Source organism: Phyllobates terribilis, unplaced genomic scaffold, assembly GCF_046119375.1.
Source record: "Phyllobates terribilis strain yellow unplaced genomic scaffold, ASM4611937v1 Scaffold_5__5_contigs__length_657084704, whole genome shotgun sequence".
Taxonomy (NCBI): domain Eukaryota; kingdom Metazoa; phylum Chordata; class Amphibia; order Anura; family Dendrobatidae; genus Phyllobates; species Phyllobates terribilis.
In genome coordinates this window covers 129,691,245-129,835,423 of record NW_027362765.1, presented here as the reverse complement: position 1 = coordinate 129,835,423, position 144,179 = coordinate 129,691,245, and the positions used below count along the sequence as shown (strand labels likewise).

The 144,179-nt window shown below is 45.8% G+C and overlaps 1 protein-coding gene across 2 annotated transcripts; it reads right to left on the bottom strand.

The window, feature by feature from the left end:
* Window positions 1-74,436: 74,436 nt before the first annotated feature.
* TAF4 (TATA-box binding protein associated factor 4) lies at window positions 74,437-131,122 on the bottom strand. 2 transcript variants are annotated; one of them, XM_073683017.1, is made up of 16 exons: window positions 130,740-131,122; window positions 129,087-130,013; window positions 105,797-105,969; window positions 103,121-103,240; window positions 99,859-99,978; window positions 94,220-94,342; window positions 92,648-92,737; window positions 92,296-92,529; window positions 89,269-89,416; window positions 89,008-89,122; window positions 88,736-88,905; window positions 85,519-85,649; window positions 83,512-83,637; window positions 80,174-80,230; window positions 79,963-80,082; window positions 74,437-76,288 (listed from the first exon to the last, which is right to left on the bottom strand). In XM_073683017.1, exons 1-16 carry the CDS (start codon window positions 131,014-131,016, stop codon window positions 76,121-76,123), a joined length of 3,099 nt encoding a protein of 1,032 aa, XP_073539118.1. In that variant the 5' UTR covers window positions 131,017-131,122; the 3' UTR covers window positions 74,437-76,120. The 2 variants fall into 2 exon arrangements, with proteins under 2 accessions (XP_073539118.1, XP_073539119.1); XM_073683018.1 differs by lacking the exon at window positions 99,859-99,978.
* Between the last annotated feature and the right edge of the window lie 13,057 nt (window positions 131,123-144,179).

The following is a 144,179-nucleotide window of genomic DNA, read 5'->3' as shown; positions in this document are numbered from 1 at the left end:
CTGGAAGAGACGGCAGGTGTAGACAGGTACAGCTGGTATACAGACTGGCATGGCAGGTGCAGGCAGGTACGGCTGATATACAGACTGGTACGGCAGGTACGGCTGGTATACAGACTGGCATGGCAGGTGCAGGCAGGTACAACTGGTACACAGGAACACAAGGTAAGTACAGGAGGCACGTAAACTGACTAGCAGGTACATGGGACCTGAGAACTAGCAAGCGTGCAGACTACAGACATAACATGTTGCTCAGGCACCTCCCAACAATTGGAGGTGCCTTAAATCGTAAGCGTCTCCCAGTCATTGGCTGGGGACACTTTAGGACATCGCCTGAACATGACTTTTGTTCAGCAATGAAGTCTTGCGTTGTGAGTGTGCAAACAGGCCATGGAGGTTGAGTGCATTACTTAGGCCAAGTGCACATGTTGTTTATTTGGTGAGTTTTTTACCTTAGTATTTGTAAGCCAAACCTAGGAGTGTGTGAAAAATGTAGAATTGGTGCATGTATTTCAATTATACTTTTCTGATTGTTCTACTCCTTGTTTTGGTTTACAAATACTTAAGTAAAAAACTCACCAAACACGTGTGCATGTGGCCTTATTATTTTATTTGAAACAATTGTATCTGTTGACTTCAGGTCTTTCTGTAGCTCTGCACAGGTGGTCCTTCGCTCTTGGACAACTCTTCTGATAATTGTTTTCACTCCTCTGTCTGAAATCTTGTAGAGACCACCTGGTCATGGCCAGTTTAAGGTGAAATGATGATCTTTCAACTTCCGAATTATGGCCCCAACAGTGCTCACGGAAACCTTCAACAGTTTAGAAATTCTTCTGTAACCAATGCCATCAGTATGTTTTGCAACAATAAGGTTGCAAAGGTCTTGAGACAGCTCACTGGCTTTACCCATCATGAGATGTTTCTTGTGTGACACTTTGGTAATGAGACATCTTTTTATAGGCCATAAGTTGAACCAGATGGAATTATTTTTCACTAAGTGGCAGGATCTAATTACTGATAGGTTTCAGTTGGTGTCATGACTTTCCATGGCTTTTTGCAGCTCTCTTTCTTCATGTGTTCAATACTTTTTACCTGTGTCATGTCTTATTATTATACATAACTTAATTTATGGACATCTATGGTTTGATTTCTTTACCTGTGTGGATTGGATGGGTTGCTACCAACATCTGGTGAGAATTTCATGTCAATAGCACCTTTAGAGATATACGGTATTAGAAAATCAGTGACATGTGTACTTATTACACCCGCTGTGTGTGTATGTATATATATATAGGCACTTTTTGAATTTGGCATATGGGCGGTTCTTCCTAAGCCTCTGCAGAACCTGGTAAATATCTCTTCGATGTGAGCATAGGTCGGGAGAGAACACCAGGATATTGTCCAGGTATACTACCATGCAAGTGTAGAGAAGGTTCTGGAAGATGTCATTCACCAGCTCTTTAAAGACTGGTGCATTGCAGAGTCCAAACGGCACTACACAATACTCGTAGTGGCCATCCCGAGTATTAATTGCCATTTTCCATTCATCTCCCTGGCGAATTTGGATCAAGCTATATGCCCCTCGAAGGTTGAGTTTTGTGAAGACTCTAGAGCCTGTAAGGTGATTGAACAACTCGGAGATGAAAGGCAGAAGGTACTTATTCTTTATTTTTTTTATTTAGTCCCCTATTGTTAGGCGTCGGCTGGATCTGAAATTGGGTCAGAATCATCAGTGGATTCTGTGGTCTCCCATTCCAGTCCAGCCAGGGCAGATGCTGCTCAGCATCACCGTCGGTCCCAACGCCTAGCTAGTGCACGAGATGTACAAGCTGTCTCTCTTTGTTCCTAGTAGCGTTAAGCATAGGTTGCGGATGAGAACAGGGCTGCTACAGCCTAAGTCCAGGGTGCACTGCACTGAGCATGCCCGTGACATGGCGGACCGTGATTGGTGGTTTGGTGTCAGCTGATCCCGTGACCCGGTACCGCCTGATTGGCCGCGGGTGACGTCATCAGTAGTGCGACCAATAATGCGACTGTGGGCAGGGCTTAGTCTTTAAATAGCCCGACCACAAGCATGGCGGTGTGCTCTGATCATTCCGTTTAGGTTGTGTTCTTGTGTGGATGCTTGTCTGTTTGGGCTCCACGTGCTCCCTAGCTGCTCTCTCCGTGACCTGCCGATGCCAGAGTTCGCTCGGCTGATTAGCACAGGTCGCTTAGGCAGGCTCCACGTGCTCCCTAGCTGCTCTCTCCGTGACCTGCCTATGGCAGAGTTCGCTCGGCTGATTAGCACAGGTCGCTTTGGCAGGCTTAGATGTGCTTAGGCAGGTAGTTCCCGTTCGGCAGTCTGGCTCTGGCAAGGGGGTTGCTATACACCCCGAGCAGACTACGGGTTCCGTATCCCCGGCACCGCCTGTTAGCCACTTGGAGAGTTACTCCGCAGGCTGGTCACACACCGGCTGGGAGCAAGTACACTCCGGCGTGAGTCACACACACTTCCTAGTGCCTGCTGCGTAGTCTCTGTGCAGTCAACAGAGCTACGGCTACGCTATTTGTCTCACATCTCCCGTGCAGTTAACGGAGATAGTGTGAATCCTTTACCGTCCCGGTGTGTAGTAACACTGGAGGGATTTATACTTTAGTTGGTTGTTTTACATTCTTTCCCGGTGGGTGTTTGGCCGCAGGCTTCTAGGCAGCATCGTGGACCCCCGGGTTCGGTTGCTTTCCATTTTAATAAAGTTGTTGCAACCGTCCCCCTAACACCTATAGTGAACACAGGGCTAAAGAGAACAGTCTTTCTTCTTGACGAAGAAGAATCCTGCACCAGCCGGAGGTAGATTTCTGGATAAATCCCCTAGCAAGGTTCACTTCTATATATTCAGACATGGGACGGGTCTGAGAAGAGGCCGTTGAGGACGCACAGCCGGGCTCATCGAAAACCTTCCATAAGGCCTCTAGAAAAAAAATCAAGGTTAGACACCAGAGGATCCCCTCTCTCCCATAGGGGATTGAGCCAGGCCAGAGCTTCACCGGTGAGATGTGACATGATGAAGGCCACTTTGGCCCGGTCTGAAGCAAACTGATGGGCCAAGAGCTCGAAGTGTAGTGTGCACTGATTTATGAACCCCTGACATAGAGCAGGATCCCCGCCATAGAGTGGAGGAGCAGACAGTCGGGGTCCGAAGCCAGGTACAACACTGCCAGAGGGTTGAGATGCAGCCAAAATCATTGCAGCTTGGGTAGATGAGGGTGCGGCCAGAGTTGACAGCGTATCCAGGCAGGTGTGCACATACCGCAGAAAGGAGAGGATTGTGTCCTGTTGGGTTTTCTGGTGGGAGACCTCGTGGTATAGGTAAGAGATGGCAAGAGCCTGGGAGCCAGCGGATTCTATGGCCTGTGCAAACTGTAATGGGATGGGTGGTGGAACCATTGTCCCATGGTGTGCGAGGAGAGCCCGAAGGAGTGTAACTAAGAAGCTCACCAAATCTGACCTCGTATGTACAGCGGCTTGTTGACTCTGAGGAGGGAGGAGGAAGGTGGACCAAGTGCTACTCCGGTTACTGACCTCGGGTGGATGGCAGCTGACCCCCAAGGGACAAGCGCATGCTGGCACAGCTGGTAGACAGGCAGGCTTGCACGGCTGATAGACAAGCAAGTAAATGGAGATACATGCACTGGGACCTGAGAACTAACAAGAGTGTTAACAAACAAACTTATAACATTGCACAGGCACCTCCATGTTGGAGGAGGTGCCTTAAATAGTCAGTGTCCTCCGGCCATCGGCAAGGGAGGACACAAGAGGCAGAGACGCCGACGCTACACTTTGGCTGTCATTGTACCGATAATGCGGGCTCTCTGTGTCACTACTGTGGGAGAGGCAGGAGCAGAATGTCACTATTCGGGTGGGAGGCGAGGGCTCTGGATGTGGCTCGCTATCCTCTCTCAGAACTGAATGTGGTTCTTAAGGTAAGGAAGGTGGGGGACCACTGTATTGTAGCCTTTGAGTATGACTTCTTTTGACAATGTGGCTCTCACACCATTAGAGGTTGTGCACTCCTTATCTTGATATTTTACATGGCACCTCCTGGTGTTCTGTGTTCTCTCTTAGAACACCCACCTTGTGTCAGATCTATAGTAGTCACACATGCTCAGTACTCAGACAGTGGAGTAGCTTTTGCTATTGTGCATCCAGCCATGAAGAATAAACACTACAAGAGAAGACATCTCACCGGCAAAGGACACTAAGTGGATGTTCTTCTAAAGGAACTGGGGGTGCCATAAGAAGTATATAATTGCAATACATAGACCAATGAGCATTTTTTTCTATTAATGTAATCCCTTATCGCTCCATGAAACACTAGTACGTCAAAGAGCGGGTGCAGTTGTATGGAGCTGTCTTAGGAGCTGATTCTGCTGGACAGGGCAGGTGCTGGCTGTACTATATAGCCGACACTTACCTCTAACAGCAGCTATTAAAGCTAGCTTTGATGGATTTTGCTTAACCAGTTAAACGCAGCTGTCAACCTCTGACAGTGACACTTGAGTGGTGTGATCTTGGTATGACATCCATTTGTGCGCCCATCCATTACATGGTAGAGTTACTATGCCAGCTAGTGGCCTTCTGAAGGCCTTCTTATTGGGCTTCATAAGAAAACGTGAGATTGTGATTTTTTCTGTATAATATACAGCAACATATAATATACAGAAACACTGAAGTATTGTGTTTATGTGTTATATAGTAAAAGTGACCAAATGACTAAAAAAAAATGCAGTGAACATTTTAAAATAAGTTTTTTAAAAATATATTTTAAAAAAACTATCTAATCACCTCTTTTTCCCCATCCAAATATAAAGAAAGTAAAAGTTTGATGTATCAAAATATAACATTATTTAACCCAAAAGATAAACACCATAAAAAAATTGAATTGCCAGGATTGTTGAATATCGGTCTCTGCACCTCCTACCAAATAATGCAATAAAAAAAAAGCAATCAAAACTTTGCATGTACTCAAAAATGCTATCAATAAAAATGTTAGCTTTCCATGCAAAAAAGTAAGCCCTCCATTGACCGAAAAATAAAAAAGTTGTAAGTCTAGGAAAATGCTGATTTTTTTTAGCCACTAATATAATATATACTGTACAAGTTTGGTGTCACAATATCCGCACTGACCTGGAAAATTATGTTACCAGGTTATTTTTACCACATACTGAATGCTGTTAAAATGAAATCCCAAGAAATTTAAGAGGTTTTTTTTAGCATTTCATCTCACTTTAATTTTTTTCTTGTATTTCAGCATATTATACTGATATAAATACTTTTATGCTCAAAAATGACAAAAGTATTCTAGGACGTATACAAATAAAAACTGGAATGACAATAAGCGCAATAGGGTCTTCACCGGATTCCAAGGGAAAAAAGTAAAACAGGATTTGCTCACCTGGAGGTGTCGCGACAGTCACAACCCCTTTGTTGATTTGTTTAAAAAGGGCTGCTGCAGATCCACCAAAGGATAGGGTACAAACTTGGAGGTAAACCAGGATGTATATAATAAGAGACCAGATGCAGTGTGGATGCAGTTTTATTTGTCAACGCGTTTCGAGGTAATAATACCTCTTCATAAGGACTAAACACAATGAATTTGTAAACCCGCCTGAAGAAGGCACCTCTGTGCTTTTAAAGCTAGCAAATATAATTTTTCTGGTTAGAAAATTAAGGTATCACTCCTAGAATACTTTTGACATTTTTGGGCATAAAAGTATTTCCATCGATTTTTCTGGCTAGCACAGTACTACAATATAATTTTTTATTGCACAGCACATTATATTAAAATGTCATTCTGCAAAAAACAAAACCATTCTAAAGCTATATAGACAGAAAAATAAATAATTCTTTGAAAAAGAGGAGGAAAATACAAAATGAAAAAATAAAAATTATCTGCATTCTTAAAGGAAATTGAAACAATATTCAAACAGCACCAAATATATAATCAGGTTGAGAAAATATCATGAACAATTTCAATGTTCTCCCAATATAGGTATAGGTCAGTCAAGTTAGTGGAGTACTCCTACACATTATGAGATACAAAAAAGCAGAGTAATGCTAAAGCCACCAAAAAGTGAAATAAAAAAGCAAAATGTAGTTAAAAACATCAAATAAGTACATCTGCCATATAGAGCTTTTTAGGTTGTCTATAAGGAGGAAACATGGAAGACAAAGCAAAGAGCAGCACAATCAACTATAGGGTAAGAGATAGCACCATAAGGCCAAAGATGGAAGTATAGAATAGGAAGATCATCAATTAGTCCAATAATGTCCATAGGATACGAATAGAGAAACTCTCACCTGAGGATCAAAAACCAAGAGTCCACTAAAAATCAAAAATATACTGGTGCTTACCCATGTGTAACCCAGATTGGGAATGTCTTCCTTGCAGCCCCTGATGCGCGTTTTGCATAGATCACATTCTCAAAAAGCAAAACGCGCTTCAGGGACTGCAATGAGGACATTCACAATCTGGTTTACACATGGGTAAGCACTAATCACCACTATATTTTTTATTTTTGACTACCCCTTTAATCCAGATTGTCATATCACACAAAAACATTAATAAATAACATTTCCCTCATGTCTGCTTTATATCAGCTCCATTTGTAAAATGTTGTTTTATGTTGTTAACATTTTAGAAGGTTTAAAAATGTAGCAGTAATTTTTATTTTTTTGTAAAGAAAGTTTACAAAACATATATTTTTAGGGATCGATTCAGTTTTGAAATGACTTTGGGGGTCCTATATATTGGAAACACAGAAAAGTGATATCATTTTAAAAACAGCGCCCCTCAACATATTCAAAATTGCTTCCCGGTAGTTTACTAACCCTTCTGCTTTTCAGGAATTAATGCAAAGTGACAAGACAGGAATGAAAAAAAATTATTTTTAACAACTAAATTTTTCTCACTTCTGAATAGGCCACTATAGCTGAAAGACTTTAACCCCTTTACCCTCCCCCCCTCCAGGGTTGTTTGCATGTTAATGACCAGGCCAATTTTTACAATTCTGACCACTGTCAATTTATGAGGTAATTACTCTGAAACACTTCAACAGATCCCAGTGATTCTGAGAATGTTTTTTTGTGACATATTGTACTTCATGATTGTGGTACAATTTCTTTGATATCACTTGCGTTTATTTGTGAAAAAATCGGAAATTTGGCGAAAATTTTGAAAATTTCTCAAGTTTCAAAATTTGAATTTTCATGCCCTTAAATCAGAGAGATATGTCTCACAAAATAGTTAATAACATTTCCCATTTACATCAGTACAATTTTGGAACCAAAATTTTTTTTCATTAGTACGCTATAAGGGTTAAAAGTTGACCAGCGATTTCTCATTTTTCCAACAAAATTTACAAAACCATTTTTTTAGGGCCCACATCACATTTGAAGTGACTTTGAGAGGCCTTTATGACAGAAAATACCCAAAAGTGACACCATTCTAAAAACTGCACCCCTCAAGGTGCTCAAAACCACATTCAAGAAGTTTATTAACCCTTCACGTGCTTCACAGGAATTTTTTTGAATGGGGGGAAAAAAAATTAACATTTAACTTTTTCACAAAAATGTTACTTTAGACCCCAATTTTTTTTATTTTTGCAAGGGTAACAGGAATAAATGGACCCCAAAGTTTGTTGTGCAATTTCCCCTGAGCAGGCAGATACCCCATACTTGGGAAAAACCACTGTTTGGGCGCACGGCAGGGCTCAGAAGGGAAGGAGCGCCATTTAACTTTTTGAATGTAAAATTTGTTTGAATAATTAGCGGAAGCCATGTTGCGTTTGGAGAGCCCCTAATGTGCCTAAACAGTGGAAACCCCCCCCATAAGTGATACCATTTTGGAAACTAGACCCCTCAGGGAACTTATCTAGATGTGTGGTGAGCACCATGAATCCCCCAGGTGCTTCACAGAAGTTTATAACATGGAGCCGTGAAAATAAAATTTTCACATTTTTCCCACAAAAATGTTTTTCAGTCCACAGTTTTGCATTTTCATGAGGGTAACAGGAGAAATTGCACCATGCAACTTGTTGTGCAATCTCTCCTGAGTAAGCTGTTACCCCATATGTGGGGGAAAACCACTGCTTGGGTGCATGGCAGGGTTCGGAAGGGAAGGAGCGCCATTTGACTTTTTGAATGTACAATTTGCTTGAATAATTAGCGGATGTGCCCCTGATGTGCCTAAATAGTGGAAAACCCCCACAAGTGACACCATTTTGGAAACTAGACCCCTCAAGGATTTTATCAAGGGGTATAGTGAACATTTTGAAGCCAGAGGTACGACAGAATTTGATAACATTAGGTCATCATATTGAATAAGTTGTCATTAGTCTTGAGCGCAAGTGCTCGCTACTTGAGTTTGCATCGGGTACTCAGGTATGCACCATGTATCGCGGGTGCTCGAGTGACATGCTTGAGTCCCTGCCCCGCATGTTTCACGGTTGTTAGACACCCAAAAAAAACATGCGGGGATTGCTCGTGCATGGCAGGCGATCCCAGCAACGTTTTTTTTGGTCGTGAAGCATATGAGGCAGAGACTCGAGCATGTCACTCGAACACCCACGATACTCAGTGCATACACGAGCACCCGATGCAAACTCAAGTAGCGAGCACTTGGCTTAACACTGGTCGTCATGTTGTCATCATTTTTTTTTTCTTTACGTTTGAAAAAATTCCAAACCTAATACAACCCCAACCCTAACCCCAACCCTAACCCTAGCCCAACCCTAACCCTAGACCAACCCTAACCCTAGACGACTTTATTCTTCGGGTCGGTGTGATTACAGCAATACCAGATTCATATTCTTCAGGTCAGTACGTTTACAGCGGTACCACATTTATATAGTTTTTTTTATGTTTTGGCGCTTTTACACAATAAAAACTATTTTCTAGAAAAAATAATTTTTTGTATCGCTTTATTCTTAGAGCTATAACTTTTTTATTTTTCAGATGATGGAACTGTATGGAGGCTTGTTTTTTTTGCGGGACAAGATGACGTTTTCAGTGGTACCTTTTTTATTTACATTCGTCTGTTTGATCGCGTGTTATTGCATTTTTTGTTTGGCGGTATGATGATAAAGCATTATTATTTTTTTTATTATTTTTATTTTTTTTTACTGTTCACTAAAGGGGTTAACTAGTGAGACAGTTTTATAGATCAGGTCGTTCTGGACGCGGCGATACCAAATATGTGTACTTTTATTTGTTTATTTTTTTTCATAATAAATAGATATTATGGGTTCAATATATTTTCATTTTTTGGGGATTATTTTTTTCATTTTTTTTTTTTATATATTTTTACAATTTTTTTTTTTTTTTTCACTTTTCTACTTTTTTTTTACTCTTACACATTGTCCCACTATGGGACTTTCACTTTTTGCAGCCTAATCGGCTGCATGGCATAGAGAGCAGAAGCTCCCTATGCCATGCAGCCTGTCAGCGCTGCACACAGGGGAGACTTTACTTTGGTCATGCACTGCGCATGACCAAAGTAACGTCCTGCCTCCTGGTGACCCGGATGTTGTCATGACGACATTGGGTCGTCATGACAACATCCAGAAGCCGCCGCAGACATCACTGGATGCCGGCAGGAGAGGTGAGTATTGCGATCACTTCCCCCCTTGCCACCACAATGCTGCGATCTACTTAAATCACAGCATTGCGGGGGCTAATGTGCAGGGAGCGGTGCGGGACCGCTCCCTGCACATACCACCGGGTATCAGCTGTGACAATCAGCTGACACCTGGCGGCGATCGCCCCGCACCGCTTGTGTGCGTGCGCGATAACTGCACACGTAATAGTACGTAGCTGGTCCATAAAGCCCAGAGCGCAGGTACGTACTATTACTGACGAGGTCGGAAAGGGGTTAAGGTCATCATTTGGCCGTTACCTGCCATGGCAAACATCAGGACCACACGATCAGGATCTCAGGGTGCCGGTGGGGTTAAAGAGGGAGCCCCCACACTCTGTTAACCATTTAGATGCTGTAGTCACTATTGACAGCAGTATTTAAGGGGTTAAACGGCCAACACTGATCATGGCTGCTGCAGCAAGTTGTCATCTATAGTGTACTGTTGATAGCAGCCGGATTGTGACCCGTGCGAGGATGCTAGTCTCTTACATCACAGATCAGTTTTAAGTCGCATTGGCGATCATTAAGGGGTTAAATCCATACGGTTCCAGAGATATGGGCCTTTTTATTTACTGATAATTCTCACGGTCTTTTCCAAGGGGGCGTGGCTCACATTACTCTCTGTGGGAGTGTCTTTAGGTTGCTCTGCATAATTACCCTGTTAGCCACGCCCCATTTGTAAAGAGCATAAAAACTAAAAAGGTCCAAACCTCTGGAACCGTATGGCGGATTAAAAAAATAAATAAAACTGGAATACTCAGGAAAGAAGCAGATATAAAATAAGAGTAAATTCTGGCCACTTTTGACCTGGTGACCGGTTTTCTTAAACAACAATACATTTCTAATGATAGCTTCTTTTTAAGTGGAAGAAGAAATTGCAAAATTGTTCTGTATTCTGTAATCTAACAAATATATATTTTTAGGGACGACTCCTTTGAAAAGGCACTGACAGATCCATGTTGAAATGGATCCCACTTAGTCCTGAGGGATGTCATTGACCAATAATGGGAGTATTGGGACTCTGCTTCTTTTATAGCACTGTAGACTTTGCTATTCTTAAAATTAACAAAAAACTTAATGGAAAGGAAAGTCAAACTAATATGAATAGAGCCGGAAAATTCAAGGTGGCACATGATGGTCTCCAGCTTTCTCACCTATCTAGTGTCTCTTACTAGGCATCTTGGTAGGACACAGTCTTACAATGTGATCTGTTGTGACAGCCATTTTTGAACAGTGTGAACAGAGTTTAAAGTGTTAAATGCGTTTTTCCCTAGATAGTAAGTTATCACTTACACATACAATAGGGAATAACGTACTTATTGCTGGGGGTCCTTCCAAAGAGACCCTCAGCGACTCCAAGAACGAAGGTCTCCAGAGCAAGGGCTCAGTTTTTTAGTGGCTCTCTATAGGTGTCTTGGTGGGACACAATCTCGCAATGCGATCTGTTGTCACGGCCATTTGCGAACAAATAGACAGTGTGAACAGATTTTAAAGTGTTAACTTACTATCTAGGGAAAACACATTAATTACATATTCATAGGATTGGAGAATAATTTACTGATTGCTGGGGGTCCTACTGATGGGACCCCAGCAACCCTGTGAGCAGAGGTCTGCAGAGCCCGGTTTGAATGGAGCAAAGGTGGAGCGTGTGCATGGTAATATGCCGAGGGGATGACTTATTATTTTGGGAAAACTCCTTTTATACTCTCTAGGTCATTTTTTATTGCCGTTTACTTCTCAGTAGACATTATATTACCAGCTTTGTTTTTCCCAGTGACAATACTGTTATATTTGTCGGCTACAATAGCGGGAAGTAAGCAGGCGGCGGGCACGTGTTACCTGACTTTTGTGCCTCAGGTGAGCCTCCCCAAAAAGAAAAGGGTTAATAAGTTGGCGGGATGTCTGATTATCTGCACGGGATTAAAAACTCCTTGTCTCTCCGGAAAGTGCTCCTAAGTGCAATATAATGAGTGTCTAATCCTTAGTAATTACCAGAGTACAAACAAGTTTTGTTTAATTATGTGTAATTCATGTAGCTAAAAGGGGTTAGTACTACTACTTACTCCTGTCTGGGTCCCTTTGACCAATTACATGCTTTGCTGTTTAGTTCATCAAATGAGCTACTATTAAGTGTAATTATGGCTTCCTTCCAGAGGTAATTACACAGCCCCTTCTCGACCACCGCGCAGCCATTACCACACGTGTCAGGGATGGCGAAGCCGCACAGCATTGCATTGGCTGGAGAAGATTGATTTGTTTGTTTGCTTTCCTTTTTGGTGTTTTGTATTTTAAAAATGCAAACATCTTGGAATGATAGCCATAAGCTACTACTGTATGTGGTATACTATATATACTATGTGCACAGGCATCAGATGGGATGCACAAGTGACTGGTACATCATATATTATAACCTTTTTTTATTCCCATGGAGTTGAAGTTTACAATGATGACTTGGTTGACCAAGTATGTTTGAGAAAATACACAAAAAAATATGCATAGGTAATGATCTAGTAGACCTATACTTATGTGAGACCACCTTTTCTCCGGGGATATGTTTTTTTAGTGTAGAAACACAGCGTACCTTGCTTTACTTCACTTTTGGAAATCCATATTCAGCTTAAAAGTAGTAATACGTAAGGATACGTAAGGATAATATGTACTACGTCTGAGCACTACAAATGCTCATCTAAACTAGTCTGCAGCACTCAGGCAGACAATACAGTCATGTAAATATAGCCTATGAAGCTGCCAGAAGTAAGCATGTTGTTAAAGGGGTCGTTTGGCCTTAGGCTACATGTCTGCAATCAATCTATCAATGTATGTCACTGCAGACTTGTGAATCCTCACACTGTGTACACTGCACACTGTGAGGATTCTCCAGTTCCGGGAGTGGCGGGCGCGTGACCTGAAGTATGTGATTTGCATACATGAGATCATGTGCTGACTAGACATATGCGGCCTCACTCAATGCAAGTGTATTGAGAGATGCTGGAAACAGTGTAGTTGGAATGTGGCCAGGATTATGCATATTGCCTACTTTCAGTCACAAGACCGCCCACTCCTGACCTTGGAGAATCCTCACAGCATGCAGTGTGCGCAATGTGACGATTCACAATTCTGCAGTCACATAGAGCGATTGCAGACAGCTTAAGGCCACGGCCCCACTATCAGTATTTGGTCAGTATTTTTTCTCAGTGCACTTGCTTCTATTATACCTTTTCTCTGATTGTTCCTCACCTGGTTTTGGCTCCCACACCTGAGAACAAATACTGACCGAAAACTGACCAAATACTGATAGAGGGGCCGTGGCCTTAGATCAGACAACCCTTTCAAGGATGGGCCCTATTTGTGGGCTACTGCTGTGTGCTTGCCCCCTCAGCCTAAAATTTACCAGCCGGCCCCTAGCAGGAGAAAATAATAGTTATAATAGTAATAATAGCTATAATACTTGCGACTGGGGCATAGGTTCACCTTCCAGCAAGACAATGACCCTAAACATACTGCCAGAGCTACAAGGACGGCAAGGAGTGTAAAACATAACAACCCCTTCATGTAATAAAATTGGGCTGCATTACCAAATCAAAAAACACCACAAATTATACCTTCGCATAAAAGATACAAGAAACCAAATGATGGGTTAAGTGGGTTGGCCATAGCATTGACAAAAAACTCATTCAGCGTCCATGCCAATTTTTCATGCTTTATACCGTTCCTTTAGACCAAACGAAATTCCAAAGGCCAACTCCTGCTGTACAGCGGGCCTTGCAAATAAAACTGATAGGGCATGGTCGAGAACCGCCACGCTGTGACAACTAACAAAAAACATTCTTTAAAAAACTTTTTTTTTTCTTTTTTTAAATATATAACAGAAAATTAAAGGAGGGTGGGCTCTTCTTCTTCAGGTAACTGGCCGAAAGGCTGTTGGCACCCCTTTACCCCTTATAAACCCTTTTATACCACACCCAGGGCCGGCGTCAAGTGCCGGGGCCCTGAGCAGGCAAAGGGGCCCACTGGCAGTCGCGCACCCCGCTGGGCTATGGGCGGAGGAGAGCGGTGTCAGCGCCCGCCGTTCTCCGCCGCTTGCTCAGGGCCCCGGCAGCCGGATAGTTACCTCTCCCCGTGCCTCCGCAGATCCGCTGTCTTCCTGCTCTGCGCTCCCTGTGACGTCTCAGGTCAGAGGGCGTGGTGACGTCTTTCCACCGCGCCGTCCCCCTGAGCCGTCACAGGGAGCGCAGAGCGGGAAGACACCGACAACGCTGGAGTCCGGACCCGAGCAGCTGCAGCAGGTGAGGAGGAGGGAGGTGAGTATTTGATTTTTTTTTAATGTATGGAGGCATGGGGCATTATATGGGGGGGGGGTGTGACAGCCTGCATGGGGCATTATATGGGGGGGGGGGGTGACAGCCTGCATGGGGCATTATGGAGAGAGGGGGTGACAGCCTGCATGGGGCATTATGGAGAGAGGGGGTGACAGCCTGCATGGGGCATTATGGAGAGAGTGGGTGACAGCCTGCATGGGGCATTATGGAAAGAGGGGATGACAGCCTGCATGGGGCATTATGGAGAGAGGGGGTGACAGCCTGCATGGGGCATTATTGAGAGAGGGGGTGACAGCCTGCATGGGGCATTATGGAGAGAGGGGGTGACAGCCTGCAAGGGGCATTATGGAGAGAGGGGGTGACAGCCTGCATGGGGCATTATGGAGAGAGGGGGTGACAGCCTGCATGGGGCATTATAAGGGGGGGGGGACAGCCTGCATAGTGCATTATGTGGGGGGAACAGCCTGCATGGAGCATTATAAGGGGGGGAAGCCTGTATGGGGCATTATGTGGGAGGTAACAGCCTGCATGGAGCATTATAAGGGGGGGGCAGCCTGTATGGAGCATTATGTGGCGGGTAACAGCCTGCATGCAGCATTATATGGGGACCAGTATCCTGTATGGAGCGTTATATGGGGGCCAGTATCCTGTATGGAGCTTTATAAGGGGGCCAGTATCCTGTATGGAGCGTTATATGGGGGCCAGTATTCCGTATGGAGTCTTATATGGGGGCCAGTATTCCGTATGGAGCCTTATATGGGGGCCAGTATTCCGTATGGGGCCTTATATGGGGGCCAGTATTCCGTATGTGGCCTTATATGGGGGCCAGTATTCCGTATGGGGCCTTATATGGGGGCCAGTCTTCCGTATGGGGCCTTATATGGGGCCCAGTATTCCGTATGGGGCCTTATATGGGGCCCAGTATTCCGTATGGGGCCTTATATGGGGCCCAGTATTCCGTATGGGGCCTTATATGGGGGCCAGTATTAAGTATGGGGCCTTATATGGGGCCCAGTATTCCGTATGGGGCCTTATATGGGGCCCAGTATTCCGTATGGGGCCTTATATGGGGGCGTGTATTAAGTATGGGGCCTTATATGGGGCCCAGTATTCCGTATGGGGCCTTATATGGGGGCCAGTATTAAGTATGGGGCCTTATATGGGGGCCAGTATTCCGTATGGGGCCTTATATGGGGGCCAGTATTCCGTATGAAGCCTTATATGAGGGCCAGTATCCTGTATGGAGCGTTATATGGGGGCCAGTATCCTGTATGGAGCGTTATATGGGGGCCAGTATTCCGTATGGGGCCTTATATGGGGGCCAGTATTCAGTGTGGAGCGATTCGCCCGTTTCTGAGCTTTTGTAGAATTTACAATAGATATCGCTCATGTAATGTAAGAAGTGAAATCTTTGCATTGTACTATATATATATATATATATATATATATATATATATATATATATATATATATATATATATGTATATATATATTGCTCTGCAGTATCTGTGCATCATGAATCGTGGTATGTATTAAAGTGACCCACTGAGACTCTTTCGCCCAGGGCCCACAAAAACCTGGAGCCGGCCCTGACCACACCCCTACTGGAATAGGGCAGCCCCATTATTTTCCCGCATTTTTTAACCCCTAAGGGCCCAACCAAACTCCCTCACATCCTAGGACCTTGCCTTTTACAGTTCAGCGCCTTTCTGGGAATGGTTTAGATCAAAGCATATTCATGTGTGTGAACGGCCCAGTCACAGTCCAGACATAAATCCCATTTATTCTGGAACAAGACTTGAAAGTTGCTGTTCACAGACACCTCCATCCAACCTCATTGAGCTAGTGTGCAAAGAAGAATGGGCAATAATCTCATGCTCTAGAGACAGACCCCAAAGACTTGCAGAATTGCAGCAAAACATAATCATACAAAGTATTGACCTAAGGCGACTGAATACAAATGCACGTCATAATTTTCAGATTTATATTTTTCAAATATTTTGAAAACCATGTATCACTTCCTGTACACTTCACAAATACTTGTTGCTTTGTGTTTGGTATATTATATTAAATCCTAATAAAATACACTTACATTTGTGGGTGTAATGTGAAAAAATGTGAAAAAGTTCATGAGGTATGAATACTTTTTCAAGGCACTGTAAGTATCTAGAGACTCAAATGATTGTTGATGCTAACACAAGCCTTATTAAAATAGGAAACCTTTATTTAGAGGTCAGCACCTTTCCATATTATCAAGAATGACTTGCCCCTCACTACTTCGCTCCTGCTACTACAATAGGGTTTGTATTGGGCTGCAAAACATCTGCAGCAAGAAAAACAGATTGTTGACACGAAAATCCCTGCACGAAATACGAGCACAGAATGTGCATGAGGTTTTAGAAATCTCACTCACTTTGCTGGTACTGTAACATTCTGCGTTTTTCTGTAGCAAAAATGCACAAAAAAATGTGCCAAAAAGGCAGCAAGTGAACAAGCCCTAAGGGCATGTTGACTAGCCGCATTTTTGTAGCATGTTTCTTTCTGTGTGCTTTTCGTGCGCAAAAAAAGCTGCACTTTAAAGTCCCAGCATAATGAATGAAATTTCTGAAATCTCATGACCATGCTGCTTATTTTGTTCTTTCGTATTTTAACCGTTAAAGCGATCCAACATTTTTGCACCGTTTTTAACCCATTCAAATGAATGCGTAAAAAAACGCAACAAAGTGCACGTTAAAAGCCATAAAATATAGGGGAAAACACATAAATGCAATAGTGAAAGAAGGTTGTTGTTATGTATTTTGGTGGGGACACTTGCAGAAAATATGCGGCTAAAAAGCAGCAGAAAAACTGCAGCAGTTATGCTACACGGTCTTATTCACACGTTAGTGTGGCGCCCCTGGGAGTTCAGTCGCCACAGGGGTACTGCATCTCTTTAATGAGATGTGGTATCTCTCCTTCGAGGTAAGGATGGTGCAACTGTCAGGACCTCACCTCTGAATCCAACACCACACCTCTCCCACCTGAAGGGGGCTTATATGCACCTGGGTGCTGCCCCAGCCGGGATAAGTAGAGATGGGGGAACCAAAGTTAGGGGGAACCTAGTAGTGGGTGAGGGTGGAGGACACACTTAGAGGTTGCACAACAAAAATTCATATTTAATAAACAGCCATCTTGAGCTAATGGTCTTTTGATTGTGATCTTCATCACTGAACGTGGCTTTCTGTGTGAACCTGCAGTTGATGGGGACACGGTCCTCGTACTCTGGCCTTGAGTCGAGGAGCGGGCTAGAGTTAACGGCTGTCTCTGCCAGGTCAAGGTCCGTACCCAAGAAGGCCTGGAGGGGAGCGGAGGAGTAAAGCTCTACAGGCAAAAGGATCCCAGGGGGATGCAGACGGAGCGGTGTACGCCACCTGTCCTCGCTATTCTGGCCTAGTCAGAGGGATTCCTGCTGCAAAAGGGGTACCGGCCCCCGATATCTGACTCTGTCACTTCACGTCTTAGTCGGAGAAGCCCGGAGGCTCAGTGGATCCCACCGGGTAACGGAAGGAGCGGAGTCGCCACCCGGTACCCTTGTTCTGTGCATAGTCCAGAGGGAGAACCGGCCTTAGTCCACGCACCACATACGGACAGGAGAGGACCTAGTGGGGAGAGTCTAGGAACACTCTGGTGCGGGGTCCTGACCAAAGCACCTGAACTACACGGAGGTTGTCGGACCCCCGGTCCTGTTGGCCACAGCGCGCCATGAGGAGCAGGGAGAAGCCTTGCAGCTGTGCATTCTACCGTGAGTAAAGCTTGAAAAACTACTCCTATGGCTTCCGGTTTTCTTATTGCAACGCGGCACCGCACCACATCTCCCACTACGACTCCCATCCTCCTGTTCTCCCTGCCCTGAGGCCCTGCTCCGCCTGTGGGGAGTAGTATCATCTCTGGCTGCCACTACATCGAGCCTCAGAGGACTGAACGCAGCGCTGGGGGGGAATCACCAGACACCACAGGTGGCGTAGTCAAATACAACGATTAACACCAACTCTGAAAGCCCATTACACCCTTTTTAAATGTGACGGCCCTGGGCACGGAACGGGTCCAGGCCACGGCTACAACCCACCAAACATCTGACCCGGCTCCGAGTACCCCCATCTCTCAGGGCAGGGCTGCGAGCGTCACATTAGTATTTTGCATCAGTGCTTGTAAGCCAAAAGGAGTAGAACTTAGAGAGGAAAACTGTAATTGAAAGACTCACACCTGTTCTGTGTTTTGGAGACACTCCTGGTTTTGACATACAAATGCTGATTAAATACTGAAGTGTGAATAAAGCCTTAGGCTATGTTCCCAAGATGAGATTTTGGTGAGTTTTTTTACTCTGCGTTTTTGAAAAAATGCAAGTAACCTGTTTTACTTAATGTGACATGCAGAAGTAGTGCTGTTGTTTTAAAAACATTCAGCAACTATTATAAGTAACACAAGCACATGAGACAGGAAGTTTTGTGCTCCAGAAGCATCCAGCAACTAGAGGGGTTAGCACAGTCACAGGAGAAGGGGAGTGTTTTAGCAGAGCCCCAGGGGGATTGTGGGGAAGTTGTTTACTGTCTGGCTGGAGCCAAAGAGAAAGGTGGTGTGTGTGTTCTGTATCTCACAGAAGCGCGCCTGAAAGTGAAAAGGATTCAAGTCAGGAGTGAAGCTAAGCACAGGTCAGGTAGAGTTCCTGAACTAGCAGTGCAGAGTGTTGTCAGGCAGAAAGATAAGGACTGGAAGAAATGGTGTCACAGGGATCATCTCCCTCAGCAAACCCCCCCCTCATCCATCTCACTGTGCTGTAAAGAATGCCATGTTCATTAATGTGCCTTTGCATTAGAACTGTGCTGTCCTGTACTACTGGGAAGACTGTGAACTGCTAAGGAAACTGTACTGTTTGTCACTGGAGCCTGTGGCTAGAAAGACTTAACTTGCACTGGCTGTGTGGCTTTTTATTAAATGCTACTGTTCTACCATTTATGAGAACTCTTGTCAAGTGTGTCTGGTCAGCAAGTGAAACAACCTACGTGTCTGTGCCTGAGGGTTAATACCTCTGTGTGCCTGAGAGAAGCTGCAGCACATGGTCTATGGTTGCCCTGAGTAACAGTTCCCCCAGGATTCCAAAGAATTCATGTAACCTGTCTCGCCCCTATCTGAACCTAGTGAACAATAATCAATAGTGGAAAAGATCCAGCTACAAAGATCCCATTAAAACATGACATTTTATTCAATGTATGTTAAAAAATACACTGCTCAAAAAAAATAAAGGGAACACTCAAATACCACATCCTAGATCTGAATGAATGAAATATTCTCTTTGAATACTTTGTTCTGTACAAAGTTGAATGTGCTGACAACAAAATCACACAAAAATCATCAATGGAAATCAAATTTATTAACCAATGGAGGCCTGGATTTGGAGTCACCTCCAAAATTAAAGTGGAAAAACACACTACAGGCTGATCCAACTTTGATGTAATGTCCTTAAAACAAGACAAAATTAGGCTCAGTATTGTGTGTGGCCTCCACGTGCCTGTATGACCTCCCTACAACACCTGGGCATGCTCCTGATGAGGTTGCGGATGGTCTCCTGTGGGATCTCCTCCCAGACCTGGACTAAAGAATCCGCCAACTCCTGGACAGTCTGTGGTGCAACGTGACGTTGGTGGATGGAGCGAGACATGATGTCCCAGATGTGCTCAATCGGATTCAGGTCTGGGGAACGGGCGGGCCAGTCCATAGCTTCAATGCCTTCATCTTGCAGGAACTGCTGACACACTCTAGCCACATGAGGTCTGGCACTGTCCTGCATTAGGAGGAACCTAGGGCCAACTGCACAAGCATATGGTCTCACAAGGGGTCTGAGGATCTCATCTCGGTACCTAATGGCAGTCAGGCTACCTCTGGCGAGCACATGGAGGGCTGTGAGGCCCTCAAAAGAAATGCCACCCCACACCATTACTGACCCACTGCCAAACCGGTCATGCTGAAGGATGTTGCAGGCAGCAGATTGCTCTCCACTGCGTCTCCAGACTCTGTCAAGTCTGTCACATGTGCTCAGTGTGAACCTGCTTTCATCTGTGAAGAGCACAGGGTGCCAGTGGCGACTTTGCCAATCCTGGTGTTCTGTGGCAAATGCCAAGCGTCCTGCACGGTGTTGGGCTGTGAGCACAACCCCCATCTTTGGACGTCGGGCCCTCATACCACCCTCATGGAGTCGGTTTCTAACCGTTTGTGCAGACACATGCACATTTGTGGCCTACTGGGGGTCATTTTGCAGGGCTCCAGCAGTGCTCCTCCTGTTCCTCCTTGCACAAAGGCGGAGGTAGCAGTCCTGCTGCTGGGTTGTTGCCCTCCTACGGCCCCCTCCACGTCTTCTGGTGTACTGGCTTGTCTCCCGGTAGCGCCTCCAGCCTCTGGATGCTATGCTGACAGACAAGGCAAAACTTCTTGCCACAGCTCGCATTAATGTGCCATCCTGGATGAGCTGCATTACCTGAGCAAATTCTGTGGGTTGTAGAGTCCGTCTCATGCTACTGTAAGGGGGAAGACCGGGGTGTAAGTACTTTCAGAGCAAGGGATCCAGAACTGTCGGGGCCGTACCTCTTGTTGAAGGGGGAAGACAGACTGCAAGCAGAGGAGTCATGTGACAGGGAAGCAGGGGGTGTGTCGAGAGAGAGAGAGCTGGGAAGTCAGGTGACACAGGGACTCCTGGTGTGACGAGAGAGAGGGAGAGAAGAGGACGTTTGCGCGGGAAAGCGGAGATGAGTCCTGCGGAGCAGAGCAGTGCGAGAGGGTCCAGGGTCCTGACTACAGGACTTGGAGCAAGGGATCCGAGTGCAGTGAACCGGAGGAGTCAAGTTGACTGTAGGGAGAAGAGACGCAGGGTCCGTGGAGCTGAGCACGTGAGGTGCCGTGTTATGGATTAGAGGCTCAGCAGGTAAAACCGGAAACCACCCGCTGCCGCCAGAACACGGAGCATTGTTCGGCAGGGAAGCCTGAAGACAGCGTCACCAGCACCAGCTGGCAACTGCCTTGTAGGGGATACAAGCCAGCTAAGTGAAAAAACTGTCGTTTGTTACCGGTTTGACTCTGCTACATCTAGTTAAACTGTAAACTGTCAGTTACAGACTAATACCTGCTATTTCCCCATATTTTCCCCTGTTACTCCCTGTGTGGAGATTCATCTTGTTATTATAAACTTTCCCTGTTTATTAACCCTGTATTGGCTGCTCTGTGTCACTGCATCTAAAGTACCTGTGTTACATTTGGCGTAGTCGGCAGGATGCAGTCGTTAGACACAGACACTGCAGAGCAGTCCATCTTGGGAGCCCCTAAATCTAGCTTGCCGCTGGAGGCCATGCTCAGCAATCTCCCAAAGTTCACCGGGGACAATATGATGCTGTGGGACTGGATTGAGAGAGTTAGCAGTATGTTACGTATGCACCCGATGACCCCAGCTATGCAAGCCGAAATAGCCTTACTGGCCCTGGACAGCAAGGCCAGACAGTCTATGATGTACCGCCCTCCCCATGACCGGGATACTGGAAAAAAAAGTGGTGCGGATACTGGGGGAAATGCATGAGGATCCCACCAATGTAGGAGAGCTGAGGATATGACTGTTTCACCAAGTGCAGCAGGCGGGGGAGACTGTGATGCAGTATGTTAATGCCTTACAGAGGGTGCATGCCTATATCACTAGAAAAGACGACATGGGGAATTTGGGAATGGGCCCCCCTGACGTGATGTTAAGGGACCAGTTTATGGCAGGCCTCAGGTATGTGCAGCTGAAGCAGGCCTTGCGGGAGCGCCTGTGCGCCAACCCACGTATGACTTTTCTAGAAGTGGGGGCGGAGGCAGGTGTGAGAGAGCAGGAGATGGGGGTGACGGCCCTGGCAGGGATGGTCCGGAGTAATGAGGTACCCACCCCGCCTGCAGCTGAACCAGAATGGGCTCGACAGATGCGGAAGGAGATACAGGAGATGCGGGATGAATGGTCCAGTCTCAAGAAGACTCCTGCCCCGACACCAGAGATACCCAGATCGATTGCCCCAGTTATGGAAAGAATTGAATTCAGGACTCCCCCCTGCAGGAGAGTTCCATAGATGAGGGAGGCAGCCCTACACAGACAGAGACACGACCTGCTGGAAGTGTGGAGGCGCAGGACATTACGCCAGGGGCTGTGCTAGCCGAGGGCGGCCCCTGTCGCGAAGGCCGTTAAACTAGCGGGCTCCGTGTTCGGGGGACACAACAAGGAGCCTGAGGAAGGGGAAAGAAAAAAAGGAAGTCCCAAGGACCTAGTTTCCAGCAGCCCGACTGGGCCGAAATAAGCGGTCGGGCTGTTCACTGCCTGGTTGACACGGGATCCCAGGTGACTACGATGACAGAAGCCTACTTTCAACAGCGATTTCCAGAGATAGCGCGGCCTGAATGGGGACCAGTAATTAGACTCACGGCAGCTAATCAATTACCCATCCCAGTCACAGGGGTGGTGTGGATGAAGATACGAGTGTGTGGAAAAGATGTGGGAAAAAAAGGAGTCATCTTGGTCGCAGGGGGAACCGGAAGTGGACCACCGGTGACCCTCGGAATGAATGTGCTGAAAGAGATCAGGCAAATTCTGCTTAGTGAGCCATAGGAGATTCCTCTAGACCAGTGGGACCCGTGAACTCCCCAAGGGAGGGTCTTTCAACAACTAATCCGAGCTGCCCAGGCTCAGGAGATGTCGAGTGAAGGGAAGATCCTGGGGAAAATAATAGTGCCAGCAGCTACGGCGCTCACCTTACCGCCCGGACAAACTGTACTCACATTACCCGCACGGGCCTGCACACCTCTTGAGGGGGTCGAAGTTCAGATAGAACCAACATCGATAGACAAAGTACCCCCCAGACTCTTGGTGGCTCGGACACTGGCCACCGTCCAGGGTGGCAATGTTATAGTGCGGTGTGTTAATCTGGGCAAAGATGATCTCACACTCCCTCAAAGGGCCGAAATAGCGCAGATTCTGGGAATGCCAGAGAAGTTGGTGCGACCTGATGTGGTACAGCTGTCCGCTGTACGAGGAGACCCCTGGACTCTAGTGGTCACCGTGCCGCCGGAACCCCACCGGGCTAGTGCGAAGGGGGGACGAAGAATCCTAGAACGAATGCAGGCTGAATTGACGGGACTTACACCTCGACAGGTGCAGCAGGTTGAGGATGTGCTGGAGCTGTACCAGGAAGTCTTTGCTCGCCATGAGGATGATTTTGGTTGCACCGAAGCCATTACCCACGAGATTCCTACTGGCAGATACCTCCCCAGATGTATAAAGAGGTTAAGGAGATGCTAGCCCATATGTTACAGAATGGTGTGATACGGGAGAGTCAGAGTCCGTGGGCAGCCCCGATTGTCCTGGTCCAGAAGAAAGATGGGACCCTGTGGTTCCGTGTGGACTATAGAAGACTGAATGCCTGTACAGTACGGGACTCTTACTCACTACACCGAATCGAAGAGTCCCTGTCGGCCTTAGGGAAAGAAAGATACTTCTCCTCCTTGGATCTGGCCAGTGGGTACTGGCAGGTGTCCGTGGCCGAACATGACCGTGCGAAGACGGTGTTCATATTACCCATGGGACTGTTTGAGTCCAATCTGATGCCCTTCGGCCTGACTAACGCCCCCGGGACGTTCCAACATCTGATGGAGAGGTGCCTGGGCGATTTGAACTTCGAGGCGACACTGATTTACCTTGACGACATAATTGTCTATGCCGCCACCTTCGAGGAGCACCTCCAGCGACTGGAGCAAGTACTGAGTCACCTACAGAGTCATGGCCTAAAGGTAAAGCCCCAGAAGTGCCACCTGTTCCGCAAACAGATCGAATATCTCGGTCATACTGTGTCCAGTGAAAGAGTCAGGCCCACCCAGGAAAAGGTGGCCGAGGTACAGGAGTGGCCTACCCCGAAGACAGTGAAGGACGTTCGGGCCTTCCTGAGACTTGCCGGGTACTACCGAAGATTCGTGAAGAACTTCACCCGCATAGCCAACCCATTGCTGGAGCTACTTAAGGGAGTGCAGCCGGGCTCCAAGAATCAGGCGATTCGGTGGGGAAGCAGCCAGGAAGAGGCCTTCCGTGCCCTAAAAATGGCCCTGACCGAGGCCCTAATACTTGCCTATGCAGATTTCTCCCAACCCTTCACACTCCACACTGATGGGAGCCTACATGGTCTGGGAGCCGTGTTATCCCAAGTACAGGAGGGGAAAGAGCGCGTGCTTTCGTACGCCAGTCGCTCCCTTCATGACTCCGAGAGGAACCCAGATAATTATAGCTCTTTCAAATTAGAGTTGCGGGCTCTGGTTTGGGCAATGACCGAGAAGTTTGCGGAGTATTTGTCCGGTTCCGAAGTACTGGTGAGAACAGATAACAACCCGCTGGCCCACCTGGAGAATGCGAAATTGGGGGCCCTGGAGCAGCGGTGGGTGGCCCGAATGGGCAGGTACCGGTATAAGATCGCCTACCGGCCTAAGGCAGAGGCCCTCTCCAGAGTGACATATGAACGGCCTGATCATGACCGCGATGAAGATTTGGAGGCGGATGAGACCCCTAGCTTCCGAAGTTTCGTGGGACCGCTGGCTGGGGTGCAGGGACTGATTGGAGAGACATCGGAAGAACAAGTGCTAGGACGGCCAAGAGATGGCTGGATCCGACTTCAACAGACTGACAGAGAAGTTGCTCAATTATGTCAATGGGTGGCTTTGTGGCAAGTCCCCAGTCGAGAAGAGAGGAGTACCCTGTCCTCGGAGCACTGAAAATGCTGGGACAATGGGAGAGACTGTGTTTGCGAGACGGGCTGCTGTACCGACGGATGCAGCTACTGCGAGAGTTCGGGACCACCTGGCAAGTGGTGATCCCAGAGAAGTTGGTCAGAGTAGTGGCTAAGGAGGCTCATGAACGAGGGGCTCACTTCGGACCAGAGAAGACGTTTCAGTGGTTGCAGAGGCTGGTGTATCATCCCCGACTGCGAGCAACAATAGAAGACGCTTGTCGAAGATGTCGGAGCTGTGAGCTGGTTAAGCCCCCCGAGCAGCGGGTCCCCATACAAACCATTGTGACTTCTGCCCCCTTGGAGGTGCTGATGATCGACTATTTGACTGTTGGACCGACACATCTCGGGTATGAACATTGCCTGGTAATGACAGACCACTTCACCAAGTTTGCGGTAGTGACCCCGACCAGAGACCAGACCGCCGAGTCAGCTGCGCAGGCCATCTGCCGAGACTTCATTCGGGTGTACGGCTGCCCAAAGAGGATTCATTCCGATCAAGGCGCCTGCTTCCAAGGCCGGGTGATGGAAGAGCTGCACCAGTTGTACAAGATTGAGAAGTCACGGACTACTCCTTACCACCCTCAAGGAAATGGGGCCTGTGAACGCTTTAATCGGACACTGATCCAAATGCTCCGCACGTTGGAGGAAGATCGGAAGGTACGATGGCCTGAATTTGTAGCCGAGCTGGTGTGGGTCTACAACAACCGAGTGAATAGTACGACAGGGTTCACTCCTGAGTCCTTATACCTTGCTGTTCGGACGAAAGGGGCGAGAGATCACCGAGTTAGAGCTGGACCCCGAGGAGGACTACCCACGGACGGGGGTGTCTTCCTGGGTCCGAGAACATCGGCATTGACTGCAGACACTCCGACGGTTGCTACAACAAAAGTTTCAGGAACTCAAACATCATGAGTAGTGTTGAGCGATACCTTCCGATATTAGGAAATATCGTATCGGATTGGATCGGACCGATACCCAAAAAGTATCGGATATCGCCGATTCCGATACCGGAAACCAATGCAAGTCAATGGGACACAAATATCGGAATGAAAATAAACCCTTTATTTCCTTGTAGGTTAATCCTACATGAAGTAAAACAACTAAGAATAATGTAGAATGTATTACGCGAAAAGCCAGCAATTCATCAGCGGCATACACCGGTACCCGACAATTTACAACAGAAAGAATAGAGCTTCACACATAGATTAGATAGATAGAAACATGTCAGTCACATATATATGAAGTACAGTGACAGTGTTGGTTACTGTACTTGTCATTTAGTGTAAAGGATTTACTAAAAAAAATAATAGTGTTTTCATGCACCGTCTCTTTAAAAAAGCCGGCCGGCAATTCAGCAGCGGTACCCGACAATTTACAACAGAAAGAATAGAGTATCACGCATAGATTAGATAGATAGAAACATGTCAGTCACATATATATGAAGTACAGTGACAGTGTTGATTACTGTACTTGTCATTTAGTGTAAAGGATTTATTAAAAAAAATAATAGTGTTTTCATGCACCGTCTCTTTAAAAAAGCCAGCCGGCAATTCAGCAGCGGTACCCGACAATTTAGAATAGAAGAAATAGAGAATCACACATAGATTAGATAGATAAAAACATGTCAGTCACATATATATGAAGTACAGTGACAGTGTTGATTACTGTACTTGTCATTTAGTGTTAAAATAAAGGATTTATTTTAAAAAAAATTGGCGTGGGGTTCCCCGTAATTTTAGTCTCTAGCGGAGGTTAAGCAGACGGCTGGGGCAGATGTTTGAAGCCTGGGAAGGGGGTAATACCCACGGAGCTTCCCAGGCTACTAATATCAGCCCCCAGCTGAATACCTAGCCTTTACTAGCTATTAAAATGGGGGACCCCCCCAAAAAAATGACGTGGGGTCCCCCCTAATTTAATAGCTAGCAAAGGCTAGGCAGACAGCTGGGGGCTGATTTTAATAGCCCAGGAAGGGTGCCATGAATATTGGCCCCCTCCCAGGCTAGAAACACCAGCCGTCAGTCGCCCCAGAAATGGCGCATCCATAGGATGCGCCAATTCTGGCACTTAGCCTCGCTCTTCCACGCTGCCCTGGTGCGGTGGCAGGGGGTAATAGTGGTGGGGTTCATGTCAGCGCCAGCTGCCATGAAGCCCAGGTTAGTAATGATGGGCATCTATAAGACACCCCCATTACTAACCTACAAAGTGTTAAAAATAAAAAACACACACTACACCCAGAAAAAAAATAATTTATTTAAAATAAAACACATTTTATTTAATTCTTAGTTTACTAGAAAAAAAATAGTTACCTGTCCACGTTCCTGCGCTGATCTCCCATGCACAGCTGTCACATCTGGAGATGGTGACAGCTGTGCATGGCTGCTGTAAGCTCACGCTGCCGGGAACACGTCCGCTCCCGGCAGCGTGAGCCACTGACTGAGGTCACCGGAGGGCATTCAGGCAGCGCAGCTCCGGTGACCTCCCTTACGGCACTACTGTACCGTGGGAATTTCTCACGGTACAGCGGGGCCGTAAAGCAGCTAACCGGAGCAGCGCTGCCTGAACTCCGGCGAACCCGCTCATGCAATGACGGGGCTGCTTTACGGCCCCGCCATTCTAGCGGCGGCAGCGGTTCAGAGCGGTCATATTCTATGTGGCTGCTCTAAACTGGAGATCTTCGTGGGACACTCGTGGACTACTACGGAGGGGTAAGGATAAGGTTGTGGTTTATTATTTTATATTTTATTACAGGAGATCGATGGCTTCGGGGAATTAGGTGTCTAGGTGAGTATAGGTGTAGTTTTTTATTTTTTACTTTAGTTTAGGTGGCGATCGGCGCGGACAGGTAATGTATGAACTAATTTATTTTAGGTAATCACTGGCCACCAATGACATGTATTTAAAATTTATTGGGGACCAAAAACCAAAAAAACATATGGGGGCCTAAAAAAATAAAACATGTATAGGGGCAAAAATATAAACCTATGGGGGCCAAAATAACATATGGGGCAGTTTAAATAGCAGGATCAGGCTGATGGGAACTACTGCTCCCATCAAGCTGATCCTGCTGGCACGAGTGGACGGGGGACAGACATAGGCCGATGGGAGTAGTAGTGTCACATCGGCCTATGTCTGCCTGCACGCGCACACCCGCACACATCGCACAGACACCGCGCACACCCGCAGACACCGCACACACCCGCACACATCGCACAGACACCCACACACACCAATCATGACCGGTCTGGGAGGTGAGGCTGACCTGTGCGGCTGTGGGAAAGTTCATGTGAGTTCATGCAATGCAGTCAAGCATGAACTCACATGAACCCTCTGAGGGCACCGCGACTACTTGAAATGAACAGCTGATCAGCATCAGCTGATACCTCAGCTGTTCATTTGAAATAACCGGCGGGAAAGCGCAGCACAGAACGGGAAAGCCGGAGGTGAAGTCTTTTCACTGCCGGCTTCCCCGCCCGGGTCCTTCGCTCCCCGTTCCTTGGTGCTGCGCTCCCCGCCCGGTCCTAACTTACGATCGGGATGGGAGGTGGTGAGGTGAGCGGAGGAACGGGGTGGGAGGCTGCGGGGAAGCAGTATGGGGCTGTGTGATTGTTTAAAAGCCGGCGGCTTTTTACCGCCCGCCGGCTTTTAAACAATCAGGAGAATTCTGCCACGCTGGGATGGCATTCTGATGACAGGCTGGATCGCAGCTGAGCGCTGCCATCCAGCTTGTCATCCTTCAGAGACACTGCAGAGCGCAGGCATTATGGGAACTTCCGATTCCGGTATTCGATATTCTAAAAGTATCGGAATTAAGTATCGGAATTCCGATACCGCGAATATCGGCCGATACCCGATATTTCAGTATCGGAATGCTCAACACTATTCATGAGATATTGCCTCTTCGAGGGACAGCTCTGAGGCCCGGGGAGCGGGTATTGGTTCGGGACAGGCGGCCCCGGGGCAAATTGAGTAGGCGGTGGGAATGGACCCCGCACCGAGTGAAGCGCAGGATTGGCACTGAAGGACCTGTGTATGAAGTTCAACCCGAGGGGGCTGAAGGAGCCCCTACCAGAGTGGTTCATCGTAGTATGCTGCGACCCTGTCTGTCTAAAGATGACGAGGGTGGAGAAGAATCACCTGCGTCTAGAGAGGGACCTGTCACAGTTGCCCCAAGCCACGATGTGGACGAAGAAGAGTTGTTGATTCTACCTCCGAGCCCCAGCACTCGATTACCTGCAGTCCCCAGTGCAGACAGAGAGGGAACAACATCGGTTGAAGCCACCGGGCAGGCGGAGATTGGAAATCCGAGTGACCCTGCACCCCCCATCGGTCAAACTGAGTTACGCCGGTCAGAACGGACAACAGCAGGAGTGCCTCCTCACCGTTACGAACAAGATCAATTCATATGGTACCGTATCGTCCAGGAAGTCCAAGAATGTGAACGTTTGATGAAAGAACTCTCGCCCGTGGAATGGCGAGTTAAAGGAGAGCGGGAGTGTAAGGGGGAAGACCGGGGTGTAACTACTTTCAGAGCAAGGGATCCGGAACTGCCGGGGCCGTACCTCTTGTTGCAGGGGGAAGACAGACTGCAAGCAGAGGAGTCATGTGACAGGGAAGCAGGGTGTGTGTCGAGACAGAGAGCTGGGAGGTCAGATGACAGAGGGACTGCTGGTGTGACGAGAGAGAGGGAGAGACGATGACGTTTGCGCGGGAAAGAGGAGCTGAGTCCTGTGGAGCAGAGCAGTGTGAGAGGGTCCAGGCTCCTGACTACAGGGCTTGGAGCAAGGGATCCGAGTGCAGTGGACCGGAGGAGTCAAGCTGACTGTAGGGAGAAGAGACGCAGGGTGGGTGGAGCTGAGCACGTGAGGTGCCGTGTTATGGACTAGGGGCTCAGCGGGTAAAACCGGAGACCGCCCGCTGCCGCCAGAAGACGGAGCATTGTTTGGGGGGGGGGGGAGCCTGAAGACAGCGTCACCAGCACCAGCTGGCAACTGCCTTGTAGGGGATACAAGCCAGCTAAGTGAAAAAACTGTCGTTTGTTACCGGTTTGACTCTGCTACATCTAGTTAAACTGTAAACTGTCAGTTACAGACTAATACCTGCTATTTCCCCATATTTTCCCCTGTTACTCCCTGCATGGAGATTCATCTTGTTATCATCATAAACTTTCCCTGTTTATTAACCCCGTATTGGCTGCTCTGTGCTTCTGTGTCACTGCATCTAAAGTACCTGTGTTACACTACCACGAGTGTGAAAGCACAATCAACATTCAAAAGTGACCAAAACATCAGCCAGAAAGCATTGGTACTGAGTTGTGGTCTGTGGTGCCCACCTGCAGAACCACTCCTTTATTGAGGGTGTCTTGATAATTGCCAATAATTTCTATCTATTGTCTATTCCATTTGCACAACAGCATGTGAAATTGATTGTCAATCAGTGTTGCTTCCTAAATGCTCAGTTTGATTTCACAGAAGTTTGATTTACTTGGAGTTATATTCTGTTCTTTAAGTGTTCCCTTTATTTTTTTGAGCAGTGTATATAAATTGCAGCATTTTAGTCACAACCACTGGAGGGGGATACTAATGCAGACACGTTTCAGACCATAGGGTCTTTAGAGATTGGAATGACTACCGCATCGGCCTAAGTATTCGCCCCCCCCAGGGGTTGTGACTAATATGCTGTGATTTATATATTTTTGAACATACATCAAATAAAATTTCAAGTTTTAACTGGATCTATGAAGTTGGATCTTTTCCACTATCGATTTATTTTCCTGCTGCATTGCTGGCGTTCCGTGCTTTGGAACCTACAATGGGTGAGCTGACTTAACCTTTTTTTCTTATTTTACTTAATGGGTGAAGAAATGGTACAGAAAATCTGCATCATCGAAAACTCACCGAAAGCGTGGGAATGTAGCCTCATGTAGATTCATCTCCTATCTCCCTTTCCACCTGCTCTGCCAGTGAGTCAGTGAAATCTGCTGTGAAAACTCACTGCTAGAGATGAGCAAATCAATTTGAGTTGACTTGAATTCGGCCCGATTTTACAAAAATCTGCATTTGCCAAAATGCATATTTTTTGCCATTCGCTTCCTTGCAGACTTTACAAAATGGTGCCTGGTAGCTGCCCTTTTTATGAACCTTAATGGGCTCTCAAAAACTTAAAATAAATCTTTATACTCACCTTACCGCTCACCTCTCCAGCCGCTCTTCTACTCACTGCTACCTGTCCAGTCCTCGCCGCATTTTTTGATCCCTCACCTCTTGTGCTAGAATCTCTGTGTGTCCTTAGCTGTACTGGGACTTTCGGCTTTCATGGGATCCAGGAGGGGTCTGAGCATGCACGAAGGCACACATTTTGATTTCATGACACGGTGACCTTCTGCTCAGTTACACAGAACCCACCAGGACTCATGAAAGCCGAATGCCTGGCACAGCTTGAGATACTCGAAGATTCCAGCATGAGCGGAGGGGAAATCATAAGATGCAGCGAGGAATGGAGTGGCCAAAGAGCTAAGCGGTGCGGTGAGCATAAGGACTGCCCATATTTTACTCTTAGGTCTGAAGAGACCACACGTCATAATAAGAGACATTGAATTCATGAAGAATACCTTCTCCACAAATCGAATTTCCTTGGAAAAACCAAACAGGCGAATTTGAATTTTGCCTGATCCACTCATCTCTTCTCACTGCATAAATCAACATAAACATGAGTTTGTTCTCATTGAGTTTCCGTTAATTAATGAACATGCTGCGGATTTATTAGCGAGGCAGAAACGCTGCGGAAAAATCCGCAGCCTGTGCATTGACATTGCGGAATGCCACTGGGGACCATGGGGTGCGGATTACCATGCGTTTTTTATGTGTTTCCGCTGCGGAATTTCCGCAGCGGAAACGCATGAAAAACGCATCGTGGGCACGCAGCTTTAGGGTATAAAAAGAGATAAGGTCACATCTAGAATATGGGATCCAATTTGGGCTCCACATTTAAAAAAAAATATTTGGAATTTAGATTCAGTTCAAAGGTGAAAACTAGATAATTACATTATTACAAGATCTAATTTATATGTATAAATACATATGTGGTCAATGCATAGTACTGGCACATGACTTATCACTTTCCAGGACCTTACAAAGGGTAATGGAGCATTTGTTACACATGGAGGAAAGTCAATTCTGGCAGCTAAATAGGAAAGGGTTCTTTACAGTTAGAGCAGTCACACTGTGGAATGACGACCACAAGACGTAGTAATGGCAAATACTATAGCAGCGTTAAAAAAAGGTTTGGATACTTTTTTAACAAAACATGACATTGTGACTTATAAATAATCTAGCAATAGAAAATGTATAACTTTGAAGATAGTTTGAACTTTATGGTCCCAGGGCTTTTTTCAACCTACATAACTATGTAACTGTGTAGAATGTACATTAGGAAAATGCTTGAAATGCAATTCCCTATAATATTATTTTACAAGTAATTTCCTCTTAATTTTTTTCTTTGTAAAGTGCTAGTTATAATCCCAATCTCTGCATGTAAAAAGTGCAAAACTCTCCTGAAACACTTGCACGTTTAATCTGTAATCTGTATTTCTTATGGTGCCTAAGGGAAGCCATAATGATAAAGCGCCTGCTTGGTAACAAGTATAGTTATTTGCCTCTATAATGAAAGCGAATTACCAATGAGGAAAGGGTTAATACTTGGGTCCTGCATCAGTAATAGCCCCTGTAGTAACCATGACAACTGTTATGAGGTCATAAACAAGTGTCATAAAGGAGATTCCATAAAAGAAGGGCACGCTGCCATGATCAGTGCCATTACTGATGCGCCTGAGGACCTTGAGCATGACCACTCCATGTAATGTGCCGACCTTGGTGTAATTTGGAGGTTCTAGCAGGGAAAGGGGTTGTCTGCTTTAGACACCCCCAGGGCATGGGAAGGTAACAGAGGGGGGTCTCAGAATTGGATTCCCTTCTGTTACCCTCCACAAAGAGCTGCTCACCTTTGGGAGTTCATGGACAGATCTTTGACTTTAATGGGTGATAAATTGGGAGGCAGAGGAGGAAGGAAAGTATTTATCCTATTAGGGGTTATCCATAACAAACAATCCTTTTAACCAAGTGTCCAACTTCTTGAGACTTGGACTTGGATCTGTAAGGGAGAAATAGTACATCCACCTGGGAAATCAGATCAACCAAATTAGTTCTAGCAATCAATGTGGTGACAGATATCGCAGCCAGATCTCTCCCACATCCTAGTTATCACATTTATAGTCTATATTTGTTATGTCGTTCTCTGTAAATCTGGTAAAATATACAAATTGTAAAATTCTGAAGTTACATCTAATATATATAATTGTCTTATCCCATCTGTCTGTCTTTCTGTCTGTCTGTCTTTCTGTCTGTCTTTCTGTCTGTCCAGGAAATCCCACGTCGCTGATTGGTCAGGCCGCGGCCAATCAGCGACTCGGGATTTCAGAACAAGATGGCGGCCGTTAGCGGCTCACCCTCACACGCTCACCCTCACACCCTCAGACGCTCACCCTCAGACGCTCACCCTCAGACGCTCACGCTCTGACGCTCACCCTCAGACGCTCACGCTCGGACGCTCACGCTCTGACGCTCACCCTCAGACGCTCACGCTCTGACGCTCACCCTCAGACGCTCATGCTCGGACGCTCACGCTCTGACGCTCACCCTCGGACGCTCACGCTCTGACGCTCACCCTCGGACGCTCACGCTCGGACGCTCACGCTCTGACGCTCACCCTCGGACGCTCACGCTCGGACGCTCACGCACTGACGCTCACTCTCTGACGCTCACGCTCGGACGCTCACGCTCACGCACTGACGCTCACGCTTGGACGCTCACGCTCGGACGCTCACGCACTGACGCTCACCCTCAGACGCTCACGCTCGGACGCTCACGCACTGACGCTCACGCTCTGACGCTCACGCTCTGACGCTCACGCTTGGACGCTCACGCTTGGACGCTCACGCTCTGACGCTCACGCTCGGACGCTCACCCTCGGACGCTCACGCTCTGACGCTCACCCTCGGACGCTCACGCTCGGACGCTCACGCTCTGACGCTCACCCTCGGACGCTCACGCTCGGACGCTCACGCTCACGCACTGACGCTCACTCTCTGACGCTCACGCTCGGACGCTCACGCTCACGCACTGACGCTCACGCTTTGACGCTCACGCTCGGACGCTCACGCACTGACGCTCACCCTCAGACGCTCACGCTCGGACGCTCACGCACTGACGCTCACGCTCTGACGCTCACGCTCTGACGCTCACGCTTGGACGCTCACGCTCGGACGCTTACGCTCTGACACTCGGACGCTCACGCTCGGACGCTCACGCACTGACGCTCACGCTCTGACGCTCACATGCTCACGCTCTGACGCTCACGCTCTGACGCTCACGCTCAGACGCTCACACTCACGCTCTGACGCTCACGCTCTGATGCCCACACTCTGACACTCACGCCCACGCTCTGACGCTCACGCTCGGACGCTCACACTCGGACGCTCACGCACTGACGCTCATTCTCTGACGCTCACGCTCTGACGCTCACGCTGACGCTCACATGCTCACGCTCGGACACTCACGCTCTGACGCTCACGCGCGTACGCTCACGCTCTGACGCTCACACTCACGCTCTGGCGCTCACGCTCTGATGCCCACGCTCTGACACTCAAGCCCACGCTCTGACACTCACGTTCTCACGCTCGGACGCTCACACTCGGACTCTCACGCTCGGACGCTCTGCCGCTCACGCTCACGCACTGACGTTCACGCTCTGACGCTCTGACGCTCACGCTCGGACGCTCACGCTCTGACGCTCACGCTCGGAAGCTCACGTTCTGACGCTCACGCTCTGACGCTCACGCTCTGACGCTCATGCTCACGCTCGGACGCTCGCGCTCACGCTCGGACACTCACGCTTAGACGCTCACGCTCTGACGCTCACGCTCGGACGCTCACGCTCTGAAGCTCACGCTCTGACGCTCAGGCTCTGACGCTCAGGCTCTGACGCTCACGCTCACGCTCTGACGCTCACGCTTTGAAGCTCACCCTCGGACGCTCACCCTCGGACGCTCACCCTCGGACGCTCACCCTCGGACGCTCACCCTCAGACGCTCACCCTCGGACGCTCACCCTCGGACGCTCACCCTCGGACGCTCACCCTCGGACGCTCACCCTCGGACGCTCACCCTCAGACACTCACCCTCAGACGCTCACCCTCAAACGCTCACCCTCACACGCTCATCCTCACACGCTCATCCTCACACGCTCATCCTCACACACTCTCATTCTCACGCTCACATTCTCATGCTCCCACGCTCACCCTCACACGCTCATCCTCACTCCCACTTTCACCCTCACATTCTCACCCTCCCACGCTCACCCGCTCCCACGCTCACCCTCACACGCTCCCACGCTCACCCTCACACTGTGCTAGCCAGTCATCTCCCTCACACGCTCACCCTGTGCTAGCCGGTCATCTCCCGGCTGCTCGCAGCAGAAGTTCCCCGACCGGCGGCCTTGCTCCCCGGTCCTCCAAAATTCATTAGGGGCCCCGGGGGGGTACATTGGGGGGTTAATTTAAAGTAGTGCACAACCCATTTAAACACTGCTTCGCTGATTAGTCGCGCCTGGTCGGACGCATGCATATTCTAGAATACCCGATGCGTTAGAATCGGGCCACCATCTAGTCTGTTATATATTAGCACTAACTCTCTAAGCCCAAGGGAAGGGCAATCCTCCAGCCATGGTTCCCTAGAGGTTTCCTCCACAGGGGGTTTTCCTCTCCTGAGTGCTGGAGGGTGACTCTTTGTGAGTCGGGGGTTGTGCTATTTTCGGTGTCATGTAAAATTTAAATAAAGTTGAGAACGTTTGACACCTAATTGCAATGCTTCGTGTATTTATTTTCTGAGCTTCGGTCTGATTCATTTTGTTTGTGAGTCTGGGTCCATCACATATCCCTGAGTGATAAGTCTGGACATCTTTTGGCCGCAGTTTTGCCTCAGGGGTTGCCTCTGCTCTGGGGAGTATGGTGGGGCAGAGAAGACAAGCATTACAGCACAACACCTGCAAGTGTGCACTCATCCTTGGAATAAGGACTTATATTACAGCAGGATTACAAGCAGCTTCCTCGCCTCAATCACACAGTGAGTATTTTGGGCAGTAATTTATATCAGTATTTGTAAGCTAAAAACCAGAGGGGAACAAACACAGAGGAAAATAATAACTGAATCACTTTCACCTCTTCTGTGTTTTGGATCCACTCCTGGAGTCTGTTAACAAATACTGATGCAGAATATCGCCATGTAAAAGTGCCCTAAATCCTCACTGACTGATTTGACAGTGTGAGTTGCGATAAGCAGCAGAGGTTGAGGCGTTAAAGGAGTTTTCTGGTTTCAAAAAACCCCGTCCCCCGGTTGACATTTTAAAAACAAACTGTACTTTCCTCACCCTCCCCAGGAAAGACTGTGCAGCATATGATCACTTCTATGATAACGGTCTCCCTATCCTCACCTCACTTACAACCAGCTGCTGCATCTGAGTATAAGACTCTCTCATTTAGGCCAAGTTCTGCTGCATATTTTCATGCAAAAAACAACAACATATTACAGCGTATTACAGTTCCATCAAAGTGGATGATATATATATAATCAAAAAGACAAAAATGTCAGCTCAGCCATAAGAAGAGCCATGCACGGAGACCTGTAATGCGGCGAGAGGTAGGAAGACGCAAAACAGTGATCCAGCATCAGAATCTTCTATTAAAGCCAGACGTTATTGTGCAAAAATAGAGAAAGTAAGTCGCAACGTCATCTCTAAAATCCATTAAAAAATTATACAAAAGCGTTTCAGATGACTGACTTAATCACTGCATGTTTTTGCTTCTGATATATATGTAAATCTCATGCCCCTGGGCCTTTTTTTAACACTAAAGAATGTGAAATACATTGAGTTTTTGAGATCTGCAGCGTCACTTTCTCTTGTGGTTAATATTTGTTTTATTTGCGGGTTTTCCTAATAGACTTTAATGAGATGCAGAAAATCAGCATATAAAAAATGCATATATGTTTCTATTGTGTTTCTGCAGCAAAAATGGATGTAATCTACATGATATTATCAGTAAAGCTTTATCAAAGCTCAGCAGAAAGGAAGTTTACAAAGCAAAGTAGTTTTATTTAAAAGAAACAAAAGTGGAAATAAAATAAAAAATGCGATAAAAACACATAAAATAAACACTCAAAAATGCAAAAAAAAAGAATGTAGATAATTGAAGCATGAAATGCTGCAGAAAATCTGCAGCATCACAAACTCACCAAATAATCACTGAGGAAACATAGGCTGAGAGTAATTCTGCTGATTGTGAGACGGGTGATTACAGACAAGTCTGTTGTCAACAGGAGAGAATTTGTGGTCTGAATTATGGAGGCTTTCCAGCTAAAAAAAAATAAATAAAAAATTAATATAATGTAGTCTCTTGAAGAATCCTAGGGAACATAGGGGTGTCCTTTGTCCGTGATCCTCATGGTCAGTGTGGTTACAAAGAACATGCCTTGCTGTAGCTTCCAGACGGCTGTTGTGCCTCACTGTAACCGACAATCCACGGATATGAATGGGCTCTGTAGAATAAATCCATTCTGTGCTGGTGCTAAAGGACAACTGAACAGTATCACGGATACACTGACCGTCCTCTGGCAGCTAATTATGGTTTTTTTCCACCTAATTCAAGAGTAGCATTGTATGTAGACAGAGACCCTGATTCCAGTGATGTGTCACTGGGCTGTTTGCTGTAGTTGTTATAAAATTGCTGTTTTATCAGCAGGAGATTATCACTACAGGACTAGTAAATCTGCTGACATGAAGTCTTCTATATTTAAGAGCTCTGCATAACCCCGCCCCCACCACTGATTGGCTGCTTTCTGCCTATGTAAACAGAAAGCTGCCAGTTAGTGATGTGGGCTGGGTTATACATAGCTCAGCATTCAGAGAACTGCTAAATCTGCAGCAGATAAATCAGGGATTTTATCGAAACTGCAGCAAGCAGCCCAGTAAGTGATTCAACACTGGAATCAGGGTCTCTGCCCCTACATCACGCTTTTGACTAGTATCTTAATATACTCTATGTAGGGGAGTGTCGTTTAGATTTCATGTGTTATGAGTGATGTAAAGATTGTGGCAGTAGGGGCTCCACTGTCTCTGGATCAGAACGGCGCCAACACACGGAATTACTAACAAGTTCAGCTTTTAACTTTATCGGCATCCTCAGGACATGGATTTAGTTGCAAACTATAGAAAACATTTTCATTGGCCCCCTGACCCCTGACTTATATTGTCACAGACTTTTTAATAAAGTTTTTCCAGATCCAGAAGTCCATGTAAAAACTTCCAGGCTTTATTTGGTTTATCCAACTCAAGTCCAAAATAGGAAAACACATGCATTGGTTACCGTGATGAAGACCATAGGGGGCGCTCTGCCATAACATAGCTAAGTCCTGGCTCCTACCACCAGGCGCTTTCTTCCTCAGACCCATCTCCAGGATGCTGTGTGCAGTGATGCCTGGGTGCAAGAATGACTGCACGACCCAATCAAGAGGAGATGGAACGGAGCGTGTTGTCTGGTGTGGGGGCTGGAAAACACTTTGGGGTTTGGTTATGAATCTTATATAATTTGGTATAATTTTGGGGTGTGATGAACTACTTAGGTTGGATGTACGACCTTTAGAAAAGGAAGGACATATATTAATAATATAGTAGAGGAGTTACCAGGACACTAAACATCAGGAAAGCAAATTTCCATCCGCTAATAGATGATCTGGATACTGGACAATGTGCTTGAAGATAAAATACACAAATAGGAGACTTTTATAAGCATCTTGAGTAGGACCTGTGCACAATATACACCCTTCCTTTGGCAGCCACACAGCAATACGCCTTGTTGATAAGGCCCAGAAAGAGCAGGTGATCCAGTGGATGGCAAGCTCTGCTTCCAGTGGCCTCTCCTCTTCTTCCTCCACCTCAACATCACACGCAGTACAGTCCACAGAGGTGGCACCCCAATTACCCATGCTTCCCCCCGCATCACAACTGGCCAACTTCCCAACTTGACTGTAGAGAACCACAGATGGGCGAGTCTGTAGAACTGTTCACCCATTCTACACCATGGGCATAAGAAGTGTACTCCAAACAGTCACAGAGTCAAGGGGAGGAAAGCATCTGCACCGATGTAAAAAAAAATTTTAGCTTGGATTTGGGGCAGGATGAAGTAGGGTCCGAGCAGGTTCCTGACCCTCGTCACCAGACGTTAACCACAGGGGAGAGAGATGATCCCGATGAGACTCAGATACCTGAGGCTCATGCGGACTGTACTGTGCTGTCAGGGCAACAAGAGGAGAGGGGTCACTCTGAGGGTGAGGAATGGGATAACACATTGGATGATGACGAGGTTGAAGATCCTACCTGGTGTGAACCCAGAGTCACGCAGCCGAGTAGCTCATCTGAGGAGGTGGAGGAAGAAGACGAGGAGGTTACATTTCACCCTACGGTGCAGACACGGAGTGATGCAAGCACGAGGAGCACTGCATCCTTAGCCACAACAGTGGCTATGGCCAGCAGCGGTCACGGGTCTGCAGTTAGCAGGGTCAGCAAGGGTTGCCTAGCATGGGCCTTTTTTGTCACTGCAAAGGATGAGCCAACTCACGTTATCTGCAAACTTTGCGATAAAAAACTCAGTAGAGGGAAAAACTGCAATAATTTGACTACTACATGCATGAACGTTCACATGGTCAAAAAACATTCTTTACGCTGGGAATCTTACCACGCTGAAATGCGGACCAGCGCACCTCAACAACCATCAGCTGCCCCATGAAACGCATACGCTGCTTCTTCCTCCTTCTCTGTTACCATGCCAAGTATTGTCAAGCAAGTCTCCCATCACAGAAACTCCGGTTCTTTACCCTCTCCAGTCAGGCTGAGTGACAGCCCGTCAGCCGTAACAGAATAGGACATGCCTGCTGTGTTCGTTTCACCGAGCACACCGCATGTTTCTTAATCCACCATAACATCTCTACCTCACTCACGCTCCACCAGTTTTTCCGGTTCACCATACTCTGCCCTCTCTCAGCACCTTAGCCAGCCCTCGGTTCCGCAGTTGTGGTCACGTAAAAGATTGTTTCATCCTACGCATGACAAAGCTAAGAGGTTGAACTCCATCATCTCCAATCTGTTGGCCACGGAAATGCTGCCTTTCCGCCTGGTAGATACAGACGGTTTCCGAAAAGTGATGGCCGTCGCAGTCCCCCCGTACCAGTTGCCCAATCGCCATTACTTCTCTAAGAAAGCTGTGCCTGCGCTACACCAGCATGTCGCAGACAACATCACTTGTTCCTTGCCTAAATCTATGTGTACCAGGGTGCATTTCACCACAGACATCTGGACCAGTAAGCATGGCCAAGGGAGTTACATCTCGCTGACTGGGAACTGGGTGACTCTGGTGGCTGTGGGGGCAGGCAGGCTCCACAAATCTTGGAATCCCCAAGGCTTGCAGAAGAAACCTCTGTATTTCCCACTTCCTCCGCTGCTTCTGCGTCCTCCACCTCCTCTAGGGCCTCCACTTGTGCACTCAACCTCTGCCTTAACAAGACACGCATTCCAAGGGTGCGGAGCGAATACACACCACCTCCATACTGCGCAGTCAGGGCTCACCGTAATCAGGCAGTCTTCAAATTTATATGCCTTGGAGATCGCAGTCATACAGGTGAAGAGTTGTGGGCAGCTCTCCAGGCTCAGTTTGAGCAATGGCTGTCTTCGCTGAACTTAGAGCCAGGGAAGGCCGTGTGCGATAACGTTGCGAACCTGTTAGCAGCCCTAGGCCGAGGCAAGCTCCAACACGTGCCTTGCATGGCTCTCGTCCTCAACCTAGTAGTACAGCGATTTCTCCGCCACTATCCTGGCTTGGATGAGCTGCTTCACAAAATACGGAAGCTGTGTGCTCACTTCCACCATTCGCACCCCTCATGTCATCAACTTGCATCGATACAGAGGTCTTTGTCCGTGCCAGTTAACAGGTTGATCTGTGATGTGCCGATGCAGTGGAATTCCACTCTGCACATGTTGCAGTGACTGTGCCAGCAGCAACGAGCTCTGACGCAGTATGTCATGACGTATAGCTTGGTGCAACGCAGTATGGACTTGGGGCATATCACGTTTGTGGAGTGGGAACAGATTAAGGACCTCTGCACCCTTCTTCAGAGTTTAGAAATGGCAACTAAACTGGTTAGCACTGACGATGCCATCATCAGCATCACTATTCCGGTCATATACATGATGGAGCAAACTTTGAATAACCTGCGGCAGGAGGTGGTGGCCCCAGAAGAAGAGGAGAATTCAGAAGGGATACCAAAGTCTCAAATTTCCAGACTGTCGACACACAGGCGGATGCCATGTGACGGTGGATTACAGCGATTGAGGGGGTTTGGTGATACCAGGCAAACTGTTAGTGAAGGTGCAAGAGCCGAGAAACTAATGGAGGAGGAAGAGGTGATGGGCGGGCAGCTGTCAGAGGATGAAGAGGATAATCATCCCCTCTAGTTTGAACATGGTTGGCAGGAGGGGACGGAGGAAACAAGCTTCAGTGTTATGCAGCCCACAATACAGCCTGACTTTGGACCCCCTGGAAGAGCCCGACATATGAGTGCCTTCTTGATGCACTATCTGCAACATGATCCCCGTATAGTTAGGATTCGAAGTAATGCTGACTACTGGGTTGCCACTCTGTTAGATCCACGTTATAAGAGTCAATTTTGCCAGATGTTTCCCGCCCTGGAAAGGGACCCGCTTATGTTGGAGTATCGAAACAAGCTTTTAAGCAACCTTAATAGAGGTTTTCCCCAAGATAACAGTGAGGCACACAGTGTGCATCGCAGCTGTAGTCTTTCAACCTCCGGCACGTCAGTTCATCAACGCTAAAACATTAGCAGCAGTGTAAGTGGCAGAAGCAATTTCTGGGAGTCCTTTCACACATTTTTTGCACCAGCCCGTGCATCAGCACAACAGAGTACAAGTCTGACACGTGGTGAACAACTGGAGAGGATGGTGGAGGAGTATCTAGAGCTTAATATAAATACCATCAGGGAGGATTTTGACCATTTTACATTTTGGTCTTCAAATGGATGAATGGCCTGAACTCGCCTCTCACGCCTTGGAGGTTTTATCAGCGCTGCTGGTAGTGTCTTGACGGATTAGCGCACCAGGCTGTCCCCTGAAAGTGTAGACTGCCTAACTTTCATCAAGATGAACAAGTCATGGATCTCCAAGGACTTTTGCACCCCAATTGCAGACTGTACAGAGTAGGCAATGTTGTCGCTTTGAGTGTGCTGCATTGATCTCTTGAAATTGCAGTCTGTAATATGGCTTCTGTGCCTGCTCTTGCTGCAGCAGATTTTGGGCCCAAATTTTGGGAAATGTGGAGAATTCTGATTGTGTGTTCATTCATTGGGTTGGCGGTAGTGGGACAGGTTTGGGTCTGCATAAACTAATTGTAGTCTGATGACATTGATGTCACTTCGGTGGTGTTAGGCCCTCATTTAGGGCAATATGAACACTCCTGGTTAGGTCTCCATCTCCTGGGTTGGCTGTACTGGAAGAGGTGTGGGTCTGATTTACACTATTTCTACTGTAGTGAAATTGATTACACTTTGCTGGCGTCTGCTGCTAATTTTTGGAAATGTGGGGAATCCTGAATGGGTCTCCATCCATTGGGTTGACTGTAATGGAAGAGGTTTTGGTCTCCACGCATTTCTATAGTTATACTGTAGTGAAATTGAGCATTTGGTGCAGATATTGTTCTCGCCCCAAACGGGTACGCCAACGTGATAAACTCTAAATTGATTTTCAATAAACAACCATCAGCCGCCCCATCAAACATCTCTACTGCTTCTTCCTCCTCCTCTGTTACCGTGCCAAGTTGTGTCACACAGGTGTTCGACAGAACAGCTGTATACCCGCTGAAGTTAGGCTAAGTGAGAGCCCGTCAGCTGTAAGTGAAGCGGACATGCCTGCTGTGTTTGTTTCTCTGAGCACACCACACGTTTCTCAATCCACCATAACATCTGCGCCTGCACCTCACTCACAGTCTATCGGTTTGTCCGTTTTACCGTACTCAGCCCTCTCTCAGCACTGCAGCCAGCCCTCAATCCCGCTGTTGTGGTCACGTAAAAGAATGTTTCATCCTACACATGACAAAGCTAAGAGGTTGAACTCCACCATCTCCAATCTATTGGCCACGAAAATGGTGGTCTTAGGCCCTATTTTTTTAAATGTAAACACTTCCAATTGAGTCTGCATCTCCTTGGTTGGCTGTAGTGGGACTGGTATGGGTCTGCGTTAAACTACTTGTAGTCTGATGACATTGATGCCACTTCGGTAGTGTTAGGCCCTCATTTAGGGCAATGTGAACACTCCTGGATAAGTCTCCATCTCCTGGGTTGGCTGTACTGGAAGAGGTGTGGGTCTTATTTACACTATTTATACTGTAGTGAAATTGATTAGACATTGTTAGTGTCTGCCACTATTTTTTCTAAATGTGGGGAATCCTGATTGGGTCTCCATCTATTGGGTTGGCTGTAGTGGAACCTTCCTGTTCTGCAGTCTAAGTTGTGTAAGGTTGCGTACCAGTCCTTGTTGCACTCCTGACACAGACTCTGCCTGCTGCACTCCTGACACAGACTCTGCCTGCTGCACTCCTGATACAGACTCTGCCTGCTGCACTCCTGATACAGACTCTGCCTGTTGCACTCCTGATAACAGACTCTGCCTGCTGCACTCCTGATACAGACTCTGCCTGCTGCACTCCTGATACAGAATCTGCCTGCTGCACTCCTGATACAGACTCTGCCTGCTGCACTCCTGATACAGACTCTGCCTGCTGCACTCCTGATACAGACTCTGCCTGCTGCACTCCTGATACAGACTCTGCCTGCTGCACTCCTGATATAGACTCTGCCTGCTGCACTCCTGATACAGAATCTGCCTGCTGCACTCCTGATACAGACTCTGCCTGCGGCACTCCTGATACAGACTCTGCCTGCGGCACTCCTGATACAGACTCTGCCTGCTGCCCTCCTTATACAGACTCTGCCTGCTGCACTCCTGATACAGACTCTGCCTGCTGCACTCCTGATACAGACTCTGCCTGCTGCCCTCCTGATACAGACTCTGCCTGCTGCACTCCTGATACAGACTCTGCCTGCTGTACTCCTGATACAGACTCTGCTCTGCCTGCTGCACTCCTGATACAGACTCTGCCTGCTGCACTCCTGATACAGACTCAGCCTGCTGCACTCCTGATACAGACTCTGCCTGCTGCACTTTGATACAGACTCTGCCTGCTGCACCATCTAGTCTGTCCTACTGGGTCCAGCTGCTGCGCGTCCGTTGGTCTGTCCTGGAGTGGCACCTGGCGTTCATCGGGAGCCAAATGTAACCTTACCATCAGAGGCTCTAGTGAACAGTCCGGTGCTCGCTTAGTCACGCCCCTCCAAGCCCTCCGGTGTCCGTGGCACAGTGGTTCCACAAACCACGTCCATGAGAGTGCGCCCTCTCAGGCAGGGTCCTCTCTCCTGTTGTACCAGTCGGTGACACCTTTTGACATGTAAAGCGCAATTGAATAAATGTCGCTGTCACAGTAATAATAATTATAGTACTTGTACTCTGGGTCAATTGATGGCACTTCCCTGGTGTTTATGTGACACCCCAGGGGTCTGGTTGCCACAGTGATAGAGATGTTATGTCTGAGAGCAGGTGGGAGGTCCTTTGGTCAGGGATCCTGTGCATGCCACACCTCCTGCCCAGTCTTGGGAGGGGAAGAACTTCCCCTATATAAACCCGGGGCTGAAGCAGGGTTAGGAGTCAAGGAGAGTAGAGACAAGAGACAGTCATAGGAAGAAACAGCTGGAGCTCAGTGGGAGCAATACTACTACGAGTCAGGGGCTGGCAGCTGCAGAGCTCGCCCTGACTGAGAAGCTTTCTTACCGGACCCGGCGTCCGAGGCTGTGGGGACTAACTCTTACCCAGCAGCAGAAGCCGACCGGCAGGGGATTTCAGGTCCTCAGGCCCAGAAACCCGAAGTTACGGTCACACGTGTGGGACCAGCACCGCCATCGTGGAGCGGAAGCCAATAGAAGGCCCCGAGTCACCGGCCATACGGGTGAGCACCACACGGTACACTCAGGGACGTGGGCTACTTATATCCGCTTCTAGCAAGGTAGCCAGAAGAGTACAGTCAGTTTGGGAGGCCTACAACTCCGCCTGGCCAGGGGAGATCCCATCTGCTCAAGGACTGACCAGGCCCCGTTCGCTAGCAAGTACTCCGGGAGGGTCTATCGTTGTTACCAGTAAAGACCCTGAATTACACCGCACCGTCTCTGAGTGGTTCCTGCTACCCCCATCTTCCACGTCGGCTGCCCTGAGGCCATACCCCTCCCGTTGGGGGTTATACTATCACACTGCACAATTCTACACCGGCCTCAGCGGTCTGCCCTGCAGCAGCAGCTCCATAGCTGCAAATCAACGGGTGGCGTAGTCGACACTCAAATAACATCTATCAAGACTGCCACACACCGAGTCTGACCCCCTGGGCACGGACCGGGTCCCCGCCACTCGGAGACTACAACCCTCATCTGATCCGGTTCCGGGTAAGCCCCCGTGCGCGAGACGCTGCGCGACACAGCAGGCCCAGGGGCGCGTCAACTTTGGCGTAGTCGGCAGGATTTCGTGCCCGCAACCACCGGGTACTGCGTGCCTGAAAAGCAAAGACTGTTCAAACTTACCAGTGGTGAGGTTTCCCGCCATCCGGCGCCATCTTCTGCCTTCTTCCCGCCATCCGCGAAGTTTTCCCGCCATCCGGCGCCATCTTCGGCCTTCTTCCCGCCATCCGTGGAGTTTTCCCGCCGTTGGACGCCATCTTGAGGACGCCGCGCGGGAAGAAGAGGGGCGTGGACTTCGAAAGCGCGCGGGAACTGAAGCCCCGCCTCACGTCCGGACGTTGCGTAAGGTCCTGGAAGGAGCCCAGCCGACGCCAACGTCACCGGAGCGCGACGGAAGGTCCTCAACCCTGACGATCTACTGCGGAGCCGCGGCCTATGGAACAGGATCATCGCAAGGTAGGCCACGGTCCACTAGGGGGGAGGAAGATGTCGGATACGGAGGAGAGCTTCACTGCCTCAACCCCCACCAGCGCCACCGCTGCTGCAGTTATGCCCTTCACCATGCCCTATATCCCGGGAGCAGCTTGGCTACCCCAGTACTCAGGGGAGTCACATACCCTGCATGACTTTAGAGAAAAGCTGGATAGCCTCTTCCAGGTGTACCCCCTCACAGAAGAGCAAAAAGTGAGCATCCTGGTGGCCCAACTAACCGGGGCAGCTAAAAGGGAAGTAAAATCCTGGCCACCTGGGAGGAAGACTGTCGCAGGGATACTAACCCGGCTGAAGGATACCTTTGATACCCGCACCTCAGCCGAGATTAAGCTTAGATTCTACGGGTGCAAGCAGCGAGCGCATGAGAGTATAAGGGACTATGCACTAAACCTACAAGAGGCCCTGAGGGCCATTAAGCAGACCGACCCTGATGGAGTGGGAAACGAGGACAGGCTGTTGACTGAACAATTTATAGAGGGACTGTATTGTAATGCCCACCGAACCCAGTTGCGGGCGATGGCCTTACAGGATCCCCATCTGGGCTTTGCACAGTTCAAGGACAGAGCCATCCGGGTGCTCCGAGAACCGGCACCGGGTGGCGTTATGACCCACAGGCGCCCAGCTATTACTTACCACCAGGAGGCGGCGCCCTTGTCGGCAGGGCCTGTGGGAGCTGATGCGCAGGCTTTGGACAATGACCCGGCTCCAGACCTACACCATCAGGTCCAAGAGCTAGCTAAGAGCGTTGCTGCGCTAACCCGAACTGTGCAGTCTTTACAGGTTTCCACCCCAGGGAAGATCCAGCTGGCATCCGGACCGGAGGACATCCCGTGGCGTCGACCAAGGAGGACCCCACCGGCCAGAGGAAGACCCAGTGACCGATACAGCGAGGACGGACGACCCATCTGCCGCCGCTGCAATCAACCCGGACATATGGCAAGGTACTGTTCTTTAAACGGGCACAACCTGGGGTAGAGGGCCAACCCCCAGGAAAAAGATCACCAGGCCCATCGAACTGGCGCGACAGATATGTGGGAGGACGTCCAGTCTTGCCGGTGGTACTGGATGGCATTCCCATGAGTGCCCTACTGGACACCGGGTCGCAGGTCACCACCATCCCGTACGTGCTCTTTAAGCAGTACTGGAATGACTCGGATATTACCCGCTACCCTGACGACGACTTGAGTATCATCGCCAGCAATGGCCAGCCCGTGCCACAGATCGGATTTAAAGAGGTGACCATCAAAATCGGTAGAGTCGAACTGGCAGCACAGGGACTGATCATTGTAGATATTGACAAACATGAGAGTCACCCAAAAATAACTCTAGGAACTAATGTAATTGAAAATTGTCTTGCAGAGGTGATTTTCCTTTTACAGCAGGTTGCCAAGAACGCCAGCTCCGGCGAGCAGCGGGTGCTCCAGAAAGAGATCCGGGCACTGATGCGACGGCAACAGGTGGAACTCTCCGGCGGTGAGATTGGTAGCGTAAGAATGTGTGACCCTTTTCCTATTGCCATGCCCCCAAAAAGTGAAATGATGATTTGGTGCCGGGCAGCTATTGGTCTGAGAGGTAGGGATTACCAGGCAATGGTAGAACCAGTTTACTCAGACAGTAGGCCCACCATTTTGACAGCACGGGGGGTGGTTGATGTACGCCATGGGAGGGTGCCCGTTCGCATAATAAATATCGGGGAGAGGGAAGTGTACCTGCCCCGGTATGCCACGCTAGCCAAATTATATACCATTAACCAAAATTCTATACAATCTGTGGAACCCTTGCCTCCATCTCACCCGGAGGAAGGTAACGGCTCTAAGAAAAACATGGAGGACTGGTGTCAGCAACTACATCTGGGTACTGACTCTACTCCCTCACACCAGAAACAAGGAGTCTATCGGGTGGTTCAGGAGTACGAGAGAGTGTTCAGTAAACACCCGTTAGACTTCGGGCGAGTCAAGGGGGTAGAACACCACATCCCCACGGGAGACCATCCTCCTATAAAAGAGAGGTATCGACCCGTACCCCCTGCCCACTACCAACACGCCAAGGGGATGCTTAGAGACATGAAGGAGGCTGGGGTGATCAGGGATAGCTGTAGCCCCTGGGCAGCTCCACTAGTCTTAGTCAGAAAAAAAGACAACACCATGAGGATGTGTGTAGATTACCGGAAAATCAACCGTATCACACACAAGGATGCGTACCCCTTACCAAGGATAGAGGAGTCATTGGCTGCTTTAAGATCTGCTAACTTCTTCTCTACCTTGGATCTCACTAGCGGGTACTGGCAGGTTCCTGTAGCAGAGGCAGACCGGGAGAAGACCGCATTCACCACCCCGATGGGACTTAGCGAGTTCACCTGCATGCCGTTCGGACTCTGCAACGCACCAGGAACCTTCCAACGACTAATGGAGTGTTGTCTGGGCCACAGAAACTTCGAGACGGTCTTGTTGTACCTGGACGATGTCATTGTATATTCCAAGACGTATGAGGACCACCTGAAACACCTGGCGGAAGTGTTCGAAGCTCTGGCGAGTTACGGCCTAAAGGTGAAACCCTCCAAGTGTCACCTCCTGAAACCAAAGGTGCAGTACCTGGGACACGTGGTGAGCGCTGACGGAGTGGCTCCCGACCCTGATAAGATCACCGCAATTAAGGAATGGCCAAGCCCCTCCAGCGTAAAAGAAGTGCGGCAGTTCCTCGGGTTGGTAGGCTACTACCGAAGGTTTATTCCCGGTTTCACCAAAAAGGCAGCACCTATGCAGGACCTCCTGATAGGCCAGTCCCGGAAGGCCAAGAACCAGAAGCCGCCCTTCCAATGGGAAGAGTTGGAAGAAGAGTCCTTCCGCCAGCTGAAGATGGCCCTCACGGGGGACGAAATCCTGGCGTACCCGGATTATAGCCAGCCCTTTATCCTCTACACCGACGCCAGTAACATCGGGCTAGGAGCCGTACTGTCCCAGATCCAGCAGGGGAAGGAACGAGTAATCGCCTACGCCAGCCGAAAACTGCGGCCCACCGAAAGGAACCCCGAGAATTACAGCTCATTTAAGCTAGAGTTCCTGGCCGTAGTATGGGCAGTCACCGAGCGCTTTAAGCATTACCTCGCTTCTTCCCGGTTCACCGTGTACACGGATAACAACCCGTTGACACACCTGGACACGGCAAGACTCGGTGCCCTGGAGCAGAGGTGGATGGCCCGTCTGTCCAACTACGAGTTCACAATCAAATACCGGGCCGGACGCTCCAATATCAACGCGGATGCCCTGTCCAGGATGCCCAACCTGCCGGACGAAGGAGAAGATCCGGAGGGACTGGAAGAAGTTGAACTCCCTGCGTTCCACCGTCATGGGACTATCCAGTATTCCCACCGGGTAAGGAGTAAGCAGGCTGCTACGTTGAACCCCTTACCTCACTACAACTGGGCGGAAACGCAAGACAGCGACCCTGCCATCCGACTGGTGAAGGAGATGCTGACTCGCCCGGAGGCTTGCCTTGAACCAGACGCTCCGGAGGAAGCCAAACAACTATGGGCAGAGAAGAGTCGACTGTTCCTTTACAAGGGGAAGTTGTGCCGCAGAATGGTTAACTCCCGGACGCATGAACTACTCTGGCAAGTAGTGGTGCCACGAAGAGACGCAGCCATGGTGATGGAGGCATACCACGACGGAGCTGGACACTTCGGGTGGAAGAAGCTGGAGTTCCTGCTGCGTGAGCGATTCCACTGGGTAGGCATGAGGGGAACCATTGAGAAGTGGTGCAGAGACTGTGGCCCGTGCAACCTGAGAAGGAAGAACCGTGCCAGCCAGAAGACTCCCCTGCAGTCCATCGTCACCCGGCAACCGTTGGAACTGGTAGCCTTGGATCATGTAAAACTGACCCCAAGCAGAAGTGGCTACGTCTACGCGTTAACCATCGTGGATCATTACTCCCGGTTCTTGGTTGTCGTCCCCGTCAAGGACTTAACGGCTCAAACAGCAGCTAGAGCCTTCCAGCAGCACTTTTGCCGTCCACACGGGTACCCGGACCAAGTGCTGACGGACCAGGGACCTGCCTTTGAAGCGGAGGTCTTCCAGGAATTCTGCAATCTGTATGGCTGCCGGAAGATAAGGACGACACCCTACCATCCGCAAACTAATGGACTTTGTGAGAAAATGAACCAGGTGGTAATGGATCTTTTAAAAACGTTGCCCCTGGAAGAACGCAGTCTGTGGCCTGAGAAGTTGCCCGATCTGGTGGACCTATACAACCACATCCCGGTAGGTTCCACCAACTGTACCCCGGCTTACCTAATGAGGGCAAGACCTGGTAAGTTACCTGTTGACCTGGAAATGGGAGTCCTGACACCCGAGGACACTTCACCAGAAACAGACTGGGACACGGAGAGGCAGCAGCAGTACCGGAGAGTACAGGAGAGCGAGGAGCGAAGTCTCTGTCAGGCTAGGGAAAGACAAGAGAAAACTTACAACCAGTATGCTCCCGCTGTTCCCCTGGTACCCGGAGAGCAGGTCTTGAAGAGGAAGAGACGGCTCCACAAGTTGGACGACCAGTGGGAAAAGGACCCGTACACCGTACTCCCCTCAAGCCACGAGAACCCGAAGGTTTGTACCATCAGTAAAGACGGAGGGGAAACCACAGCTATTGTATCCCGGGACCACCTGAAGAAGTGTCCCGAACAACTGAGGAACCCTGAAGAGGAACAAGAAGACCATCGACCCGTAGAGGAAAGGGAAGATATGGTTAGTACTGTGCTCGGGGACTTCCCTCGGTCTTGGACTCAAGTCAATGGTGCAGTTGTGGTGCCCGTACTCACCTTCCTCCAACCGTCATCCCAAGCACCTACGGAGCAACAGGTAGAGCTGGAAGAACAGCCGGTCCAGGAGGCAGAAGACCCCACACCCGCAGACCAGGAGGATCAACCCTCTGCTTGCAGTGAGCCTGCCATATCCCTAGTGAGCCAAAGAGCCGGTAGACAGCTGCCCAGTTTACCCTTGACAGCTCCTACACCCTGTAGTTCAGGGCTAGGCAGTCAGCTCCGTAGGTCCACTAGGGCCACTAGAGGCCAGTTACCCGCACGGTGGAGGATTTGAAGTGTATAAATTGTTTTATTTATGTTTACCTGTGTATTGTTGCTTGTGTATAATTTTGTGTTTCTAGTTATTTGTAGGAGTCCTTGGTGGATTTACCGGGAATCCTTGTACATAGTTGGAGCGTAACCCAGGACGGACTAAAGACTGTTAAGGACTCGGGGTAGGACAAACCCCTACCTGGTTACGCCTCCCTGTTTTGGTGAAATGGACACCTTGCTTTTCTTCAAAGACTGCACCCGGTTACGGACATGCCGTAACCATCTTTATATGTTTTTCTTGTTGTATTATTATTGTTTTTATCTTGTTATGTTTTTCTAAAATATGTTTAGTCCCGGAGTACTAAATTTCACTAGGGGGGAATGTGACACCCCAGGGGTCTGGTTGCCACAGTGATAGAGATGTTATGTCTGAGAGCAGGTGGGAGGTCCTTTGGTCAGGGATCCTGTGCATGCCACACCTCCTGCCCAGTCTTGGGAGGGGAAGAACTTCCCCTATATAAACCCGGGGCTGAAGCAGGGTTAGGAGTCAAGGAGAGTAGAGACAAGAGACAGTCATAGGAAGAAACAGCTGGAGCTCAGTGGGAGCAATACTATTACGAGTCAGGGGCTGGCAGCTGCAGAGCTCGCCCTGACTGAGAAGCTTTCTTACCGGACCCGGCGTCCGAGGCTGTGGGGACTAACTCTTACCCAGCAGCAGAAGCCGACCGGCAGGGGATTTCAGGTCCTCAGGCCCAGAAACCCGAAGGCACGGTCACACGTGTGGGACCAGCACCGCCATCGTGGAGCGGAAGCCAATAGAAGGCCCCGAGTCACCGGCCATACGGGTGAGCACCACACGGTACACTCAGGGGCGTGGGCTACTTATATCCGCTTCTAGCAAGGTAGCCAGAAGAGTACAGTCAGTTTGGGAGGCCTACAACTCCGCCTGGCCAGGGGAGATCCCATCTGCTCAAGGACTGACCAGGCCCCGTTCGCTAGCAAGTACTCCGGGAGGGTCTATCGTTGTTACCAGTAAAGACCCTGAATTACACCGCACCGTCTCTGAGTGGTTCCTGCTACCCCCATCTTCCACGTCGGCTGCCCTGAGGCCATACCCCTCCCGTTGGGGGTTATACTATCACGCTGCACAATTCTACACCGGCCTCAGCGGTCTGCCCTGCAGCAGCAGCTCCATAGCTGCAAATCAACGGGTGGCGTAGTCGACACTCAAATAACATCTATCAAGACTGCCACACACTGAGTCTGACCCCCTGGGCACGGACCGGGTCCCCGCCACTCGGAGACTACAACCCTCATCTGATCCGGTTCCGGGTAAGCCCCCGTGCGCGAGACGCTGCGCGACACAGCAGGCCCAGGGGCGCGTCATTTACACCTAATTTGATGTGTTTTGGCAGCTTTTGGTCCCGTTTCTAGGTATTGTCTATGCATTTTTTTGGTCCCCCATTGACTCCTATGGAATTCGGAAATATTCGACGAACATTCGGCGAATATCAATTTGTTCGGTGAACTTTTCCGAACCGAACATTGAAATGTTCGCTCATGCCTAGTTATCTCCCCCTAGTGATGACTTCTGGTATCTAACATTGAGGGCTGTTTTCTATTGATGTCTTTAGAAGTAATTATTGGCTGACTATCCAAATATACACTGACCAGCAAAAAGGTAACAATGCTTTGAACTTTTGACTTTCAGGCTCCATATCTCACCATCCACTACACCTTCAAATGTGAGACTACCATAATTTTATAGACAATCATCTTGGCTACCTCATACAGAAATTTGACTTGCAACAATTTAGCATATGATTAGTTATGCATTGTCCTGTCATGTTACTGCATTGTTACGGTTTTGCTCATGGTGGTGGAAAAACAGATTATTTTTCTTCCTGTATACTACAAATCCCAACCTGTTCTCACATTCCCTAATAGCTCAGTGTGTTATCAGGTTGATTCCCAGACGAAAAGTCACTGGTTCGAATTGAGGATCAGCCATGAAGATTTCCCAAGAAAAGAGAAACAGCAGCATCCAGCTCATCGATAGCGGTTTCTTGGCCAAGAAAAAAGCCAAACTGCATCATATAAGATGCCATGACAGTTGGAAGAATACGAAATAAAGTCTGTCCATCCATTCAAAAGCCTAGAGGTGGAGTCCAGGCAAAATATCGGAGTCAACAAGTTGACTCATCGCAAGGTCCATCAGTTCTGGTACAACAAACACAGCAGTAGAGGTGACTCGTATGCTTCGTAATAGTGAGATCACAGACGTCCATGCAAGCACCATGCAACCCACGTTACACAAGTCTAGAATGGTGGCCTGAAAAAGGTGAAGAAGCCTCGACTACAATATCGTCATAAGAGACGTTGGCTCGAGATTGCAAAAAAGCACAAAAAGTGGACAGTAGAAGATTGGAAACGGGTGATTTGGTGCAATGTGCCGAAACTCAATAGACTAGACTCTGATGGGTGCAAATGGGTCTGGAAGAAACAAGGGAAAAAGGGGCTAAAGGATCAGGAAATTGGAGGAACTATCAATTTCAGTGGAGGAAGCCTGATGATATAGGGCTGTTTCACAGCCAAAGTCGTTGGATATTTGACCAGGATCGATGGTGGTCTCAATGCTGAGCTATATCTGAGAATCGTACAAGACAAATTACTTCATACACTCAAGTACTATGGGTATGAAAAGGACGACATAGTGTTCCAGCAGGACAACAACCCGAAGCATACGTCAAGATTGGTGAAGAAATGGTTCAATGACAATGAAGTAGAGGTGCTGGATTGGCCCCCACAGTCCTAGGACCTCAACCCAATCGAACACTTGTGGGTAGAGTTGAAGAAAAAGCTGTATACATACCCAAGTGAGTCAACCAGTATGCACCAACTTTGGGAACGTGTAGAAGAGACCTGAGATCAGATTTCGGTCGAGACATGCTTAAATCTGATCGAGAGCATGCCCAGAAGGAATCAGGCAATTGGTTGAAAGCCAAAGGTGGATTTACTAAATACTAACAAAATATTAAAATATAGATTTTTAGTAGCAAAACAGTTACAATGCAGTGACATGACAAGAATCTGCATAACTAATCATATGCTAAATAGCTGCAAGGCAAATATATGTATGAGATAGCCAAGATGATTGTCTATAAAATGATGGTAGTCTCACGTTCAATGCAGCAGTGGATGGTGAGATATGGAGCCTGAAAGTCAAAGGTTCAAAGCATTGTTACCCTTTTGCTTGTCAGTGTATATATTTACCGATCAGCCATAACATTACTGTCTAGTATTGCCCCATGGTCCAGGGTTGACGCTCATGTGCCCATTGTAGCTACTTTCGGTGTTGGACAGTAGTCAGCATGGGCACTGTGATCAGTCTTTTGCTAAGCAGCCCCATGTACAATGCAAGCAGCGATGCTCTGTGATCTGACACTTTTCTATCATAGCCAACAGCAGTATTTTTCTCCAGTTTGTACTACAGTATCTCTTCTGTGGGATCGCACCTGACGGATGAGCCATCATGAACTGACCACTCGCTGGTTGCATGACTTATCCCACCCCATGACTGGAGCCATCGTCATTAAACAATTCTCGGAGTACTGTACATTAATATACAGAATCCAGCAGTGTGTCCGGGGAGTTAGCAGCAATCAAACCTGTAAATGCTTCTTGTTTGCCTTCAGGTATTCTTCATGCTATATTTAGGAATATATCTGTAGGTGTTAGGACTTGTCAGGATAAATTTAGAATTTGGTCGCCTTGTCGGCTTCAAGCAAGATACAGAATATAAGCAGCCAGGTGTTATATCCTACATACAGATGAAAGTGATAGAAAATAAAAGTCTGCTGCGCGGAGAAATAATTCCCAGGCGGATGCCGCTTTCCTTTTTCCTGATCCTACAGCGCCATCTTGTGGAATAATAATAAAACTGTAGCAATAAAATCATCCAATGATTTCCCTGGTCACATAATAAGGCAAATTGTGTGTACACAACTTTTTCAGGCAGATTAGTTGGAATCCTGAAAAGCAATGGACATATTGCACCGTAATATCAAATCGACATTGCTGTGCACATGTTCTGGCTTATGTCACTTGTTGTAACTGCTTTAGGGTTAAAAGAAGTAACATGGTCATTCTTTGGGAAGCCGCCCATGCTCTATCCTCAGAGTACAGAACATAAGACGGTGCAAGAACAATGGCAAGGAGGCAAGGAAAACTGCTTCAGGGAACAACTGCCTGGGAAAATTTGGCAGCTGCGTCTGCCTCTGAGAGGCGCTGTGTGCACATACCATAATTGTGGTGTTGATCCTAACCATTTATATAACACAATGTACTATAAGCACCGAGCATAAAGCAAATAATGTAATTTTGTGGTAATTGTAGAATTACTTATGAAGAACCCCCAAATGTACCTACAAGACAAAGATACTAATATGTGCCCCTTATAAACTCAGCACTTCAGCCAGATTTGGCCTTTATGATAAATCTTTTTTTTTTTACTTTTTTATTGTGACATAGTTATACGAGGGGTTTTTATTTTTTTTCAGGATGAGTTGCTTGTAAGTGGCATCATTTAGGGGTACATGTACCTTTCATTAACTCTTTACAGAAAGGTATATACAGTGGGGGAAATAAGTATTTGATTCCTTGTTGTTTTTGTAATTTTGCCACTGACAAAGACGCGAACAGTCTATGATTTTAAGGGTAGACTAATTTTAACATTGAGAGATAGAATATCCAAACAAAACTCAAGAAAATCACATTGTATAAATTTGATAAATTTATTAGCATTTTGCAGTGAGAGATAAGTATTTGATCCCCTACCAATCATTATGAGTTCTGGCTCCTACAGACGCTCGTAATCAACTTGTTACCTGCATTAATGACAGCTGTCTTACATAGTCACCTGTATAAAAGACTCCTGTCCAGAGACTCAATTAATCAGTCAGACTCTAACCCCTACAACATGGGCAAGACCAAAGAGCTTTCTAAGGATGTCAGGGACAAGATCATAGACCTGCACAAAGCTGGAATGGGCTACAAAACCATAAGTCAGACGCTGGGTGAGAAGGAGACAACTGTTGGTGCAATTAGTAAGAAAATGGAAGAAATACAAAATGACTGTCAATCAACATCGATCTGGGGCACCATGCAAAATCTCATCTCGTGGGGTATCCTTGATCATGAGGAAGGTGAGAGATCAGCCTAAAACTACACAGGGGGAACTTGTTAATGATCTCCAGGCAGCTGGGACCACAGTCACCAAGAAAACCATTGGTAACACATTACGCCTTAAAGGTTTAAAATCCTGCAGTGCCTCAAGATGGCACATGCGCAGGTCCGTCTGAAGTTTGCCAATGAACACCTGGATGATTCTGTGAGTTATTGGGAGAGGATGCTGTGGTCAGATGAGAAAAAAATTGAGCTCTGTGGCATTAACTCAACTCGCCGTGTTTGGAAAAAGAAGAAGGATGAATACAACCCTAAGAACATCGTCCCAACCGTGAAGCATGGTGGAGGAAACATTATACTTTGGGGGAGCTCTTCTGCAAAGGGGACATGACGACTGCACCGTACTGAAGGGAAGATGGATGGGGTCATGTATCGCAAGATTTTTACCAACAACCTCATTCCCTCAGTAAGAGCATTGAAGATGGATCGTGGCTGGGTCTTCCAGAAAGACAATGACCCAAAACATATAGCCAAGGCAGCAAAGGAGTGGCTCAAAAAGAAGCACAGTAAGGACATGGAGTGGCCTAGCCAGTCTCCAGACCTTAATCCAATAGAAAACTTATGGAGGGAGTTGAAGCTCCGAGTTGCCAAGCGACAGCCTCAAAATCTGAATGATTTAGAGATGATCTGCGAAGAGGAGTGGACGAAAATTCCTCCTGACATGTGCGCAACCCTCATCATCAACTACAAAAAAAGTCTGACTGCTGAGCATGACAACAAGGGTTTTTCCACCAAGTATTAAGTGTTGTTTGCCAGAGGGATCAAATACTTATTTCTCACTGCAAATAAATGTATCTAATTTATACAATGTGATTTTCTTGATTTTTTTGGGATATTCTATCTCTCAATGTTAAAATTAACCTACCCTTAAAATTATAGACTGTTCATGTCTTTGTCAGTGGGCAAACTTACAAAAACAGCAAGGGATCAAATACTTATTTCCCCCACTATAAATCAATTACAATTCTGTCACTGTTTATTGCTTTTTAAACTTTATTAGCTGTGCTGCACAAACAAAGAGCTAACTTTATTCCGTGAGTCAGCACGAATATGGTGATACCAAATTTCTATGGTATTATTTATTTTTTATTATTTTTGTACAATTTATATACTCTGACTTAGGGCTTATTTTTTGCAAGACAAGTTGTAGTTTTCATTGGTGACATTTTATATTATATGCAACTTTTTATTACAATCTTTGGGAGGCAAAATTAACAACAAAATCCCAAGCAATTTCATATTTTATCTTTTTTTAAACACCTTTCACCGTTTAGTATAATTGTCATGTTATCTTTATTCTTTTTTATCTTATTTATCCGTAGATGGATCTGTGTGAGGGCTTGTTTTATTGCAGGACAAGCTGTGCATTTTAATGGTACCATTTTGAGTACATACAACTTTTTGATCACTTTTTAATACTTATTTTGGTAGTGGTCATAAATAAAAAACATTAACCCCTTTCCGACCCAAGGTGTACTAATACGTATCTGTGCCCTGGGACTTATGGACCTGATACGTATTAGTACGCCCTGGCGATTTCGCCCGCACACAGGCTGTGCGGGCGCGATCGCCGCCGGGTGTCAGCTGATTGTCACAGCTGACACCCGGTACTATGTGCAGGGAGCGGTCACGTACCGCTCCCAGCACATTAACCCCCGCGATGCTGCGATCGAAGTCGATCGCAGTCGATCGCAGCATTGCGGTGGCAAGGGGAGGTGATCGCCGATACTCACCTCCTCTTCCGGCCTCCAGCGATGTCTGCCTGGGCTTCCAGGATGTTGCCGTGACGACAACATTCGGGTCACCAGACAGCAGGAAGATTTTTTGGACATGCGCAGTGCATCGCCAAACAATCTTCTCCCTGTCCAGCGCTGACAGCCTGCATGGCACAGGGATGGTGCTGCATTCCTGTGCCATGCAGGCGATCAGAGGAAAAAAAAGTGAAAGTCCCAGAGTGGGACAAAGTAAAAAAGTATAAAAACTATCAGAAAGTGAAAAAAAAATAAAAAAAAAAATTGTAAAAATATTAAAAAAAAATAAAAAAAAATAATCCACCAAAAATAAAAATATAATGTACCCATCAATAAATATTATTATAAAAAAAAACAAAAAAAACAATAAAAGTACACATATTTGGTATCGCCGCGTCCGGAACAACCTGACCTATAAAATTGTCCCACTAGTTAACCCCTTCAGTGAACACGGTAAAAAAAAAAACGAAGCAAAAAACAATGCTTTATCATCATAACGCCAAAAAAAAATGGAATAACACGTGATCAAAAAGACAAATATAAATAAAAATGATACCGCTGAAAATGTAATCTCGTCCCGCAAAAAATAAGCCGCCATACAGCTCCATCAGCCGAAAAATAAAAAAGTTATAGCTCTCAGAATAAAGCTATGCTAAAAAATATTTTTTTCTATAAAATTGCTTTTATTATGTAAAAGTGCAAAACATAGAAATACGATATAAATGTGGTACCGCTGTAAACGTACTGACCCGAAGAATAAAGCTGCCTTATCAATTTTACCACACGCGGAACAGAATAAAAAAAAAAAAAAAAAAAACAATTCCTGAATTGTTGGTTTTTGTTTATTCTTCCTCCCAAAAATCGGAATAGAAAGCGATCAAAAAATGTCACGTGCCTGAAAATGGCACCAATAATAACGTCAACTCATCCCGCAAAAAACAAGCCGTCACATGACTGTCTGCCAAAATCTGGAAAATTATAGCTCTCAAAATATGGTGATGCAAAAACTAGATTTTACAAAAAATGCGTCTTTTAGTGTGTGACAGCTGTCAGTCATAAAAACCCCATATGATTCTGGTATCGCTGTAATCGCACCGACCCGAAGAATAAAGTAATCTCATCACTTATACCGCATGAGGAACGGCGTATAAAATAAACTAGGGTTAGGGTTGTGCTAGGGTTAGGGCTGGGGTTGGGGTTAGGGTTGTGATGGGGTTGGGATTTTTTTCAAAAGTAAGAAAAAAAGATGACGATATGGCGACTAGTGTTGAGCGCATGTGCTCGCTACTTGAGTTTGCATCGGGTGTTCTGGTATGCATTGAGTATCGTGGGTATTTGAGTGACATGCTCGAGTCTCCGCCCCATATGCTTCACGGCCCAAAAAACTTTGCGGGGATTGCCTGCCATGCACGAGCGATCCCCAAATGTCTTTTTTTGGGTGTCTAATAACCGTGAAACATCCGGGCGGGGACTCGAGCATGTCACTCGAGCACACGCAGTACATGGGGCATACCTGAGTACCCGATGCAAACTCAAGTAGCGAGCACTTGCGCTCAAGACTAATGACAACTTATTCAATATGATGACCTAATGTTATCAAATTCTGTGTCGTACCTCTGGGTTCAAAATGTTCACTATACACCTTAATAAAATCCTTGAGGGGTATAGTTTCCAAAATGGGGTAACTTGTGGGGGAGCTCCACTGTTTAGGCACATCAGGGGCTCTCCAAACGCGACATGGTGTCCGCTAACAAATTGAATGGAAAATCGGCTCAAATTGTTAGCGGACGCCATGTTGCGTTTGGAGAGCCCCTGCGTGCCTAAACTTTGGAGCTCCCCCACAAGTGACCCCATTTTGGAAACTAGACCACCCAAGGCACCTATCTAGATGCATAATGAGCACTTGGAACCCCCAGGTGCTTCACAAATTGATTCGTAAAAATGAAAAAGTGGAAAAAAAATACTTTTTCATTTTTACGAATCAATTTGTGAAGCACCTGGGGGTTCCAAGTGCTCATTATGCATCTAGATAGGTGCCTTGGGGGGTCTAGTTTACAAAATGCAGTCACTTGTGGGGGAGCTCCAATGTTTGGGCACACAGGGACTCTCCAAACGCAACATGGTGTCCGCTAACAATTTGAGCCGATTTTCCATTCAATTTGTTAGCGGACACCATGTAGCATTTGGAGAGTCCCTGTGTGCCCAAACATTGGAGCTCCCCCATAAGTGACCCCATTTTGGAAACTAGACCCCCCAAGGCACCTATCTAGACGCATAGTGAGCACTTGGAACCCCCAGGTGCTTCACAAATTGATTCACAAAAATGAAAAAGTGTTTTTTTTTTCACTTTTTCATTTTTACGAATCAGTTTGTGAAGCACCTGAAGGTTTCAAGTGTTCACTATGCATCTAGATAGGTGCCTTGAGGGGTCTAGTTTCCAAAATGGGGTCACTTGTGGGGGAGCTCCAATGTTTGGGCACACAGGGTCTCTCCAAACACAACATGGTGTCCGCTAACAATTTGAGCCGATTTTCCATTCAATTTGTTAGCGGACACCATGTTGCATTTGGAGAGTCCCTGTGTGCCCAAACATTGGAGCTCCCCCACAAGTGACCCCATTTTGGAAACTAGACCCCCCAAGGCACCTATCTAGATGCATAGTGAGCACTTGGAACCCCCAGATGCTTCACAAATTGATTCATAAAAATGAAAAAGTGTTTTTTTTTTCACTTTTTCATTTTTACGAATCAGTTTGTGAAGCACCTGGGGGTTCCAAGTGCTCACTATGCATCTAGATAGGTGCCTTGGGTGGTCTAGTTTCCAAAATGGGGTCACTTCTGTGGGAGCTCCAATGTTTGGGCACACAGGGGCTCTCCAAACGCAACATGGCGTCCGCTAGCTATTCAAGCAAATTTTACAATCAAAAAGTCAAATGGCGCTCCTTCCCTTCCGAGCCTTCCTGTGCGCCCAAACAGTGTTTTTTCCCCACATATGGGGTATCTGCGTGCCCAGGGGAAATTGCACAACAAATTTTGGGGTCCATTTTTTCCTGTTACCCCTGCGAAAATAAAAAAAATTGGGTCTAAAGTAACATTTTTGTGAAAAAAGTTAAATGTTCATTTTTTTCTTACACATTCCAAAAATTCCCGTGAAGCACCTGACGGGTTAATAAAGTTCTTGAATGTGGTTTTGAGCACCTTGAGGGGTGCAGTTTTTAGAATGGTGTCACTTTTGGGTATTTTCTGTCATAAAGACCCCTCAAAGTGACTTCAAATGTGATGTGGTCCCTAAAAAAATGGTTTTGTAAATTTTGTTGGAAAAATGAGAAATCGCTGGTCAACTTTTAACCCTTATAGCTCCCTAAAAAAAAAAAAATGTTGGCTCCAAAATTGTGCTGATGTAAAGTAGACATGTAGGAAATGTTATTTATTTACTCTTTTGTGTGAGATATCTCTCTGATTTAAGGGCATAAAAATTCAAATTTTGAAAATTGCAAAATTTTCAAAATTTTCATCAAATTTCCATTTTTTTCACAAATAAACGCAAGTGATATCGAAGAAATTTTACCACAATCATGAAGTACAATATGTCACGAAAAAACACTCTCAAAATCAGAGGGATCCGTTGAAGTGTTCCAGAGTAATTACCTCATAAAGTGACATTGGTCAGAATTGTAAAAATTGGCCTGGTCATTAACATGCAAACCATACTCGGGGGTAAAGGGGTTAAATATGGAATTGTTTTTAAAATTTATTTTTTACTGAGTTTCCTGTGCATGATAATTGACGTTCTGTGGGTCAATATCATTCGTGGTGATACCCAATTTATACAATTTTTGTGTGTTTTGCTGCAATTTCACAAAGAAAAAAAATTATTAAATAGCTTTTAAAGAGAACTTGTCACATTGGAAATTGCTATCTACCTGCAGATATAGGGTTAATAATGTTACAATGCTGCTCGGCCACAGTACTGAAAGTGTGGCTACCGGAAAAAAATGAACTTATTTCCTCCTAGGAAATGATGGCTTTCAGTCATAGGATGCACTGCAGAGCTGAAGGTCAATCAAAGTGCAGGGGCGTGCTTCCACAGTATTGTAAGCAGTGACTGTAATCACTCCGTGTATGACCCCATGACTCAAAGCCGGCATCTTCCAGAAGGAAATAAGTTAAAGGGAACCTGTCACCAGGAAAAACGCTGTTAACCTGCAGATATGGGGTTTATGCCCGGTTCCCGCACTAAGCCAAACGCTGCAGGTGGAAGATGAACTTTTTCTCCCCCCGCGTTCCTGTTTCCTGTTGATACTCGCTCTGCATTGGGGCCGGCTGTCAGTGTTTAACTGATAGGTAGCCTATTAAGAGTGGATCTGATAGGCTGAGGGATATGGCCAACATGGAGGCCAATGTGAGGTAGTAATAGCAACCCATTTAAATCCTGCAATCGCGCAGCAGTGGTGCCGATGAGCTAAAAAAGGAAGCTGTCGTAGCGGAGGGCAGGGTAGTAGCCATCGTCGAGTGGCATGTCTGCTTCATCACCCCGGCCCACTACAGAAATAGGGGACTCTGTGAATCGCTGGGTGTGTGGGAGGCAGTGTTTCTGTGACAGTCATTTTCACACTCACTTCTGATTCACCATCAGCGGCGCTGATTCTTTCGGTTTCAAGAATGAGATAGCCAAGCCAACCTGAAAATGCAAAGTCCTTTACAGACAGGGAATGGCATGAAGCACATTTTCCTTCTTCTGCATACACAGACAAGGGCACTTTCCCAGTGGTCATGGACACAGACACATTATTTGCAATGAAAATGGTTGCAGAGTGTTTCAGCCCTAAGAGAAACTATTTTCTGGAACTTAGACGTAAGGGAGGTCCTGCTACCACCCTACTGTTCCCGCTACCCGACTATCCTGGATCCACCTTGCTGATAAGGCTGTCCTAGTCCCGGCATGTTTGTGGAGTCCCCAAATTGGCTTACTTGCGGTACACTGTTCTGCTTGTCCTCGTGGCTGCTGGTCCCTTGTATTTGTTGCCATACACACACCCGTCTCCTCTTGTTCTTGTCTAGTTCATCTAGCACAAATGTCTCCTGAGACTCACTAACTCCTGTCTCTTCTGAGACTCAGTACTCACTGAACTGTAAGATGGCTGACATCCACTCCCAGAGATCCCTCAGTCTCCAAGTGCCATCCACCTGAGGCCCACCTAAACTGGTTAACCCTGTGTACAACTAACAGGATCTTAAGGCCAAATAGTATTAAATGTAATACACTGCTGCCATCTAATGGCCATACAATAAATAACATTTTTTATGATCAAGCACAATAAAATAGTTTCAGAGGGGCATGGGAATACTCGACCACCCCATCACATTGTCTCTCCGATGTTTATCATGGTTACCAGCCTGATCGCTGCTCCCGCTGGTCACACACAGCGATGTGTGCTGACCAGCGGGAGGGCAACGACCAAAAAATGATCCAGGTCACTTTGCAGCGATCAGCGACCTCACAGCAGAGGCCTGATCGTTGCAAAGTGTCACACATAGCGACATCGCTGGTGAGGTCGCTGTTGCGTCACCAAAACCGTGACTCAGCAGCGATCTCGCTAGCGATCTCGCTATGTGAGACGGGGGCTTTAGACACTGTATAATTGTCATCTCTTGACAATTTCTTCTCATATACCACTGTCCATATTAACAGCAGCATGTGTAGGATTAAAGGGCTGGGATCAGAGCTAGTTGTGATCCCAGCACACTCAGCAGGAGCTCAGCTGTTTATCACACCACAATATTCTTAGAGTCCTAAATTTAACATTTTTCCAGAACAGAGTTATTTTTAGTATGAAGAAATTTAGTTTTCACACAACTTTTTTTAGCACTTTTTTTTTTACACCTTTCGGGAGGTGGCATTTACATAAAAAGCAGTAATCCTGTTTTTTTTTAACACCATTCACCATAATTATTAGCCTTTTTTATGCAGATTGCTATGATAATGAGAATACTAAATTTATTTATTTTTTCATGTTTTATTACTTTTTCTAAAAATACTAATTTTAAAGAAAATATATCATTATTTTGGTCTACATGTTCTGAGACCCATAACTTTTTTTTTAGACTAGACAAGAGTTGTGTGAGGACTTATTCTTTCAGAATTGCATTGTAATTAACGTTGTGGATATACACTGCTCAAAAAAATAAAGGGAACACTTAAACAACAGAATATAACTCCAAGTAAATCAAACTTCTGTGAAATCAAACTGTGCACTTAGGAAGCAACACTGATTGACAATCAATTTCACATGCTGTTGTGCAAATGGAATAGACAATAGATGGAAATTATTGGCAATTATCAAGACACCCTCAGTAAAGGAGTGGTTCTGCAGGTGGGGACCACAGACCACATCTCAGTACCAATGCTTTCTGGCTGATGTTTTGGTCACTTTTGAATTTTGGCTGTACTTTCACACTCGTGGTAGCATGAGACGGACTCTACCACCCACAGAAGTTGCTCAGGTAGTGCAGCTCATCCAGGATGGCACATCAATGCGAGCTGTGGCAAGAAGGTTCGCTGTGTCTGTCAGCGTAGTGTCCAGAGGCTGGAGGCGCTACCAGGAGACAGGCCAGTACACCAGGAGACGTGGAGGGGGCCGTAGGAGGGCAACAACCCAGCAGCAGGACTGCTACCTCCGCCTTTGTGCAAGAAGGAACAGGAGGAGCACTGCCAGAGCCCTGCAAATTGACCTCCAGCAGGCCACAAATGTGCATGTGTCTGCACAAACGGTTAGAAACCGACTCCATGAGGGTGATATGAGGGCCCGACGTCCACAGATGGGGGTTGTTCTCACAGCCCAACACCATGCAGGACGCTTGGCATTTGCCACAGAACACCAGGATTGGCAAAGTCGCCACTGGCGCCCTGTGCTCTTCACAACAGATGAAAGCAGGTTCACACTGAGCACATGTGACAGAGTCTGGAGACGCCGTGGAGAGCGATCTGCTGCCTGCAACAACCTTCAGCATGACCGGTTTGGCAGTGGGTCAGTAATGGTGTGGGGTGGCATTGAAGCTATGGACTGGCCCATCCGTTCCCCAGACCTGAATCCGATTGAGCACATCTGGGGCATCATGTCTCGCTCCATCCACCAATGTCACGTTGCACCACAGACTGTCCAGGAGTTGGCGGATGCTTTATTCCAGGTCTGGGAGAAGATCCCACAGGAGACCATCCGCAACCTCATCAGGAGCATGCCCAGGCATTGTAGGGAGGTCATACAGGCACGTGGAGGCCACACACAATACTGAGCCTCATTTTGACTTGTTTTAAGGACATTACATCAAAGTTGGATCAGCCTGTAGTGTGTTTTTCCACTTTAAATTTGGGGGTGACTCCAAATCCAGGCCTCCATTGGTTAATAAATTTGATTTACATTGATGATTTTTGTGTGATGTTGTTGTCAGCACATTCAATTTTGTACAGATCAAAGTATTCAATGAGAATATTTCATTCATTCAGATCTAGGATGTGTTATTTGAGTGTTCCCTTTATTTTTTTGAGCAGTGTATATATATGTGCCTATTATCATTACTGCTTGGTAGTATTCTTTCCTCTGGTGGCTACCCTTTGTATTTTCATCTTATTTTCACTATTTCATGTCTCTCACCGGCCTCCCCTTGCTTTCATTGTTCATAGTTTTTACTATTAACTTCTATTTTCATTGTGTAGTTGTGTATCTCAATAAAATATTTATTATGTATATATTTATATTTGCCTGATTTTCTATTAAATTGGATAAACACTTATATGATATATTAGGCTTTTTCTGTGTGCTCTTATTTATTTTAATACTTTTTGGATTATAGGCTCCTTTTATCAGAGTTTAGTCCGGGTTTCATCCGTTTTTCTTGAATGTAAAAAAAAAAAGTTTCTCCACCTTCTGAAATCTAACAGTCAGTGAAAAATAGACCACACTTGGATGGCATCCAAGTGCTGTCTGATTTTTTTCTCGGACCCATAGACTTACATTGCTGATTTTGATCTGCGAAAAATCATGTCCCATTTCCTAATATTGGTACAAGTGCTATTAGTGAAAAACTTGGTTAACACTCGTACGAGAAAAACTGACGCATGAATGAGGCCTCACACATTGCAAACAGCCTTCTTCCTTGACTTCAAATAAGTATGGATACGCTGATCTAAGGCTACATTTACACGTTTTCCCCTTTTTGTGTCAGTTTTGCATCCATGTCACTTCCAGTTTTTCTCAACAAAAACAGATCTTTTTTCTTATGTGCGTTGTCAGGAATTCCAACACACAGGCGAGACGACACCGGGGAGATCACGCAATATCTCGCCATTGCCGTCAAGCTGTCCTTCTTTCGTCCGTAGTCGCGAGTACGCGATCTAGACTACTCACTATGTGGGGGTGAGCCATTATTGCTTGTCATCTCTTGACAAACACTACAGGAGAGGGCATGGGAGAAGGGGCTAATATTCTGTTAATATGTCCCTGACATTAATATGTTCCTGACATGCGTCATCCATATTGCCTCTATTTCACATCTATTTTTTTCTAAGCTTTTTTTTAAAACAGCAGCAGGTAAATTGAACTTTCTTCATTTGTTCATTCTCAGCAACGGCTCATGGAACAATGGATCAAACATGGATGGAAGACTGAAAAAAATAATGTTTTCCATTTTTCCTTAGTTTTTATTGGATCCCCGTAGTTTTCAAGGACCCAGTGTGATCCGCAAAACAGATAAGAAGACAACATGTTGAGTCTCACTAATGAGACGAATGGATCCGATTGTAAACAGTTGTGTATAGTGATCATTTATACTGTATGTGATAACGGATGTGTGCATTCAGCCTAAAGCTATGTTCACGTGTTGGGGAAAATTTCTGCTACGAATTTAGTTGCAAGACCACAACGAATCAGCAGAGATAATGCACATGTTACTTGTGAATTTCATTGTGGATTTGGCTGCAGATTCCATCTTACTCCATTTACTATTGAACAAGGTGAAAACCGCAATGAGAATGCTGCGGATATCAAATCTGTACCATGCTTTAATTTTCATGTGGATTATTTCAAGGAACATGTGACAGGGATTTTGGAAAACTATAAAGTGCTGTGGACTTGCAGAATCCGCAATGTACGAACTTCATCTAAGGCCTGATTCATTATGGCTAGGGTCACACGACCATATATTCTCTCATCCGAGAGAATCGGGTAAATTATGCTAATCACACTCTGATCAGAATTTGATCATGGTGTGGTGTGATCTGATTCTCTAGGATGAGGAGAAGATAGAAAACAAAATTTCTCCACCTTCTCCATCCTGTCAGTCTGTGGAAATCGGACTGCACTCAGATGTCATCCGAGTGCAGTCCAATGGTTTCCATTGACTTGCATGACCGAGCACAAATCATGCATACTGCGATTTTTTTCTTCGGGTCGGCTCTGTTCGAGAAAATAATCAGACATGTGCACGGCCCCATAGCGTAACATTGGTTTGAGTACGATCCGAAGTTTTTCCGGATTGCACTTGAACCAAAAATACTGTCATGTGCACAAGCCCTAATGATGAGAAGAGGGAGTTGGTGGCCTCCCGCAAGATTTAGCATTCCTAAGTCTTCGTTCAGACAGTACATGAAAAAAAAGGACTTATTGTCATTAGTGTTTGGTCCGTGTGTCTGTATGTACCATCAGTGGTGCTCTTAAATGCAAAAAAATAATCTTTTTCCTACAGAATGCAGTGTTAAAAACACACAGCACATGGATGCCATCCGTCCCTACCTGTGATTTTCGATGCCCCATAGACTTGTATGGGTGATATTGATCCATGTATTAGATGAAAAATGGACACGTAACCTCCTGTGTCAGCAACAAAATCAACACAGACAGAAGACGTACGTGGAAAAACGGTCATCTGAATATAGCCTAAGAATGAGCATGCACATTTACATCATGGTCGGCAGAGGCTTATCGTCTTTTCCTTATGACATATACCTTAGACACCACAAACAAATGACTATTTTGCTCAATCCATAATTCCCCAAAATAGGAGACGACAGAGCTGCATCTGCCAGTATGTATGTCAAATGTGTGGAAAGCTTTGTGATAAAGGTTCATGTAAATGTCTGACTCACATGCACCATCTTGTGGTAAACTTTGATATTACAGGGCTACATGGGTTTTATCCAAATTAATTGCCTCTTCAGAGAGGAAGAGGACTCGATCTCTAGTGCCACCTATTGGAAGTAGCAATCCTAAAAGTCAATATTGACCCTTTAATGAGAGGCAAACACCCCAAAACAATAGGTCTGCAAACTGAGACTCTGGTTTAGCTTTTATCCTAAGGCATGTGGCAAGGCTCATTAAATGGTCCATATTGACTTTTAGGATCACTGCTTCCAATAAGCAGGACCAGAGTTTAGGTCCTTTTCCCCTTTTCCTCTCTGAAGAGGCAATTTACATATTTAATTTCCCAGAGGAGCATTGCATGGCTTATAAGCCTCCTTACACTGGTATGAGCCCAGATCTGTTGGTGTAACCTGCATGATTATACAAGTAGAGCACAGATGACCACCTTCCAGATAAAGTCAAGGCAGTCAGTGTGGTTGAAGGGGTGGCACAGCTGAGTTTAGCTGTGTCACATTATAAACTCCCTGATAATGCCCACCTGGACTAAAAGGGAATTAACGCATTGGTGCCAAATACTTTCATTGCTGTTATCGCCACAACAAAAAAGGCAAAACCTGTTTTATTCCGCTCTGCAGCCACTATTACATTGCGTGTCCATTTCAACATGAAAATTTGGTGAAAGGTCCTTCTTTTATGGTTGGCCAATTATTTTTTCGTTTTTTGTTATGCAAAACAAATTGTATTCTTTCAGCGCTGTTTTGGGGTACATATAAATTACTGTGTAATTGCTATTTTTTCGTGACAAATATAGAAAAAATACATTTTGAATGATTTTTGTTTATATTTTACATCAAATAACCTGTTAAATGAATTCTCCCCGTTATTACGGTCATGCAGATACTGAGCAGGTGTATTTTTTTTAAATTAAAAAATGTAATAATATTATTAATATATACTTACAAAGGATCCGATTTTTCATAATTATTTGTGGGGAGCACTTTATACTACTTTATATTTGCGGTTTACCCTTTATAATCTCTGGGGGAAGGAGAGAGAGAGGGAGAGAGAGAAAAGAGAGAGAGAGGGAGAGAGAACTCACTGGCAGAGCTGATCTGGATCCACAAGGACCCAGCAGCTCTGCTATCTCGGCAGAGATCTGGAAATAGTGATTGCCAGGTGCTAGATAAGCATTGGTACTGGGCAATATATATCTGGCAAAGGAGAACACAGCAGCAGTAATAAACTGATTCTCTAAGGGTCCCTGCTGTTTCTGACAGCTGAAGGCCCAACTTGCTCTTACTAGATTACAGGAGCTTTTACACCTGTAAATTTACAATGTAAACCCCAGGACCAGTTGCTATAAAATTTATGGCGCTTGGTTGTTACTGGGCTAACTATATTCTGACATGATATTGAGGCATGCGCATTCCCTTCCCGTTGACTTCAATGTTTAAAAAGTCACCATAACTAATAATTTATAATAATATTAATAATTATTGAATCTTCAAGGGGATTGCCAAGTTTGGACAGCCCTTTAATGAATGACTGGTCACACAAAGTACAGGCACTCGGTGCTTCATGGCGGAGCCAATCATTTATATACACCTTCCCAACTGCTTGGTTTTCACCTATCTCCACCATTCTATGGCCCTATGAAGCCAGAGATGTCAATAAAAGAAGAGGGTTGGTTTCAACAGTCATTCTGTGCTGACAGAGTCTATTTAAAGAGAATTTGTCAGCAGGATCAACCCTTGATGTCTGTGATCCGATGTCTTATTCCAGAGAAATCCATGTTTTTCTTATATGTAAATGACTTGTTCAGGACTATGGACCAGACCCGGATCTTCCTAAGAATCTGCCTCCAGAGATTATTTTAAATGAAAGGGGCATTACCAGTGTGAGGCATGTAGGTAACAGAGAACAGTAGAACTGAACCTTTTCTCCTTACAAACACATTTGCTGCAGCTCTCACAGCTCTGCTGTATTGTTACACTGGAGGCCTGTGAGATGGAAGCTGAAGCATTGAGGAACCTGCAGATGTGTCAGTTATAATCACACACAGCTCGGCAGTGAGACAGGAGAGCAGAGAGCAGCCATTACACATCACACCGGTAACATCCCCTTTTATTTAAAATAAGCACTGGCGACAGATTCTCATCTAGATCAGTGTCCCGCCCATAGTCCTGAACAGATCATTTACATATTAGGAAAAACATGGATTTCTCTGGAATAAGACATTGGTTCACAGATATCAAATGTATCACTTTATTCAGCTTCTCATGACCTATAAAGCCCATAGGGTTCATCTTACTGACACATTCCTTTTAAACACATGAAAGCTCCTGACAGGCCAATACACCCCAGGGCCATGCACTGATGAAGCAAAAGTAAAAAGCAACCATAGGGCTTTTAGCTCGACACAAAGAAGGATGGACACTCCCCATCAGCATTGCTGTATGTCAACGAGCATTTCAGCCACCAAAAATACTGTATTTTTGGACTATAAGGGTATGTGCACACGTTCAGGGATTGAAACAGAAATTTCCTGAGCGTTTTTGCCTCTCCCTGGCAGAAAAAAACGCATGTAGATCCGCATGCGTTTTTGAGCATGAATGATTAATTTTTGGAGCTAAATAAAGTTATTTGGTGGGACATTTCATAAGCCCTTGGATTACCACAAGAACTGGGGTGAGTATATTGGTTCATTTAAATGATTAAAGAATAGATCTGTTGTTTTTCAAATAAAGTGTTTACACCGTGTCTGTGTGTTTCTTTACTTGAAAAGGTCATGAAAAGGTCTGATTGACACCTTGACATCACCAAACAAAAGAGCTGGGTGTCAGCTAGTCCCATTCGCCCAATCTTCATTAGCATTTCTATTCATGTAATTTATGCGACTGCTGTGAGCGGGTTTTTTTTAGCCTGGGAAGGTGCCATTAGGCAAACATTTCCCTGGCCATTAAATAACATCTCACTGCTGGTTCGTTGCCCGCCACGCCCCCCCCAATCAGCACTCAGCAGCGCGTTGGACATAACGTGTCCAAAACGTGGTGTTCTAATGCCGCACTTTTGTTGTTGGTACATGTGAATCCACCGCATATAATGACACTTCAATCCGTCAAAATCTGCAGCGGAGACTAGCGTGTCTGCTACAGAAATTAATACGCTGCGGGTGAGTTTGAGTACGTGGCCACGATCAGGAGCCGCTGCAGGTTTGACGCTGTGTGTGTGTATATATAGCGTCAAACCCGCAGTGTCCAGATGTTATGTTATAGTGGATAGGATCTCTAGAAATCCCATGTCCACTATGCGTGCATCTGAGGCTGTGGATCACCTGTGAACACTGACATGCGGCGCGTCTTTCAGGACCGCAGCATGTCAATTTCTCTTGCGGAGTCGCTAGTTTCCACAACAGAAATTTGACCACTAGAAAGTACTGAATGCGGTAAATATGCATGGTTCAGCGAACACATGTGGATTTACCTGCGTAAAAAAAAATGCGTCCAAAGCGCGGCTACGTCCGGATCGTTGGCACAGAGCCTAAAATAAAATTTAAAAAAATGGCGTGGGCTCCCGCGTCATTTTTATAACCAGCAGAGGGAAAGCCGACCGCTGGTTAGCCAACAATGTTTCATGGCTATTAGTATCAGCCCACAGCTGTTTGTTTAGCCTTTACTGGCAAGATTACAGGGTGACCCCAGAAAAAAATTGATGTGGGGTCCCCCTATAAAATCTATCCAGCAAAGGCTAAACTAGACAGCTGTGGGCTGATATTAATAGCCCAGGAAGGAGTCATGAATACTAGCCCCCTCCGCGGCTATTAATATCACCCCTCAGCAGTCCCAGAAATGGCACATCCATAAAATGTGCCAAATCTGGCGCTTAGCCTCGCTCTTCTCACTGCCCTGTAGCGGTGGCAGTGAGGTAATGGGGTTGGGTTCACATCAGCCTTGTATTGGCGACTGACGTGAAGCCAGGTTAGTAATGGAGGGCGTCTATAAGACGCCCCCATTACTAACCGCGTGGTAAAGTGGTCGGCGCTTTTTCAATAAAAGACACGGCCATAATAAAGTATTTTAATGAAATAAAGCACACACAGTTCTACAATTTTTATTACACGCCTCCGCGAAGCCCATGATCTCCTGAAAAAAACGTAAAAAAACAAACAATATTCCTTACCTGTCCGCCGTCAATAACGCAGGTCATGTAACACCAAGTGTCCCACAACGATCTGTGTCACTCCTACAGCTGTGACATCAGCCATCACTGATGTCACTGCTGTAGAATACAACATTGTATACGGACAGGGGTGTAAAATCACCATCTGTCAGTATACAGTGCTGCAGGAGGTCACGGGGTTCATCAGCTGAAGAGCCCCGGTGAGCATCAGCTGATCGGTCTTGTCCTCCCATCTACGCTGCTCTCGCTGTTATCAGCCTAAGTTCAACAGCCACGGAAACGCATTAAAACCGCTTGGTAATAGGTCTGCCATGTATAGCAATGATAATCCGCATGTGCTGTGCTAACTAATTGAGGCGTGATTCCACGGCGAATTAACACCTCCAGGAAATTTTTAATTAGAAGGAAACATATTAGTCTAATTTTCTGCTATCTTTACCTGAAATGCATCTTATAGAAAAGTGCATCCTATAGTCCAAAAAGTGCGGTATATTAGGCGATTGCCAAGAATACAAATCCTTAATATCTTCAGCCACATGATGAATAATCTAATCACTACGGGTAAGATTGAAGTCACACGTCCATATTACATGGTTCATGTTCAGACCACAATGCCCAATCTGAACTAAAATCCTCATATACGTCTATGGAGCTGTCAGTTCAGGTTAGGAGACCCGCGGTAGGACTGAGTATTGTGATCAGAGCGTGGACCATAGAATACAGATGAGCAAGTCCAGCCTTAGGCTATGTGCACAAGATGGCTATTAGGCTATGTGCCCACGTAGCAGATTTGATGCAGAGATTGCATGCAGATTTACATGCGTTTTTTCTGCCAGAGAGAAGCGTTTTTTCAAGCAGTTTTCCAAGAGATTTTGAGAATCACTTGGAAAAGTGCTTGACAAGTTGGTCACACAATATAAATCCATGCAACTGGCATGGATTTATAACGTATAAACAACTGATGCTTTAAATGCAGCATCTATAGTAAAAAAAAAAAAAAGAGAATTAAAACGTTAAAAATAAAAAAAAAACCTGTATACTCACCCCTCTGGTCTCCTCCAGTCTCCTCCTGGTGGCGATCCTGCGATCCTCTCTCTTCGGCGTCCCGCAGTGTACTGTCAGGACCTGCGGTGACGTCATTTAGTCAGCTGATGGTCACCCAACCATCACCTGACCGCCGACGTCAGCAGTCGCGTGACCATCAGGTGACTAAATGACGTCACCGCAGGTCCTGACAGTACACCGCGGGACGCCAAAGAAAGAGGACGTGGCCGGGAGCAGACCGGGGGCCGCCGGAGAGGTGAATATACAGGTCTGGTTTATTTTTACCTTTTTTTTCTTTTTCCACCGCGTGGTAGCCGGGATGAAGAGGAGTTGTAGTCTTCTCTTCATCCCGGGTACCACATGCACCGCGATTACGCTGCAAATTTGCGGCCATTGAATTTAATTGAAACGCAGCAAATCCACATATACCTGCGGGTTTGCTGCGTTTCAATGTTCCTCAATGGCCACTAATTTGCAGAGTAATCGTGGTAGAAATGGTCATGCTGCGTTTTGCAACGCAATGCGAATTCGACGCGCAAATTAGCGCATCATGTGCACAGCACATCCGAAATCACATTGCTTTGCATGGCAGACTGTTTTACAAGCGTTTTCGCAGCCGTAAAAACGCTACATGGGCACATAGCCTTAGATGCCACCAATTTCACCCAGGAGAATCTGCTTCCTTTACCTAAAGCGGCTTCGCCGGTGGCTTTCCCATCATTCTTGCACCTCTTACTTTATACTTTCAAGTCCCAAGAAGGTGCGCATTACTTCTTTTACTGCTTCTAGTTTCCCAAATAAGACGGAAGACATGCACAGCAATATGGTTTTGATATTGCTGTGCATTATGTCCATTTTATAGGGCTCTTTTCAATTTACTAGATACCCTATATTTTCTTTTTCTTTTGGGCTAATCTTTATAAATATTCCCCCAGAACGTCTGTAGCTTAATTTGTACAAGTTGATGTAATAACCGATGCAAATGAGACGGGGGTACAGATAAATTCGTTTTTAATAAAGGAGTTAATTTTCTTTCAATCCTATATAAAACAATAGCAATTAAAAACTTCATTTTTGAAAGTAATATATTTACATATGAACAAGTAACTGTGCAAAATGTACAAGAAAACAAAATGGAAAGACAAGATCGGCAGGCGGGGGGATAGAGAGACGACGACGTGATGTAACAGCGGTCAGGTACAAATACTGATCAGAGTTCTGTGAACAAGGCAGAGTTCTGTAATAAGGGGACACACACAAAGCCAGACTATTTACACTCAGAAAAGTATTACCAATCGACAGTTTAATACAGTAACCTCTGAAAATAGAAAGAACCAATTAGTATATTTTTTTTTTTTCCGCAATAAAAAAATAGGTACAAAGACGGGGCTATTGCAATGGCGACAGAAAGCTTGTCTCCAAAGCTTGCATACTGTTATTAACAAAATAATTATGGATTTTACATATTCATTTGTGGTAAAACGGGAGAATTTGTGTTATATTACCCTCCCCCCCATCATGTGCCAAATATTATCTACAGTAACTACTCAAAAAAAAATACAGCAAGCCATGTATAGACTTCACCACGTGTGTCACGGAACTAAAAAAAAAGTTTAATTTAACCCTTACTGTGCAGCTAAACACAGATTTCTCTGGTAGAGGCAGGGTGAAGCGCTCAACATAAAAGAGAAATAAAAAAATAATAATAATAATAATAATAAACAGTGCAAGTAAAATATATATATTTTATATATTTATGTCATAAAATGTTACCTTCCTTTGTCATATAATCTTTGCAACTGCCCACAGGGTACATTTATTTTTTTTTTACAAACAAAAAAAAAAAAAAAAATAACAGCATTGCATTGTTTTATTTTTTTTTCCAAAGTTTAAATTCTTTTTTTTTTTTTCCTACAGATAAAAACACTTTTTTAAAAGTTTTATTGTGGAAAATTATTTTAAAATTGATGTATTGTTTTTTTTTCAACAACAAAAAAAAGGAGGCAATGAAATACACACATTAAAATAATAAAAAAAAAAAAAAAAAAACTGTAGATTGTTAAAGATTTCAGAGGCGAAGAGGATTCTGGTCGTCTGTGCATCCCACGGCAGTAGAGGTGTCCGAGCAGATAAAACCAATAAATATGAATAAAAGGAAGCAATGGAGGAGTAAGGAGGGAGGTAAGGGTGTCTGCCATCCGCAAATAAAAAAAAGACAATGCAGAATTTCTCAATACCGCATCTGCAAAGATGGAGTAAATGTAGAGTAAAAGGTGAAATTCCAAATCACTGTTGAAATGGTAAAAAAAAAAATAATAATAATAAAAAAAAAAACATTTAAAAAACTTGAATCCATTCATTAAAAAGGAACATGTTTTCCATATATGGCTTGTTTTGCAGGTGGCAGCTTTCCTCGTCGTGGGGGTTGTCCGTCCATCTGTTGCAGTTTTCGGTGCAATTTGTAAAATCGGAGGTTTCAGTTAAAAAAAAAAAAATTCTGGAAGGATTTTATGGGTTTAACAATTACCAGATCATAAAACACATTTGGGGATAGGGTGCAAAAAAAAAAATAGCAAAATCTAAAATAGTCCCAGCAAAAAGGTGGAGGGTGTCGTCTTTGCAAAAACAAAACAAAAATACCTTGATCTTTTCCATTTTTGTTTAGTTTTTTTTTTTATTCACTTAAGGAATGCTTTATATAGCAATAGTGAATGGCTTGTCTCTCGCTCGTTTTCCAAACAAAGTATGAGGTCCCTGAGATTGACTCGTGTTATCCTTTGTCTTGTAAACTGTCTGCTGCCACCTGCGCCCGAGCTGCTGGTGGGCGTTGTACTTGTGCTCGATGCCTGCGGAGACGGGAGAACACGGCTGGTTAGTCTGGTTACAACATGGCAAACCAGTATCTGTTAGAAGACAAACTTCACAGCTTATATGACAGATTACAAGGGGGGATTCCCAGCTAAGTATAAACATATACAGGTGTACACATATATACAATATGGTTCCTAACCATCAGGATGCCAGGAGGAAGTGGGGAGCAAACCTTAAGGTTGCGCACGCTGGAGGTCACTGGAGCGGAAGTCACAGTGAAAACCCCCCCCCCCCCCCCCGCAGCCTGCGCACTAGAACATGCGCAGGGATCTGCAGCACAAAACTGCACATCACAGGGCCCTGTGACATGTAGAGGAGGGGGGGGATATTGAAATTAAGTAAGTAAGTAGACGGGGATTTCTTAGTGTCCCCTGTACAGCAAGAGTGAAAAAAACGGATTGAATAAAAAAACTTTTGAAAGCAACCAAACCTCTAATATGAGGCATACAGTTATGTATAGATTTACTTTTCTATCACCTGTATGCCCATATTAGAGGTCAGATATCTCCCAGGGAGTAACAGACACCCTTTAAATTACCCCTGCGCTCCCCCAATGCTGCACAGGCAGAGCTGCCTCCACTTGCACTTCCACTTGGGAAACCGCACAGTTCGGGCCTGGGGTGCGGCAACGCCGCTGATCCTAACTATCAGATCATCAGAAGGTCACCACCCCCCAGCAAGCAGGAAGCTGGGGGGCAAGGCGCTATTGAAGATAGAAGAGACAAATCCATTAACATGGACAACTGTCCCTGGTATTAATGTTGGCTTCGTGCCTGCGGCGTTCTGCACTGTGGTTTCGGGTGTATTGGCATTATCACTTTCGCTGGGTTGCTTAGAAATGACTAGATGGTCTCAGAAGAGTAAATCTTATACTTCATTAAAAGTACACAGCATCTGGTGAGACGGTCTGCGAGATGAGTTATCGGGCGTTTGCTGCCACCACTCCGCTTCATACAGAACAATCAGGTGCAGCTCAGGTCATGGGTGCGCAGCACAACATCTGCCCAAAGCAGCTCCCAAGGCCTCCGCTTGTATGGAGGCAATCCCTCACAGCTGCAATGTATTAAAGGGGACCGGTCCCTTGCTCAAAAAAATTGTGTTAGATACCTTGTAAAGATCTCAGAGCTCTCCCCAATTCTGGCACAAATTACAGTATTAACCCCTTCATGACATACGACGTATATTTACGTCATATGTCGTGTCCCTTACTTTGATGCAGGCTCCCGCGCTCAGCCCTCATCTTTCCCAGCACATGACAGCTGATTTAATCATCTGCCATGTGTCTTTAACAGCAGAGCTCCACCCGCGTTAACCAGTTAAATGCCGCTGTCACTCTCCGACAGTGTAATTTAACATGCGTCAGCCTGAAGCGTGTCACAAATCCTGCCCATCGGTGCCCCCGTCACATGATTGGGGGGAACTGATGGATTGTCATGACAGCCGGGTGTCTGCAGAAGTCCCCCATACCTGTAATTACGATACTCCTGTGAACACCAGTCATAATTTCTGCCATACATAACAGTGCTGAAGCCCTGCTCTGTATAGCACATGCGGTCGGATGATCACAGTTTCATAAGTTTTCCTAAGGGGACTGACTATTTAATACAATAAAAAGTGGGGAAAAAAAAGTTTTTAAAAATATGGGGGAAAAAAAAAACACCACAAAAGTTCAAAGCACCTTCTGCCCCATTGAAAATAAAACAATTACCGTATTTTTCGGACTATAAGACGCACTTTTTTCCTCCCAAATTTTGGAGGAAAGTGGGGGGTGCGTCTTGTAGTCCGAATACTATATACCTGGCTGTGCGTGGTGGTGGGTGTGGAGGGAGCGTGGTGGTGGGTGTGGGGGGAGTGGCAGCGGGGGATCAGCGGGGCACAGGAGGCAGCAGACACTTGCTGCAGTCTACGCTGTGCACGCTACTAAAGAAAATGAATATTCCCTGCTCCCCACACCCATAGGCGTGGAGAGCAATGAATATTAATTTTTCTTAATAGCCGGCACACACTGTAGCCACAGCACGGCTCCTGCTGCCGCTCTGCGGTCTGTGTGCCCGCTATTAAAGCTTATGAATATTCCCTACAACCCACTCCCATGGGTTGTAGTGAATATCCATGGTCTTTAATAGCAGGCACACTGACCACTGGCCACAGCAGGAGCCGCACTGCGGTACAGTGTGCCGGCTAATGAACAGACTGAATGGTCACTGCTCCTCACGCACAGAGTCCCAATGTGGAAAGCAGTGACTATTCCAGCACAGTGTCACACTGTGTAAGGGCGCTTGGCAGGGCTCTTGAAAGCAGGGGAGGAAAAAACAGAAAATAGCGATGGCGTGAGAGTGTTAAGCAGTGTCACTCCATTGCAGAGATATTCACATTTGTGGCATCTGGAGCACAATATGTGAATTTTCTGCTTCCAGTCCAGCTGGGCGTTCCTTCAGTCTTCTCTGGGGGCGTGCCGTTTCACCCCTCTCTTACAAATACTGCCAATCACATCTCAGCAGATATTATAGCAGTCTCAGATGCTGCTGAGCTGTGATTGACAGCATCTGGGAGGGAGTGGGGAAAGCGCACCACACAGAAAAGACTCTAAATAAACGCCCAGCAGAGATTTCCCACACTGCACTCCTCAAGAAACCAAAGTGAATATCTCTACAATGGAAAAAACAGCGCAAAAAAAAGGAAAAGAGCAGCAGAATTGGGGGATTTTTACAAGATATTTAACCCAATATTTTTGAGCAAGCAATGGGTCCTTTTTAATTATTAACTGGAGTGTATTTTATATCTCTACTCAAATAAACCTTTGTGTTATCTTAAGACTTGTTTTATTATCTTTTTTAAAAATAGAAGTTGCCAGTGCAGCTTGGGGTACTGGGTGGGCGTCACCATTGGTACCACACACCACAACTCTGTTCTTTATCCACATCTAAACTTCAGATCTCAACTAACAAATCAGGCAACTGGGGCAATATCAGATTTTTGGGGTCTGACTCAACATGCCTACTGCAAGGGGCTAGTTATATAGTTCCATCTGCCTGCACACTGCATAACTAGTATCCGCTGTGCTCCGTATTACTGTATTGCGCCATGTGAATGGCACAGAACTTAAAGGGAATCTGTCAACAGGTTTTTGCTATGTAAGTTGAAGACAGCATGAGGTAGGGGTTAAGACACAGATTTCAGAGATGCCTCTCATCAAGCTCCATGTTTTGTTTGCTTACAAGGATTGTTTTATCACCAGGAGCTTATCATTGCTGTGACTAACTGTTCATGTTCCTGGTCTGATAAGCCCCCTCCGGTGATAGGCAGCTCACTGTCTCTGGACTTTGTACATGGAGAGCCTGGTGTGGGAGGGGTTAGCTTCCTCAGCTCCGCTACATGCTAAATCTAAAAACTCTGAATGTGTGAGAACGGCTGCACCCAGTAAACTAAGTGATACATCGTTGGATTCAGCTTCTTTTTGCCTACATCAGGCTGCTCTCAGATGAGGTACCAAAAACCTGCTGACAGATTCCCTTTAAATAGCCAACTCTGTTGGTTGAAAATTTTACTTCTCAGTCATGATGCCACTAAAACCCCCCAAACAGGTGTTTAAATACTTTTAAGTGTCTCAAGCCTGATTCCAGTAAAGGACTTTGTGGTCCCTACTTACCTCTGACCCTGACCCAGGACCCGGTGACTCTACTTTCCTCTTTTTTCGAGGACCAATAGCTGCTAACGCCGTTAAATTTGCATCCCTCTGCCTCATTTGTGCCAGTTCCTGCTGCTGCATCTATTAAGGAAGGAAGGTACAGAGAATTATCATAGATGAACTTCTGTATTCACAAAAGCAAGTATCACTATAGTTCTTTTGTTTGTCGTACCTCCTTGGCTTTCTGTTTTAGTCGTAACTGTTCAGGATCTTCCTGCCGTGATCGTGACTATGCAAGCCAAAAAGAGAAAAAGTGTGATTTCACTGAATAAGGAAATATACAAAACTGGCAATTATCATTTCTACTCATTCTGAGTCCGATGAATCAACCATTTCTTGGTATATGGCAGTCAGAAACACGGGTGGGCAATTCATTTTCTAGAGGGGCCACGTGAGAGACTATGAATGTTATAAAGAGCTGAACCAATAAGGCTAAACTTAATTGTGCTCAAAATTAATATGATTACTAAAGTAATAATAAAACATTGATATTAAAATAGCTTTATTTTATCTCATTTATATAATTTTATCGCTTCATATTGAGCAGAATTAAAGCATGCTCTCTAGCTGCTACTGCAATACGTTATGTTAGGGTTTATTGTATATATTCTTTTTTTAAAAAGCCGTAAGAAAATCCTTCTTCTCCTGTAATTCTGCTTTAACCCTTTCGCAACCCTGGGATTTGTCATTTTTGCATTTTCGTTTTTTGCTCCCCTTGTTCCCAGAGGCATAGCGTTTTTATTATTTGGTCAATATGGCCATGTTAGGGCTTATTTTTTGCGGGACGAGTTGTACTTTTCAACGCCATTACTAGTTTTACCATATCGTGTACGCAAAAAAATTCCAAGTGCGGTGAAATTGCAAAAAAAAAGTGCAATACCACAGTTGTTTTTTATTTATTTTTTTTACCACGTTCACTGGATGCTAAAACTGACCTGCCATTATTATTCTCCAGGTCATTACGAGTTCATAGACACCAAACATATATAGGTTCTTTTTTATTTAAGTGGTGAAAAAAAAATTCCAAAATTTGGTTAAAAAAAAAAAAAATAGCGCCATTTTCTAAGACCTGTAGCGTCTCCATTTTTCGGGATCTAGGGCTGGGTGAGGGCTTATTTTTTGCGCACTGGGCTGACGTTTTTATTGATAACATTTTGGAGTAGATCCGATGTTTTTATCGCCCGTTATTGCATTTTATTGCAATTTTGCGGCGACCAAAAAACGCAAGTCTGGCGTTTAGAATTTTTTTTCTCGTTACGCCGTTTACCGATTGGATTAATTATTTTTTTATATTGATAGATCGGGCAATTCTGAACGCGGCGATACCAAATATGTCTATGTAGGTTTTTTTTTTTATTATTTTATTTTGAATGAGGCAAAAGGGGGGTGATTTAAACTTTTATATTTTTTTATATTTTTAAAAACTTTTTTTTTTTTCACTTTTTGCATGCTTCTATAGTCTCCATAGGAGACTAGAAGCAGCAACTGTCCGATCGCCTCTGCTACATACAGGGGATCAGCAGATCCCCTGTATGCAGCAGAAATGGTCCTGTGCTATGAGCCCCGACCACTAGGTGGCGCTCATAGCGACCAGCTCATGACAACCGCAGGAATCTGCTGCAGACCCTGGGTTGTCATGCCCACCCATCGGTGACCCGCGATCACGTGACAGGGTCGCCGGTGGGCGGGGCTTAGGACGCACTTCCCGGAAGCGCGCGTTAAATGCTGCTGTCGGAGATTGACAGCGGCATTTAACATGTTAAGAGCCGCGGGTGGATCGCGATTCCACCCGCGCCTGTTGCGGGCACATGTCAGCTGTATAATCAGCTGACATGTCCTCGGTTCAGTGCGGGCTCACCGCCGGAGCCCTCACTGAACCGGGGGATTACAGCCTGTGCGTACTAATACATCACAGGCTGTAAAGGGGTTAAATATAATAAAACATAGTAAGAATCGCAGGCGACCAAGATACACTTATGATTTCATTTCTTCCATGGTCTCTAGCAATCTTTGTTTTGGTCAGAATCCCCTTCTGTTTCCACCTGTCGCTCACAGTCTTCCAACTCTAGTCTCTCTCTCTCTCTCTCTCTCATTACTTCTTCCTTTCCCATCATTCTCCAATGTTGTGTGTGCACCTGACCTGTGTCTAAGGCACACATGGCAAACTCGGGTCCGCGGGGTGACTATTTGGCCCACAACACCAGCAAACCCCACCCGCCCGCTATCTTGCATAGAGGGCTACGCGGGGCCCGCCATCCTGCATAGAGGGCTACGCGGGGCCCGCCATCCTGCATAGAGGGCTACGCGGGGCCCGCCACCCTGCATAGAGGGCTACGCGGGGCCCGCCACCCTGCATAGAGGGCTACGCGGGGCCCGCCACCCTGCATAGAGGGCTACGCGGGGCCCGCCACCCTGCATAGAGGGCTACGCGGGGCCCGCCACCCTGCATAGAGGGCTACGCGGGGCCCGCCACCCTGCATAGAGGGCTACGCGGGGCCCGCCATCCTGCATAGAGGGCTACGCGGGGCCCGCCATCCTGCATAGAGGGCTACGCGGGGCCCGCCATCCTGCATAGAGGGCTACGCGGGGCCCGCCATCCTGCATAGAGGGCCACGCGGGGCCCGCCATCCTGCATAGAGGGGCTACGCGGGGCCCGCCATCCTGCATAGAGGGGCTACGCGGGGCCCGCCATCCTGCATAGAGGGGCTACGCGGGGCCCGCCATCCTGTATGGAGGGCTATGTGGGGATCACAGTTGGGGCATCACACGGTGTTGAAGTCGCCATACTTTCCGGGGGGGGGGGGGGGGAGGGGGATACAGTAGGGTCAACATACTGGGCATGTGGAGGGTACTTTTGGAGGAATTCACTGTGGGGTATCATACTGTGTTAGGGTGGCACTTTCGTTGGCATCATACTTTATTATCAGTATTGTTTATTAATTCAAGGTTTATCCTTTGTTATTACACATTTAAATTAGGCTATTGGGTTATATGCTTTTTACTGCTCTAACATAACATATTATTTCAGTATGCCCCATTTGTGATTATGTGTTTAATTTATTCTAAAGATCCATTAATTATAATGTACTTTGTCCGTGAGACAACCCCATTAAGCTTGTTTCCATATGAAAAGGTTCATTCTTATATTTGATAAGGAAAAACTTACTCAATTGTAGACATTTTTTTAATGGATATCAAGGTGGTACCGCGACTTTGTCCAAGTTTTATATTTTGGTCCTTTCTGTATTTCAGTCCCTGATTTAAAGGTTAGGGCTACACATCTAAGCAGGTCAAGTGCCCACTGAAATGCTGCTTAGCTGCATTTGATCTCCAGCCCTTTGGATGTCCCAGGTCATAGACCAGACAAGAACAGCTAAAGAGCTTAATGGGGCCTGCAGGCCGCAATGTGCCCAAGTCTGGTTTAGACAGACTATACCATGTACAATTCTTGGGCAAAGGCAAACTTTCCCACCACCACATGGAACTTTGCGACTATCCTTGTGCACCAACCTTAGCTGCTCGCATGAGAATCTCACGCTCCTGCTCGTCCTTCCTTTGCTTCTCTATTTGGTCGAGCTGCTCGAAGAACTTGAGTTGCGTCCGAACGTCACTTGACTGCTCGTACCGGTCGTCATCCTGCAGACAGAATGTGAGACTGAAAAAAAAAAGTCTACTATACCGAGCTAGTAAACCATGGGCTACAGGAACATATAGGCCTTTTTCATTAGCCATGGCTTATACCAGCCTCTGCATTACAGGGGCTACAGCTTCTACAGACACAACACACTTTTGACTCCAACTTCAGCCCTTCTCGGCGCGGTCACACCTTATAATCCATCTGTAATTGGACATGTCCAGAGTGAATGATGCAAATTACATCCTTTGATTGTTCACCAGATTATAGATGTAATTACATCCAGCCCTAATTACATAGTTACATAGGTTGAAAAAAAAAAAAAAAACTGGTCGAGTAAGGTTGAACTTGATGGACCTGTAGATCATTTATAACCCACAATGCTGTTGGTTATTAGAAAATCATCTAGCTCTATTTAAAGGGAATCTGTCACCCCCTTGGGAGATATCAGACCTCTACTATTGGCATACAGGTTATGGGAATGTAAATCTATACTTACCTGTATGGCCCATATTAGCGGTCTGCTTGCAGAGAAATGTGTTTTAATAAAATCCGTTTTCATATGCTTGGCGCCCGGGGGACGCCAAGAAATCTCCGACTATCTGCTTAATTTCCTTATTCCTTTTAAAGAAAAAAAAAAAAATGGCGCCATTTTCCAAGACCCGTAGCGTTTTTATTTTTTGGGATCTGGGGCCGGGTGAGGGCTTATTTTTTTGCGCACCAAGTTTTTATTAATGCCATTTTGGGGTAGATCCGATGTTTTGATCGCTCGTTATTGGCCGTTGGCTATAAGGCCAAAAAAAACATAATTCTGGCGTTTGGAATTTTTTTCTCGTTACGCAGTTTACCGATCGGATTCTTTAATACTGATAGATCAGGCGATTCTGAACGAGGTGATACCAAATGAGTGTTGTTGTTTTTTTTTAATTGTTTTATTTTGAATGAGGTGAAAGGAAGGTGATTTAAATTTTTATATTATTTTTTTAAAACATTTTTTTTTTTTTTTTTTTTTTAACTTTTTGCATGCTTCAATAGTCTCCATGGGAGACTAGAAGCAGCAATTACCTGATCGGCTCTGCTACATACAGGCGATGGGCAGATCGCCTGTATGTAGAAGATTTGCCCACTTGCTATGAGCGCTGACCGCTGGGTGACATTCATAGCAATCTGAACATGACAACCACAGGGGTCTCCTGCAGACCCCGGGTTGTCATGCCAACCCATCGGTGACCCGCGATCATGTGACGGGGTCACCGATGGGCAAGGTAAGTGACGCGCATCCAGTTTGGCAAGTTAAATGCCGCTGTCAGATTGACAGCGGCATTTAACTAGTTAACAGCTGCGGGTGGATCGCGATTCCACCTGCGGCTGTTGCGGGCACATCTCAGCTGTATAGATCAGCCAACATGCGTCCAATTTAGAGCGGGCTCAACGCCGGAGCATGCGCTGAACAGGGGGTTATGACGTGGTGAGTACTATTACGTACCATGTCATAAAGGGGTTAAACCTGATCTGCCAAGTGTTTGCCTGAGCGGTCAATTTATACAGATAGTTCTGTAATGTTATACTGTCATGTTTAGTTTTTATTATCCTACAAAGTTGTGTGTCATCAGCAAAGTCTGACACTTTACTATCAATCACCTCCACAAGAAATTAATAAAAGAACTGGGCCTAACACTAATGGGACTCGTGGTCCCCACTGCTCCCAGGACAGATCCTTGGGGTCCCCGCACTGCCCCCCAGGACAGATCCTTGGGCAGCCCCCACTGCTCCCAGGAAAGATCCTTGGGCTCCCCCCACTGCTCCCAGGAAAGATCCTTGGGCTCCCCCCACTGCTCCCAGGACCTTCATATTTCAGCGTTAATTTTTATTAAACAATTCACCTTATGAGAAATGTTCTTTTGCTGAGCCGTTTCTGAGATTTTCTCTACAATGTTCTGAAGCCGCTGCTGTGTAGCATGAGAGACATAACCGACCACATCGGGGTGAATTTCCGTAATGCCATGTTTTTTACCTAGAGAAAAGAAAAAGAAAGTGTTAAAATTAAGCAATGTTTCTTACAGGGGTTTTCCCCTTCACATCAAATGCCCTAAATATACACACGTGGTCAAAATTATTGGTACTCCTCTTTTAATGAAAGAGAAACCCACAATGGTCACAGAAATAACTTGAATCTGACAAAAGTAATAATAAATTAAAAATCTATGAAAATGAACAAATGAAAGTTAGACATTGCTTTTCAACCCTGCTTCCACAGAATTTAAAAAAAAATTAAACTCATGAAATCGGCCTGGACAGAAATGATGGTACCCCTGAAAATAATGTGACAAAAGGGACATGTTAAATCAAGTTGTGTCCACTAAATAGCATCACAGGTGTCTATAATCTTGTGATCAGTAAGTGGACCTGTATATAGGGCTACAGATACTCACTGTGCTGTTTGGTGACATGGTGTGTACCACACTCAACATGGACCAGAGGAAGCAAAGGAAAGAGTTGTCTCAGAAGATTAGAAAGAAAATTACAGACAAGCATGTTAAAAGATAAAGGTTATAAGACCATCTCCAAGCAACTTGATGTTCCTGTGACTACAGTTGCACATATTATTCAGAAATTTAAGATCCATGGGACTGTAGCCAACCTCCCTGGATGTGGCTGCAGGAAGAAAATTGATGACAAATCAAAGAGACGGATAATGCGAATGGTAACAAAAGAGTCCAGGATAACTTCTAAAGAGATTAAAAGTGAACTTCAGTCTTAAAGAACATCAGTGTCAGATCGTACTATCCATCGTTGTTTGATCCAAAGTGGACTTCATGGAAGACGACCAAGGAGAACATCATTGTTGAAAAAAAATCATAAAAAAGCCAGACTGGAATGCTCTATGTTCACAGATGGAAAAATGAAGCATATCAAGAAAAGAACACTGTCCCTACTGTGAAACATGGAGGAGGCTATGTTATGTTATGGGGCTGCTTTGTTGCATCTGGCACGGTGTCTTGAATCTGTGCAGGGTACAATGAAATCTCAAGACTATCAAGGGATTCTAGAGAGAAGTGTGCTGCCCAGTGTCAGAAAGCTTGGTCTCAGTCGCAGGTCATGGGTCTTGCAACAGGATAATGACCCAAAACACACAGCTAAAAACACCCAAGAATGGCTAAGAGGAAAACATTGGACTATTCTGAAGTGGCCTTCTATGAGCCCTGACCTAAATCCTATTGAGCATGTTTGGAAACAGCTGAAACATGCCGTCTGGAAAAGGCAACCTTCAAACACGAGACAACTGGAGCAGTTTGCTCATGAGGAGTGGCCAAAATACCTGTGGAGAGGTGCAGAAGTCTCATTGACAGTTACAGGAATCCTTTGATTGCAGTGATTGCCTCAAAAGGTTGTTCAACAAAATATTAAGTTAAGAAGAAAAACCATCATTTCTGTCCAGGCCTATTTCATCAGTTTAATTTTTTTTTAATTATATGGAAGCTGGGTTGAAAAGCAATGTCTGACTTTCATTTGTTCATTTTCATATATTTTTAATTTATTATTACTTCTGTCAGATTCAAGTTATTTCTGTGACCATTGTGGGTTTTTCTTTCATTAAACGATGGGTACCAACAATTTTGACCACGTGTGTAGTTTCTTTAATCAAAATATGGCCCCGTTTGTGAAATTAGTTTCTGCGGAGAATTCATTAGGTATATTACAGACAGGATGCCATCCGGATCCTGGTTGAGTGTGTGCAGTGTGCGTTCTGCTTCATCTTTCTGAGCAGCGCTCTTGCTGCACTTCGCCCATGCTCTGCTGCACTTCGCCCATGCTCTGGCTCCGATAGACGTCAATGAGCTCTATTGACTTCAATAGTTGTATGGACGAGTAAACTGCTCCCACGGACACCTCTCAAAGCTTACAGTCCTTAAAGGGAACCTGACAGCTGATACATGTTGCCCGATCCATGAGTATCATGTATCAGGCACCGGCGGTATGATTTCAGCCTTGGATGTTTGACTCTGAAACGCTGCAGTATTACAGAAAAATATATACTTTAAGAGCTGATGGGGACCAAGTCGCACAGGAGACTATTCAGACAGGGGGGTCCCCAGTGACTTCTCCCACCTGCTGACAGTGACTGGCGGGTCTTGCCCTATAGGGGCACGCAGGGAGAGACCCATCACTCAAACAATGCAAGAGTCAAACATACATGGCTGAAATCATACAGCCAGTGTCTGATACACGCTGCCTGTGGATAGGGTAGCATACATCCGTTGTTAGGATCCCCTTTAAAGGGAATCAGTCACGAGGTCTTTGCTGCCCCATCTGAGAGCAGCATAATGTAGTCACAGAGACCCCGATTCCAGCGATGTGTCACTTTCTGGGCTGTTTGCTGCAGTCCCCTGAATGCTGAGCTCTGTATAACCCTGCCCACACCAATGATTGGCAGTTTTCTGTGTACAATGTGCATAGGCAGAAAGCTGCCAATCAGTGTTGGGGACGAGGTTACACAGAACTGAATTATGGAGGACTATATGGCAGCAGGTATATTAGTCGTCTAGTGATAATCTCCTGCTGATAAAACAGTGAGTTTATCAAAGCTACAGCAAGCAGCCCAGTAAGTGACACATTGCTGGAATCAGGGTTTCTGTCTCTATATTATGCTGCTCCCAGATTAGGTGGCAAAAAACTGGTGACAGATTCCCTTTAAATGGATGTATCGGACTAGAAAAACAGGTCTTTTTTCTAAAAACAGTGCCCCCTTATATCCACTGGTTGCATTTGGTTCTACAGCTCGGCTTAGTTTATTTTTAAAGACCCGAGCCGCGTTACCGGGCACAACCTGAGCACAGATGATGTGATGGTTCTTGAAGAAAACAGCCATGTTTTCTTCTTCTAAATAACCTTCTACACTGTCCACGAATTATTAACTGGACGGCTATTTGGTGGGACCCCCACCTTGCACGTTACAGATTCCTAACATGGGCTCTAATTGATGGTGGACTCAGCACAATCATTTACCAAAGCGGTGTGTATAAGACAAGTCAATGTCTACAAGTATTCCAACAATATAAATCCATTGTATATTCCAAAAAAAGCGAAACAGCGATTTACCGATCTCTAGTATTCTTCGTTGTAGTAATGAGGGTAAAAGGAAGGTCTCGTCTTTACAGGATCGCGTTAGCGTGCCCACCAGCTCAGAATTTGTGGCCAATATCCGCGCGCTTTCCTCAGACAGGTTCACGCCAGCCATGGACGCTACATCGTTAATATCATCATCATCTCTGGGAATTAATATTAAAGATGGTTAGTAAACGGTGCGGCTACCTGGAAAAATGAGAAAAGGTATGAATCACTGCAATGCTGCCATTTTAGGCTCTGCTCACCTAAATGATCCTCCCCCCGGCTCTTTTAATTTATTCTTCTGTATCGCAGCCGCCTGCGCTGACATCGTGGGAAAGGTTTTGTTTCCGGTTATGATGGTTGGCTTCACTACTGGGACTGTGAAAAAGATGCACAAGAGCATTACAAAAGCTACACAGAAATAGGCGCAGTCTACTGTGTCTGCAAATATCTAGTGTAGGTCAGTATACGACCAGCAAATAAGATAAAGCTGTGACTTGTAGTGCGCCTGGGTCAACACTCACCTGTCTGTAGGGGGTTTAACTGGATTTGTTGCTGAGTAGTGACCATTAACCGGCTTTGAGGTTGTCTAAGTGCTACCATGGGCGTCTGGGTCAATGTGACCTGTGGCTGCCGTATCACCGCTCCCGCTTTATGTGCCTGCTGGATTACCTGCAGAGAGAAAAAGAAGGATGTCATAGGCCACAAATCTCTATCTGACATGCCGTCAACTTATCCAACACTTCAGGAATAAAACCAGCCCTGAACTTTTTGAAAGGGTTTATCGTATTCCACTTTTTTGGACTGGTAAAAGCAAATTTTGATGCATGCTCGTTTTCCATAAAGATTTGGCTTCTGTTTTTATGCTGCTCTCATCCTCTTTTAGGGACCTGACGCATTTACTTGAAATCTCGCCAGACATTGGAATAAGATCTCTACCAGCTCAGAGCTGGTGAAGACATCAATGTGTGGCACATGGACATCCCTAACATCTGCCATATCTATTAAGTGCTGTGTGCATCCAAATAAATGTTGTGCACCTTACGCCAGAGAGTTTATGGTTGAAGAGGAATTCCCATCTCAAATATGTAGTAGGTGTAAATATTATTATTAATATTAGCAAATACCTCCAATTAGAAATGTAGTACAGTTCTTCTGATTCGCTATGTCGCTTACCCAATTTGCAGGGCATTGCAGTAGCTTAAGTATCCATGGTTACGACCACTCATACAGTGACAGTTAGTTGTTAGTGGTCGTAATCACGGCTAACTAAGCTACTGCAATGCCCTGGACATGAGGTAAGCGACATAGCCAATCAAAAGAACTATACCACATTTCTACAACTACTATATATTGGGATACGATCTTGGAGATGGGTTTACCCCTTTAATTAATCATGTTCACAATAGTGGCCAAACCCGAGAAAAAAAAATATTTTTCCCTGCTCCTATTATAGTATAACACCATAATTGTTAACAGGGGTTGACCCACTAACCACATTTAGATGATAAGCACACGATTGTTTCGGGTCACACCGCTGGGATCATGAACTCCCATGTGAATAGAGTGACTGACAGAAAGACTGTCTCCCTCAGTCCCATAGAGGGTGGTGGAGCGGTGGTCCAGCAATTGAACCCCCAGTGATCATATAGTTATCCCTGTTTGTGGATGGGTGACACATGTACAGTGGTGGTCAAAAGTATTGGCACCCCTGCAATTCTGTCAGATAATACTCAGTTTCTTCCTGAAAATGATTGCAATCACAAATTCTTTGGTATTATTCTCTTCATTTAATTTGTCTTCAATGAAAAAACACAAAAAGAATTGTCCTAAAGCCAAATTGGATATAATTCCACACCAAACCTAAAAAAGGGGGTGGACAAAAGTATTGGCACTGTTTGAAAAATCATGTGATGCTTCTCTAATTCGTGTAATTAACAGCACCTGTAACTTACCTGTGGCACCTAACAGGTGTTGGCAATAACTAAATCACACTTGCAGCCAGTTAACATGGATTCAAGTTGACTCAACCTCTGTCCTGTGTCCTTGTGTGTACCACATTGAGCATGGAGAAAAGAAAGAAGACCAAAGAACTGTCTGAGGACTTGAGAAACCAAATTGTGAGGAAGCATGAGCAATCTCAAGGTTACAAGTCCATCTCCAAAGACCTGAATGTTCCTGTGTCTTCCGTGCGCAGTGTCATCAAGAAGTTTAAAGCCCATGGCACTGTGGCTAACCTCCCTAGATGTGGACGGAAAAGAAAAATTGACGAGAGATTTCAACGCAAGATTGTGCGGATGGTGGATAAAGAACCTCGACTAACATCCAAACAAGTTCAAGCTGCCCTGCAGTCCGAGGGTACAACAGTGTCAACCCGTACTATCCGTCGGCATCTGAATGAAAAGGGACTGTATGGTAGGATACCCAGGAAGACCCCACTTCTTACCCCGAGACATAAAAAAGCCAGGCTGGAGTTTGCCAAAACTTACCTGAGAAACCCTAAAACGTTTTGGAAGAATGTTCTCTGGTCAGATGAGACAAAAGTAGAGCTTTTTGGGAAAAAGCATCAACATAGAGTGTACAGGAAAAAAAAAGAGGCATTCAAAGAAAAGAACACGGTCCCTACAGTCAAACATGGCGGAGGTTCCCTGAGGTTTTGGGGTTGCTTTGCTGCCTCTGGCACTGGACTGCTTGACCGTGTGCATGGCATTATGAAGTCTGAAGACTACCAACAAATTTTGCAGCATAATGTAGGGCCCAGTGTGAGAAAGCTGGGTCTCCCTCAGAGGTTATGGGTCTTCCAGCAGGATAATGACCCAAAACACACTTCCAAAAGCACTATAAAATGGTTTTAGAGAAAGCACTGGAGACTGCTAAGGTGGCCAGCAATGAATAGAACACCTGTGGAGAGATCTCAAAATGGCAGTTTGGAGAAGGCACCCTTCAAATATCAGGGACCTGGAGCAGTTTGCCAAAGAAGAATGGTCTACAATTCCAGCAGAGCATTGTAAGAAACTCATTGATGGTTACCGGAAGCGCTTGTTCGCAGTTATTTTGGCTAAAGGTTGTGCAACCAAGTATTAGGCTGAGGGTGCCAATACTTTTGTCCGGCCCATATTTGGAGTTTTGTGTGAAATGATCAATGATTTGATTTTTGCTTCATTCTCTTTTGTGTTTTTTCCTTGCAAGCAAATTAAATGAAGATAATAATACCAAAGAATTTGTGATTGCAATCATTTTCAGGAAGAAACTGAGTATTATCTGACAGAATTGCAGGGGTGCCAATACTTTTGGCCACCACTGTATTTAGTGATATTAGTCCCTTTAAGTTTTTTATCCACCCTGGTCTTGGGGGGTCACCTAATACAGCGACTCTCCAACCAACACCATGAAAATCTTTCTAGCAGAAAGTGTAAGGAGGCGTTTAACAGCCAAGCGGGTCCCCGGATGGACAGAAGTCTAATGATGATTCCATGGCCACCAAAGTTAGACTGGTTCAGTACCAAGCATAAATTCAGATTATATATGTGATGTCCCTATGGCTGACGTACCAGTGGGGTTGGTTGTCCAGGTTTGGCCTGTGCAGTATGTGCAAGGCTGATGACTGGCTGCTGTAATGTATTTGTGACGGTGGCAGTGGTCTTGCCGGCTGTGCGTTGCACAGAGCTGTTTAACATGACTGCGGTGAGGGTGGTTGTGGCCTGCGTGGGGGGCTGCTGCTGCTGACTCTGTTGAATGAAGGCTGCAGAGTCGGGCGTCAGCTGGCGCAAGGCAGGGAGGCTCCTCTGTAGGAAATGGAAAAAAAAAGTTAATATTCAGAGTCCGCACCACCCGACAATCACTTCTAGAGTGCAGCCAGAGCATCTGATAAGGTGGTCAGTACTCGGGAAGACTCGGGCTCACCTTCAGAAAAGGCACAAGGTAAGGTTGAGGTGAAGAATTTAGTTCTCTGTATAATCTACTGGTGAAATCCTCTGCTTCGATCTTCCCGTCCTGTGTGGAGAACAGAGTTGTCTTAGGATATCAGTCACGTAAGGCGGCAAGGGTTGTGTAATATACCCCAGGTACATAAATACAATCACTAACAGAGCGCTCCGGGTTGTCAGAAAGATCCCCCTAAGTCTCATCTCTGGCTGAAAACAAGATCTCCAGCCAATCAGAAACACTATTATTTTCTAAAGATCCTCTGATATGATCTATTTCTCGCATAAAAATAAGAATTATAATGAGAAATAAAAAAAAGCATTTGAAGCATTTTTAATTAAAGGGTATCTATCATTTAAATTTATTTTGGATGTGTCATACTTAAACATGCTGATGATGGATGGCAGTCAGAGTCCGGATACCCAGCAAATGCCCAAATCACTGCTCTGACTCGCTCCCTTCAGCAAGCAGCAGAGCAGAGGTTAAATGATAGGTAGCCTTTAAGCTTTTCATATACTATACAAGCATGCAAAGTCAAGTATAGAAGTCTATATAAAGAGGGGAAAGAAAAAACATCATGATCACCATCAATAAGCCCTCCCCCGCTGTATATACAGGGGCCTCTTCATCACTGCTTTTGAGTATAAATGGTCTAAATTGTGACTTATTATATTTGCACATCATCAATTATTGCCTTTTTAAGTTGACACTTTGTTTTTGGGGTTTTTTGTTCACCATTATGGACATGGTTTTGGTTTTCTAGAAGTTTCAACCTAATTCTTTATTTACGACTTCTCAAAATGTCACAAAAATTTTACCTTCGGGCTAAAACAAAATATTTTTATTTTTTTAAGCAGTTGAATACTAATGTGAGACAAAAAGCTTATTTAAAGAATAGTGCAACTTAAAGCGGTTGTCCAGCCTTAGACTACAAGTTTCCAGTCCCTCTATGTGATTGCAGACTTGTAAATCGTCATATCGTGTGCATTGCGTGTTGTGAGAATTCTCCAATGCAGGCGGCAGGAGCAGCGGTCATGTGACTGCAAGTTTGTTATTTGTATACTTTCAGCCACATTCCAACTAGACGTGTCTGGCCTCACTCGATACACTTGCATCAAGCGAGGCCGTGCACATCTAGTCGGCATGTGACCACATGTATGCAAATCACATACGTGAGGTCATGCGGCCGTTGCTCCCAGAGAATCCTCACAGCGCACAGTGTGCATGATGTCAGGGTTCACAAGTCTACAGTCACAAATAGTGACTGCGGACATGTAGCATAAGGCCGGACAACCTCTTTAAAAAAAAATTACAAAAAAATGCAGAAGCTGAATTTAGGCCACAGACTTTTGTTATGTATAGAGATTTTGTCAAATTCTAGCTACAGCGATTTTGACAAAAATTGCAAAAAAAAAAAAAAAAATATGTGTAAAACCAGCAATAAAAGGAAAGGTAGAACCAATATCAGAACAATGGTTTAATCAGACCGCTACTTCATAATGACAGTCAATCACATCATGGAGCCAGGGAACCGCAGGACGGACATCTTACCAGCAGATTTTGCACCAGCTCTTTTACATTAGCTGCCGTCTCAGAGGACTGTTTACCCGATGATGCCAGCTTAATTAGCGTAGATAAAAAATTCTTACATTTCTTCACATTTTCCATGGTTTCCTGTGGAAAGACAGACATGTGTACATGAAATACTCTCAGATTTCACCCTATACAATACTTTGTAAAATTCCCAGATAAAAACTGAATCATCTGACATACAGATGCTGTTGTGGACTTGTGTTTAAATCTGCAGTGGAAATGTTCTGCAATGTTTCAGATCTGTCCGTCATATCTATTACAGCATATTATTGAAAAATATATATATATATATATATATAAAAAAAAATATATATATATATATATATATATATATAAAAAAAAATATATATATATATATATATATATATATATATATATATATATATATATATATATATACACACACACACACACACACCGCAGAGATACCACATTTGTGCCATACAGAAACTTCTCACCAGTCAACTAACTAAAGGGAACCTGTCACTCTATTCAAGCTGCCCAAACCACGGGCAATATGAATCGGAGCCAGGCTCCAAGTGTTTCACAGAAAAATGTACCTGGCTGCGTTCCGGCAGCTGGGCTCTGATTCATGTCGCCCGTGGTTTGGGCAGCATGAATAGAGTAACATGTTCCCTTTAAACCTCAAGACTGGTAAAGGTTCCATATCACACAGAGGAAGACTTCCATATGGAAAGAGATTTTCTTTTATGTAACCATCACTCTGGAAATTAATATCTGTTGTTCACATTCCCCGTATAGCAACTTCATGCTCTGCACAATAAATGTAAGTTTTAACAACCAGATTCATCAACATCTGCAAGAACTAAGAAAAACAACAATTATCTGCTAATTTAACTAACCTGCAGTCACAGTCACTTGTAAGATACATCTATTAAATCCCACTATATAATTCTACATGTTTAAGACGTCCATTATAGGAGAGCAGCGACGTCCCGGGGATTTATTGATCTTCTAATTATTTGTTCTTTAAGGGCGCGGGCTGGAGACTGGGCATACGGGCAGCGATGTTCTGCTGACAGCAGGATGGTGAAGCGCAGGTATGATCTCTCACATGGAATAGCGCAGATATTACATGTAGTACGCTGCGCTGCCATCTTGTGGTCAGAAAAGAAATGGCAGCCAAACTTGACAAAAAGCTCTTTTAAGGTCTTCGGATAGGCATACCCTTTAATACCCTCCTTCCTGGCTGATTTTTTTTTTCCAGAAACAGTGCTTCACATACCCACAGAATAAAAAGCTTAGAGCTGCAGTGTAATGCAGCGGCAATGCCAGACAGCTCATACACAGCTGTGGCGCTGTTTCTGGAAAAAAGCAACCGTATTTTTCTTCTATGCTAAGTGAGATATGATCTCTTCAAACTCAGATCCTGATGGTAATGTCCCATATGATATGGCCCGGTGATACATGGAGAAAGGAGACATGGAGACCCATCCTCCATACAACATGTACTGATATGGCTCGGTGGTACATGGAGAAAAGAGACCCATCCTCCATACAACATGTACTGATATGGCTCGGTGGTACATGGAGAAAGGAGACATGGAGACCCATCCTCCATACAACATGTGCTGATATGGCCCGGTGATACATGGAGAAAGGAGACCCATCCTCCATACAACATGTACTGAAATGGCTCGGTGGTACATGGAGAAAGGAGACATGGAGACCCATCCTCCATACAGCATGTGCGGATATGGCTCAGTGATACATGGAGAAAAGAGACACATCCTCCATACAGCTTGTACTGATATGGCTCGGTGATACATGGAGAAAGGAGACCCATCCTCCATACAGCATGTACTGATATGGCTCGTTGGTACATGGAGAAAGGAGACCCATCCTCCATACAGCATGCACTGGTATGGCTCGGTGGTACATGGAGAAAGGAGACATGGAGACCGATCCTCCATACAGCATGTACTGATATGGCTCGGTGGTACATGGAGAAAAGAGACATGGAGACCCATCCTCCATACAACATGTACTGATATGGCTCGGTTATACATGGAGAAAGGAGACCCATCCTCCATACAGCATGTACTGGTATGGCTCGGTGATACATGGAGAAAACAGACATGGAGACCCATCCACCATACAGCATGTACTGATATGGCTCGGTGGTACATGGAGAAAGGAGACCCATCCTCCATACAACATGTGCTGATATGGCTCGGTGATACATGGAGAAAGGAGACCCATCCTCCATACAATGTGTGCTGATATGGCCCGGTGATACATGGAGACGCATCCACCATACAGCATGTACTGATATGGCTCGGTGATACATGGAGAAAAGAGACACATCCTCCATACAACATGTGCTGATATGGCCCGGTGATACATGGAGAAAGGAGACCCATCCTCCATACAGCGTGTACTGATATGGCTCGGTGATACATGGAGACGCATCCACCATACAGCATGTACTGATATGGCTTGGTGATACATGAAGAAAGGAGACATGGAGACCCATCCTCCATACAACATGTGCTGATATGGCTCGGTGGTACATGGAGAAAGGAGACCCATCCTCCATACAGCATGTACTGGTATGGCTCGGTGGTACATGGAGAAAGGAGACGCATCCACCATACAGCATGTGCGGATATGGCCCGGTGATACATGGAGAAAAGAGACATGGAGACCCATCCTCCATACAGCATGTGCGGATATGGCTCAGTGATACATGGAGAAAGGAGACCCATCCTCCATACAGCATGTGCTGATATGGCTCGGTGATACATGGAGAAAGGAGACATAGAGACCCATCCACCATACAGCATGTACTGATATGGCTCGGTGATACATGGAGAAAGGAGACATGGAGACCCATCCTCCATACAGCATGTGCTAATATGGCTTGGTGATACATGAAGAAAAGAGACATGGAGACCCATCCTCCATACAACATGTGCTGATATGGCTCGGTGATACATGGAGAAAGGAGACCCATCCTCCATACAGCATGTACTCGTATGGCTCGGTGGTACATAGAGAAAAGAGACATGGAGACCCATCCTCCATATAGCATGTACTGGTATGGCTCGGTGATACATGGAGAAAGGAGACACATCCTCCATACAACATGTGCTGATATGGCCCAGTGATACATGGAGAAAAGAGACATGGAGACCCATCCTCCATACAGCATGTACTGATATGGCTCGGTGATACATGGAGAAAGGAGACCCATCCTCCATACAACATGTGCGGATATGGCCCGGTGATACATGGAGAAAGGAGACACATTCTCCATACAACATGTGCTGATATGGCCCAGTGATACATGGAGAAAGGAGACCCATCCTCCATACAGCATGTACTGATATGGCCCAGTGATACATGGAGAAAAGAGACATGGAGACCCATCCTCCATACAGCATGTACTGATATGGCTCGGTGATACATGGAGAAAGGAGACCCATCCTCCATACAACATGTGCGGATATGGCCCGGTGATACATGGAGAAAGGAGACACATCCTCCATACAACATGTGCTGATATGGCCCAGTGATACATGGAGAAAAGAGACATGGAGACCCATCCTCCATACAGCATGTACTGATATGGCTCGGTGATACATGGAGAAAGGAGACCCATCCTCCATACAGCATGTACTGGTATGGCTCGGTGGTACATAGAGAAAAGAGACATGGAGACCCATCCTCCATACAGCATGTACTGGTATGGCTCAGTGGTACATGGAGAAAGGAGACCCATCCTCCATACAGCATGTACTGGTATGGCTCGGTGGTACATGGAGAAAGGAGACCCATCCTCCATACAGCGTGTACTGATATGGCTCGGTGATACATGGAGACGCATCCACCATACAGCATGTACTGATATGGCTTGGTGATGCATGAAGAAAGGAGACATGGAGACCCATCCTCCATACAACATGTGCTGATATGGCTCGGTGGTACATGGAGAAAGGAGACCCATCCTCCATACAGCGTGTACTGATATGGCTCGGTGATACATGGAGACGCATCCACCATACAGCATGTGCGGATATGGCCCGGTGATACATGGAGAAAAGAGACATGGAGACCCATCCTCCATACAGCATGTGCGGATATGGCTCAGTGATACATGGAGAAAGGAGACCCATCCTCCATACAGCATGTGCTGATATGGCTCGGTGATACATGGAGAAAGGAGACATAGAGACCCATCCACCATACAGCATGTACGGATATGGCTCGGTGATACATGAAGAAAGGAGACATGGAGACCCATCCTCCATACAGCATGTGCTAATATGGCTTGGTGATACATGAAGAAAAGAGACATGGAGACCCATCCTCCATACAACATGTGCTGATATGGCTCGGTGATACATGGAGAAAGGAGACCCATCCTCCATACAGCATGTACTGATATGGCTTGGTGGTACATAAAGAAAGGAGACATGGAGACCCATCCTCCATACAACATGTGCTGATATGGCTCGGTGATACATGGAGAAAGGAGACCCATCCTCCATACAACATGTGCTGATATGGCCCAGTGATACATGGAGAAAGGAGACCCATCCTCCATACAGCATGTACTGGTATGGCTCGGTGGTACATAGAGAAAAGAGACATGGAGACCCATCCTCCATACAGCATGTACTGGTATGGCTCGGTGATACATGGAGAAAGGAGACACATCCTCCATACAACATGTGCTGATATGGCCCAGTGATACATGGAGAAAAGAGACATGGAGACCCATCCTCCATACAGCATGTACTGATATGGCTCGGTGATACATGGAGAAAGGAGACACATTCTCCATACAACATGTGCTGATATGGCCCAGTGATACATGGAGAAAGGAGACCCATCCTCCATACAGCATGTACTGATATGGCTTGGTGGTACATAGAGAAAAGAGACATGGAGACCCATCCTCCATACAGCATGTACTGGTATGGCTCGGTGGTACATGGAGAAAGGAGACCCATCCTACATACAACATGTGCTGATATGGCTCGGTGATACATGGAGAAAGGAGACATGGAGACCCATCCTCCATACAACATGTGCGGATATGGCCCAGTGATACATGGAGATAAGAGACATGGAGACTGTCCAGGGCTCCATTCAATTAATTTCTAATAAGTTTCAGCAAATGTCTAGAGAGTACAGAAAGTTGTATAGGTATAGGAGTCAGCCATATGTCTCCCAAACAGTGCCATAGACTGGAATGTAGAATTAGAGTTTGTGGGATTTCTAGTTGTAGACTGGAGCTACACACAACAAATCCATTTGTGCAACTCGCTATCACTCAACAATTTTAGAACTTTCGGAGGTTTTGCTGGAAATAAAAACAGCCAAGTCGTGTTCATGTCATATGTTGTAGGCGACTTGTGACTAGAATCAGAAAATCCTCACATTTGGGACTCTACCTATGTGACCATAGGAAAGGATTACATCTAATGTTGCCATGTGTGGTTGCGATTTGAGTGTCGCCATGTGGCCCCAGCCTAACCACAGGGCAGACTGGGATCCTACAGCAGGCACCATCGCTTTACAGAGTGCAGATCTACAATTAATGAAGGGTTGTGGCATTGGCTTTGTACCGTGGTGGCTGTCGTAGGGGTAGCAGCTCCTTGCACCGGTCTATGAGGAGTTCCAGTCTGTACGGCCGTTGCTGTCCCCAGAGTGGCAGTTTGCGCCGTGCTGCCGAGTACTATCTGATTCTGTGCAGAAGAAACAACACGCTCGTTATAACTGGCAAATTGGCATAATGTCGCCACTCAGCCAGTCACACATAACACCAGGTATTAAAAGACTTCCTAAGAGAACACTATAGCAGGCCATGCCGGGATTACACTACAGCACCTGCTCTGTTAGTGTCCTAGAGGCCGCACTGCCAATATTACCCAGCTATGTGCAGGGGGTACATCACCATGCCCATTGTAGCCCCCTCACCTTCCTATAACAGACTATGCACTAAATGCAGCTCAGCATTAGCCCCAATATTACAAATAAATCTGCACTGGCCCATGGAGACCTCTAGGTGGCAGACACACAACACACAGCTTTCTACAGCATTAACCCTTTTATAGCGATCAACAAGATAAAAAATGTCCTAAATGATTTATGTGATTGGATGGTCATGCAGAGCAATCCATGCTAGAAGATGGTTGTTGCGACAAATCAGGGGAAAATGAACAATAGATATACACGGCTCCCGATGTGGCCAGCAGTATTGTGATGTCATCTGAGATTCATGCGCAATTCTCTTTTCTTTTTTTAACCATTTCATAATAAAGGGGGAATTTCAGATAATAATGATGACCGGTAAGGAGTGCCAGCTCCTGATGATCAGCCTCTATACTGGAGGCGCTGCCTTGGGGGGCAGCTCAGATCAGAGTATGTGGGAGTCGGACCCTCAGGAGGTTGCCAACACTCATGGTCGCAGGTATAACCCATCAATGGATATTAAATTAGAGCAACTTGGTGATTGCTTTACTTTTTTTTTTTTTTTTTTTTTAAACGATTTTGAGTCATTTTTAATACATGGGAAATCAATAGAATTCGGATTCAATTTTAGACAACAAAGAAGAAAATTACATATAAGGCTGGGTTCACACATTAATCCTGCTCATCTTTCCATTCAGTTTTAGGCACAGACAGAATTCATGTCGATAAGATACAGGTGCATCTCACAAAATTAGAATATCATCAAAAAGTTAATTTATTTCAGTTCTTCAATACAAAAAGTGAAACTCATATATTATATATAGTCATTACAAACAGAGTGATCTATTTCAAGTGTTTATTTCTGTTAATGTTGATGATTATGGCTTACAGCCAATGAAAACACAAAAGTCATTATCTCAGTAAATTAGAATACTTTATAACAACAGCTTGAAAAATTATTTTAAAATCTGAAATGTTGGCCTACTGAAATGTATGCTCAGTAAATGCACTCAGTACTTGGTCCGGGCTCCTTTTGCATCAATTATTGCATCAATGTGGCGTGGCATGAAGGCGATCAGCCTGTGGCACTGCTGAGGTGTTATGGAAGCCCAGGTTGCTTTGATAGCAGCCTTCAGCTCGTCTGCATTGTTGGGTCTGGTCTCTCATCTTCCTCTTGTCAATACCCCATAGATTCTCTATGGGGTTAAGGTCAGGCGAGTTTGCTGGCCAATCAAGCACAGTGATACTGTTGTTTGTAAACCAGGTATTGGTACTTTTGGCAGTGTGGACAGGTGCCAAGTCCTGCTGGAGAATGACATTTCCATCTCCAAAAAGCTTGTCGGGAGAGGGAAGCATGAAGTGCTCTAAAATTTCCTGGTAGACGGCTGCGCTGACTTTGGTCTTGATAAAACACAGTGGACCTACACCAGCAGATGACATGGCTCCCCAAACCATCACTGATTGTGGAGACTTCACACTAGACCTCAAGCAGCTTGGATTGTGGCCTCTCCACTCTTCCTCCAGACTCTGGGATCCTGATTTCCAAATGAAATGCAAAATTTACTTTGCATTTACTTCGTGTCAATGACTGCCTTCTGGACATCTGTCAGGTCAGCAGTCTTCCCCATGATTGTGGAGTCTACTGAAACAAACTAAGAGACCTTTTAAATGCTTAGGAAGCCTTCGAAGGTTATTTTTGTTAATTATTCTAGTTTACAGAGATAATGACTTTTGTGTTTTCATTGGCTGTAAGCCATAATCATCACTTTTTGTATTGAAGAACTGAAATAAACTTGTTGATGATATTTTAATTTTGTGAGATGCACCTGTAAGTATTGCATAACTGGTGCAAACAGGAACTGAGTGGGGCCCCACTGACTGTTATGGGGTCCTTCTGAGTTCCGTTACATGTCACTTTTTAGAAAATGATGCCCTCCCCCCCTTCTAAAAACTGACCATGGAAGAATCAGATGGATCACATAATAATCAATGCGGCCCCTCTGCATCTGACTCATTATGGACATGAATTCCCTCTGTATGTTCATACAACTGAACAGAAAAACAACAGCCATTCCCAAACGCAGGTGTGAACAGAGTCCAGCACAGAATCAGTACAAGAAGAGGCGATGGATATTGCAAAATTAAGTTTTTGGGCCAGGTTCACACATGCAGCTCAGAACAACATCACCATCACTTAAAGGGAACCTGTCATGTCTCTGATGCTAGTAACCTGCAGCTATGAGATTGATTTGCATGTTAATAGTATTGTAAAGCCGTGCGTTCCCCGCACTGAGGGCCCGGCTCCCGAGAGGAAATTAACTTTACTTTTCCTGGCAGCCTTCGGCTTTCAGTCACAAGAGTGTGGCTGGCCGATGCAGCTTCAGTCACTGCTCAGGAGTTTGTGAGTGGCAGCTGTAACTGCGCCCCCGGCAGTGACTGACAGCCAAGTCAGCAGTGCATTTGTGCAGAGCCAGCTGTCAGTCAGTGCTGTTCAGTATTCACTATGTACTTAGTGGTGGCTGAAGCTGTGCCGCCTACGCCTCTAGGACGGAAAGCCGGTGGCTGCCGGGAGGAAAACAGTTCATTTCCTCCCGGCAGTGGGGCTTTCAGTGCTGCGGCTGGACGGCTTTAGAATGCCATAAAAAAGCAGATTGAGAGATTTGGGGACATGACAAGTTCCCTTTAAGGAAAATACCATAAAGAAGCATAGTCTGAACCCAGAATAAGCAGTATAAGAAATACAGGAGCAGGATTCTGTATCCCCAACATTAGAGCACTGGAATAACTCTGATAGTGATGACATCATAATGCTGTGCCCAGGATGTGCAGACACGATGAGAGAAGCATGACTCTGATGCACAGTGCAAAACGTCCATGGTTTGGTGAATCGGTATTAGGAGGATGGCGAAGACTTACCTGTACAACTGGGGGCCGCTGTAGTGTGGTGGTGGGCTGCACGGTGGAGGGTGTCTGAGCTACTTGCTTGATGATGGTAGTTGGCGTTACTTGCCTTGCCAAGAGAGGTGCCCCAGGAGACTGCAAGTGAAACATTGAGACAGGTTTTCACTCTCTGTGAATGTGTCTTAGAAGGATGACAGACTTCTTATTATGTCCCTCGTCCGTCTTGTCACGGATGATCTGCCCATCAGGCGATTTTGAATATACTTAAAGTTTCAGGGTATAAACCCCATCAGGTTGTTATTTTATTAGTTATGAAACAGGACACTGGTCTTCCCGCCTGTGGCACAACAGCCATTTCCAGACTACAACTCTCAGCACAGGAGTTGTAGTTTTCTTACAGCTGTTAAAGACCACAAAATGTATGTCAGTAAGAACTGAGAGGTGTACAAAGGAGCGAACAGAAGCGGTAGACACGTAATCATACATTTATATTTAGAACCAATTTAAAATCTGCTTCTTCACTGCATTTAAACAATAAATAAAAAAAATTATAATTGGGTAAGTGATGTTTCCCTTTATGCAGCTTCTCAGTAGGATTTTAGCAGGCAAAATTTGTCTGCACCCTTTAAGAGCCCCATTATTGAGGTCAGGGTGGACTCAGCAATGGGGCCCCAAGAGATCAGCAAGTTGTCACCTATGCTATGGATATATGATAACTTGCAAAGTTATGGATGATTCATACGCTGCGCTACCCCATGCGGTAGAGCAGCCACGGCCACTACCCCATGCGGCAGAGCAGCCCCTACCCCATGCGGTAGAGCAGCCACTACCCCATGCGGTAGAGCAGCCACGGCCACTACCCCATGCGGTGGAGCGCGGTGGAGCAGCCACGACCACTACCCCATGCGGTGGAGCAGCCACAGCCACTACCCCATGCGGTGGAGCAGCCACAGCCACTACCCCATGCGGTGGAGCAGCCACAGCCACTACCCCATGCGGTGGAGCAGCCACAGCCACTACCCCATGCGGTGGAGCAGCCACGTCCACTACCCCATGCGGTGGAGCAGCCACGTCCACTACCCCATGCGGTGGAGCAGCCACGTCCACTACCCCATGCGGTGGAGCAGCCACGTCCACTACCCCATGCGGTGGAGCAGCCACGGCCACTACCCCATGCGGTGGAGAACGGTGGAGCAGCCACGGCCACTACCCCATGCGGTGGAGCAGCCACAGCCACTACCCCATGCGGTGGAGCAGCCACAGCCACTACCCCATGCGGTGGAGCAGCCACGGCCACTACCCCCATGCTGTGGAGCAGCCACGGCCACTACCCCATGCGGTGGAGCAGCCACGGCCACTACCCCATGCGGTAGAGCAGTCACGGCCACTACCCCATGCGGTGGAGCAGCCACGGCCACTACCCCATGCGGTGGAGAACGGTGGAGCAGCCACGGCCACTACCCCATGCGGTGGAGCAGCCACGGCCACTACCCCATGCGGTGGAGAACGGTGGAGCAGCCACGGCCACTACCCCATGCGGTGGAGCAGCCACAGCCACTACCCCATGCGGTGGAGCAGCCACAGCCACTACCCCATGCGGTGGAGCAGCCACGTCCACTACCCCATGCGGTGGAGCAGCCACAGCCACTACCCCATGCGGTGGAGCAGCCACGGCCACTACCCCATGCGGTGGAGCAGCCACAGCCACTACCCCATGCGGTGGAGCAGCCACAGCCACTACCCCATGCGGTGGAGCAGCCACGGCCACTACCCCCATGCTGTGGAGCAGCCACGGCCACTACCCCATGCGGTGGAGCAGCCACGGCCACTACCCCATGCGGTAGAGCAGTCACGGCCACTACCCCATGCGGTGGAGCAGCCACGGCCACTACCCCATGCGGTGGAGAACGGTGGAGCAGCCACGGCCACTACCCCATGCGGTGGAGCAGCCACAGCCACTACCCCATGCGGTGGAGCAGCCACAGCCACTACCCCATGCGGTGGAGCAGCCACAGCCACTACCCCATGCGGTGGAGCAGCCACAGCCACTACCCCATGCGGTGGAGCAGCCACAGCCACTACCCCATGCGGTGGAGCAGCCACGGCCACTACCCCATGCGGTGGAGCAGCCACGGCCACTACCCCCATGCTGTGGAGCAGCCACGGCCACTACCCCATGCGGTGGAGCAGCCACGGCCACTACCCCATGCGGTAGAGCAGTCACGGCCACTACCCCATGCGGTAGAGCAGCCACGGCCACTACCCCATGCGGTAGAGCAGTCATGACCACTACCCCATGAGGTAGAGCAGCAGCAAGATTGGAAAAAACCTTGAATTGGTGTGGTGTGTGCACATGCATGCTACCACTGCATCCATTCTCAATGGGCCTGCTGGAGATAGCAGAGCCCAGTGCATGGCCACCTCTAGCAGAGTCATAGAGAATGAATGAAGCGGTGACACACACATGCACAATTACCAATCCACTCCAACACGGCACTACAGGGCCCCATTCTTGTGTATCGGTGGGATTCAGACCCCCACTAATCCCAAGTTATCACAGATTTTTTGTTTTTGACTGGTGATAAAGTGTAATGTTGGAAATTACCTTTAAGCTATTAGTATAGATCACACACTTCTATTGTGTATTTCCAAAGAGGGCTCTATAGATTGTACATTATCTTGATGACGTACCTGCACCGTGGAGATCTGCACCGGCGGGGCACTGGTAGGAGTAGCGGGACGAGTGGCCATTGCATTTTGAGCTTGTGACTGGGCCTGTGCTTGAACCTGAGCCTGCATCTGAGCCAGAGCTTGCTGGGGGATCATTAACAACTGGCCATTCTCACTCCGGACGAGGACCATCCCTGAAAGAAAGGAGTCACGTGGTCAAGCAGAGAGCCACATAACAGTGCAATAAACACCGGCAGTTCATGTGCCAATATATACACAACTGTGATACAGAGAACGCCCAGGTCAGCAAAAAGCCATCCACATTAGCCAAGGTCCAAACATGCAAAAAAGAGGTTGTTTACTAACATAGATTTATATTAAAAAAAAGAAAGCCTATGGTGGTCTTAACAGTAAACCAATACATGTACTAGACACCCCCTTCAATACTGGCCATTTTCTCCTAGAGCAAATTCTATATTTAGGAAAGACCTGGATATTGAGGCTCCGGTGGAAAATGTATAATAGGAAATAAAGATTCCATTAGAATCAGAATATTAACAGAAATATGTATATGACAATAAACGAACATCACAGGATCAGGTTCTGTACAAGTTCCTACTCCGTCTAGAGAGCCATTAATCAGAGCCTAAACGTCTCCACGGAGGGCAGCAGCTACAAGACAGACCCAAGGAGTGGAAATACTAAAGATGATGCATGTCTCCTTGTGTGAAATATACCAGTGACATTTAGGAAACGACCTACTATCCAGTGTTTCCAGGATATCTTGCTGCGAGGTATTCTGAAAACGCAGGCAGAGCAGAACAGGAGACGCGCAGTTATGTCATGCATCATTACATGAGGAGTGATCATAACTGAGGTGATCAATAATCTGAAATTATTCTCCTTTAAATCTATGGATCTCTAGTCATTAAATGGTTACAGGACAGCCATCACCAAACAAATCAAATCGAGGCGCTGTCATTACTAATGTATGATTGGACTGCCCCCCACCAAATACTCTAGCCCCCGGAGAATCAGGTGCAATAGCTTATGTGCATGCACCTCATTTCTAATCAAAGATCCCCGGCATATACAAGTGTCATATCAGACCCCCACTGAGTACATCGCGGGGACAACCTGTGGACTAGACTGGGCCGGTGTATACATACATATCCACAGTCTATGGATGCATCACAGTTTCATGTCCCATGGCAGCGATCAGCAACCTTCAGCACTGCCAACATGCCCACTTGCCGCATAACTGCCTGCTATCATCAGGGAATGCTAGGAGTTGTAGTTCTCCAGCAGCTGGAGTGCTGAAGGCTGCTGATCCCAGCTCTATATGGACAGGTGTAGTAAACAATTGTACATTGTCCATAAATATACAATCACCGACACCACTACCTGGGGGCCACATTGAGGTAAACTACAATGTGCCCACCTTGCACACGTCTTATAGGCACTACTTATGTAACCAAAAGCAAAAAAGTGAGGATTCATCCAGAGCATCACTGTAAGGCTAAAGTCGAACGAAGAATAAAAGAAATTCATCCAGAAAAACTAATTAGTTCTCATCTCTATTGTCATCCGTTTTAATACATCAGTAGTTATTAAAATGTACAAGACCAATATTGTCTGTAAAGCGCTGTGGAATTAAGGTCACTATATAAGCGAATAAAATTCTATGTTAAAGAACTGCAGTGTAGCTGTATAAATTGGATTCTATATGGCTGATTCGTATGGGATCAGATTTCCTTTGTGCCCCTATGGACTTGTATTGGAGAATCTCATCCGAAAAAAACAGAGAAAGGCCAGTGTGTGCTGAAAATGTTCTCATGTAGAATTTCAGTCCAAAATAAAAAAAAAAAAAAATTTAATAGCTTTGGTCCTAGTGCTATTTTTTTTTCATGGACAGCAATCAGACTGAAAATATGGTCGTGGGAACCTAACCTAACACTTATGCTTGTATCAAGACAGGTGTTTTGCATGCCAGGCTGATGAAGGGTATGCTGGAGTGAGATGCGCTACATTCATTAATAAGAGTGTGCCAGTCAGTGACTGGTTTACATTTTTGTAGCAATTTCCGACACTTTTGCAGCATAAATCATGATGAACTTGCCTCCGCCGCTGCTGGCTAAACTCAGCAAAAACACTTTTCAAAAATTTTTTGCACAATTACAAGTTGTGCTGAAACCGTTTAATGCCAGATTTCTGCCGAAATTTGACGATTTGGAGTTTTACCACTTGTTTCATTCATCACAATGACGGCGGCTGAGAACACTTAACCAGTGGCCAAAGATCTGCAGTATGGCGACGCTACAATGCAACATAATGACAGTGGCCGTGATTAAACCTGTGGCTACTGACTGGTTCTGATTTCTTGCACCTTACTTGTCACTGTTGCAGCCACTTTCAGGCTGAACGCGGCCACGGTTACCCTCATTACATGGCAGTTCCCAGGCCTAATATTGTGCGGACGTCTGAACGGATCTCTACGGCACTAAGTAATCCATCACTTGTTTTGGAGTGCTTTAGGGAACCATAAAATTAAGGAAACCTATCAACTGCAGGGACTGCCTTTCCAAAAACATTGAGAAGTAGTGTGACGGTGGTGTGGGGGTGCACTGACTTTCTCAGATGTTTCCCATGTGCTCGGATCTGCTCGGCCTCCTGGACAATACCTATAATCAGCTGCGGAGGGAGGGAACGTGCCTGTTCTGCAATACTGTTATTGCAGCCCCATTGCTGGTAGTATGGCTATTCTGCCTGACAATCACTACAATACGCCGCCTTGGGTTTTGGACAGAGAGATGTCGGGTAATGATTTGATCCTGTCAGAGTCCTGGAGAATACTGTATTTAGCTGGCACTTAGTCTGCAGGGTTGAGCTGAGGACATTCGCTGTCTGCCGTTACATTCATCTGCTCGGAGTCCGGGGCTGGCTGCTTACTCCAGTGTTTACAACTCGCAGGCAGATATGAGCCAAGTTTCCTCCGGTCCATAAAAATAGGCATGTAGCTGGTTAACGATGAATGCAAACGGCCCTGCGGGGAGCCATCCGGGGGCCACCAACCACTAGTCCAAGCAGGTCTTTAGGCGAGTCCTCCAGCTTTCCCATATTATTCAGGCTCGCAGCTCTCTCTGCATCCCCACCATTAAACACAAACCATGCATGTCTATTCCTACAGAAGAGGGGGCTAAGATCCTGCTCATGTAGGTGAAAAATCCCAAAACAGTGCCACAAAGAGCAGATGCCCAGGGATAGTTGGCAAATTGATGTGAATAAAAAAGACGTAGGAAGCACAGATACTAATGTGCATGTGGATCTAAAGGGACATTCTGGTTTCTGGATTATCCATATGGCAATCATACAGTTTATTAGGAGGCGGCGATGTAGTACGGGCAGCAGTCTTTAATAGATTCGCCCTCCATTCTATGTGCCAGGACCAGAAGGGTTCGATGGGTTGGATGGGCCCACGGGTCAGATTATCAGTAGAAAGGCTTGTTCTCTGCTATTGATCATGTAGCATTATCATCACAGGGGATTGTAAAGGAAAGACTTCCTAAAGATTTTGGCCAAGCGATCACTATTAATATCCTCACAAATACATGTTTATTTCACTGGGGACAACACAAGTCAGATACAGGACAGAAGGTAGGTGACAGTGGTTTGTCTACATCATCCACCAACTACTAATCTGCACAGTTCGGGCTCGTTCAGACGACAGATTTTTCTCGCACACAAAACAAAAGAAATAAAAAAAAAAACATGGATTTTCAACAGTGTTTGGGCAGATTCAGTTTTTACCATCAATTTCATAATTTTTTTTTTTATTTTGCGTTTAAGTTTTTTCAAGCTCCTTCTATCAAACATGAAAGTCGGACAGCACAGGGATAGCAGCCGGAGTGAGATCTGATGTTTTCACATACCAACAGCATCCAAAGCAGACAAGTGTCCGTGTTTTGGCACAGAGTACCCAGTGCAGACAAATACACGGAGATGTGTACACCCCCATATAGTTCATAGTTCATAGCTTGATGTGTGAAAGCACAGATATACCTCGTACGTGAATCAGACCATAGGCTGGATTCACACATCTGTAGGAGAGTTACCATCTGAGAGGAGGAAGGATTATCCTTGAGTGGATCATCCTAGCTGCAAGTGAGTTTTTTATTCTCCTTCTACACTGAAGCAGGTAGCGGGTCTGAACTTTATAGCCATTGATGAAACTCATATGGAAACTAAAATACAAAGTATCTTCCGTGTTTCATCCATCTCCATAAACTTTATCATTCACAGAATAGAAGAGAACAGGATAAGCTGAGCCTCACGGACCGGAGATACAGACCCAGTTTTAAAAACGGATGTGAGTATGCGTTGGTGAATAAAATCACAGCATGCACGAATTGCATCGGATATTCAGATCACACTCTGCTATGCAAGTCTATGAGTCCGTGGAAAGAAATGAAAAAAAATATAGAAAAATTTTATATATTATTTATTATTGTAGCATCATTTATTCCATGGTGCTTTGCATATGAAGAGGTGTATACATAATAAAAAAGAAGTACAATAATCTAGAACAAAAACGAGTCAGTGACTGGTACAGGAGGAGCGAGGACCCTGCCCGTGAGGGCCACAGTCTACAAGGGATGGGGGAGGATACAGTAGGTGAGGGTAGAGCTGGTTGTGCAGCGGTATGGTGGAGTGAGCGTTACGGCAGGTTGTAGGCTTGTCGGAAGAGGTGGGTCTTCAGGCTCTTTTTGAAGGTTTCCACGGTCGACGAGAGTCTGATGTGTTGGGTTAGAGAGTTCCAGAGTAGGGGGGATGCGTGGGAGAAATCTTGTATGCGATTGTGGGAAGAGGAGATAAGAGGGGAGTAGAGAAAGAGATCTTGTGAGGATCGGAGGTTGCGTGCAGGTATTTACCGGAAGCCTAGGTCACAAATGTCTGGAGGAGACCGGTTGTGGATGACTTTGTATGTCATGGTTAGGGTTTTGAACTGGAGTCTCTGGGTAATAGGGAGCCAGTGAAGGGATTGACAAAGGAGAGACCTGGGAATAGCGGGGGGACATGTGGATTAGTCTGGCAGTAGAGTTTAGGATAGATTGGAGGAGTGCAAGAGTGTTGGAAGGGAGGCCACAGAGCAGGAGGTTGCAGGAGATGATGAGGGTGTGCACTAGTGTTTTGCAGCTTCTTGGTTGAGAAATGTGTGGATCCGGGAGATATTTTGGAGTTGGCAGGAAGTGGAAAGGGCTTGGATCTCAGGTTTGAAAGACAGATCAGAGTCAAGCTTGCAGGACTGGGGAGAGTGAGCAGCCATAGACTTTGATGGATAAGTCAGTTTGGGGGGATTAATGAGATGGTGGAAAGATGATGAATTCAGTTTTATCCATATTAAGTTTTAGAAATCAGGCAGAGAAGAAGGATGAGATGGCGGACAGACATTGTGGGATTCTGGTTAGTAGGGAGGAGATATCAGGTCCAGTGAGGTAGATCTGTGTGTCATCAGCATAGAGGTGATATTGAAAGCCGTGGGACTATGAGCTGTCCCAGGCCGAAGGTGTAGATGGAGAAGAGCAGGGGTCCTAGAACTGAACCTTGGGGGACACCGACAGATAGGGGGTGATTTCCTGTGTCTCCAAGAAGAAGAATTTTCCGGATATTCACGGATTGACAGAATGGAGAATCCCCCCCCCCCATCTTCTCCTCATCCGCGAAAATCGGATCAGACAGATCAAACTGATCAGAGTATGATTAGCATAATCAGACAGATTCTATTGAATGAGAGAACATCCGCTGGTGTGACCCCAGCCGTACAACTAGAGGAAACCCTCCACACCAGATGTGCCCAGACTTGGACTGGTGAACTCCTGGCACAGATTTATGAAAATAATGCCCCATCAGGGAGATGCTGCCTCCCCAACTTCTGGCAGAAGAGATGATGTAAGAGCACTGAAACCATGGGCAGACATTACACTCAGCAGGTACAATGCAAAGAAAGAGTTAAAACGCTCTAAAGCCAAAACAACCAAAACTTCCAGAGAGGAAAAAACAGACTTATATTCTAGTATCTGATGAGTGTTCAGGACACTACACGTGCCAGCCGTACCTACACCTATACACGGAAGTGCCAGTAAGCTGGTCACCATGGCAACGCGACTTCTCCGTCTGGCTCCCTGCATTGTGCATGCGACATCCCCACCATGTCTGCTCTCATTCTGTCACCAGGCGCAGGATGTGGCGCACAAGGGCAGCCATCTTTAATGCAGCTGTCTGCAGAGTGGGGCAATGAAGAAGAGCACGACATGTTCTGTACAATGTATAAAGCGCAACTTGTACGATCAACCCCAGTAACAAAATACAGTCACCTGATATTATACCGACGCTTACCTCGTGCAACACTACAATACCCAGCATGCCCTGACAGCCTTACGATTGTAGCCAAGGAGGAGATTTTTACGCACGGTATATAGGTTCATGGTTGCATCAGGAGTTAAATAGACCATAAAGCCAGACTGGGTGTTGGATTAAGGGCCCAGGAATGCATTAGACTTTATATAGAGGTGCTCAGGTACCCCCTTCTATTAACCAAAGAGCAGCTGCCATGCAAGAGGACCTAACACAGAAAACCTATAAAAAAAATAAAAAAAAGAAGTTGTCAAACAAAGTTGATTTTAATGAATAGATCTTGGAATAATAATAAGTTCCACAATTGGATATGAGTAAATAAAATGTTCCTGTGCTGAGATAATCTTATAAATGTGTCCCTGCTATGTACTGTGTAATGGCTGTGTCTGACCGTACAGGAACATGGTCTGATCATACCACAGCTCCTGGGCAGGGGAGGAAGCAAAAGAGTATACAGACATTACAGCATGGGATCACAGCTGATTCCTTTCTGTGGAGGTAAAACAAAGTTAAATAGACAGTGAACTGTTTTACCACACAGAAAGAATCAGCTGCGATCTCATGCTGTCCTATCAGTATACTCTTTTATGCAATTTCATCGCTGTGGGGGTTTTTTTTGTTTTTTTTTAGAAGTATAAAAAAGAAAACAGCAGAGAAATCCTACTGTTTGAGTAGTGGGTAAAATTATATATTAAAAAAAAGAACAAAAAAATAAAAACTTTATCCCTGTGTCGTTCCATTCTCTGTAAAGCGATTATAAACGCTAAGATGAGAACTGGGTGCATTTTTCTATTCTGCTGCGTAATGTCATGAGAAAAAAAAAAGCACAGAATTACAGTTCCAGCAAAGTGGATGAGTAGTTCTCATCCACTTTCCTGTTCGCTTAATCCTGCAGAAATTGACCTGAGACAGTCCTTCTTCATCAATTTATTACCCAAAATGTCTGTTAATAGCAGTAAAGTGACCGCTAGTCACAGGCACCGGGTAGTGACTACAACGACCATCAGAGCCGCCAGGTCTCACTGCGGTCAGCGAGGCCCGGCGACGATGATGAGCATTGACGTCTCTCCCCAACACTTGTGAATAGGGGTCACTTTACTGCTATTCACAAAAGCAGGAGAAAGACTCGAGGAACATGGATTACATCAGACCATCGTGGCAACATTTTGGGTAATAAATTGGTGAAAGAGGGACAGCCTCTTGTTTTTATTTCGGTCTTATGTTTTTCAAATTTCCATTCCTGGACTACTTTGACCTGCATGGGTTTTTTTTCCCCAATAAATTGGCAATAGTGTGGAAAAGTCTTTATTCAAATGCAGTGTTTTTTTCTGTGTGTTTATTTTTTATTACCAGTTTAGTAATGGGGTTGTCTGATAGACGACTCTCCATTACTAACCCCAGGGGTTGATGTCAGCTGTGATTTGTCAAAAATCACAGCTGCTATCAACCCCAAACCCCATTACCCCGATTGCCACCGCACCATGGCAATTGGGAAGAGTCGGACAAAGTGCCAGAATTGGCGCATCTAATGTGATGCAACAATTCTGGGGCAGCTGCGGGCATGTATTTTTATGCTGGTAAGGGCCCAATAACCAGGGACCTTCCCAGCCTGATAATATAAGCTTGCAGCTGTCTGCTTTATCTTGGCTGGTTATCAAAAATAGGAGGGTCATTTTTTTCATTTGTTTAGTTAATACAAGTAAATTACACACACACGGCACTAATTATATATCTCAAGGATTTCTAGCTAGTGCCATCTACCCCATATCTATCTATATCTCCGCACATCTAATCTAACAGACCAAAGAGAGACAAAAACGCACGTGTGAAAAAGTGAGCTGAGGTGTGGGATTCATGCGGAGATTTAGCTGTGTGAAAGCCTGGACAAACACTGATCATAGGAACGTACCCTAATAGAAACACGTCACCACTTCTGTATTTATCACCCACTCCTGGTTTTGGCTTACAAATACTGAGGTAAAAAATTCACCAAATACTCAAAGTGTGCACGTGGCCTTAGGTAAATTCGACTACTTGTGTTTTATCTCTTGTTGATATGCCATACATATATTTTTATATCATGTTTCTCATTTTTATTGATTGACTAAATAAAATTAAATTGTTTTATAATCTTGGATCTCTTCGTTTTTCTCTACACTAATAATATAGCGCAGCTTTGATGGATCATGTTTTAAATAAAGCAGCTTTATTTTTGATATTTCCTAGTATTTGGCTTTAGAAAAACTTGATTGATACGCAGACATTATGCGTTTCAGCTGCAGACACATTTTTTTTTTTACCTGCGGATCTTCTGCATCTAATGCAATTATATGGGGAAAATCCACAAATAAAAGTCTTAGAAATTGACATGTTGTGGAATTCTAACACATACAACAGGTCCGATTAGGCAGCGTAAAAGAAAATAAAAAGAAGTACAGTGGGCAGGAGATTTCTATAAATCCCATCCACTTTGCTGGAACTGTAAGATGTGGGGTTTCTTTTGAGCAGCAAACATATGCAGCGTCAAAAGCTCACTGTGGGAACTTAACCTAAGAGATAAATATATAGGCTGTGTAATAACCGTAATCTTTAAGATCTACAAAGCAGAATACTTGATGAAAAAAAAAACTTGTACTCGCCAAGTAAATCCTCTACCTCTCCAATGGTCTTGCCAGTTTTTGTGCATTGCCTTCCACTGATGAGATGCCGACTATGCACACCGGACTGAGCTAGCCAAGCACTGACCTCAGCAGATTGGGTAGTACAGTTGACCCGTGACCACCAAGATCCATGATTGGTATCTGCAGCGGTCACATACGTGTGGTCAACATCACCACTGGACAGTTCCCAAACATCGGTGAGATCAATGGATTTTGGACACCTCTTTTAAAGTAGCTGTCTTGAGATGAATGTTGAGGAGCTGAAGGTTCCCGGTTTCCTATTCTGCAATGGGCGGAGCACTGCTGAAGATTGACAGGCCGGGCGAGTGGCATGGTTGCAGCAGTTGTGCTCCTTTTCCAGGTAACTGGGCACGCTTGGACTGCAGGGTGGCCAATAACCTATACATCTAATATTTGAGCCATTGAAAAGAAAAAAAAAAAAAACAGTTAGTAAATCTCTGGGGTCTGTGGGGCCAAATTCACACACTGTTACATACATCAAGTGTTGTTTTAGCTGCTGATTAACTTCCGCAGATTTTTTTGGGAAATGTTTAATTCGGTGTCTGAAATCAGTGACGCATATACACTTGGGTGGTAGATTTGGATGACCACCTGTAAAGCTATACACTTATAGCCCCATAGCTTGTGTTGGGTCCAATATAAAAATGCCAGATGCTTCAAGTTGTATGGAAAGATCTGGCAATACGATACAGGTTGGACAGCAAAGGATGACATTTCACTAAGAGTTTTTCATAAAAATCCAATAAAGATCCATTTCACATGCAAATCAGGCAAGAAGACAGCCGTGAAATCTACTCAGTGTCCCTCGTTCATCCTGAGGTTTCCAAGTCTCACCACCTGTTATTTGTATGCGGCCATCAAGCCACGCTGGGTAACTGCATACAGAGCACACCCATAGGATGATTTATAGTTGTGTGTGAAAAATAATATCTCTCATTGTCAAAATATCAAAAAATATGTATCGTTATTGCAACTGAAATCAACAAAAGTTACACAGGAGTCAAAATATTCATAGCCAAGGGTGGTGTTCAGAGAACTTGCCGCAGAGAGTTATGTGACTGGGGCCCTTACACCTTCAGCAGCTTTGCTATGTACATGCACTCTCAGATTGGCCGAGCAGGCATCTGTTCTCACTGGGGAGAGGGAAATAAATAGACTCATAGTGGCTTATATCCATGATAAAGGACCGGCACGCATAAATCTTACAAGCCCAATCCATCAAAAAAGCGATTTACCAAGTCCTATAAATGGGATCTGCACAGAACAATTAAGTAGACTTATGAATATTGACTATGAGAAGAGAGAAGCTACAACATGCCATAACCATTATCTACATACAGACTGTGCTAGACATATTGGGGACTGATTGATCGCATGAATATATTGGTTACATGCTGAGATATTAAACCTGTGGCTGAGGTATCCTTGTTATGTTATGTCTGCCTTTAGCTAGCATACCTGTTCTATAGAATTACCCTTATTACTTAGCAGTTTGCTGTACTTTTTTGGCTGGTTAATCCTAGTATTAGGGATTTTTGGGCCCACCAGGTATTACTAGGGCCAGTCTTCGTTGAGTGGTGGTGGTGGTGGTGGTGGTATGTCAGTTGCCTAGGGTGCCAACCTCCGGACAAGCAGGGAATGTGATAGGGTCATATTAACACCCATCACTGACAGACTTATACAATATGGTTGAATAGTTATAGTTTTCTGAAAATTGCAGCCCTAAGAGTACTGGCTATTGGAATGCCTGGATAGTTTTAAAGTAGTTTTCCTTTTCTAATGCATATCTAATAAAGAATACTTTTATTGGTGAATTTTTCTGTGCATATCAATTGGTCAAGTCCTGCCACAATCTGTGGGTCTGGCAAAAATTTTACTCGCACATATGGGGCAACACTTGAGTTATTTAAAGGGTATATGTTGGCACAAAATGACTATTCAAACCCAGCACACTCACTCGGTGCACCCTTGGTGTAGCCAAACAGTTCAGTGCACCCTCCCACCTACTTGTCTCACGCTCTTTCTTCTTTGATTGACAGCTCTGACTTTATAGAGCCAGTGAAGGGCAAAGATAGATGGAAAACAAGTCGGAGGGAAAGTGTATTTAAATGATTGGCCAAGCTAAAGGTACACCGAGCGCCTGTGCTTGGCTTGAACAGTCATTCTGCGCTGACAGACTCCTTCAGACGTCCATGTTTCCAATACATGCGGTATTATTTTTCACATGCACACACATAATAATCTATGAGGCTGCGCACATGTCTGTGTTTTCACCAGGGCTATGGAGTTGGAGCCCATTTTGGTGGAGTCACAGTCGGTATAAAATGGACTGACTCTAACTCCTAAAATATATAATAAATTGGGTACAGTAGTTCAGTGCAATTTGTGGAGAATATTTTTTCATAAGAATTTGGGAAAGTTATGAAATGTCCTATAAATGTCTGTCCTATTCCTGATCTAAGGGTCTAGACTTTTAGCTGAGATGAATCTGTGCTACAGTAAATTTATCACTTAAACACGAGCCATGTATGAGGGAGTCGTGGAGTAGGAGTCATGGAAATTGAGGTTTGGTTTACCGACTCCCCAGCCCTGGTTTTCACAAAGACCATGTGACCCATACATAGACATGTCTGCTTTTTTTTCTGCAGCACAGGTGACAACACATACCGCACACGTGCACATGGACGACACAGGTGTGACATCCGTGTGCCATGTACTGGAATAGAAATTACAGATGTTTAGGTGTTGGATGTGCAAACATCGAGATAGACAACCTTGAGATATACGAGGGGTGTTCAGTAAAGATTTCCCCTGACCCACTTCTATTTATCACAGGATGATGAAACTTCACATGTGTAATGATATAAGTCTCTATAGGTTACTTGCCAATTTGCGACTCAGAACTGATAAAGGTCTTTCTTTTACAGGTGCTGAAGTGGTGTGCGGGGTGATAATGGACCCAGTGGAATACAGAGCAGTCATCAAGTTCCTCCACTTGAAAAGACCGCACACTAAGGGAGATGTATGATGAGATGAAAAGGTTTATGGTGACTATTCCCTATCACATGATGTAGTCAACAAGTGGCATAGTCAATTCAAATGTGGCCGGACTTCGATGGAAACGGCTCCAATTCCAGGGCGACCGCACTCCGCTATCGATGAACACACCATCCAGCAAGTGGAGGTTGACATTTTGGAAAATCGCTGCGTAACCATTCGCCACTTAGCCCAAAATGTCAAGATTAGTGTGGGGTCCGTGGAAAAAAATCATCCAAGACCATCTTCATATGCATAAGGTATCCGCTCGCTGGGTTCCCCGGCTGCTCACACCTTTCCAGAAGCAGGAACGAGTCGAATGCTCTCAGGCTCTATTGACGATGTGCCATGGAAACCAGGAGGACTTTTTCAACAGACTGATCACACAGGATGAAAGCTGGGTCCATCACTAGGATCCTGAGACTAAAGTCAAGCCAATGCAATGGAAGCATCATGACTCACCGCCTCCAAGGAAGGCAAGTGCCCAAACCTCGGCAGGAAAGGTCATGCTCACAGTATTTTCGGACCATCACGAAGTAGTATTGATGGATTTCCTAGAAAAGGGTACCATGATCACTGAGGCATACTATGCTTCACTGCTGCAGAAATTGCAGGAGGCCATCAAAACCAAGAGACGTGGCATGCTCAACAAAGGTGTCCGCCTTCTGCAAGACAATGTCCAAGTTCACAACTCACATGATGCCCAAATGGAAGCATGCACCTGTGGCTTTGAAATTCTACCGCATCCCCCTTATTCACCCGACCTCGCACCATTGGACTTCCACCTCTTTCCAAAAATGAAGTTATTTTTGAAGGGCAAGCATTTTCCTGATGATGAGACTCTGATTTCCGAAGTCACAACGTGGCTTTTGGAGCAACCTGTCGACTTCTACAAGTGAGGTGTTTACAGTTGCCTAAAGAGATGGGAGAAGTGTGTGTCCCTAGGTGGCACCTATGTAGACAAGGACTAATAACTTTCATTGCTCCCAGTCCACAGGAAGTGGGTCAGGGGAAATCTTTAATGAACGCCCCTCGTATTACACTGGTATACAGTGATTTTGGTGCCAATGATGTCTGAAGGGTTTTATATTAAAAGAGAACTGTCAGGTCCCCAGTGCCCCCAGAACCACCAGCAGTTGTGTTTGCATATATAAATACCCTGCCTAACAATCCCTTATTACATTACACACAAACAGATCTTTAGAAAAAATATTTCTAAAGTCAGTTTATATGATATGATAAAGGAGTCCTTTGACTAGTCGATGGGGCATCAGTGTTCCCAGACTAGTCGGCTCACTTAGCATGTTATCACTCCCCCCTGTGGGTGTGATAACAAGACTTACAAGCACCGGCGTCATCGCCAGAGCTATACATACCTCGTGCATGCTCGCAGCTTCTTTCCCTCACTGCATGGATCCTCTGAAGCCGAGTGTACGCGTGCTGGCTTCAGAGAGGCACACTGCACATGATCGGAGGTGCACAACAACCATGAACCTTACTGACGTCACCGCACATCAGAGTCGCCGGGTCTCGCTAAGCGTAGAATGAGCCAGATTAGGGGGGACGTTGTGGGAAGCGCTGGACTAAGTCGGTCCTAAGTGGGATTTTTTTTTTTTTTAAGAAATTGGTGAACCAGGGAAAGTGTGGGGGAGTGTTTATTCAAATAAAGTATTTTTTTGTGTGTGATTTTTTTTTTTTTGCTTACTGGGTTAGTTATGGGGGTGTCTGATAAACACCTCTCCATTACTAATACCAGGGCTTGATGCCAGCTGGGTTTTTTGACAATTCACAGTTGACATCAACCCCAAGCCCCATTACCCAGATTGCCACCGCACCAGGGCAATTGGGAAGAGCAAAGGCAAAAGCGCCAGAATTGGCGCATCTACTGCAATGTGCCAACTCTGGGGAGGCTGTGGGCTGGTATTTTTAGGCTGGGATGGATCCAATAACTAGGGACCTTACCAGCCTGACAATATTAGCCCACAGGTGTCTGCTTTACTTTTGCTGGTTATCAAAAAAAAAGGGGGACCCCACATTGTTTTTTTTCCATTTATTAGTTTAAAACATTTACAGTAAGCTACACAAACAAGACACTAATTAGATAAATTTCTCTATCTTGCACATCTTTAACACCTAAACATCTGTAATTTCTATTCCGGTATGTGTCACACGCACAGCACACGTGCACACGGAGGCAACACAGATGAGGCACACATACAAGTATGTCACACAGACACGGAACCCTGGAAAAAACAGTACCGGTAAAAGCAGGACCTGTGAAGGTGGCCTAAAGCGGTCTTCACATGACAGGTAAGGATGGTACAATCTATATGGATAGGTCAGAAAAGAAATGTCTGCTTTGTGGGAGGGTCAGCCAAGCAGAATGACGGTGCAGCAGCACAAATATATGAACAGTCAAAATGATATCAATGGAGAAAAGTAGCATCTAACCATAGATCGAGGCCTTAATCAAAATGCAGTGATTTTTCTCAAAAAAAAAAAAAAAAGGTCCAATTTTTGTCAAGGTTTTTGATACGGTGTCTTTATCAATATGTCAGTTTTCACCATCAGTCTTTTATTTGTGATTTTCTCGTAAAAACAAATTAAATAAATTGCAAAGCTTCTCCTACCCATCATAGTGTTAACAACGGACAGCATGCGGATGACAATGTGTGCGGTCAGTGATTTATCACGGACCCATAGACTTCTATACGTAATTTTGAGCTGTCACTTGGATCAAAAACTGACATGTCTCTAACTTTTTTTTGTAGACACGATCTGCAAATACAATGAAAAACAATAAAATACAACACTGGCATGTGAACAGCCCCATAAATTATAATGAGTAGGTGCTGCATGAAAAACAGAGCGAAAAGGTATGTGAACACTGAAGGTGTCAATCATGAGAGTACTATACCACATGTCAAAAAGAAGACCAACAACTACAATCACACGTGCAAGGCCAATGTTCAGGATACTTTGCACCCCATCACTACATCTTGACTTTACATTAATTAGTTTTAGAGCATCAATGTGGAGTAACGATCACGTTTAGCCCCACATGGGTAATCTGGGTGGTTATGCCAACCCACAGCAGATAGAATACGTGTCTGCTGCGTATCGTGGCCAAACCTTTCCTTGAGGTCATCAGTGAACGGTCAACATGGACAGCAAAGGATAACAGGACAGTGGATTCATCAGATCTGAACTGTCCCATAGAGCCATTATGCTATGTGCATTTTGTCATACACACCGTATACGCTGGAACAGGGTAGTTTTTATTCCACAGTTCTTCTATCAAATGACCTTTTTCTCCACTTTATCTTTAGTTCTTCCAAAATGACTAGACTATTGACACAATGTCCTCTGTCGTCTACAGCCAAGACTAGTCCTGCCGGTACCAGTAATAATAAAGGGTGATCACAGCACTAACCGACCTACACATTGCCCATTTTAAAAAGGAACCTTCCGGTACGGTCACATGAAGACAACTCCTTTCCATTTTTTATTTTGTGGCACCATTAATTCCAGGGCACTGTACGAATGAAAAATGTTGAGACTGGTACAGGAGGAGACCGTCGACCCACCCCAAGAGGGAAGGGGGGAAAGGAGAGAGAAGAAAAAGAGCGCTTTCTGGTGTATTTTCGTAGGAGCACAATCCCAAAGGAGAGAACTACATTTTTCTCACCTGATTTAGTTGTACTTAGGGTACAACACTAATAGAAGACCTCATGTGTGTAAATCACTACTGTTGACAATTCCCAAAATCCAAAAATTCTAACCAGAAAGTGGGGAACATTGAGGTAGTGAGGAGAGTACTGCGGTAATGGTGTACGAGCCCTCAATAGAGTGGAGAAAGAGGATCATCCAGTGACCTGTAACACATAGTTATTGGGCAACGCGTTTCGACCTCGACTTGATCTTCCGTAGGCTTTTGGCGTTCCACCAATATAAGACGCCATGTTAACTCCTCATTCCCCATGGCAGCCACCTTGATACTATTGAGGTCCTGTACACCATTACCGCAGTGTCTGTACATCTGGAGTCCTCCAGCTTTCTTCACTACCTAGTATGTGGACGTAGCATCAGCTCATATGGTCGGATGGTGACAGCATTTTCTGAACAGATGGATTTTCTATTGCTTTTCCAGGCTTCAAAAAGGTGGAGAAAAGTCTTCTTGAGTTGGGGGGATAATTTCCAGAATCTGAAGGATGCATGGGGGAATTTAGAAGACGAGTTTTATAAGTAGCAGACGTTTGCCCCCCACTAAAAGATGCTCTAGAGGTCTCGCATCCCTGTGTCCACTGGAGGTGAAATGCCTGGCTTGTCATACCGAAACGAGCCGTCTCCAGCAGAACACAATTATTCAGATTCTTTCTAACTAATCAAAGATGCCCGCTATATACATAGCATTCTTCCCTGCTGGCAAGCTTTCAGGGGAGGAATACCTGTAATACATATCGCGCAATCCTCTGGGGGCCTCTATATAAGACTGGAGGCACATAAAGATACAGTACGGACTCACAAGATAAGTGCCTGAGACCCAAGGCCGGGTAGCTTGCTCTCACTCTTCAATCTACATTTTGCAATGAAAACCATCACAAGATACGAGCGGAAACTGTCACAAACACATCAATTCTGGTCTCTACCTGGAGGAAACAGCGTAGTAGTGTGGAGCAGAGAAGGAGTAAGGCCTTATTTGCACAAAGATAGCAGTTGGCATCAGTTACAGGGTTTTTTTCTTTTATACACACACAGATTGATAGCTGATGGACTGCATGTAAAAAAAAATCATAGCATGCACTACTTTGATCCGTACTCTGGATCAGACCCAACCATTGTAAGTCAACAGGTGCATAAAAAAGGGGATAATATATGGGGTCACCATCCGCAAGTCATGCCTTTCACGGATTCATTACCATTTTAAAAATACGGTTAAAAAAAAATAGTCTGTATTTAATGAACGGAAAATGGACTATTTTGCATACGCTCATGTGAACCCAGCTTTACAATAAGTAAAATAGAAGCAGCCAAATCTTTTCATAATAATAAAGAGAAGACAAGAATATTGAAAACAGTCAAACATGACAAGTATAATCATAAAAAAAAAAAAAAACTGTTAAATAGGAGAACCGACACACAATCAAGCTACAAAACTCCAGGTCAGTTTCCTACCCTTCTCCAAACTCAGCTCCAGGTACTTTACATAGTTAGGCTGGATTCACACCTTACGTGGTCCATACTCTGACAACGCATGGACCAGGTGAGGGTCTCCTGACCCAAACGCGACAGCCTCACATAGGCCTAGGAGGGTGCAGAGTTCGGGTTAGGAGAGCTGAATTAATTCCACTCAATAACTTGTGGCCAATTCACACCTGCGATCGCCGCTGATAAATGACCGTCGATAAGCCATATAAAAGTCGAGCAGTGGTTAAAGGCCCCTTTGTAGCCTCCCAATCACTATTCCATGTGTACAGAATTAAGTCATACGATCACTTTGTGCCCATAGAATATCATTGCAGCAGCAGTATACAGGACAAAGTGCTGCCAAAAAAGAGGATTTTTGTGCAAGCATGAATGATCCACTCACCCAATGAACAAGAGTTTTGCTCGGTCGGCAGATAATTGCAGCCATAGGTCCATAATGATCTTTCATTATAGGAAAATCATAACTGACTAAAGCCAATGACCTCAAGTCACTCCCAGAAATATCACCATAGACTGAACCTGCTGATATAATCACTAGGGCACCTAACAGACTAATGTATGGGAACCTACAGAACACCCTAAAGTAATGGCACTACATGGGCACTTACACATCTCTAAACCATGTGAGCAAGAAAGTGGCATACGTGGGGGTAAAGGAGCTCTCCATCATTTTACATTCATAGCCATTGATGCATAAAGGGGGTGCCCCAATACCTACAGGGCTAGGTCCCATATGGAGGAAAGGAGCCGAGAAGTCTAAGCCACAATCTGCCTCCTAACTGAATAGCCACGAGAAGCCACCGACGGTTCAGGCCACTGTTCAAAAGCTGCAGTCTACTCAAATTATGTAGAAAAAATAATTATTTGGCCAAAAACTGCAGTGTAATTGTGTTTTCTAAATGTAAAATTTCCATGCACATAATGTGCCCCCAATAGATCTTTAAGGGAACCCACCATTTCTCGAGACTGGAGAGACATTTCAGTATTGCATAGCAGCAGTAATAATAGAAGTTATCCTACAGAAAGATGTATTATTGCAATCTCTAATTTACTCTCCATCATACAAGGATATGTTATAAAGATCTTTCTAGCCCCTATATAACTGTTATTGTGGTTTACGGTGATCAGAAACTATGACAGGTTCCCAATAAAGAAGTTGTCCCATAACAGACATTTACGGTATCACCCACTGAGACCCATATATACCTTGAGACGGGGGCGCTGTCATGCACAAACAGAACTGGAGAGGTGTCCGTACATGTGCTGTTCTCCCCATTCATTTGTATGACAGTTGTGGGTCACACTAACTCTGTAACTAGGGCCCAGCCCTTGAGAAAGATGGGGGTCCACAGATGGGATACGCTATAACCCTCCCAGATGGGTCTAGAGGATTATTCCTATGTGCGCTCGGTACTGTATAGACACCAGTGGACCTGCACAGTTTTTAAAGCAGAAGACATTTTGAGAAACCACCGATGGTGTTTTTTCCCTGAAGAGTCTTCTTCGCTGCCTGAAGAACAGTCTCTTTTAGCCACATTTCGGCTTTCGAAGCCTTAAATGGTTAAAAGAAGTTAAAGCCTGATGGTTGTTTCTTTTTATTATGGGTTTATAGTTACGGACATGTATATGGATGACATTTATGTTATAGATAAAGCACGCAGCCACGGTCGCAAGTAGGATATTGTGATACATATTACACTTTTTGTTGCCCTTTTATACTTTTCAAGCCTTTTATGGCCCCTAAGGCTTTATTCACACATACACTTGGAATTAGGTTTTTCTATTCTGTAAGGCCGGTTTCACATGTCTGATATTTCAGGTCGAAGAACGGACTGCGATGTCCGTACCGGCCGTGAGTCTCCTGAGGCTGCTGAATTGGGTCAGAAGACCTGCAGCTGATTCAGACATCGCAGTCCATACTTGGACCACGAATGGTAGCCATGTAGGAACAGAAAAATGGACGTCTCTTTTCATCCAGGGGGTAAAATCAGTCACATGGTAGACCCATAGGGCACCCAATGGACCCCACTGACAGTATTAAGGTACATCAAGTTTCAGTTGTGGTGTCCATCATTTTATCTGAGAAATAGGAGCAGAAAGCTGTACTATTTTTTCCAGTAAGGGGAGATCTGGAGAGGAGGCTCCTAATTGAGCTTCTGATGCAGATGTGAACACAGCCCAATGCTTTAGTCACGCGTATTACTGCGCTGTGTGTAAATTTGGTGGGAAAATACAAAGGAAAAGCCATGATCTCCCCCCTCCCCATCCTACAGATCCCATCAAATATTGGGAAAAGAATTCCTTTATTCCCCCAGCCGAGTTCAATTTGGCTTTTTGAACCAAATATACTTCACTCTGGTAGAGCCGTAAGGTTTTCTGTAACCTTATGTGATCTGCCATGTAAGGTTAGAAAATTAAGAAGCATTTCTTACCCCCAATAATCCCCACAGATACCATATATGATTATGTTGTCCATCAGTCACCTGACCACTGCAGCCAATCATACCCACGTGTTGTCCACGCTGCTGGCAACTGCCAGCAGAGGTCAGAAGTCTGATGGAGAGGAGGTCATTCCTTCTGTTATTTATGGGAATTGCCAGCAGCGGTCAGAAGTCTGATGGAGAGGAGGTCATTCCTTCTGTTACTTATGGGAATTGCCAGCAGCGGTCAGAAGTCTGATGGAGAGGAGGTCATTCCTTCTGTTACTTATGGGAATTTTATAAAATCATAGAAAAACAACTTTAAAAATTATTTCCGCCCTGTAACAACCCTACAACTCCCCGACTATTTGCTGGGAGCTATAGATTCAGAAGAGCTGGAGAGACTGGATACAAGTGTATCTGCAAAGCCTACACCTCTCACAGTACGGCCATCAGCAAGACTCCGGGGCAGTGGGGAATATACACATATTTGGGGGGCAGGTAGCCGACAAATACAGAAATGGGATGCAGGTGAGGAGCTTCTTGAGTTGTCAATGTATTTTTTTTTTTTTATTCCCAGGTCACTTGGCTCTTGGAGTGAACTAACTGGCTCCCAAAGTCAACAGTATTTTATATTCTAGCATCCTCCTATACTTCATAGAAGGCACATTAGTCACACAAGTCAGAGATAATAAAGGCCTACAAATACATACTATATCATCCTATGTGCACGACAGATGTAGCAGAGCTGAACGTACAACTAAATGGAACTAAATGGCATCTGTTCGGCATTGTGTTCTGCAAAGCAGAGAAAAAGCAAAAGGTGCCGCACATCAAAGTTCCTGGGACCTGCTGGTAAAGAATCTTACCTGCTCCGCTAGGTGCCCCTCTCAGTGCTGAGAAGACAGCGCTGACCAGGCTGCAAGCACTGCGACCTGCTCTAGTAACAATATGCAGGTGCGACTGCACCCAAACTAGAGCTTCCCGCAATCTTCACAGGCTCATTTGGGCAGGGGGCAGGAGTTGGCATGGTAAGTGCATATCACCACTGTACTACAGGTGTGTGCCAAGGCTGATAGAAAAAAGGGCTGGAAATGAAGTGTCGGTAAAAAAAAAAAAGTTTTCTTTCCCTCTCCCCCTTTGGAGCGGAGACTGGCAGCACTTTTCATTTTATGTTTATCATCTATGAGACAAGATTCTCAAACCGTGGCAGCTCGTTACCATGAGGGTATATAGTGGACACATCACGGTGGTATAATGGGTCAGTATTGGAAGGGGCTGTGATAAGGTACCCACTGAAAAGTACAGGGCCTGCAATGTCAAACAGATCCCATGATGCAAGTGGGGTCATGTAAGGGGATGATCTTTTCTATTTTACCATCCATGTCGATAGGAGCTTATTTATATTGCACATCATAGGAGGTGGCAGCGGGATTTTTAGTGTAAAGCTAGCAGAATACAATCAGATGGTTTAGAGTGTGAATAGCGCTCTAACCCGCAACAGGTTTATAGTAAAAATCCTCCTCTTGACCGAGAAGCTGAAGAAGTGGAGACCTCCACTGCAGTAATACAAGTGCCCCAAGACATGTTAGCCACCATATGTGCCACGTGGTGACCCGTGTAGGTCACAGATTACCTACAGTCCCAGTCCATTTTAGTTAATGCCAGTTTTCACATACAAGTTCTATCTGTGGTGTTCACAGATATAACACGTACCTATTAGATCTATACACATGGCCGTGTTTTGGGAGGATTTTTTGCAGACCACGAGCCAGCAAATCAAAAATGGACACTTTTTTTTTTCTTATATACAACAAATATCCGTACAAGTCTACGACTCAGTTAAAATCACAGTGAACACACGGAAGGCGTCGTTGTACAGTCCGTAATTAACACTGCCACAAGTAGAAGTTTTGCCATTTATTTTTCCGTGTGAAAATCACTGATGGTAAAAACTGACACACAGAACAAACACTGATGACATTGTTTCTGTTTTCTTGTGTATGAGAAAAATACCTGATGTCTGAATTGAGCCCAAATGTGTTTTTTTTTTTTTTTTTTTTAACAAAGTTCATAAAAGGTTCTGCACTTTTCTAATCTACTGTGAGTTACAATTTAATCACCATTTCAATATCTCTGCTTCATGACAGCGAAGTCGAACGTTCACATTCAGATGCAGACGCTAAAACCCTCCAGAATGAATCTCCCTCCTCAGTGTGTGAATAATCCTCTATGAAACACATCTTGGGTCTGATAGTTTGCTACAATGTATCAGCGCAGGTACATTGTAGCAGAGTCAGTCTGGCTGAATGAGTTCACAAAACATTGTCTACACTGGATGTAATGCGTAAAGTATTGTTTGAACAGTTTTACATTTTACACAAGTCCTCGGCTAAGAACTGTGTGCCCTCGTGCCCACCTGTACGGGTATACGTAACTGTACACGCACAGAACAGTCCTGCAGGTGCACTCCTCTAACATTCAAGGGAGTTGACCCAATTTTGACAAGTCGTAAATGACAAACATACAAACACGCACATTGATACGAATCCAGTTTATATATATAGAACCTCCAGTATAAGACTCCGCCCCTCATCCGCTGTCATTCAATATCCCAAGATACAGAAACCAAGTTTTCTAACTCCTACTTCCTAGAAATCTGCGGAAACAAGACAAGCAATCCGTCTAAGCTGCTTAGGGTGCAACTTCTGTCCAATCTCAAGTTCAGAACTTGCTGTCAGTGAATGGAGACATATCCTTCTCACAGCCAGGATCACCACAGCTGTACCATAGTTGCCTTCTTTCAGCTAAAGCCATTAGAGTAATCTGCACTGATACATTGTAGCAAACTATCAGAACATAGGAGATCTGTATATAGACTGGATACAACTGTCACAAAATGACAGCTGTGAAGTATACGATCAACCTCCGGTCAGTTATCAATCGCTTACAGCAACCAGAGGTCTTGAATATAGTGAGGAGTCCATTCATGATGCGGATATGAGAAAACTATAGTGGTCAGGGTGTAAATAAGCCCCCCCGAGGACCCCATCTCTTTCTCCGCTGTCAGTACCACAATACACAAGAATGAATACTGCGCACATCCTATGCGGCCATCATCAATATAAAAGTACAGAAAGACAAATGACATTTGAAATCTGTAGCTTTATTAGCAATAATCTATAGAAACGAAATCGTCCGCCACTTTCAAACTCAATAAATATCCCAAACCGGCACGATCACAGAGGTGAAGGGTTATCCGAGGTGTACAACACAAACGAGCCACGAAAAGTTAGATCCGCTGCTACCACTTCGGCACAAAACTGGGAAATGGGGGCAGCCGGGGACATAGGAAGGGGCTGTGGCAGGTAACCCACACCCCACTGCTGGCAACGCTCACAGCCCAGATCCCCGCACCTATGTGCACACGGAGGGACGAACTACTGCCAAGCCGACAGTGATTGGTCGCAGACACGGCATCACATGCAGCAGCATCAACACAACAGAAGGCGAGAGGGAGCGCTACTGCCAAGCAAAACACACACAGCTTCTTACCTGGGGGTAGCTGAAAGTTTTGGATGTTGGTTGGGTTTGGAGGCTGCGGCACCCGAGGTGCCAACATGGGAGGTGCAATAGTTGCCCTGATGCCACCAGCTGGTGCTGCTGTAGGAGTCCTTGGCAAGCTTTGAGGCACAGTGCTGACTGTCGCTTTGCCCATCGCCACAGGGGTGCCAGGTGCAAGAGCTGCCCCTCCATGACCAGGATGCCCTGCTTGCATAGTCTGTCCTATAACCATATTTCCAGGGTTAGGCTGGCTCTGCTGAGGAGTCTGAATAATAGTTTTGGGGGACTCCGACTTGATCACCTGACTAGAAACCGGGCTGGGCTGGCTGTTAATTTGCAGAGGAACCCCGCCAGGAGCCGGCAAAGGGGAATTGATCACAGTATTGCTTCCATTTTGGGTGGCTGGCACTCCCTGATGCACGAGAGGTCTAACCAGCGCTACAGTAGTTGGTACACCTGCCATGCCCGCAGGCTGCGCAGCTGCCCCAGAAGTCGATGTTGACGAGGAGGAGATGACAGAAGCTGACACATTAGTCGTTGCAAGATAAGAAGTCTGAATTACCGTGTTGGCCCCTGCGTTTACACCACCCTTGGCGACAGGAGCGGGGCCGTTGTTGACCAAGTTAACACCTAGCGCAGGATTACTATTCCCCTGAAATGCCGGTGCATGCCCACTAGGTCCATGAGAGTTTAATACCACATTATTCCCGTTCATGGTCTGCAGGGCTGTAGTCTTTGCGTTCCCTGAGCCGTGGTTGGGCAGAGCAGTCGCTATGGTGCCAAGGACCCCAGCTTTGGCTTGACTCAGCGGTCCTGGGGCTTCAGATCCAGCAGACTGGACATCATCCGGCTGCTGGGCCGCAGTCTGTGGTCGGCTGTTGTTGATGACGCTTCCTTGAACTCCAGGTACAGCGGCTCCTACGGGACAGAACAACAGTGTGACACAGTGATCCCACAGAGGAGGGAGACACAGGGCATCAGACGCCCCTGACATGCTCTACAATCTGGCATCTGCAGCACCAGGGGCAGATCATTGCATTCTAAGCTCATCAGTGCATTAACCCCTTTCGCACCCTTACCTGACCAAGACAACCTTGAACAACTTTCGCCTTGCTCTGAGAAGTGCCCACAAACTGGCACAGCGCTTCCCCTTACTGTCGAGCTAATGAAACCACCAAAACTAGCAGAAGACTGTAACCAGACATGTAAAAGTTAATGGGTGTCACATGACTGCAGCGATCACGTGACATTTCCGTTACCGGTTGTGAGAAGAAACGGAGAGTGGCGCTGTACGAGCGGCGTGAAAGTCGCATCATGTGACCCTTTGCGCCAAAATAACAGAGTGCGCATCTGCAGACCCCCTGAGCGCAGTCAACACACATGTGGCACCCCCACACCTGGGGGACCCCTCAGTGACCCCTAATCACCCCCAGGGTGACTTTGTGCAGGTTTGATGACCCCCAGTACTTCCCTGATGGCGGCCAGACCTCAGGGACAGACAGGCAGGGCCCCCGGGAGCCCCCAGCAGGAGCTCACAGCCCACCAGTGACAGCAGGCAGCTCCTCGTCCCCCCTGTGAGCCCCCTGCACCCCCGGCACATGCAGGGCGCCGCCAGCCCTCCACCACACCGCTCCCCCGGCTCACCAGTCTTAGGCATCCCCGGGGAGATTCCTATCTTCGGCTCTGGCTGGACCCCGGCACTGGCTGCTGCCCCTACCCCAGGGCTGGCAACATGGTTGGCTAGGGCCTGGTTGCGGACCTCGGGGGGACCCGGATGCGGCTGCTGTGAGTGGTGGTGGTGATGGTGGTGGTGGGCTGCGGCTGCCAGTTGGGACTCCAATGAGCCCACCAGTTCACTGACCACTTTGTCGTCCACGTCCGTGTTGAAGAAATCATCCAACAGATCCGAACCCGCCGCCATCTTTACTCCGCCGCTCAACTCCAGGAGGGCAGCGGCGCTCTGCGCCGGCGCGGCTGGCTAAACACGTCACACCAAACCAACTACCCCATTGGCCGGCGCCGCCCTATATAAAGCGTGGGCAAATGGCTGCGAGCGGTATTTGGTGTTCCAGGAGGGAATGGAGCGGAGCTCCCGGGGTGACAGCGGTCACAGTACACGGCGCCGGGCCTGGCGGACTGAACCGAGCGCGGAGACGGGTTTAGAGGCAGGAACTTGGGACTAATAGCGCCTTCAGCGGCGCAGGGGGAGGGGGGACTCGTCTCTTTGTCTGTGCTAATTCAAAATGGCTGCGGGTGAGCGCCCGGCTGAAGGGCGTCACACCTGCCGCCGGCGGGAGGCTACTAGTCCCCCCGACTGTCGGCGCTGTGGACGGGGACAGAAGCCCGCTCTCTTGTCATACACACCCAGCCTCCGGGGGCGGAGATAGGAGGCGGTGTGTGCAGGACGCGGGCACCGGGGGCGGGCGGGAGCGCAGCATTTCCGGGGCTGAGGAGATCATGGCGGGGTCTCTCCTCACACTGCCCCGCACACCGGCAGCTGCTCCCGGGGACGCGACTCTGCTGCTTCCTCACTCTCTGCTCCTCGCCGGAGTCTGCTTGTTGTCCGTGAATAGAAGCTGGTGGAGTACGGACAATTCAGTCTCTGCGTCTTCTGTGCGGAGCTGCAGTCCCGGACACATGGCTGCAGTAGGGCTTATTACTTGTCCGCACGTCTGTGGGCACAGACTTGTTGTGGACTCATCCACGTGAGTCCTGGTGTGGATTCCCTCTTCACAATGGGGTGGGTAAAATCTGTGACTGATCTGCAATTAAACCAAGGTGGCATCAAACTATGGCCTCTGAGAAGCCACCCAATCTGTGCCCACATCACTGCCATCATAGGCACCTTTGTACATGGCACAACGTCTGCCGATCGGGTGCGTGCGCCATATACGGAGCCCTTACTGCTAAACGGGGCAGTCGTAGAAAGCTGCAAACAATCCGACATGTCTGACTATTTAAAGGGGTTGTCCTCTACTTGGACTACCAGTGAAATTCTGTAGTCCTCACCACCAGCAATGTTCTGGTGATTGTCGGCGCCAGGTCTCCTGCTGCTTGTAATCAACCTTATGTGATGTGAGCGCTGCAGCCGATCAGTGGCCACTAATGTGCTGCTTACGCCACTTTGGGAGAAACTTTGCCGTCCCGCTGCAGGTGACAGTGCCGCAGCCTATTAGCGGCTGCTGATCGGGGCTGTTCGGCCAAGTGTGTCCAGAGTGCTTGTGATAGGTTTGAACAGTCATTCTGTGCAGACAAACTCCCGCATGTGTCCAGTAGTGGATGTCACTTTTAATGCAGCCAGCAGGTGTTCATAGCATTTCTACTACACCTGTAAATCCTGGCCAGATCCTCGGTCACGTCCAGGACCCGCATCGTCTGAGCACCCAGACCGTCCATATGAGGCCGTAGGCTCCGATCCTTGGACACCTGAGCTCGGCATTCGGCGGCGATACACCTCCTCTAATGGGGCCTAAGTATACGTGCACACAATTTTATTGAAGTGTTCAAAATGCAACTTATTTATTTTTTCTCTACGAGGAGGTTTTCAAAAACTGAAGCAAGAAAAAAGTTCAAAGCTCTGAATGTATGAACAGCAGTGTTTTTACATTAAAAATTAATGGGTCTTTAAGGAGTTTCAGTGATTTTAGTTTTTCAGGGTTTTTTCATTTGTGCCCCTGCTCTATTTAAAAAAAAAATGCTAAAAGTGCACATAACATTTTTTTTCTTATTGCTCCGGGCGAACCTTAGCCAAACACGCTTCGGATGTGTTTCCCTAGGATGAGATTCAAGGCTGTGGAGTTGGTATAAAATGGACTGATTCCTAAAATATATGAATTGGGTACAGTATTTGAATGCAGTAAGTGCTGAATATTTTTCCTATAGGATATTTCATAAGTGTCTGTTCTATTCTTGATCTAAGATCTAGGCTTTTAGTTGAGATTAATCTGTTCTCTGGCCTTAAAATAATTAGATCAGATTTGAGGTCTTCGATGAAGGAGGGGAGCTGATGGAGGCGATACTATTTCTCGAATTCATACACTGCACAAATGTTATTCTGTATGTTTTTTGTTACTGTCGTCCCCCCCCCCCCCCCCCCCCACTTACTGCAGAGTGTATTGGATATTAACAATTAAAGTTTGTGTTCTAAAGTTGTATTTCAATGAATATATTTTATCTAAATAGCTTGATTATTGAATCATCTACTATGAATGTGGGCACACACACAAGGAACATAACAATTAGGCCATCCAACAATAAGAATATATACAGGGCTGTGGAGTCGGTAAGCCAAACATCCGACTCCTCAATTTCCCTGACTCCTACGCTCTCTTAAATGGCTCATGTTTAACCACTTTCTGACGGGGTCAGTAATAGTATGTCACACTGGCCCGGGCCTATTGGACCAGGTATGTACTATTACGCGCAATCTTAAATGCAGTCCCGTGACTGAAGTCGCGGTGATCGCATTAAATTTCCGGCGCCATCTTACCTTAGGGTAGATGGTGTCATCATCCAGGGGGAGGGGGGCTGTCGCTGCAACCACGATCACTGTGATTGGCTGTTCATTTCTGAACAACCAATCACAGCACTTCTCACTGTTACAGGTAATCAGATTACCTGAAACAGTGATGTGCAGCCTAGGCTCGGTGTTCGTAAGAGCACCGATCCTAGGCTGTTGCCTAGCAACGCCAGCCCTGGCCCCATCCCGCTCTGATTTGTGCGATCGCCAATCAGGGAACAACTGGGCGGTGACCTGCCTGTCACCGCTCCATGACCCCCTGTGACGTCTGCACAGGCCCCAGCCGGCTCTGATTGGTGCGATCGATGTCATCCAATCAGATTGCCTGACCGGCCTGTGACCTGGCTGTCCGTACCACCCTGTATCTTCTCACGGTTGGTGAGGAGTTGTACAGGGTGGTTACACTGCTGATCTTCTTTGTGGTGCCACAAAAGCCTCCGTGACACCACAAGACCTTTCTCTTACCTGCTCCAGAGCCTGATCCTGCTGCTGCTGAAATAAGAACAGAGAAGTCTTTGGTAAGTCTATCTCTGATCTCCCCGCATCCACCCCATTCTCCTCTTTTTACTGCCCTGCCCCCCACCCCTTTCTGCCACCAAGCACTGATCAGCACTTGATAGCTCGTTTTTTGGCTGTTTTTTTTTTTTTCGTGCGCACCACACACGCACCACATACATAAAAAAAATGTCCTCATCCCTAAGGCTGTGTGCCCACGTAGCGTTTTACAAGCGTTTATGCTGCGGAATTTCCGCAGCATAAACGCTTGGTAATCTGCCCCCCCTCATGGTCCCCAATGACAAGCCGGTCAAAAATCCGCAGCATGTCCACTAATTTTGCGGACACGCAGCGTAATCGCCGCCATTGACTTGCATTGAGACGCATATAATCCGTGTCAGTACATTTGTACTCACGGATTATATGCGTTTCTATGTGCGGATGGTACCCAAGTCTGGAGGAGAGAAGACTCATCCAGACCTGGGTAACATAGAAAACTAAAAAAAAAGAATTTAAAATAAAAAACAAAGTTTATACTCACCTTCCGATGTCTTCCCGGTGTTTTGTCTGCTCCGGGACGGTGTCTTGCAATGTTCGCGTTGATGTGAAGGACCTGCCATGACGTCACTGAGTCATGTGACCCATCCCATGGCTCAATGACGTCACCGCAGGTCCTTCACACTACCACAAGCAGTGCAAGACACCGGACGGAGCAGACAAAACACCGGGAAGACATCGGAAGGTGAGTATAAACTTTATTTTATTTTTTTTTTCACCATTCTTATTCTTTTTAACTAACTTGGTCACACTACTATAAATCCATGCCGGTTGCATGGATTTATATAGTGTGACCAAGTTGTCAAGCACTTTTCCAAGTGATGCTAAAAGTGCTTGATAACCCGCATGCAAAAACGCTTCTACCTGGCGGGAAATCCGTTTTTCCTGCCAGGGAGAAGCGTAAAAAATATGCTTCATTTCTGCAACGTGGGCACATAGCCTAACTCGCTATTCAGCGGAGGAGGCATACGCTTTCCTTGCCTCTGACAGCGAGGGAAAGGATCCCACCTTTCTTTATTTTTCTGATTCCTTGTCTTCCTCCTCCTCCAGTGCTGCTGAACCGCCACGCAGTCGTCCCAGGAAACAAGATGAACCAGCGCCCCCCACTACTGACCCCTTATGGATCTCACCCCCCGAAAATTATGAGCCACTGATTCCTGATTTCGTGGCAGAATCAGGAATCAAGTTTGACACCACCGGCCTCACAGAAATAGACCTTTTCAAAGTCTTTTTCTCTGAAGATTTTGTAAACCTCATGGTGGGCCAAACTAATTTATACGCTCATCAATTTTTGGAGCAAAACCCCCCTTCATTTTCTAACTGGTCTCCTGTAGACGCACAAGAAATGATGAAGTTTTGGGCATGGTCCTTCATATGGGGATCCTGAAGAAGCCAGAAGTTCGGCAATATTGGAGTGTTGACGTTTTGTATAACACTCCAGTGTTCCGCATGGTCATGACCCAGACACGTTTTGAGGCCATCCACAAGTTCTTGCATTACAATGATAATGCAAGGTGTCCTGCACGCGATGACTCGAACTTTGATCGTCTTTTCAAAGTTTGGCCGGTCATCGAGCACTTCAGCAACAAGTTTGCTGAAGTGTACATGCCCCCAAGGGACATCTGCGTGGATGATTCCCTAATCCATTTTAAGGGGCGGCCTGAATTCCGGCAGTGCCTGCCCAGTAAGGGGCAGGTACGGAATCAAGCTGTATAAACTGTGTAAGAGTACCTCGGTACACTCACAAGTTTAGGGTTTACAAAGGGTAGGACTCCCGGATAGAACCCCCTGAATGCCCCCCTGTTCTGGGAGTGAGTGGGAAAATTGTGTGGGATTTGGTGCACCCACTGCTGGATAAAGGTTATCACCTTTACCTGGATAACTTTTATACCAGTATCACGCTCTTAAAGTCCCTCTCTGCGCAACGTACCGCAGCCTGCAGTACTGTCCGCAGAAATCAGAGAGACCTGCCGAAGACGCTAATTGGGCAGATGCTCAGAAGGGGTGAGAGCAGTGCCCAGTGTAGCGACCACCTGTTGGTGGTCAAGGACAAGAGGGGTGTCCTTCTCTTGACCACCATACATGGTGATGGCAGCACCATCAGCACTGTATGTGGTTCCTCTTCACAGGTCGTCAAACCAGACTGTGTAGTGGGGTACAACGAGTACATGGGGGAAGTTGATCTCTGATCAAGTCCTCCAGCCTACAGTGCTTTGAGAAAGGCCAAGGTATGGTATAAGAAGCTGGCCGTGCACATCGTTCAGATGGCAATGCACAACGCTTTCCTTCTATCATGATGTGCAGGCCAGACTTCTACGTTGTATCTTCAGTTCCAGGAGGTAGTGATCAAGGCCCCTGATATTTGGCAGCTGTGATGGAGCGGGCCCCAGTACGTCTGGAACTGAAGGACCTCGAATTGTACCAGGCCAGCATTTCCCGGAAGAGGTCAGAGGAACAGGAAAAAAGGTAAGTCACAAAAGAGGTGCCGAGTGTGTTACAAAAGGGGAATACGCAAGGACATCACTTATCAATGCGACACCTGCCCCGACAAACCTGGCCTGTGCATGAAAGAATGCTTCAGAAGGTACCATACTTTCGTGCACTACAAAATTAATTTCTGACCTATGACAACCTGACGAACACTACACAACCGATGTATTGTTCGTCAGGTTGTCATACGTCAGTTGTGTAGTGTTCGTCAGGTTGTCCTACACAACTGATGTATGACACTACATTATAAAATTCAGAAACCAGGTATCAGTTCCAAAAAGGGGGCACTTGTTGGGCATTTCCACTGTTTAGGCACATCAGGGGCTCTGAGAACGTGACATGACGCCCACAGACCATTTCATCAAAGTCTGCATTCCAAAGCATCACTCCTTCCCTTCCGAGCCCTGACAGCGCCCAAATAGTAGTTTTCTCCAACACATGGGGTATCAGCGTACTCAGGAGAAATTGCACAACAGATTTTGAGGTACACTTTCTCCTGTTACCCTTTTGAAAATATTTTTTTTTAACATTTGTGTGGAAAAAATGTGTTTTTGTTTTTTTTTCACAAGTCAACGTTATAATTTTCTGTTAAGTGCCTGGGGTTTCAAGGTGCTCACCACACATCTAGATAAATTCATTGGGGTCAGACCGGTATCTAGGGGGTAACATTTCTCCTTGAGGAGAGCTACATGTTACGCACGTCACGGTGAGCATTGCGGGTTTAGAAGTCTCCTCACCGTGACATGCTTAACATGTCGCTCTCCGCAAGGAGAAATGTTACCCACTAGATACCGGTCTGACGTCTCTCACCCAGCCAAATCAGAACTCACACTTTGCACTGACGAGGGGCAGTACCCCGAAACACAGTGTCTGCAAATTGAGTTTCTGGTTCTGGCTTATATCCTAAGTCATGTGATAAGACTCGTTAAAGAGTCACTATTGACTTCTAGGATTGCTACTTCCTGTAGGTGGCACTAGAGTTCTGGTCCTCTTCCTCTCTGAAGAAACAATTTACATATTTCCCAGAGGAGCATTGCGGCTTAAAAGGTCTCCTCACCGTGACATGCTTAACGTCGCTCTCCGCAAGGAGAAATGTTACCCCCTAGATGAGGGTATGTGCACACAGTCGGTATTAGCAGCGCTTTGAATGCAGCATACTTTATGCTGCTTCCAAAGAGCTACACGCAGGTGAATCCGCATGTGTACACTGAACCATGCGGATTTACCGCAATCAATACATTGTATTGATCTAATTTCTCTTGCAGAGACTAGCAACTCCGCAAGAGAAATTAACACGCTGCGGTCTGTAAAGACGCGGCGCGTGTCCGCGGGTGATCCGCAGGTGCACGGGGACGCACAGTGGGCATGGGATTTCTTGAAATCCCATCCACTATGCTGTAACATCTGGCCGCTGAAGATTGCACGCAGCACAAGTGCGCTGTGTCCAATCTGCAGCGATTACTGATCGTGTGCACCTACCCTGACTGTGCAGGAACAAGTTCTGATAATACCACAGCTCCTGGGCAGGGGAGGAGGCAAAAGAGTATACAGACAATACAGCAGGGGATCACAGGTAATTCTTTCTGTGAAGTAAAACCTTTCACTGCCTGTTTTTAAACAGTGTTTTACTTCAAAGAAAAAATCACCTGCTGTAATGTCTGTATACTCTTTTGCGGCCTCCCCTGCCCAGGAGCTGTGGTATGATCAGACCATGTTCCTGCACAGTCAGCCACAGCCATTACACAGTACACAGCAGGGGCACATTTATAAGATTATCTCAGCACAGGAACATTTTATTTAAATACATTCAATTGTGGAACTTATTATTCCAATAACTTTTGATTAAAATGATCTTTTGTTAGTGGGAAAACCCTCCTAAGTGATAAATTTACTGTAGTAAAATGGTAACATCAGGCGGCTCTGTTGATGTGTGGTCTGTGACTGCTCTGATCCCACGCTGGGAAGAACAGGCACGTAGTTGGTCCCATGAGAAAAAAAATTAAATAGTTCCAGATAATTGATTTAAGGTCCTAAACACATGGACTAATGTGGAATAGACCAGATATCAACATGTTCGGACGATTGATGGTTAAGGGAGATTTTGATCATGCATGACTGATTTTGGACTGCTGATAGCATTGTTCTCCTGGACATAAGCTGCCAATGTGTCAGTTGGTGAGTTTCTTATAGAGAACACATGAGAACTCAGCAAGCGTTCCTGTGTATGGTAGAGTTGTCCGAGATGGCTGTCAGTAGAAGCATTGTTGGCCAGCCATAGGGCACAGTCAGATGGCAATGCACGCACTGGCAGGCAGCGCTCCTGACCTAAGAAATGCATGAAGCTATCACTCTCGGGGTGGGATAACCATGGCCAGTGCGTGCACGGTGCTCCAATCTCAATCCAATTTATACGGACGTCTTACTGCGCCTTTAGGTGTACAAATCTTTCACTCTATATGCAATCCTAATTAACAGGTCCCTCGCACAATACCTGCTGGGCGGTGAACAGTTGCCTTGGCAAACCTCCTGCCGGCGTGCCACGTCTTATCACAATGCCCAGTGCAGAAATAAGAGGTGCTGGGCTTCATTCTAAACCGTTTGTGCCAATTCTGTTTGTAACACTAGTGAGGGTAAATGTGGCTTTCTGCCTGGCCAGGAATTACACAAAATTAAGGAATACAAGATTTTTAAACAGTTAACAATGAGGAGAAATAATTTTCTCTATACACAGACATGGTGAAAGATTTTATTCAGCCTTTGTGAAACTTAAAAGTGTTATCTTCACAGTGAACTCCTGAAAAGATGCAGTCAGCAAGAAGATCAGCTAATCACCCCGATAAACAGATGGTTTTGGGGGTGGGCAGGTGCACACAGCCATGTATGGCCTCATTGACTTTGCTCCTGAACCTTTACACCACTCCGTGCATGCTGAGCAGCAAACTTCAGAGCTATTTCTTGAGAGATCAGTGGGGATTTTGGGTCATGCATCTCCACTGATCTTTAAAGGGGTTTTCTCATTTCTGAAAACCCCTGACCCCCAGATTTTATTTTTTTTTTTTAGCCACTCTCCAAGCTTTGAGTCTCCACTGCTGCTCCTTGTGTTTGTTATTGTCTGCAGTGCTGATGCCTTGTTGACAGCACTGCAGCCAATCTGTGAGCTCAGCGGCTCGTGCTGGCTACATGGGCATCGCTGGTGATCTCACTGGCTTGGGCACTGCCAATGTGATGTCAGCTCTTTACACATCAAGAGCAGCAGACGAACCTCAGTGCTGGACCCTGGGAGGGTGAGTAAAATAGTTTTCAGACAACAGTTTTTAAAAACCAGAAAAGCCTTTTAACCACTTCTGGGGTGTGGGAACATGCTCCGGAATTAAGAATGTTGCAGTATGGAGGGGCTGTAGGTCATTCATTTGTTTCCTCTGTGTGGCGCTATATCCTTTTCCAGTGGCATGGCTTCTAGATGACTTCTCCTTTGTAATACAACATGCAGTCCACCATGCCATATACTGTAAACTTCTCACAGATTACCGCTAAATTCAGGAGAAAACCATCCATGTGAATTGTGAAGACTGATCCATATTCCTGCAATCTGCATGAAGTTCCAGTTATTGCAAAACTACCGCCCTTAGCAGGGGCTGTCAGGGCATGCTGAGAGTTGCAGATTAAGGCCACAGCCCCACTATCAGTATTTGGTCAGTATTCGGACTGTATTTTTTCTCAGGAGTGGGAGCCAAAACCAGGTGAGAAACAATCAGAGAAAAGGTATAATAGAAACAAGTCACCAATTCAGCATTTATTACCCAGTCCTGGTTTTGGCTGCTATCCTGAGAAAAAATACTGACTGAATACTGACCAAATACTGATAGTGGGGCTGTGGCCTAACACCGATGCCATCACGTCCTCACCCTGAATGTAAAAATCGGATGCCATACTGTGGCTCCGTATGGCATCCAATTTTTTTACGCGCCTATAGCCTTAAATGGGTGTCATGCTGTGATTTTTATCACACAGAAAAGAAGAGAAACCGAGATTGTGTTCAATGGTGCAAAAGGAAATATTTATTTATTAGAATGTGCAGTGGTTTATGCAATAGATTGCTAACATAGGCGAATATTAAATAACATAGAGGCAAATAATAATAGTATAATGCTGCTGTACACATAATGATCAAAAGTTACTCACAAAAGGGGTGAATAAAAAAAAATATACAAAATAATATGACACAAACCCAAAAGGATGTACAACCCACAAGAAAACCAAAGGCAAAAAGGACAGCTGTAATCAAAACATAGTACAAGTAATATAATATAACGCCTGATGAAGGCACGCAGAAACGCACGTAGAGGTGGGCACATATCATTTCAGGCTGCACCATTTACCCATTTAAGGTAACCCTTTATGTTTTTTGGCAAATGTCATTCCTTCAATTACAGGTGCATCTCACTAAATTAGAATTTCATCAAAAAGTTAATTTATTTCAGTTCTTCAATACAAAAAGTGAAACTCATATATTATATAGAGTCATTACAAACAAAGTGATCTCTTTCAAGTGTTTACTTCTGTTAATGTTGATGATTATGGCTTACAGCCAATGAAAACACAAAAATCTTTATCTCAGTAAATTAAAATAATTAACAAAAAACACCTGCATGGGCTTCCTAAGCGTTTAAAAGGTCTCTTAGTTTGTTGCAGTAGGCTGAACAATCATGGGGAAGACTGCTGACTTGACAGATGTCCAGAAGGCAGTCATTGACACTAAGTAAATGCAAAGTAAATTTCGCATTTCATTTGGAAATCAAGGTCCCAGAGTCTGGAGGAAGAGTAGAGAGGCCACAATCTAAGCTGCTTGAGGTCTAGTGTGAAGTTTCCACAATCAGTGATGGTTTGGGGAGCCATGTCATTTGCTGGTGTATGTCCACTGTGTTTTATCAAGACCAAAGACAGTGCAGCTGTCTACCAGGAAATTTTACAGCACTTCATGCTTCCCTCTGCTGACAAGTTTTTTGGAGATTCTCCAGCAGGACTTGGCACCTGTCCACACTGCCAAAAGTACCAATACCTGGTTTAAAAACAACAGTGTCACTGTGCTTGATTGGCCAGCAAACTCGTCTGACCTTAAACCCATAGAGAATCTATAGGGTATTGTCAAAGCAACCTGGGCTTCCATAACACCTCAGCAGTGCCACAGGCTGATCGCCTCCATGCCACGCTGCATTGATGCAGTAATTGATGCAAAAGGAGCCCGACCAAATATTGAGTGCATTTACGGAACATTCATTTCAGTAGGCCAACATTTCGGATTTTAAAAACATTTTTCAAGCTGTTGCTATAAAGTATTCTAATTTACTGAGATAATGACTTTTGTGTTTTCATTTTCATTAGCTGTAAGCCATAATCATCAACATTAACAGAAATAAACACTTGAAGTAGATCACTCTGTTTGTAATGACTCTATATAATATGAGTTTCACTTTTTGTATTGAAGAACTGAAATAAATTAACTTTTTGATGATATTCGAATTAAGTGAGATGCACCTGTATGTTAGACACTTTATATACAGTGATTGACACCTATGTATCTGCGTTGTATGGCAGAGGTTCGTTTTACACATGCACTTTACAATAGGTATGCACCTATATATAGGTTTATAGATGTTCTTAGTGCACAGGCACTTTATTGATATTGGGCACATATGCATTTTTTTATACCTCTGATCTACTATGTGCAAAGCACATAGTATACCTATGTATATACCTAGTACAAATGCTGGTGAACCTATGGCACGCGTGCCAGAGGGGGCACACCGAGCCCTCCCTAAGGGCACGTGCACCATCATCTCAGCACTAGCGGACCTGGATCGGGCTTGGTGGGTGAGGACTCTGAGCCCGCTGACACCAGCCCCTACTTCAGCTAGATGTGCGTTCTCGGACACACATCTAGCTGAAGTGTATTGCAGCGCACGAACTTGCCAGGCCCATGCACCACAATACACGCTGCCAGCAGCCGGTGTCAGCGTACACGCAACTGGGCGCATGTCAGTGACGTCTTGCGCCCTCGTTGCTTGGATGCTGAAATTTGCTGTCGGCTACAGGAGACGACGCTGCACGGGAGAAGGAAGGTGAGTAGGAGGGTTTATTATGTTTGTTTTTACTATGCGATGAACAGCACATATATAAGTATGGGTGAGGCATGTACCAGGATGAAGAGCATAGACAAGGATGGGGGAGCAACATATACACAAAGATGGGGGAGCAACATATATACAAGGATGGGGGAGCAACATATATACAAGGATGAGGGGCAACATACAGTGGTGCCCAAAAGTATTGGCACCCCTGCAATTCTGTCAGATAATACTCAGTTTCTTCCTGAAAATGACTGCAATCACAAATTCTTTGGTATTATTATCTTCATTTAATTTGTCTTCAATGAAAAAACACAAAAAAAATTGTCCTAAAGCCAAATTGGATATAATTCCACACCAAACCTAAAAAAGGGGGTGGACAAAAGTATTGGCGCTGTTTGAAAAATCATGTGATGCTTCTCTAATTCGTGTAATTAACAGCACCTGTAACTTACCTTTGGCACCTAACAGGTGTTGGCAATAACTAAATCACACTTGCAGCCAGTTAACATGGATTAAAGTTGACTCAACCTCTGTCCTATGTCCTTGTGTGTACCACATTGAGCATGGAGAAAAGAAAGAAGACCAAAGAACTGTCTGAGGACTTGAGAAACCAAATTGTGAGGAAGCATGAGCAATCTCAAGGCTACAAGTCCATCTCCAAAGACCTGAATGTTCCTGTGTCTTCCGTGCGCAGTGTCATCAAGAAGTTTAAAGCCCATGGCACTGTGGCTAACCTCCCTAGATGTGGACGGAAAAGAAAAATTGACGAGAGATTTCAACGCAAGATTGTGCGGATGGTGGATACAGAACCTCGACTAACATCCAAACAAGTTCAAGCTGCCCTGCAGTCCGAGGGTACAACAGTGTCAACCCGTACTATCCGTCGGCGTCTGAATGAAAAGGGACTGTATGGTAGGATACCCAGGAAGACCCCACTTCTTACCCCGAGACATAAAAAGCCAGGCTGGAGTTTGCCAAAACTTACCTGAGAAAGCCTAAAACGTTTTGGAAGAATGTTCTCTGGTCAGATGAGACAAAAGTGGAGCTTTTTGGGAAAAAGCATCAACATAGAGTGTACAGGAAAAAAAAAAGAGGCATTCAAAGAAAAGAACACAGTCCCTACAGTCAAACATGGCGGAGGTTCCCTGATGTTTTGGGGTTGCTTTGCTGCCTCTGGCACTGGACTGCTTGAGCGTGTGCATGGCATTATGAAGTCTGAAGACTACCAATAAATTTTGCAGCATAATGTAGGGCCTAGTGTGAGAAAGCTGGGTCTCCCTCAGAGGTCATGGGTCTTCCAGCAGGACAATGACCCAAAACACACTTCCAAAAGCACTATAAAATGGTTTGAGAGAAAGCACTGGAGACTTCTAAGGTGGCCAGCAATGAGTCCAG

Bases quoted from the DNA above. Each gene is read 5' to 3' on its own strand.
- TAF4 (XM_073683017.1), bottom strand. From the start codon at position 131,016: ATGGCGGCGGGTTCGGATCTGTTGGATGATTTCTTCAACACGGACGTG. The intron at 89,417-92,295 runs GTACGTCAGCCA...TTCTCTCTGCAG, and splicing joins CTGGACAACCAACCCCACTG to GTAATCCAGCAGGCACATAA. The intron at 88,906-89,007 runs GTGAGCAGAGCC...ATTAATTCCCAG, and splicing joins CCGGGGGGAGGATCATTTAG to AGATGATGATGATATTAACG.